This window comes from Bufo gargarizans, chromosome 1 (assembly GCF_014858855.1).
Source record: "Bufo gargarizans isolate SCDJY-AF-19 chromosome 1, ASM1485885v1, whole genome shotgun sequence".
Taxonomy (NCBI): Eukaryota; Metazoa; Chordata; class Amphibia; order Anura; family Bufonidae; genus Bufo; species Bufo gargarizans.
The window spans coordinates 696427610-696569751 of record NC_058080.1 but is presented as its reverse complement, the minus strand read 5'-3'; the positions used below and the strand labels follow the sequence as shown (position 1 = coordinate 696569751).

The window sequence follows — 142142 nt, the reverse complement described above, 5'->3', positions numbered from 1 at the left end:
TTCTTTCAGTCTCGTTCATATGAACAGGAACCTTCCAGATATTTCTGCACCAAATATGCCACATGTGAATGCACCCTTAGTGATTGACTGGAATTAAGTTTCCACTGAACCCAGTGGAACGCCGTTCGTTCTGGAAAATGATCTGTTTGTGACGGATCAGTTCCGTAGCTATTTACAGTGAGGATGCTCCCTACAGCAGTCTGTCTCTCTCCTTCATAAACTTGAGGAGGGTATATACAGAGAACATGCACGCAAACCTGTCATTTTCAGGTTTGGCTCGTTGCCTATTTTATAAATTGCTGATGATTTTGAGAGAATCCCGATCTACGGTCAGCCCAGTAGAACCACGCTGCGTTTTTAAAAACATTTTCTGGTTGGCTTTGTTTTGTTTAGTTTATCATCCCTTTTTATGGCATTTTTCACATTCTATAGAGATGTCTATAATAAAACACCACACCTAGAGCTACAAAATTGTAATTACCAACTTAGACTACGTGTCAGTCAGCAGAACTATGAATGCAGCTCTTGACTACAGAAAGTTACATAATAAGGAAGTAAAGTTAGCTAAAGGGGTTATCCGAGATATAATATTGATGGCCTATCCATCGGCAGGGGTCCAGGTCCAAGCACACCTGCTGATCATCTGTTTCGGATAGCTACAGCACTCACCAGAACTCTAGTAAGCATGGTGGCCTCCCAGGCACTTACCAAGTACAGCACTATACATCATATAGCGACTGGGCGTGGTATCGCAGCTCAGCACTTGACCGAAGTACAGTGACATCACATGGCCTAGGAAGGGGCCGCAGAGCTAATGGAGCTTCCATCCTCTTCTAACAGCCGATCTGATATTGACGACCTTATAAATTTTAATTCCTGGATAACACCTTTAAGGCCGAATGCACACGGCCGTGTTCCGCGGCCGAGAGCGGTCCGTGGTATATCGGGCTGGATTCCTGTTCAGAGCGGGAGCGCACGGCGTCATTGGTTGCTATGACGCCGTGCGCTTCATGCTGCCGCTGGACTACAGTAATACACTATACTGTATTACTGTAGTCCAGCGGTGGCATGAAGCGCACGGCGTCATAGCAACCAGTGACTCCCTGCGCTCCCGCTCTGAACAGGAATCCAGCCTGGCATACCACGGACCGCTCTCGGCCGTGGGCATTCGGCCTAACAGTGTGAGCCGTCTGGTCACCTATGCAACTATAGCCTTGCTTGAAGATTCCAGAAAGAGTGCCACACCTTCCCATGGGTGGTGTCTGGTATTACAGCTCGACTCCATTGAATTCCATGAGACTGAGCAGCAAAACCAGCCACAACCTGTGGACAGATGTGGAAAGAAACTAACTATGTTTTTTCCAATCCTGGGCAATCCCTTTAAACTTCTGATGGGAGAGGCAGGAGCACTGTTAGCTGGAGTTACCCTTTTAAAATGAAAATTAGAAGCACAAGTGGGTGTTTATTGCACTGGAGCGATTACACAAGAGTACGCTTCCTGCCTCTGGCTAACATTGCAATACAAGAAATCACGGGCATATTGCAGAACTGTCACAGAATGTGCGAACCGTAAAGGGATTTTCCCATCTAACCAGGCAATACCGTATGCATCATGTATAGGTTTTTTTACATCCCCATTGACTACTATGCAGCATCTTCTCCATCTTCCACATTTCAGGATGTGTTTCCAGCATTACAATTTTCTATTCTAACCCGCCACGGTGATTTTTAATACTTTTTTCTAGAAAACGATTTAGTATCTCTCTAGCATTTTCTACCACCACTTCCTTCCTCCCTACGATGTTGACCAGACAGCACGACTTCTGAATGTTGTACTTTTGGATTTTTTTTTTTTTTTTTTACCCATGTGACAAGTTACCATGTGAGGTAACGCTTGAGTCACTGAAATTCCACATCTGTCTCGTAGATGTTTCAGCCAAAACATATCCAGTTCCCTTTTACGTCTTTTTATGGCATTGGACGTGACCCATTATTCATCTAAATGTCAAAGACTGCTCCGGAAGATTAGAGAGGATTATGTTCAGGAGAATCTGAGATTAAAGATAAAAAGTAATGGTCAAAAAAATATTTCACTGAAGGAGTAATTGTCTGTTCCAAGGCTGCAGACTATGGGATGGGGAAAAGGAGGGGTAACCTCAACACCAGCTGAGTCTCGGGACAGCCATAGACGGAGGTCTCAAATATCTGCTGGATCATACCAACCGGGCAGTCAACACCATTCTGTATGTGAAAAGGAAAGGAAGACCCTAATTGCTTGAAGATATCCTGACATGTTTTTGTATTCTTCTCCAGAAACTTGCTGTAGGCTACCATGGCCTCCTGCAGCTTTGAATTTTGCACAATACCACAGTGTGACAGGTTCCTTTTGAAGGGGTTCTCCAAGACTGGGAACCACTTTTCATATGACCACACAGGGTCAGGGGTTAAATTAAGGCTTACTGGTCACTATAGCTCCGGTTCCAACACCAAGCTTCCTTCACTTCTGCATCTGGTCCCTACTGGACCAGAAATGTGATGTGTCAGCACTGCTGCCCGCCAACCAATGACCATGGCAGTGGTCATAGGCCGTACCTGCTCACATCACCACTGAACCTGTTGAATCCATTGGGTGGAAGGGGTAATGACAGCACAACACACTTCCAGTCCAGAGATGACCAGAAGCGGTGGAGGTCTTATTATTTTTTTTTCTTTTTGACCACTGCACCATGAAGGGCCATATTTATGAAAAAGGGTTCCCATCTCGGAGAACCCCTTTGAAATTGTCAATCTCGGCCAGTTAAGAACATTTACGTTGACTTCTATTGGAATGTGATTCTCACTCCAGACATTCCAGACCGGATGCAGCCACGTAGCGTAGAACGCAGAATAAAACACATGCTACTGTGAATCCATATTTGATAATAATGTTGGAGGGTGAAGGAAATGCACTTATTATCTTGTCGAATTATTGAATGTGCTGTGAGGGCATAATTTTCTATCCCAGTTCCAGTATTGAGTGCTAACAGACCAAAGACCAGACCAAGACCTAATTCTTCGTGTCTACACACAGTATGTTCTCGATGTTACTTGATGCTCTACATCAGGGATGCTCAACCTGCGGACCTCCAGCTGTTGGAAAACTACAACTCCCACAATGCCCTTCTGTAGGATGATAGCTGTAGGCTGTCAGAGAATGATGGAAGTTGTAGTTTTGCAACAGCTGGAGGGCCGCAGGTTGAGCATGCCTGCTCTACATGGTAGCACCACAGTATTTTCCAGGCCAGCAGTGTCTGTCATAGGCTGGTAACCACACCCTAAAAAATAGTCAGTAGGTGCGCACAACAAAGCTCCTTAATGTAAAAGAAAATCACTTGGAAACGGGGCAAATTTATGAATCCTGCCTAATATTTAGACAGATTTACTATAGTGGCTCGGTTGGGTGCTTCTTTAGACATTAAAGGGATTGTGCAGGCAGTTTATTTCCTCAGGATAGGTTATCAATATCTAATCGTGGGGGTCCGACATCTGGCACTCCCACCGATCTGCTGTTTGAAGAGAAGGCGGTTCTCCACTTCATTACACTACTTGTCGTCTCCACTGTATCGGTGGCGTAGCGTAAGAGTAAGGGCTCATGCACACACTTTTTTTTTGGGGGGCCAATATGCGGAACCATTTCACTTTAATGGGTCCGCAAAAAAACTGAAATTACTCTGTGGGCATTCCGTTTCCATATGTCCACCTGTCTGTTCCGTAAAAAAGATAGAACACGTCCTATTCTTGTCCGTTTTGCGGAAAAAGAAAGGTGTAGTTACAGTGGATCCACAGAAAAAAAAAAAAATAGATGCAATACGGATGTCACACGGGCGTCATCCGTATTTTTTGTGGACCGCAAAATACGGTGGAGTGTATGAGCCCTAATGAAGAGGAAGTAGCACTCGCATGGAGCGCCGCATCCTCCTTTTCAAACAGCTCATCGGCGGGGGATGGCGGGTTTCGGATCTCCGCCGATGTGAAATTGATTGCCTATCTTGAGGATAGGCCATCAATATAAACAGGCAGGGCAACCCCTTTAATGGTTGACTTACTTTGTAAGCCACTCCCCTTTTTATCAGATAACCACGCCCCTTGGTGAATAAGGCACAAAAGGTATCTACAGCATATAATAAATGTACAAAGCATGAATGACGTTTTTTTTGTGCACGTGAAGGCAGAATTCTTGCAGGTTCAGTTTAGTCATTTTGTCTTAGGCCCAAGTGAAATAAAAATAAGGTTTTTATGTCCTCCATTCTGTCATTGATGTCCTGTTAGTGTAAAGTGGGGGAAGGGCGGCAATATTATAGGATGACGGGAACAAGTATCCAGTATTCGGATGGCCTACATGCATGTGTCTCTGTCCGCTGACTCTCCATGCTCTTTGTTATACTGTACTTTCATGTAATAACATTTCTCTTGAAAATTAAAAAAGAAAAATCCAGAATTTCCTAATTGAGGCCTTTTATGTATACGTTTTTAACACAATTGTCTGTGATTTTCGTTCTTGTTCTTATAAGGGCTATTCCAGGATTGCTATCCTTAGGCCATCAATATCTGATTGGCAGGGGGCCAAACAGCTCCACGTCCCCGCCAGAACTAAACCGCGCCGTCTGTTGTGAATGGGAGTAGATGTGATACTTGCCACAACCTGTAGTGATCGCTCAACATGATCGCTATGACTTAACATACGTAGGGCAGTGGGTAAAGCCGCTATATTAAAGGAATTGTACAACATAACCAATTTTTCCAGCATCCTGCACTAGTGTCTGGCTCATTCTATACATTGTGGGGGTCGAGGGATCTGTACTTTTTTGTAAAACAAAACAAACGAGGATATTGTGATTTTACATGACTCTTAGGGCTCATGCACACGACTGCGACGTGTTTTGTAGATTGCGGATATGCAAAACACGGATGCCAGCTGTGTGCGTTCCACAAAATGGACAAGAAGAGGACATGTTCAATTTTTATTTTTTTTGGGCGTGCCCACGGAACAGAGCAACAGATGCGGACAGCACATGGAGTGCCATCAACATGTTTTACGGCCCCATTAAAGTGAGTGGGTCCGCATCTGAGCCGCAAAAAATGAAGCTAGGATACGAACCAAAACAACGATCGCGTGCATGATGTATTTTTATGATCCATTATCAGAGCCAGGTCAGGGGTGCTTTTACTACATACCGCTCCCATATAAGGCCTCATGCACACAGTTATTTTCTATCCGTGTCCGTTCAGTTTTTTTTTTTTTTTTTTTTTTTTTTTTTGCGGACCGTATACGGAACCATTCATTTCAATGGGTCCGCAAAAAAAACTGTGTGCAATCTGTAAGTATGTATTTCCTTTCCGCAAAAAAAATAGAACGTGTCCTTTTATTTTCCGTATTACCGACAAGGATAGTACTGTTCTATTAGGGGCCAGCTGTTCCGTTTAGCAAAATATGGAATGCACATGGATGTCATTTGTATTTTTGCGGATCCGTTTTTCGCGGACCGCAAAATACATACAGTTGTGTGCATGAGTCCTAACTCTCAGAAAGTATATTGCCCACATCTTGTAAGATGATTAATGTGACATTATAGATCTGAAGTACCTGTACTATAGGGGTATGTTGATTCTTCGCCAACAGATGGATGGGGAGGAGGATCAGGCTGTTGAATTTCAGCATGCCTGATACTTTGTTCTCACGACAACCCAGATAAGCCACCGCCAGAGGACAGAGATGTCCATCAGTGGCTCACTGTTCTCTCCACATGCAGTCTTAGCTGGGCCAAGTTTGCATGTGTACAAGAGAGTCAGGAGAAGCAGCTGTCGACCAAACAAATGTTCAACCGACAGCTACTCTAGATGTATGGCCAATTTCACACAATCGGGTTCCCGGAGTCGAGCTCCGTGTGTTGGCTGTATCTTCTGGACAGAGCACTGCTTCTCTGATGTGAACTCACAGCATCATAATCACTTAAAGGGGTTGTCTCATCATAGACAATGGGGAGTTGTCCCTAGGATATGGCCCCCATTGTCTTATAGGTGCAGGTCCCACCGGAGCCCCTTAAGGTGGTGGGCTGGAGGACTCCGGTCTGGCCATCACCAAGTCAGCTCCCTATAGAAGTGAATGGGAGCGCCACCGCTCCTATTCACTTCTATGGGCTTGACGGAAATAAGCTGAACCAGCGCTCTGCTATTTTTGACGGCCCCGTAGAAAATAAATGGAGGGCTGCTGCGCATGCGCAGTGCACCCTCCTTCACTTTCAGGGCTCTGTTCACTATATAGGTGCAGGTCCCAGCGGTGGGACCCACACCTATAAGACAATGGAGGCATATCCTTGCAATGTGCCCCCGTTGTCTTTGAGACAACCCCTTTAAGGTGCTGTGTGTTCCTGCCTGACCACGAGTCTTCTGTACTGTACTCGCATAATGCCATGGGTACAGTTCAGTCGACCTGCGGTCGGGCAGGAGCACACAGCATCCTAAATCATCATGCTGTGAGTTCAAGTCAGAGGAGGAGTGTTCAGTCCGGGAAATGTTTCCCAGTCTGAATAGGCTTGTGTGAAATTGGCCGGTGAGTGTAAAGCAAGTGTGTGATGTGTAGTGAAAAGGCAGAAGGGACCTTGACTTCTTAATTCCTAGGATCAGCAGAGGTCAGACTCCCACTGATCATAATGTTATGGTAATACTCAAGCAATACATAACTTTTTTTTTTTATGGAGCTGAGCATAAGCGAGCTGTCACTGTACAGCCGATGACCAAGAGAAACGGGGAAAAAAAAAAACATCTCCACATGCTTTTCATAGGTCGTAAAATGTACATGTTCTTCACTTATATAATGTTACACGCACAGAGCCAAGAAAAATGATGATTAGATGCATAGAGCTTCCGGGAACACATGAAATAATAAAATCTGGAAAAGTCCCGAGTCTATAAATGTTTTGGAATTAACTTGTTACAGAAAGAACAAACACTAAAGAAGGGAATTTTCCATAGTCTATTTTTTACAATTTTGCTCATGTAGACCCGATCATTTCTTAGTCTACTTTTACACTGGCGTTTTGGCTTTCCGTTTGTGAGATCCGTCATGGGCTCTCACAAGCGGTCCAAAACGTATCAGTTTGCATTCTAATGCATTCTGAATGGATAAGGATCTGCTCAGTTTGCATCAGTTCAGTCTCCATTCTGCTTTGGAGATGGACACCAAAACGCTGTTTGCAGCATTTTGGTGTCCGACTGATAAAACTGAGCCAAACAGATCCGCCCTGGCACACAATGTAAGTCAGTGGGGACGGATCCATTTTCACTGGCACAATAGAAAACTGATCCGTCCTCCATTGACTTTCAATGGTGTTTAAGACGGATCCGTCTTGGCTATGTTAAAGATAATACAAACTGAACGGATGCAGACGGTTGTATTATCTGAACAGGTCCATAACAAAACGCAAGTGTTTGGCAGTTCATGTTTTATTCCCACACATGAGTTTGGACATTTGATGTCTACAGTAAAATAAGATAAAAGGTAAACTGTGGGTTAAATAATAATACCACATGATGGGCTACAGACTAAAAACAGGACAGAATCCAGATAAAGAAACACCAGGAAAAAATGCACCAAAAACCACAAAATCAGCAACAAAAATACCAAAAAACCTATGCGTGAACCCATCCTTATACTGCCCTATGTTCTACCAGCTCCAGCTAAGCTTTTTTTTCGTACTGCAGTTGATGGTGGAGAGTGCGGAGAGCCGGGACCTCATGAAGATCAGGACTTATGCGCTGAAGTTGTTCAATACAAGATTTTGGCAAAACAGCTAGGGCAAAGAATGTGAACTAGCCGTTTTAGGACACCACAAGGGTTGGTTCTCATAATGCCGCGGTTTCAGCTGTGGGTTTTCATGCAGACTTGCTCTAGGTTTAGCTCCATTGAATGGAGCGAACAGGCTCCCTCTGCTGCTTTGCGAGGGGTCCACATGGAAACTGTGGCAAGCATGGACCTGTACATTCTTGGTGCGGTTTTGAAAAACGCTGTAAAAACCCTTGGCTGGATGAACTGCTGTGCAACCTCCCATTGAAAACTAGAGGGGGCGGTTTCAGTACCATATCTAAGCTAAAACCCTCACCCAAAATCTTACGTCTGAACCTTCCCTAGGACTGTTTATCAAAGATTTCAACGAAAAAGCCATAAATAAAACCCCTGTCCATATGTCGAATAGGGAATATCATAGAAGAGGGACACCACTTGGTACCTTCCTCTATGAGCCGGAGTAGTGAGCTGCTCTGGCAGACTGGGCCTATCCATGTATCTGCAGCTTCCCAATATAATTACATCTGATCACCAGGGGTTTCTAAAGCCAGACCTGATGTGCCCTTCTGGGCCAACTTCGATATAAAACAGGGTTATATTTTAACACTTATTTTAAAGTAGATAGAAGATGATGGAATTATACAAAATATCACCTACTGCAGCTAATTACTGGGTGAGATGGTGACTGTGAGGAATATGGATTATTATTTACTGTTAGCCATGTTTCCACACCAGCCATCTGCTGTCAGATAGCAGAGGTAGTGAACTCCACAGGAGGGCCCTGCTTCAAAGCCCAGCCAAATGGCAGAGAACTTATAGCAGGCCAACTTTTGTTTACAATTTCTCACCTCCATTCAGATAGCATGGAACCTGGAGGAAAACTTCCCTGCAGGGGGTCTAGGTCATTCCCCAGTTCAATCAAATTATCAGACATATTAGACCTAAACCAGATACATATTTGTGTCCCCTTGGCCACGATGAACAGGCCTGTGGTCATAGTTTGGTGGTGGGATGCCAGGGAGGGGAGATATACATATCTCCCCACAGAAAACAAATAATGGTACCATGCTTGGACTCTACTGGTAGCTGGAACCAGGCGGATTCATTGGTCCCAGATCCACCTCCCTGCAACATTCTGGTCTGGAGCCATGAGCCCTAATCGGTTTTGTGACTCATTTGCTGCCAGCCCCAGAAGAGGGGAAGTGGACTTCTCCCAGAGGCCGGGAGGGGAGGGGCCGGCTACAAGTCAAAAGGCTTGTGCCAGCAAGCAGGCGTGTCTTTTCTTCTGAAGGGGGTCACACTGCATAAGTGTTTGGAAAGGGACCTGGAAACGGCTGACATCACTGCCTCCCATTTGACTACAGCCAAGCCTTAAAGAAAACCATTATTCATCATCACCCAAAGGACTCATCTATCTGGTAAACTGACTTTTGTTCTGCTTAACTCTATTGTACCATGCCATCTGTATTTACCACTCAGACCACTGTATATATTTTCTGTGTATATGGTGTTATGTCCAGTGAGCCCTTAAGGCAATTAAATATATAATTTAATCTTGTGCTGTCTGGTATCTCGATCACAAATCCCCACGTCCGCGTTTCGGCCTAGTTATACGCTACTGCGGGTTGGTTTCTCACCCTATATAATCCTGTTAGCGGACCGGGCTTATGTCAAACGAAAAAGCTGGTGGCAGTCTTCCTGAGCTGAGGAAGCGCTGTTTCACTGGGGCCTCTCTGTGCTTGTGTGGACAGGAGTCTGTGAACACTGTACCAAGCTGACCTTACACTGTACCAAGCTGGTCTAACGTCACGCCTTGGTAACCAGTGACTATACGGTATACCGTAGTTTTTGTATTAGGGTTGTCCCTTGCTGCAGCGCTGGCCAATCGTAGCACACAGCTCATAGCCTGGGAGTCCCAGGCTATGAGCTGTGCGCTACGATTGGCCAGCGCTGCAGCAAAGGACAACCCTAATACAAAAACTCTGCCCAGTACAACAGAGGGAGCTGCAGACACCGGAGCCTATACCGGGCGAACGGAGCGGCGACCAGACATACTAGTAAGTGCAGGGGGGCCCCTGGGCGCCGCTCTGCCCACAGATATAGTTCGTTTTTAAACTAGTGAAAGGTCCTCTTTAAGATGTTGGTCGACTCCCACGAGAGTGACTGGGAGCGGTACCTCCCACATCTGCTGTTTGCCTACCGGGAGCTCCCACAGGCCTCCACAGGGTTCTCCACCTTCCAGCTTCTGTACGGGCGTGTGCACAGGCCCCTGGCTCTGGTGAAAGAGGCCTGGGAGGGAGATGTAGCCACCCCTGGAGTGTCGGTCGTCGAGTATGTCATGCGCTTCCAGGACAAGATGCAGGCCTTACAATTGGTGTACGACAATATGGAGCGAGCCCCAAGCCGACCAGATGCGATGGTACGACCAGAACGCTTGTGAGAGGACCTATCAGGTGGGTCTAAAGGTATGGGTACTGGTCCACATACCTCAGGACAAGCTTAAGGCGGCCTGGGAAGGCCCGTACCTTGTGCACCAGCGCCGTAACGTACCTGTTCACTCTAGACCACGTCCTTCCTGGGCACCGCTGGGTACTATAGGAGGTTCGTCCCCCACTATAGTAGCCTGGAAAAGCCCTTGATTGACCTCACCAAGAAGAAGCTGCCCTCCGCAGTGGATTGGAAGGCCGCCCTCTCGAGCTTCCCTGTACTACAAGTAGCCGACTTCACTAGGTCGACACTACGGGCCAGGAACACCCTATTTTGTACCTGAGTTGGAGGCTCCTGCCGAGGGAGGTGGTGTACTCCACAATGGAGAAGGAGTGCAGCCATACTTATACGGGCTCCGCTTCACTGTGGAGACGGATCACAACCCCCTCAGCTAGTTAAGCACTGTGTCAGAGACGAATGGAAGGCTGCTACGCTGGAGCCTCACGCTCCAGCAGTATCACTTGACCATTCGCCACAAGAAGGGCCGTGACCATGGGAACGCAGGTGGGCTATCCTGGCAAGGAGAGGGTGAAGATGGGTGCACGGGGAAACATAGGAAGGTGCTGGCGCCCTCTAAAAGGGGAGTTGTGAGGAATATGGATTAATATTTACTGTCAGCCATGTTCCCACACCAGCCATCTGCTGTTAGATAGCAGAAGTAGTGAACTCCACAGGAGGGCCCTGCTTCAAAGCCCAGCCAAATGGCAAAGAACCTATAGCAGGCCACCTTTGTTAGCACGGATACTGCAGGAAAACTTCCCTGCAGGGGGTCTAGGTTATTCCCCAGTTCAATAAAATTATCAGACATATTGGAGCCGGCGATTCATAAGGAATTATGAATCGTCCGTCCATCACAGACCTAAACCAGATACATATTTGTGTCCCTGTGGCCACCATGAACAGGCCCATGGTCATAGTTTGATGGTGGGATGCCAGGGAGGGGAGATATACATACAGTACAGACCAAAAGTTTGGACACACCTACTCATTCAAAGAGTTTTCTTTATTTTCATGACTATGAAAATTGTAGATTCACACTGAAGGCATCAAAACTATGAATTAACACATGTGGAATATATACATAACAAAAAAGTGTGAAACAACTGAAAATATTCTAGGTTCATCAAAGTAGCCACCTTTTGCTTTGATTACTGCTTTGCACACTCTTGGCATTCTCTTGAGGAGCTTCAAGAGGTAGTCACCTGAAATGGTTTTAACTTCACAGGTGTGCCCTGTCAGGTTTAATAAGTGGGATTTCTTGCCTTATAAATGGGACCATCAGTTGCGTTGTGGAAAAGTCAGGTGGATACACAGCTGATAGTCCTACTGAATAGACTGTTATAATTTGTATTATGGCAAGAAAAAAGCAGCTAAGTAAAGAAAAACGAGTGGCCATCATTACTTTAAGAAATGAAGGTTAGTCAGTCCGAAAAATTGGGAAAACTTTGAAAGTGTCCCCAACTGCAGTCACAAAAACCATCAAGCGCTACAAAGAAACTGGCTCACATGCGGACTGCCCCAGAAAAGGAAGACCAAGAGTCACCTCTGCTGCGAAGGATAAGTTCATCCGAGTCACCAGCCTCAGAAATCGCAGGTTAACAGCAGCTCAGATTAGAGACCAGATCAATGCCACACAGAGTTCTAGCAGCAGACACATCTCTAGAACAACTGTTAAGAGTAGACTGTGTGAATCAGGCCTTCATGGTAGAATATCTGCTAGGCCAGTGTTTCCCAACCAGTGTGCCTCCAGCTGTTGCAAAACTACAACTCCCAGCATGCCCGCACAGCCAAAGGCTGTCCAGGCATGCTGGGAGTTGTAGTTTTGCAACAGCTGGAGGCACACTGGTTGGGAAACACTGTGCTAGGCAACAAGCAGAAGTTTGGGCTAAAGAACACAAGGAATGGACATTAGACCAGTGGAAATCTGTGCTTTGGTCTGATGAGTCCAAATTTGAGATCTTTGGTTCCAACCACTGTGTCTTTGTGCGACGCAGAAAAAGTGAACCGATGGACTCTACATGCCTGGTTCCCACCGTGAAGCATGGAGGAGGAGGTGTGATGGTGTGGGGGTGCTTTGCTGGTGACACTGTTGGGGATTTATTTAAAACTGAAGGCATACTGAACCAGTTTGGCTACCACAGCATCTTGCAGCGGCATGCTATTCCATCCGGTTTGCGTTTAGTCGGACCATCATTTATTTTTCAACAGGACAATGACCCCAAACACACCTCCAGGCTGTGTAAGGGCTATTTGACCATGAAGGAGAGTGATGGGGTGCTGCGCCAGACGACCTGGCCTCCAGTCACCGGACCTGAACCCAATCGAGATTGTTTGGGGTGAGCTGGAGTGAAGGCAAAAGGGCCAACAAGTGCTAAGCATCTCTGGTAACTCCTTCAAGACTGTTGGAAGACCATTTCAGGTGACTACCTCTTGAAGCTCATCAAGAAAATGCCAAGAGTGTGCAAAGCAGTAATAAAAGCAAAAGGTGGCTACTTTGAAGAACCTAGAATATTGCATATTTTCAGTTGTTTCACACTTTTTTGTTATGTATATAATTCCACATGTGTTAATTCATAGTTTTGATGCCTTCAGTGTGAATCTACAATTTTCATAGTCATGAAAATAAAGAAAACTCTTTGAATGAGAAGGTGTGTCCAAACTTTTGGTCTGTACTGTATCTCCCCACAGAAACCAAAAAATGGTACTATGCTTGGACTCTACAGGTAGTTGGAACCCAGGCGGATCCATTGGTCCCAGAACCACCACCCTGGAACATTCTGGTCTGGAGCCATGAGCCCTAATCGGTTTTGTGACTCATTTACTGCCAGCCCCAGTAGAGGGGGAGTGGACTCCTCCCAGAGGCAAGGAGGGGAGGGGCTGGCTACAGGTCAAAAGGCTTGTTCCAATAAGCGGGAGTGTCTTTTCTTCTGAACGGGGTTAACGCTGCATACCTGTTTGGAAGGGAACTGGAAACGGCTGAAATCACTGCCTCCTGTGTGACTACAGCCAAACCTTACAGAAACCCATTATTCATCATCACCCAAAGGACTCATCCATTCGGTAAAATTACTTTTGTTCTGCTTAACCCTGTTGTACCACGCCATTTGTATTTACCACTCAGACCACTGTATATAGTTTCTGTATATATTGTGTTATGTCTAGTGAGCCCTTAAGACAATTAAATATATAATTTAATCTTGTGCTGTCTGGTATATCGATCACGAATCCCCGCATCTGTGTTTTGGCCTAGTTATACGCTACTGCGGGCTGGTTTCTCACCTTATATAATCCTGTTAGCGGACCGGGCTTATATCAAACAAGAAGCTGGTGGCAGTCTTGCCGGGCTGAGGAAGCGCTGTTTCACTGGGGCTGTAAAAAGGCTCCCTCAGCTTGTTGTCTCTCTGTGCCCGTGTAGACAGGCGGAGTCTGTGAACACTATACCAAGCTGACCTTTCCTGCTCCTCAGGGATGGTGTAATGTCACGCCTTGGTAACCGGTGACTATACCGTATCTCATTGGCTCTATATATTCTACGTCCGACGTCAGTCGGGGTACGGTATTCGTCACAGTGACCATTGCTTGGTCAGCGATATAGCTATCTCTCTGGATACAAGTTGCTTCTCATGATGATCAAATATAGGTTGAGTGATCCTCTAAATGGTTACCAAATAAACTGGACCATGCATGGACCACTATCCTAGTGGAGGTCACATAGAACTGTCTTTTCCTTGTACAGTGAAGGTCGACCCAAAGAGACATCTTCTTATCTTGTTTCTTCCTATTCTTATCACGAGACCCTGGCAGGAAATGGTAATATTATTTCAACAGAGCAAATTCCAGTAATCTCCTAACCCGGGAACTCCTTGTCTTATATCTACAGCCTCAGCAAAACTATATTTAGGGACGAAATGTCAAATTGTCCATAAATAATCTGCAATAAAATGACCCTTTAATGTATAATAATACAGGGATTTTCCACAGCGGATTTGGTTGCAGCAAGATTACAATCGTTACATGCGTCATGATGTGGATTTAGTTGTAGACTCAGGTTTTATCCAATGCATTGTAAAGGATGAAATCTGCAGAGAAAATCCATAGAATAGCAAAAAATTCCACATATAAGATTTAGTAAAATCTCATCCAATCTGCTGGTAAAATTATGCTAATTTTTCACCTGCAGTTCCGCGGTTTAAAATCTCCAGTGTGTCCACAACATGTGAACATGTAAGAAGACGGAACAGAAGTGCACTGCTGAGGAGGCTTGTAAGAGGGTTAAAAAAGCACCTCCTCTTACAGAAGCATGTAGGCTTCTTCAGTTTTGCTCAGTTACTGTTCAGTTACTGTAGGTTACCCTTGACCCTGTCATGGTGGCAGTGCTACTCATGTTATATTGTTAAACTGTCATATATCTCAAATATTCTAATCGCAAATTTTTATCGTGAATATTGACACTTCGAGAATTTGCAAATATCTAGAATATAGAGCTATATCTTCGTAATCGGGAATATTCTAGATTTTTTTTTCATCAGTACCCACGATCCCTCACTGCTTTTTGCTTGAGGGCCAAAAAAAAGGCTGCAATATCTTTGACTTTAGGAGTAGTGTTGATCGCAGATTTTCATATCGCAAATTTATATCACAAATTTTCCAATTGTCGATTTTCGCAATCAAGAAAATAATGACTGGAAATCGCGAATTATCGAATTCGCCAATATATGATAAGAATTCGCCCAAATATTCGCGAAATATCGCAAATTCGAATATTACCCCTGCCGCTCATCACTAGTCATATGCTGATTATGGGTCACCCTACCGCATGTATATGTGACAACCTGTTATATATTATGTATGATACTCCATTTAAAGGGAACCTGAAAGCACAAAATCTGCCTCCATACCAACCTAAATTACCTTAACAGTCAGCTCATGTTGTTTCCCATGGTGTTCTTATATTGTTCTTCTGTCCTCCAAGTGCAGCACAGTCTTTATTCATTCAAAGTCAAGGAGGCTGGCACTATCTTCCCTGAAGTCTAGGTTAGCATGCCCAAATCCTGCCCCTTTTCCTTTGATGTTTCCTAGCACAGGCACATCATACCCTGGTCTCTACTGGCCTGTGCTGGGCAATGGCCAATATCTTGCTGAGTGGTTCCCTTTAATGTTACTTATGCCAGCTCAAGAACTCACGCAATGTATGCACCATTGTAGATTCAGAGCCAGGTTATTTATGCCAGGTTTAGGATGCATTCTGTGAGTGGTGACATCACTGGTGGCCCATAAAATTGGGATAATGCCTCTGTGAGCCATATACCCTATGATAGGATGTGGAGAGACACCACAAATGTGTATATGCAAACCATCCTGTATGTATTGAAAAACTGTATGGTAAATGGTTGGCATGTGAGGGGTTAATTACTGTGCCAGCCACAACCCTGGACTGGGTTTATCACACCTAGGACAGCTCCACCCTGTGTAGCACGTTCCTGTAGTTGATAAATAAAGGTACCAAGGGAGAGAACAAGGAGAATGCTGCAGCTTCTGGTATAAAGAGGACCAGTTGTACTGTGTAGTAGTTAGCTGGCAAGTAGGGGTGAGTGACACTAGCCAACTGGCACACTACCGTAAGGGTCTAGATAGAGGTTGAAACTGCAACACACACAACAAAGTGCGTCAGCCTGTACCAAGTAGCTATCTTCATCCCTGTTACTGAAAAGGAGACTTCTCTGAGACTTGCCCATTGAGTTCGGGGGTGCAACACCAGATCCTGACTTCTTCCCAAGAGAATTGCCACCAGTAGATAATTTAAGATTGCCAAGCCTATTGCCTCTAAAGTTACTTGTAACGATATGCCAGTCGCTTCTTGTAAGACTCTAGTAATCACCGAGCTTGTTGACCAATATGAACAATTGTGTCCACTATCCTTGAGCCCACATGCACAAGACTCATTGGTCAAAAAATCCTGGGTTAGCATTGTATGGGCTCATAGAAAATCTATACCCTGCGCATTGCAAACTCTGTCTCTCCCAGGATCAAGGGAGCACCTCAGCTCCTTAATTCCGCAGTCGGTTTGGTTTTCAGCCCCCATACACCTAACTTCTGACATGTCACCATGACATGTAAGAATTTTTGCAAAATGATGATTACTCTCTAGGTTTCGGTTGATTATTATATCTCCATTGGCCTGGGCATTGTCTAATATTTTCCTGGCGACTTTCTTCTCTCTTTCGTGTTATCTCTGGGGTGGTGAGCGGTTACATCCTTTCAGTTAAAGTTTACATATAACTTTCAGATCAGTAAATACAAAAAAAACATAGTGTCACGGTATTTGCTTGGGTGTAGAACAATATCTTTCTTTTACGTTATCACATACTGTACGGTATCGGGGTCCCTCTCACCATTGGAGCTCACAGTCTAAATTCACTTATCAGTATATATCTTATGTGGATATTATCCTTGGTCAGATTCAAACCCAGGACCCCAGCTGCAAGGCCACGTGTTAGCCACTGCCATGTGCTGCCAGTTGTAAATAAATGTTTCTGCAGGGGAAATGTTCCATTGTCCAGGTACTTATAGTAGTGAACCACCACTATAATATCTATATGGGACCTATGGAAAGTAGGTTGTCTCCATGTTGCTTGGTCATCTACCTCTCTACTGACTTCTATGGAGAAAGTGCTAGCCATAATTGGCCTATAACCGGTATCAAGTATTTATGCCATGGGGCTACCCCATTAAAGCCATAAGGTGGATTTACACCACCAGATTGTCAGGCCGATTATCAGGGATAAACTTTGTATGAACGCTCCTTCTTGATAATCTGCCCATGTAAAGGTGCCACAGATCACCCCAGACACCTCAATCATCGTTTCTGGGCAGCAGACACAACGGTATGGGGGATGAGCCATGGCAGTAGCCATCTCTCATTCCTATAACGTATAGGGGATTGCCGTATGAAAATGTAGCTCTTCACCTTCACTGATGAACAGGCCATTGTCAGGAAGGAACGCTTCCTTCCTGACAATTGCCCGCTACATCAGGCCGCATAAACCCGCCTTTATGCACACTGCTATATATATATATATGGAGAGAAGGTAGGTTATTGGTGGCTCACCTGGTCAGTACAATGTGTAGGTGCTCTGGTTCTGGACTGATTCACCCAATCAGGAGGCGGTTTATAACAATAAAAGTATATAGTGGAAAAACCGGCACTCTACATCTATCAATAATGCTAAGGAGGCAGTATGTGGGATAGTAAGATATGTATTTATTTTTGTAAGGGTACGTTTTAGGAGTGGGAAATAAAGAGGTAGAGGTTCTAAAAATGTGGAGGTCCAAAGGATGAGGTTCTCATAAATAAAAATAACAATAAGAATGATGTTTTGCCATATACAGCGTTGCAGATACACAATACCAGAGATATGTAAAAAAATATACCAAAAAATAACAGGAGTAGCAAAAATAGCAAATATATGCAGAGTGGAGGTGTGGCACTGCAGTAATTATTTAATAGCGGTTTTCACCTTCCGTGGGTACAGTGAGTAGTTGTGTCCATTTGTATGTAGTCCATAAAAATTGTCTGTCTATACCTCCGGTCTTGGTCACATAGGAGGTATATAATATATGGGTAGAGCGGTGAGAAAATAAAAAGGATAAAAATATATATAAAATACAAAAATGTAAAAATATAAAAATATATGTAGTAGGTCAGTCGGGTGCTGTACTTAGTGTGGCGTCCCACACATTAAGGGAACTGCACCCTGACTGTTTACCTTTCTTTGCGAGGTGTCCTGGTTGTTGGAGCAGCCTTGCTGCGCTCTGCAGTGTTTGTTTTCCCGGTCTTCTCGGCGTGCCACGTGGATATGACGTCACTTCTTCGGTGTCTCACGTGTCTTAGCCGGACTTGGTTTTAAGTTTTTCGTTGGTGGTCTTTTTTAATCCGGAGGATTCAGATGGGATTCGTTGCTCGGAAGCGCTTCCAGAATGAGGTTATTGGCAGGTTTTCAGAGGGAGGTCACCAGACGCGTTTCGAAGGACTACGCTGCCTTCTTCATCAGTGGTAGCCCATAAACAAACACTGCAGAGCGCAGCAAGGCTGCTACCTCTTTATTTCCCACTCCTAAAACGTACCCTTACAAAAATAAATACATATCTTACTATCCCACATACTGCCTCCTTAGCATTATTGATATATATATATATATTGTGGATCTGTGTTGTACAGATATGATTATTTTGTGGCATGTTACTTCCTAGAATTGCTTCGAAGAAACAATATCTCTGATATATCGTGCTATGCAGAGGCACCATTTGTTGGCACATAGAGTGCCTACTATGTCATAATTCTTAACCATAGGGATTGTATATGCTATTGTACAGGTCGGGACAGAGAGGCCCATGAGAGGATACTCTGGTAGGCCCAATGGGCCACTAAGGTCTCATTTGGAGATAACTTTTGAGCCAATCATTTGTCACTAGGGTCTATTTCTTAGGAAATCATTCACAAATAACCTGTTGGATGATGATATGTCCTGTGGGTACAGATGCCCTGGTGGACACCCTAGTCCAGTGCTGTGTACAGGCTCCAGGTGCATAGCTTTGCTGTGTGCATAAAGCATCAATATTTATTCAGTATATTGAGCTGCTGTTATTACTGTATGTAATGCAAATATGTAATTTATACATGTTGATTCAGTGATAACAGCAGACTTTTTATTACAGTACGAGAGAACCTGTGACCACTTTTAACCCCCAGTGAATCAGACAAATCCAGAGGTGGTGTTATTGGCAGCTGCACATGCCCAGGAACTCCTTTATTGCCTTGGATGCCTACAGGATTTGCCCTGGCAGCAGGAAAGATTTTGGGGGTCTATAAAGCCCTTATATAACAATTTACAAAAGGTAAGGAGGTGGCATTGTGGAGAGAAGTATTTCCCAAACCTATCCTCAAGGAACACCTTCTGTCAGCAGTTTTGACCATGCAAAAGGTAAAGGTCAGGAGAGCAGTACAAACATAGATTTTGTGAAGCTTTTATTATCAGGAGTAGTGTAAATATGAGTTTTTATTCTGCAAGGCACTGATCCTGCATGTGTCAATGAGAAGGATCTTCACTCTGAAGTGCTCTCTGCCTTGAGCTGCTTCTCTCCCCCTTCCCTCTGTACTGAATGACTGCCTGGAGAAGCATCATTTCCAGTGCAGGAGCAGAGCCTGCAGAATAAATCTCCATATTCATACTAGTCCTGAAAATAAAAGCTCCACAAAATATAAGGTATGTTTGTTCTTTCCCTGGCCTCGACTGAGTGCCATCAGCAGTTCTGCATGGTGAAAACTGCTGAAAGACCCATATGGTTTCATTAGTTTATTGAATCACTAATTAACACACGACTTTTCTCTATGGGAAAGTTTCAAGACATGGCCAATTGGGGTTCTTTAAGGGTATCTTTTAGAAACACTGAGCTACAGCATTATACATGAGGAATTGCAAGTTCACTATATGGAATGTCTTCAAATCATGACTAGTGTTGAGCAAGCAGTTCGGCTCGAGCATCGCTATGCTCGGCACATCGCAGTGTTCAGCCGAATACTGTGTATGCTCAAGCACAATGAAAATCAACGGGAGACTCGAGCATTAAACCAGGCTCTGAAAAGAGAGGGTGTCTGGTTCACAGAAAAAGGTTAGGAATTGATGAAAACAGCATGGGAAGGATGTCTGGATGCATCTTGGACTCCCATTACCTATGACATACAATATACAGCCACACAAAGGCTATATGCCAAAAGCTGGGTATGTGCAAGCCAACAATCTATCCATGAGACATATACAGTCAGCATACCCTACAATGTCAGCATTGTGCACTATGAGACATTCAAAACCAGCTCTCATCTGACTGAGAGCCAGTAAGCCTCAAAGTTGCTTCATAACTGTTGGATGGCTTGGGTGGACCTGCGCACCTAGATCATTGTCATTAGGTTTTCTGATTGAATGAAGGAAGGAACCATCACGGGTCTAAAACCTAGGCTGTCGCATTGCTTATCCCTACACTCATTAGGGTAGATTTGTCAAATTTGGTTTCAAAAGACACGTGGAACTGTTTCTTATAGCAAATACTTAGATTCTGATCCTCATGTTTTTTTTTTAAGTAAAAACTGCAATATGATGTGTAATTTCCCTTTGCACCAATTTTGGGAAAACCCCATTGTGTCCTCATTAGACAAAGGTTTGTAATCCATACAGAAATACAAAAAAGTTGAAGAATGATGAAAACGATTTGTATTTAAAGGTAATTTATGTATTTTATTGGCACCAATGCTCAATTATAAACACAAGATCATCAGGAGGGAAGCAGCATGCTGGGCGATTGTTTTCTTGAATGTACTTGACAAGCATTTTTAACATTCTTCAGGGTCATCAGTCTTTGTGGAGCAAGAAGCACAGGAACTGCCTGTGGAAACAGAACAAGATGTGAATCGTCCCCGTGTCGGATATTACTTCCACCGTATGCCATTATTCTGTTGGGTAAATGTTTCTTCACCACCACATTCCTTCAAGGTTTTTCTGTTTGTGGTAACTGCTGACATCAACATCTGCGGTGCTGACATGAGGGACCTTACAGAAAGATAAATATCTTCAGACACCCATCAAAGGAAACACATAGACAGAAAATGTTCTATTGTTCAAATCATGTTTTATGCTAAACACATTTTTTTTTAAATATAGGCCCTGATTTATCAAGACCTGCGCTGCTGGAGGCATGTAATTTATAGCGAGGTGTGGGCCTCTTCTGGCAATCTGTGCACTAGAGTGAAATCTACTCGGAGCTGCTGAGGATTTCAGTCATCATTTACGCTAATAATGTAAATAATGATTCCCACATCCTGCCTTCGTTACACCTCCTTTTTGTAAACATGCCAAGGGTGGCACATAATGCCAGTTGACTCAACAGTTGAGGCTAAAAGAAAAATCGCAACGACATTGAAAAAGTTGCAAAACTAGGGTTTTTCAACTTTTTCAGCCAAAAAAGGCGTAGGTGAATGATAAATTTTCCCCGTAGTATTTACTTTTAAATGTTCCGTGTCATAGGATTTGTTCACAGTTGTTTTTAATATACTATTTCAAAAACATCACTTTTCAGCTTGTGCTGTGCGCATTGGGGGCAGGGTCTTATCATCATAGGCAGGATAACTACAATATAGGATCATAAGTATAGGGCAGCACGGTGGCTCAGTGGTTAGCGCTGGGGTCCTAGGTTCGAATTCGACCAAGGACAACATCTGCATGGAGTTTGTATGTTCTCCCCGTGTTTGCGTTTACTGATAGGGACCTTAGATTGTGAGCCCCATTGGGACAGTTGGATGCTAATGTCTGTAAAGCGCTATGGAATAGAGTGGCGCTATATAAGTGCATAAAATAAATAAATAAGACAATAGTAACTGTTCATCTCCTCCACCCCTCCCTGCACAATGACCTTCACAGAGCATGCCCACAATACAGATTTCAAAATGTGGCAAATCTGATACTGTTGGAGGGGAGTAGAACTTAGCTTTAGTCAAACACAAGGCTGCTATGGGGCACCTGGAGAAAGGGGCCAAGACCAGGTTGGCTGTATATTTATTTGAATGAGTAGTAAGAATCTGTTCAGAAATCCCCTCTCTATAGGCCCAACAGTGTTAGAAAAAATACGTGTGAGTAGATATCTCAAGGATCAGGAAATAAGTCAAACAAGTATCAAGTCCAGATTAGGTGTTTGGTAAAACGGAGCTCCATCACTTCCATATAGTCACTTTGTCCACTTAGGAGACAACTGAGGCACTACAAACTTTAACTGACCTGACAATTTCTCCAAGTAGGACTACCTACAGTAACACTGGAGCTGGTAATCCAGGATCATAACACCATGCTTAGTTGCCAACAGTCCCAAATTTACAGAGATTATCTAAAATTTTCAGAGACAATCCCAGAAAATGTGGTTTATGTTTGCCCTGTCAAAAAGTGGGTGACGTATACATTATATGCAGTACTCCAGACCTGGGTGTCACGACCATGGTCATGGTCATGACTCCTGATCCGCATGCAGTTGCCTGCGGTTTGGTTTATTGTCAACCACATGGTGAGGGCGGCTGGTAGGTTGCCTCACATGTGGTTGCCGCTGGCAACATGTTTGTACTTGGCAGTATAGCAGCCTGAGCTGTTGCTGTGCAGCTTACTGTCAAGTGCATGCGGTTACTCCTGGCAACCTCTCCTTGTATGTATGCACTTTGTATGTCTGGTGTGCACGAGGTTTATGTAGGTGTGCACTGTGACACTTCCCTTCACTTGTGGCTGCCCGTGGCAACGTTTGGTATTGTGTACATGTGGTGGCAGTGTTTCGGCCTTCTGGCTGACTCCCAGGACATGGTTGCCACGCATGTCGTTGCCTGCGGTAACAGCTGCAGTGTAATTGTTTATTGTACACTTCCTCTTTTAGTGACACTTACCTGGTTTGGTGAGGGAAGGGTTAACTCCTTTCCCAGTGTGTGTGTGTGGGTGTGGCCAGCTGGGGCTATTTAGCTTCCTGCTGGATGGCAGAAGCTTGAGGGGTACTCCAGGCATGTTGCTGGAGTCGTCCTCCTGGTATCCTGTTACCATCCTTCCAGTAAGGGCCACCCTTCCGGTCAGAAAACCAAATCCCTGATGTTAAGTTGTCCTATGCGTTTGGGTTTTATTGCAGCTATGGATGTCCTGGTTCCTGTGTGTTTTTATGTGTGTGCTGTTTTCTTAATGTTTGTGTGGACAGCGTATCTGAGCACCGTTTCCAGTCAGCAAGGCTGTGGCAGGTTAGTGTGGAACTGTTTGGTTCACCTGTCATATTCATAGGTCTGTTCATGTTCCCCTTCTCACTGCTGCTTGGCCAGTGAGACTCCTGTTCCTCCATGCCTAGGACGAATAGGTCATCTTACCCTGCTCCTAGTTCAGGGCCACCCTGATGGCTTGTAGGGACTATTAGGTTCCAAAGTATGAGCCCTCCTACCATCGGGGTCGGCTCATACGGCTAGGAGACAGGGTCAGTGTTAGGGATGCAATATGAGGTGACCTGCTCCCTAATTCTGTCGTCCCTGGCCGAGTAGCGACCGGACATCTTCTGCTCATCGCACGGCTGAGGGTTTCCCCCATCCTCAGCCGTGACACTGGGAGTATGTGCTAATGTTTGTATTGTACTGTAATGTTATGTATTCTTCATATACTGACCATTTATCCCAGCAGAGGAGGTAATGGTTGGCAGTGGTTGGCAGGAACAGGGCTAAAGACCCCTCTTAGAAAGGGTGGGCTGGAACCTGGTGGTTTAATATAGACAAAATCAGTAATCAGATCTGCAAGACATCTTTCCCCTGTACCCCTGAATTCACTTTACTCACTTTGGGGGTTAGGGGAGCGGGCCCTCATAAAACATCACTCTTTTCCCTTATGATGGCAGCAGCCAGACTACTTTTACCAAACCACTGGCTCTCTTCTGAGATCTCCAGTGTGGAACACTGGGTTAACAAGGTAGACCAGATTTATAGACTCGAAGAAATTTCCCATTGGGAGCAGTGTTCTAGATCCACCTTTCTCCAGATCTGGACTTCCTGGAGGAGTTATAGGCGATTCTCTTAATATTCATCTCTGATTTATCTTCCAAATCAGATACCAGTATTGAGGTGGCCATGCACTAGCTATCCATGCCTAACTATTATTTCAGGTTTTACAGTTGAATGTATCTGTTTACTGTCTGTCCTGACTGGCTTACACCGGTCACTCTATGTATTTGCCATTTTCACTTGTATCTGTTCTTTTCATATTCATATTTGTGATGCACAATTACAATGTCTATGGCTATTTACAAACATATGATAAAACAATGAAAATTGTTAATACAAAAAAAAAAAGAAAGGGTGGGCTGAACCTGATTCCTGCCAGGAGGGGGCATTCCAGGGGAGTTCTAGTCTAGCTAGACAGCGGAGAGTTCATGTATAGATAGTGGGGGAGTGAAGAAGCACATGCAGAGCTCCTACTCCTAGAAACTGTATCTTATTCCCCTGTGAAGGAAGCTCAGGAACCAGATAATCTTCTCATGTGAGAACAACCTAATCCTGCCTCAAGAAAAATACTTGAGAGACAAAGTAGCACGAGCAGGGTAATCAGTGAAATACAGCTTTACAGACACTGCTGCAAGGTGAGGTACAACAGCTCAGACACCACAACCTACCTAAACCATTGTTAGGCCAGACTAACATTATGTCTGTACTACAGTGGGCACCTACATCCACAAGTGCTTGGTTTGCTACTGCCAACCTATTGCCATCCAACCAGCCTCCATACCTTCTTATCAGAGAAACTGCACTTTGTACTTAATTCTGCTGGATGTGCCACAAGTTATATTTTGCACTAAGTAAAGAAAGACTGTTATACATTTACTTCTGGTCGTATCCTTCAAACTACCTTTCTACTGCACCGATCCCCAGGGAGTGACAGCCTGAGAGAGTACACCGTGACTCAACATCTCGTCAAGGCTCCTATTCTCTGCACCAGCTCCTTAGGGGCTTGCTGCATACTGTATTATATGAGGTGCGTCAAATGGGGTTAAGTTGGACACCACAGAGTGGGAAATGATGCCAATTTTCAGGCCATGACTCAATCACTTCTGCTTGTACAGGTCTATTTTTGGGTATTACAGGAAATGTGTCTCCTTGGCTTAATATTTCTCTACACACCCTGCACACGGCAGACCAGACTGATATCTCAGAAAGTATGTATGTATTCTCCTCCGCCAAATGGCTGTAAATCCCAATGGAAACGTTGCCAACAAAAAGTGTGTAACTGATCATTTATTTCACTGAATCTAATGGCGGACTGTTCATCACATAAGTACTCTATTTAACTCCTTATTACCCTGGCCTTAAAGTTGTTTCTGGAACGTAAGACTTGTCGCCAGACACTGCCCATCCATGTCCATCACCCGTTGATGCCATATTCCAAACTAACAATTTTATAACCTTAAAAACATCTTTAAGGGCTTGCACACTGTTGATTTCGGGATCCGTATCACATGGATCCCTAATACGGCGCCCATGGTATTGTACCCATACGTCCAATTTTATACACGGTGGCACAAGGAGTTACCTACAGGTCCATGCAGTGGGTCCATAGTGCAGTTTACAGAGCTTGGGGGGTACATATATGAGCCGTTAGTGCTGAAAAAGCACTTTTTCTACATAGTGGTGATGAGCCCAAGCCCTAGGTCACAGTCCCCTGCGCTCATCCTGCAGGTTTCTTTTCTACAGTCTATTGGAGACCAGCTTTGAAATGTGAGCACAGGGCGAGAGTCTGTGAGAATCTGCAACTTGAAATACTTTGGCAAAGGGCAGTGTTCCTTCATTTCCTTTGGAAGCAGAGAGGGCGAATGCAGCCAGAAGATTCCTGAGGTGTTTTCGGCCTGCACATATTAGGGTGGGTTCACATCACGTTTTTGCTATACGTTTAATGGATATGTTGTATAAAAAAAAAAAATTACACAAAAGAGCAGCACACCACGCTTTTGTATCCTTCAGATTCTGGTAAAAAAGTATACATTAATGTATATATATATTTTTTTTACAATGAAACTCTATGGTGAATCTGTCTGAGGCATCCGTTAACGTATACATTTTTTGTGTACGTTAAACTGATGGAAAAAAAACTGGATGTGAACCTAGCCTTAATGCTGAGGCTGATATAGGGGCTTAGCTATAGGGAAAGCAGGGGAAGCTTCTGCTTTGGGGCCCTAACTCAGAAGGTGCCCACCCAGGAGGAGGACTAAAAGGTTTTATTGTAAGTGACATTATATACAGTGACACTGCAGGAAATGGACGGACTGGCTCCCGGGCCTCGTCTGAGAAAGCAATCTTGACTAGCCTCAGGAGTGAAGGTTGCACAGGAGTCGGGAGTTGCAAAAAAGTTGCTGGCGGAGGGAGGCCCATTAAAAAATTTGCTGTGGGGCCCGGTCATTTCTAGTTACGTCATTTCTAGATTTGCGGCCGAGTCTGCAACTTTTCCCTGCTCATCCCAGGTCTGGAAAAGGGGGGTGAAGGAGGCAGGCTGGCCATTTTCTACTACTGTTTTAGGCATAGAAAATTATCTACATCTACGCCAGAAAAGGAGCTGGCGTAGATTTAGGCCAGCGGTGAATGTACCTAAGTTATGTAGAGGCCAGGCTCCTCTACATAACTTAGGTGCATCATGCACCAGCACAAGGGGTCTTAATAAATGACCCCAGCAGTGTGTAGGTGGTGTGCCCAACAATAGAGAGCTCTGCACTGACTGATACGGTGACAGTATGAAGATGCAGTGTGGGAGTATTTTTCAGCATTGTATGTCAGTATTAGTGTCACGCCCTTGGTTATGGTCGTGACTCCTTGGGAGCCGCATGCAGTTGCCCGCGGTCTGGGTGTTGTGTCAACCGCAGCTGGGGACACTTAGTTGTTTGCCTCAAGTGCTGTTGCCGCGGACAACGGGTATGCGTGCGGTTGCCTCTGGCTTTGTGTGTGTGTGTGTGTGTTTGTATGCACTTTCCTTGTTTGGTGTGCACTGTGTCATTTCCCTTCACTGGTGGCTGTCCGTGACAACGTGTGGTGTTGTACATGTGGTGGCAGTGCCTCGGCCTTCTGGCTGTTTCCCAAGACATAGTTGCCACGCATGTCGTTGCCTGCGGTAACAGCTGCAGTGTAATTGCTTATGGGTGCACGTCCCCTTTAAGTGGCTGTCTTCCCTTCCCTGGTGTTAGAAGGGTTAATTCCCTTCCTAGTCTGTGAGCACTGGGTGTGTCTGCGTGGGTGTGTCTACATGGGCTATTTAGCCTCAGTTGAGACCTGATGTCTGAGGGGTACTCCAGGCATGTTGCTGAAGTCATCCTCCTGGTCTTCTACCATCTGCCAGCGAGGGCCACCCTTGTGGTCATAAATGTTATATGTGATGTTTACTTGATGTTGCTTTTATTTCTATGTTTTATGCAGCTATGGATCTGGGTTCCTGTGTGTATATGTATGTGTGCACGGGATCCAGTCAGCAAGGCTGTGGCAGGTAGGTTTGGAACTAGTGTAGTTCACCTGCCATATCCATATGTCTGTTTGTGTTCCCCTTTTCCTTGCAGCTTGGCCAGTGAGACTCCTGTTCCTCCATGCCTAGGAGGAACAGGTCGTCTTACCCTGCTCCTTGTTCCAGGGCAATCCTGAGGGCTAGCAGGGATTTATAGGTTCCGGTGTATGAGCCCTGCCACCATCAGGGTTGGCTCATATGGTTAGGAGTCAGGGTCAGATTAGGGACGCGATAGGAGGTGACCTGCTCCTTAATTCTGTTGTCCCTGGCCGAGCAGCCACTAACATCTTCTGGCATCGCACGGCTGAGGGATTTCCCCATCCTCAGCCTTGACAACTATTTAGGCATGGACGTTTTATTTGAGCATTGATTGGCAATATGTGGCAGTGTTATGAAGGCACTATATGGTAGCATTATTTAGATACTTTATGAAGGTAGGATTTAGGCATTGTAGAGCAGTATTATTTCATGGTTACATTTTTTTAAATTTCTACAAAAAGCTGTTGAAAATTGATGAACGTGGAGACCCTATTGCCTAATTTCCTATAAGATTGGCCCTGCTGCGATGCTACCCACCAGCTATGAACTGACCACCAGGAGCCTGAGAAAGCTAATTTCTGCTCTGAAATCAGACTCATAAGATCATATGTTCAATTTCTTTTTAACCCTTACTCTACCAGGCCAATGGTTATACAACCTCAAATAACCATAAGCATAATCCACATAATTTCAACAATTCCCAGTTCATCTGCCTCTAGGATCCTGTCGCGAACGTACCGAGACATATGGACGTCCCAGCGACAGTTAGTGGCAGGAGATCTGTGAGACTGGCAACACGTGGTATGATCAGACAGGTTTTCCTTGTGGATCAATAGGCGTCTGTGTTGTTTCTGGTAATGGCCTCACCCCTTGCCTCCAGGTGTTGCTTATGTGGTCATTTAACCTTCCTTATTTATAGTTGCTTCTCCCACAATGCTGTGCGGTTTATAGCTTCAGTTTTAGTTGTGGATAGCTGGTGTGTGGATCTCGGCTGAGTTCCTGGTGCCTCCATAGCCTCTTTGAAGTTAAGTCTTTAGGCTAGGTCTACACAACAACATTTGTCATAATGACAGTCTATGGGGTTGCACTGCGACATGCTGCGACATACTGCGACATGACAGTCGCAAAAAATCTATTCGAGGTGGATTTTTCTGCGACTGTTGAGTCCCAGTCGCAGCATGTCGCATTGCGACACCATAGACTATCATTATAAAAATTGTTGCGCGACAAATGTTGCAGTGTAGTTGTGCCCTATCTGTCGTGCGACACATGTCATCATGTAGACCTAGCCTTACTTTCTGGTATATTGTTTGGGTTCTGTGTGTTGCATTTCCCTATTGTTTGTATTAGGCCTGTAGGAGACTCCTGTTCGTTCTTCCTTTTGGAGGAACAGGTAGTCTCGTCCCTGCCATTAGTACCAGGGTCCTATAGGGCTAGATAGGACTCTAGGTATTCCTGCGTATGAACTCACCTACCTTTGGGCTCTGTTCATACTGGTAGTCAGTCAGGATTTTGGTAAGGGTTTTCACTAGGAGGTGTCCATCTTCCTTACCTCGTTCTCAGGCCTGATTCTCTCCTATGCTCAGTGTGGTGTTTCCTTCCCACACCGTAGCGTGACAGATCCATTGTGTCACTTGATTATATATTATATGGGCTGGTGGATTGATTTGACCTTTCATATTCCACAGCGCTTTACAGACATTATCATCACGTGCTGTCCCACGACAGAGCTCACTATCTATGTTCCCTAACAGTAAGTCTTTGGAGGAAACCCATGTAAAGACGACAAAGTATAAACTCCATGCAGATGTTGCCAGATTTGAACCTAGAATCCCAGTGCAAGGCACCAGTGCTAACAACTGAAAAAACATGCTGACATACTCCAAAGTACTTTGCAGACATCATGCAGATATTGTCCTTGGTTGGATTCAAACCAACCTGCAGGTTGTCCACAGCAGGATGTAATGGAAGCCACGGCAGACAGCTTCTCCTGGGGTTAGCATTAAAGATAGAAGATCAGGTACTAATTTGTATGCAATTCCCTAACAATATATATAAAGAGCCTCCAGCGATGTTAATTATGCTGAGAAGCAGTTTAGATAAAAGCATAGTATTGAGGATGTGCGATCCAGTTCTTTCTCTTAGATTTTACATGTCATGGACAATTCTTTTCTTCACTGGTATCAGCACTCCTCCCCATTTGTCCCAGGTGCTTTTAATTAGCAGGAGACTGCATTAGGGTACAAATTCCTACCTCTCAGTTGGAGTTCCTGAGAGTTACAGGGTGAGTTCCATACCTGTGCACATGGTGAGAGAATGTGATGGGGTCGGTTCCACACCTGTTCACATGGTGCAGTACTGCACGGCGGCCATTTTTTGCTTTGGTGCTGTCCTGATGGGTTGGTGGGGCCCAGTGCCAAGGTGGCTTTGCCAGACAGCGGGGGTGCTGTTTGGCTTCTGGGTCCTGCTGCCTGCCGGGGCGGTGCTGCTGCGTTGGTGGTCGCCGTGCAGTGCTGCGCCTTATTTAGGTTAGGGTCCCATTCAAAGAGGCAACCTTGTCGCGGTGAGTGGGCCTATGCTTTTTGATTAAATTGTATACTAATTGCCTATATGTAGCATAGGGGTAGGTATACTATATATTGCGCTGAGAAGCGATGTTAATTATGCTGAGAAGCAGTTTAGATAAAAGCATAGTATTGAGGATGTGCGATCCAGTTCTTTTTCTTATATTTTACATGTCATAGCATTAAAGATAGTATATCAGGTACTAATTTGTATGAAATTCCCTAACAATATATGTAAAGAGCCTCCAAACCAGAGACACTGTATAAGGAAACTGAAGTTGAGTGCACACCTAGCATCCAGGAAGTCTTTATAATATCCTGACAGGCTGGACAATTTCTTTAATTATTCAAGAATATTCCATGTTGTGGCAAATCTTAAATGATGATTGATTGCTGCATTTCCATTATGGTATTAAATGGAATAGAGTAATTGTCATGTAGTAGTAGCTGTAATGTGGACCTATTACAATAATGGCTCCAAAGCGTGCATGCAGAAACGGTAATTATATATATATATATATATATATATATATATATATATATATATTTACTGTATAAAAAAGGAACTTTTTGTTGGCAGTAAAGTAGATGTTATATTTTCAGGCCGGAGGAGCTTGTACAAGTGCTTGTGATTGTAATCATTGTAAAGTTCACACCAAATCCGCCTAATGTATTCATGTTAGTTATTATCTTTATTATCTTGATCAATCTTTTTCTAATTTGCCTGTAAAATCTTTTCTTGTCCATAATTTTTATTGTCCAGACAGAAAAAAAACAACATGAACGTTTGGTAATTTTGTCCTGTGTCCATCCACCACCTACCCACGACACTTCTTGTCCCCACGGATGATGCAGTCACATTGTAGAGGGTAGACTAGCATCTCTATGATCAATGCAGGGAGGAAAAAGGAAGGCAAACAATCTGTGTCCAGCCTCCTTTATGGACAAGTCACTGGATGGTGGTGTGAGAGAGAAGGGATTAGGGAGCAGTCTAGCAGTCTATGAGAGAGAAGGGATTAAGGAGCAGTCTGTGAGAGAGAAGGGATTAGGGAGCAGTCTGTGAGAGAGAAGGGATTAGGGAGCAGTCTGTGAGAGAGAAGGGATTAGGGAGCAGTCTGTGAGAGAGAAGGGATTAGGGAGCAGTCTGTGAGAGAGAAGGGATTAGGGAGCAGTCTGTGAGAGAGAAGGGATTAGGGAGCAGTCTGTGAGAGAGAAGAAATTAGGGAGCAGTCTGTGAGAGAGAAGAAATTAGGGAGCAGTCTGTGAGAGAGAAGAAATTAGGGGCAGTCTGTGAGAGAGAAGAAATTAGGGAGCAGTCTGTGAGAGAGAAGAAATTAGGGAGCAGTCTGTGAGAGAGAAGAAATTAGGGAGCAGTCTGTGAGAGAGAAGAAATTAGGGAGCAGTCTGTGAGAGAGAAGAATTAGGGAGCAGTCTGTGAGAGAGAAGAAATTAGGGAGCAGTCTGTGAGAGAGAAGAAATTAGGGAGCAGTCTGTGAGAGAGAAGGATTAGGGAGCAGTCTGTGAGAGAGAAGGGATTAGGGAGCAGTCTGTGAGAGAGAAGGGATTAGGAGCAGTCTGTGAGAGAGAAGGGATTAGGGAGCAGTCTGTGAGAGAGAAGGGATTAGGGAGCAGTCTGTGAGAGAGAAGGGATTAAGGAGCAGTCTGTGAGAGAGAAGGGATTAGGGAGCAGTCTGTGAGAGAGAAGGGATTAGGGAGCAGTCTGTGAGAGAGAAGGGATTAGGGAGCAGTCTGTGAGAGAGAAGAAATTAGGGAGCAGTCTGTGAGAGAGAAGAAATTAGGGAGCAGTCTGTGAGAGAGAAGGGATTAGGGAGCAGTCTGTGAGAGAGAAGGGATTAGGGAGCAGTCTGTGAGAGAGAAGGGATTAGGGAGCAGTCTGTGAGAGAGAAGGGATTAGGGAACAGTTTATGTAAGAGAGGCCATAGGGAGCAGTCTGTGCAACAAAGGGTTGAGCACTTTGAGAGAGTTGAGCATGGAGTTCAGTCTGTGGCAGAGGGTGGACCATGAGAGAAGTCTTTGAAAGAGGTGGCATGGAGAGAAATCTGTGTAACCGACAGGGGTCATGGAGAGCCGTCTGTGTAGGAAGGGGTGCTTGCTCATTCTGGTCTCAGGCTGCTACAGAAATAATGCTGGAGTCTGGAGCGCTGGGTAACCCCCTGAACACCAGGGCAGACATTAATTTCTTATCTGCCTTAAACCCCGGGGACATTATAATAAAGTCATTAACTACCCCAGAGTACTATCACAAATTATTTGATACTATACAGCAATATTTAGTTTTGGATCTCTCAATTTGGAGGGAATACTACCCAGATTCTTATCTTCCCTGCTCACCAGCTACAAAGTCTTAGGGCTCATGCACACAGCTGTTGCCCAATAGTGTTGAGCACGAATATTCGAACAATTTTTATTGCGAATATCGCCACTTCGAGAATTTGCGAATATTTAGAATATAGTGCTATATATTCGTTATATCGAATATTCTGCATTTTTTCCATCTGAACACATGATTCCTCTCTGCTTCTTGCTTGTGGGCCAATGAGAAGGAAGCAATGTCAAGTTCACAACAATACTTAGTGCACCAATCAGTAAACTGTAGTCAGACCTGCTAAAATGTGAAGTTGCACGTAGTGCGAAAAAATATTCTATTCACTGACGATTAGCGCAATATACACTCACCTAAAGAATTATTAGGAACACCATACTAATACGGTGTTGGACCCCCTTTTGCCTTCAGAACTGCTCAGGTAGCCCGTGGCATTTAAACGATGGACAATTGGCACTAAGGGGCCTAAAGTGTGCCCAGAAAACATCCCCCCACCATTACACCACCACCACCAGCCTGCACAGTGGTAACAAGGCATGATGGATACATGTTCACATTCTGTTTACGCCAAATTCGGACTCTACCATTTGAGTATCTCAACAGAAATCGAGACTTATCAGACCAGGCAAAATTTTTCCAGTATTCAACAGTCCAATTTTGTTGAGCTTGTGCAAATTGTAGCCTCTTTTTCCTATTTGTAGTGGAGATGAGTGGTACCCGGTGGGGTCTTCTTCTGTTGTAGCCCATCCGCCTCAAGGTTGTGCGTGTTGTGGCTTCACAAATGCTTTGCTGCATACCTCGGTTGTAACGAGTTGTTATTTCAGTCAACGTTGCTCTTCTATCAGCTTGAATCAGTCGGCCCATTCTCCTTTGATCTCTAGCATCAACAAGGCATTTTCGCCCACAGGACTGCCGCATACTGGATGTTTTTCCCTTTTCACACCATTCTTTGTAACCCTAGAAATGGTTGTGCGTGAAAATCCCAGTAACTGAGCAGATTGTGAAATACTCAGACCGGCCCGTCTACCAACAACCATGCCACGCTCAAAATTGCTTAAATCACCTTTCTTTCCCATTCTGACATTCAGTTTGGAGTTCAGGAGATTGTCTTGACCAGGACCACAACCCTACATGCATTGAAGCAACTGCCATGTGATTGGTTGACTAGATAATTGCATTAATGAGAAATAGAACAGGTGTTCCTAATAATTCTTTAGGTGAGTGTGTATATATAAAGCTATTCTAATGTTCTGCCGTGCCAACCATTTTCTCCAGTCTCAGGAAACTTATACCAGCTTGAAAAATTTAACCAAAGTGACCCACTGCCTATTTCTCGTTATGAATTTGCGATTTTTACATTGCTGATTTATCACATTCAATAAAATAATCTCAAATTCTCAAAATTTGCGAATATATGACCGAATATTCTACAAAATTTTCATGAAATATCGCAAATTCGAATATAGCCCCTGCCGCTCATCACTATTGCCTGACTTGGCCAGTATTGCGGAAGGTTCGGTGCAAAACAGAGGCACGTAACCCAATGAAGGTCCGCTGCGGAACAGAAGCACGTAACTCCATGGAGCACTATGGAGTGCATCCTGTAGGGTATCTCTCCGTGCCTCCGCACCGTCTGCACCGTAATGCACATAATGGCCGAGCAACAGCCGTGTGCATGAGCCTTTAGATGAAACATTGGCCAATCAAAGTCCTGTGGTGGTCTAATTCTACATTGAATAAGGGCCTATGTGTAGTTGCATCCGACATATCACCATTGCCACTTAGAATCAATTCAATCTGCTTCCAGTCATCACCTCTGAGATGCAGAGTAGAATGAATCAAACTGTTCCCAACACAACCGTGTCTAAACTAGAAAACATTTGGGCAGTTCCCCTTTAATGCATTGACCGGTCAGGATCCGTGCTGTGTTTTTCTTCTGAAATTAGTATGTGCATTTAAAAAACTCCTTTGCCGGTATTCAGCTGTTTTGTTGAAGGAATGACATCAACATCCTGAACTCGAGCAATGGGAGACTGCTGGCTGAGATCTTGGGCGGTTCTCGTAAGGAAAGGGGAACCTGCTGACTGATAATGTTTTATGGGCAAGTTTCGCTCCATGTAAGTCATAATAGTATGCAGAACCCTCCTGACTGCGTTTATAGCTTGTTTATGTCAGCAATGCAAGAGATATCTATAAGGGGGGAGACGCATGACTCCTGGAGCAGGCAAAAATGGAGCTTACTACACCAGATGTACCTAATGGCATAAAAAAGGACACTACGCAGGTTAGGCCACCTCATGACTAGTCTAAATGCAGCAACAAATTGCACATATCTTAATTGGTGCATTTTATGACTTCTCTTAGGCTGGTGGTACAAATTAGATTTCGTCAGGAACTGCTGGAGGCCTCCCAACGATGTGTCAGGGGACATGAGGATTTCAACATGTTCTAACCTTAGGTAACCTCTCTGCTGGAGGTGTCTGACAGCAGCTTAAAAGGGTTTTTGGAGATTTTAGTACTGATGACCTAACCTCAGGATAGGTCATCAGTATCTGATCTGTGGGGGTTCGACACTCGGGATTCCTGCTGATCAGGTTTGAGAAGACAGCACCATGCACAGCAGTGCCATCTCCTTCTCTCAGCTCACCAAGCACAGCAGCCGTACATTGTATAGTGGCTATACTTAGTGTTGCGCTCAGCCCCATTTACTTCTATGGGGCTGAGCTGCGACACGGCCACTTGACCGATGGACGTGACGTCACTGGCTTAGGAAAAGCTGAAAGAAGGCTACAGTGCTTTATCAAACAGCTGATCCGCGTGGCTCCCGAGTGTTGGACCTCCATCGATCCGAGGATAGGTCATCAGTATAAAAATCTCGGAAAACCCCTTTAAACCCCTCTCTCCTATTCAGAACATATGCATACTCTGATGAGAAGAGCATGCATGTGTAATGAGGGGTCGTGAGAAATAGTTTTTGGCTGACTGAGTGTTCAGTTGCTAGGTATCTCATGTATATGACATCCTAAGGGGGTATGCATGGCACAATGTAGTGCATAATCAACACCGATTGACAATAAAACAAGTCAATCAATGCTTGTTTAAAAAGCCCTCACATCAGCTTATAAAAACTGCCTGGGGGGTCAATCGTTTGATCCCACCCAGGCGTGCTCCGACCAGCGTGCGTTTTTCTGCTCGTTCAAAAGCTTAAATCAGCTGACAAACGAGCATTCAGTGAACTTGAAAACACAAAGAGTTAACTTGGTCATTAACTGCTTAATGCAACGGTGTAGAACGTATTTTGGGGAGAAATGCAAGATTATCTCATTTGAGATAAACTTCCAATGGAGCGAAATGTTATTTGGCCCTTTAGCTTTACATCTTTGAGCTCAGATTTCTCGAAAGCTTTCTGGCCACAACTGCTGATATTCACGTTTCTAATGCACGACCTTTGCTCTAAATACAGATTAAAAAATATGTTTTATGAAAATGTATATTTTAAACTCTACAATGTGACTCGGAAAGTCTTAGTCAAGCTGCGATAAGAGTCAATTAAATCCCCGATCATCTGTTCCTGAGTGCACTCTACCAAAAGATCACGAAGGATAATTCTATTACTAAGCCTCTGATCCGGAATAATTGGCCCTTAACTACATCTCATCTTAATTATTGGTCTTTTAACTGGAAAGGAGTACAACAAATGGACATGTAATTTATCGGATACATTTCATGTGAGAAGCATCTTCTCAGATTATAGGATGGTAATATGATTTCACTGTAAAAACAAAAAAAGTCACAGCTTAAATCTGTTCTAATGGATCTGCCAATAGACAATCATCGCAAGGCATTTTACTTCTGGGAACGTGGCCAAGCAGCACGAGTGTCATTTACATCATGGCAGCTCTAATGGATGTTAATGACGACTAAGAAGTCCTCATGAAATATGTAGACAAACACGTGATCATAAGATTTACAAGGATCCTGTGATAAATTGTGCAACTAGAATATAGCTACTCCAGAAATACTGTATATTGCATACAGGGAACTGCACTAATTACAGGTATATCTAATGATGTCATAAAAGTCTACCGGAGGTTTGAGAACCTCCTTTCATTTGCATGTCCTAATGCAAGGGTGTAGCTGTTGGGTGTGGTGGGGCATGTATGATGAGTGCTGGGTGCCATGGGGAGAAGGTCTGTGCACCTGCCACTATACCTTGTCCAGGTAATTTAGATAGAAGGTTAAGGCAACAAAGAGAATCTTTGCCCCAGGATGTAGTCACTGGTGGTAGGTGGTTATGGTGTTCATAGGGCCTGGGCTTCTCGCCACCACAACTTCCCTTACATCTAGGGTAGGTGCACTGAAGAAGGAGTCACGAGTACACCTTGTGTTCTCCTGGCTGATGGAAGTTGAGGTGCCCTGGGTGTTAGTGTACGAACTGGTAAGCAGGAGACTGAGATGAAGTTGAACAAGTAGCTGTTAGTTCTCTCTTTCTTGGTAGCAAGCTGCAGAACACATTCAAACAAAATGGAGGTACGCACTCTTCCAAGGCAGTGTTCCAAACAATGGGCTGGCTAGGCTGGAGCAAGGTTTGACAATTTTCAATAACCTCTATGAGAAGGGTATCATTTGGGAGAACTGATATCTGCCATTGAAACAGTTAACCTGTGTGTGGTAAGCCTTGGGTGTGTCTCTGGGAACCGAGAGGTTAACCCAGGCACAGGATAAGCAGGGTTGATAGCCTGTTTTTTCTGTTAGCGATAGCTAACATAGACAGATTGGAAAATACATACTGGAACCTGCTTATACTGGAGTGAGTGAGGTTTTTAATGCCCATTTTGCAATCAATGTGTGCACCCATTTTCTTATTTTTCGTTTTGTTGCCATTTTGCATCCATTTTTAGAAACAGATGAGTTTTAAAGGCTTTTTTTGTTTCAAATCCCAGCACCTGCAGTTCCCTCAGTATACATAATGCCCCCCATAGTGCCTCCTGGACATCCAATGATCCCCCATAGTGCTCTGCACCGTAAAGAATCACCCACATAGTGCACCCATTATAAAGAATGGCTCCCATAGTACCACCAGTATAAGTAATGGTCCCCCAGTGCCCTCAGTATATATTATTTACTCCCATTTTGCCCTCAGTAATTATTATGTCTAGTTGGTGTAGACTTGTGCCATAATTTACACCAATTTCCGATTGCATAAAGTTATCTCCTAACCACCGTGTAGGAGATAACAATTAGATCGGTGGTGGTCCTAGTGCTGGGATCCCCATTGATCACAGGAACAGGGACCCTGTATCCTGTGGAGGCACCCCTAAATGAACCGCCGATTGGGCATGCACGCGACCGTTCCAATAATTTCTATAGGAGTTTGGAGATAGTTGAGCGCTGTACTTGGCTCTCTCTGGAACTCCCATAGAAATTAATGGAGTGGCCGCATGGTTGCCCGACCGGCTGCTCTATTCATTTTGGGGGGCCTCTGAGGGGTACGGGGTCCCCATTCTCTTGATCAGTGGGGCTCCCAGCGATCTAATAGTTATCCCCTATTCTGTGGATAGAGGATAACATTACATAACCGGAATATCCCCTTCAGGTTATGGTAAATTTGTTGGTCTTTGGGAGGCCACTAAAATTGTCTGTAGATGTTTGCAGCATCCTCACCATCGGTGGTCACTGTGACATAGAGGGGAAGAGACGGGAAATATATTTCTGGTGTTTGTTGGCCCTTTACTGCTTTTTCAAGACTCTTTCACCAATTCTCTATCCCCGTGTTTGCTAACACAGTCCCTCTGGCACGAGGAGTGCTGTACAGGTTCACACTACCAAATAGCAGATGGGATGGGACTGACCAGGCCTGGGCTCAGTCACTCCAAGGGTTTCTTAGCAGCCTCATGGTTTGACTTTACATTATTTTTAGACTTTGTGTAGACTACACTGTTATTTTAGTTGAGAAGATGGTTTGCAGTTTTAGTTTTATAGGTGCAGATCATGAAGGATCAAAATTTTCCAGACATGGTACAGGGAGGTTAAAGGGCTTCTGTCACATGCTTAGTAAACTGCCTGACTGTAGACATGTGCTAATGTCAGCTGAAGATAACAGTGGTACTTGTTTTTTCTTAGGGGCCTCCGTTTTAGAGAGAAAAAAAACTTCCAGGATTTTATTTTTCATTCTCCCCACCTGTGAAGAATTTTTTACTTCCCTTCTCACCACTTTGGGTTCCTTGGCTCCCGGGCTATCTTCACTGCACTTCTGGTCCCCGCCTGTCAACTTCTGCATTGACGAGGTTAAGTAAACTGCTGCAGCCAGTGACTGGCCTTGGCGGTAACATGTCCGGAAGTGGCACATCACTGCTGGTTCACTTGCCACTTGATACTAGTCAGAACCTTCAGAGCAGCAGGTATAGATCTCTTCACAGGTACAGCTGGGAGGGTGGAATGTAAAAAAAAATCCTGGACAACCCTTTCTGTTAAGGACAAGGTGCAATTTTCACTCTTACAAATGTTTTCTCTGCCCATTATTTCCAAAAAATAATTACTGGTAGATCATGTGAGAAATATCGAAACGTTCAGTCTACACCTTGATGTGTGATAGAACAGCAGGTTGTAACTTAAACAGGTTCCCAGTGATAAAGACTTTCCGAAACATGACTCACAGATGTACCTTATCATTACCAGAGTCACAAGATGTGGGTGTAAACACCTCTTGCTACTAAAGTGCGTTGTGTGATGTCGGATTATCTGTTCTCCTCATAAACTCCAATGATAAGAGTGCAGCCAATCACCGTTTCCATTCATTACTGACAACTGAACAAAAAAAACTGATGGTGGGGATTGTTTACAAATTACAAACCCCCAAATGACCATAAATGACAAGAACGCTGCAGTTCTGATTCATTTTTAAATTCCAAACTCTAGCTACACTGGGTGACATTCCCACCAAGGTTGGACTAGCCCACCAGCGTACTAGAGGATCCTCTAGTAAGCCTAGGCTCTGATACATAGTGGATCCCAAAAGTCCAGGTGTCACGGCTGTAAATGAGCAACAAGAGTGTACACAGAGAATAACAACTGACCGGACCCACTCTAGGGAGGAATAAGGGTGGCCCCTGCCAGACCCTAAAAGCTCTCCCTACGCTGCTATGCGCATGTCCGGATCCGAATGGTAGATCGAGACATGCCCACGTACCTAAGGCTGAAGACCACTGAAACCCCTACAATAGTGGAAGGGGTACGGCCACTGGTGCCCTGCTCAGTATATGGACGGAACCGGGGTCGCCTTGGATCCAGTCAGCAAAGAACAAATAAACACAATGTCTGTACACTTAACTGAGGTGCTGCAGCCGCAGTGCAAACAGATCCGGAGTCAGCAGACGATATCTGAAGTACTCGCATCAGCAGGACACAGATCCAGTGAAGAGAAGTAACACAGGTGAAGACACTCAAGCGAGAGATACAGCTCAAAATGAAGAGTATAATCCGCACCTCTACAAAGGAGGAGGGGTGATTTAAAGGCAGTGAAATCAAACACAGGAGGAACAGCTGGGAGGAAGGAAACCAAAAGTAAAGACCTCATCACAAAGGCGGAGAAACAGGGAAGAGAACTCCTCCTAGCTCTAGTAGTGACATCATCACAGGGGTGTGGAAACAGAGCTATGAGAACGTCTCAAAGCTCTGGTAGTGACACCAGGAGAAAGATCTCATTTGGCTTCCTTTGGAGCCATTTGTTTGCCACTAGGGTCTGTTTCTTTGATTCAAAACCTTATTGCTGATGTAGGGGTTGAGCCCTTCCTCTGGTGGTCCAAAGGAACTGCAGTTCAACACTGATTCCCACCGTGGATTTTAGGCAGTGGCAAAATCCATGACAAGTTTGTGGGAAAATTCAGATTATGCATTCTGTAGTGAAGATACACAGCATTACTGATTTAACACCCGCACACTGCAGAGTTTTGTGTGGATTAGCATAGGAGGAGAATTTATTCTGGGAAAAGTCGCCATGTAAAAACAGAGTGGAGTAACCAGCTGGACTGTGTAGATGAGCTGTAAAACACGCTAGCATGTTACCCATGGGGAATCCGTAACATCTTTCATGCACAATGGTTTTTCACCTCAGATGACATAGACACCAATCCAAATTGTTTTCCATCAGGGACACGTTGTCTTGCAGATAAAAGCAGGGTTTGAATGAAGACATATTGGAGAATTGCCCAAACTTAAATACTAATCTAGAGTAACATAGAGAGATTGTGTGTTTTTTGGCTCGCTCTATGCGGCATCACATGTATAGTTATAGCCATACTCTGTTGTTATACTGCTAGATGACTCACGGCACATCTTCCTTAGATTATTAGTTTAATTAAAAACTTTTTTCTTACTCAATTATCTGCTTGTCTGGAAGACTTTCTTCCCTTTCTGTGAGCAGGCTGCAGCTCACATGAGACAATCAAGCACCTGCATCTCCCAGGATGCATTGCAATTACCTCTTGTTAAACCCTTCCTCCCCTGCATATAAAATAATCTCTGCTATATAGACCAAGAGATACAGTGCATTCGGAAAGTCTTCAGACCCTTTCACTTTTTTCCCATTTTGTTAAAGGGGTTGTCTCATCTTATGAAGTGATACTTATGTTGTGTAATAACCTAATAGAAGTAACTTACCAATATACTGTATGTGACCAAAATTCCTCCTGTTCTCACTTCTCCCAATTTTCCTGCTTGTCTCTAGGGGATACGGCCACCGCTGCTAAGCCTTAGCGGTGGCCACACTTGTGCTGTGAAAAGGGCCAAAGCCGATCTTTCTGGTGGCCGGGTGTCATGGAACCATGAACCAGACGTACAACAAGAGATAAGTGGAAATAAGAAGGCTTTATTGAAAATCAAGCTGTAAGGCAAAAGTCCAAACGGATGGCTAAACCGAAGCAGGGTCTTGCGAAGCCAGAGGTCAGGAACCAGAAGGGTAGTCAGACGAAGCCTGGATCAGGAACCAGCAGGGTAGTCAGACGAAGCCTGGATCAGGAACCAGCAGGGTAGTCAGACGAAGCCTGGATCAGGAACCAGAAGCAGCAGCAGTCTTAGAAGCATGTGAACACAGGAGGACCAAGCAAGGAACTGAAGCCACAGACCTCCTATATATATGAGCTAGGCATCCAGCTCCTCCCAGTGGGAAGGAGGAGCCGCAGGGTGGAAGGCTACAAGAAACCCAGAAACCAAGATGGCCGCCAGCACATGTCAAACGAAGGAGAGCAGCAAGAAGGTAAGACCATGACAGTACCTCCCCCTCAAGGGCCCCTCCTCCGCGGAGTAAAGAACGGTTTCTGAGGGAAGCGTGCGTGGAAGGCTTGGAGCAAGGCAGGAGCATGGACATCTGCGGAGGGAACCCAGGAACGCTCCTCTGGACCATAACCACGCCAATGGACCAAAAACTGCACCCGACCGCGGACCAGGCGTGAGTCCAGGATATTGCTCACCTCTATACTCCTCACGATTGCCCACTTGGACCGGACGAGGCCGAGGAACCGAGGAAGTGAAACGATTACACACCAGTGGCTTCAACAGGGAGACATGAAACACGTTGGAGATCCGCATGCCAGGAGGAAGCGCAAGGGCATAGGCTACCGGGTTTACCCTGCGAAGCACTCGGAAGGGACCAACAAAGCGAGGCGCCAGCTTGGGAGTGGGCACTCGAAGGTTGAGGTTGCGGGTGGACAACCATACGCGGTCTCCAACCTGGTAGGAAGGAGCGGGCGCTCGTCTGCGATCAGCCTGGAGTCTCTGGCGCTGCGCAGAGACCTCAAGGGACCTCTGGATCTGTACCCAAGAAGCACGTAGGACGGAAAGGTGATCCTCCACAGCCGGAATATCCTGGGGAGAGAATACCTCCGGTAACACGGCAGGTTGGAACCCATAATTGGCCATGAAGGGAGACGTCCCAGAGGAAGAGTTCACCGCCGTGTTCCTGGCAAACTCAGCCCAAGGCAGGAGGTCAACCCAATTGTCTTGGTGATCGGAGACATAGCAACGAAGGAATTGCTCCAAGGCCTGATTGGATCGTTCTGAGGCCCCATTGGACTGAGGGTGGTAGGCCGAGGAGAAAGAGAGATGAATCCCCAACTGGGAGCAAAAGGAGCGTCAGAACCTGGACACAAACTGACTCCCCCGATCCGACACAATCTCCTTGGGCAAACCGTGCAACCGTAAGACCTCCCTGGCAAAAATCGTGGCCAACTCTTGTGCAGAGGGTAACTTCTTGAGAGGAACACAGTGGCACATCTTGGAAAACCGATCCACAATCATGAGAATGACCGTATGGCCTCGGGATGCAGGGAGGTCCACAATGAAATCCATCCCCAGGTGTGACCATGGACGCTCCCCGGTGGCTATGGGTTGCAAAAGGCCCAACGGACGGTGCCGAGGGGACTTACTCTGGGCACAAACGGAGCATGCCGCTACATATGCGGCGATGTCGGAACGTAGAGAAGGCCACCAGAACAGACGTGAAACAGCCCAGGACAGCTGATTCTTTCCAGGATGCCCCGCGGCCTTGGAGTTATGGTAGGTTCGCAACAACCGAGTGCGCAACTCCTCAGGCACAAAACATCTGCCGTTGGGTCTCCCAGAGGGAGCACCAGATTGAGCCGCCAAAATCTGCTCACCCAGGGGAGAGGTCAGGCTGGTGCGAATGGCGGCCAGGATCTGATTCGGAGGTATGACCGAAGTCGGAATCGACTCCTCCCCGGACAGCTCGGAGTACTGCCGTGATAAGGCATCCGCTCTGATGTTCTTGGAACCGGGTAGGTAGGAGACCACGTAATTAAAACGTGACAAGAACAGAGCCCATCTGGCCTGACGTGGTGTCAATCTCTTGGCCTCAGAGAGGTAGGTCAGATTCTTGTGGTCCGTCAGGATGAGAACCGGAACCACCGAGCCCTCGAGCAAGTGCCTCCATTCTTTAAGGGCCTGCACGATGGCCAATAACTCCCTGTCACCAATCTGATAGTTGCTCTCCGCGGAAGACAGTTTCCGGGAGTAAAACCCACAAGGAAGCAGAGGACCCTCTGGTGTTCTACGCTGAGACAGAAGGGCGCCTACTCCCGTCTCAGACGCGTCCACCTCGAGGACAAAAGGCAACCCAGGGTTGGGATGCGACAGAATCGGAGCCGACACAAAGGCGGACTTTAGAGCCTCAAAAGCTCGGATGGCCTCGAGCGGCCAGACCTGGGGATTACTGCCCTTCCTGGTCAGATCCGTGAGAGGCTTGGCTAGCCTGGAAAAGTCCCTGATGAACTTCCGATAATAATTGGCGAAGCCCAAAAAGCGCTGCAGGGCACGAAGACCACTGGGCTGGGGCCACTGTAAGACAGCCGAAACCTTCTCAGGATCCATGGAGAACCCCTCAGCGGAAATGATGTAACCTAAGAGGTTACCTGGGATCGGTGAAATTCGCATTTCTCAAGCTTACCGAACAGCTTGTTCTCTCGTAACCGTTGCAACACTCGTCTGACATCCAGAATGTGGGCCTCCATGGATTCAGAATATACCAAGATGTCATCCAAATAGACCACCACACACTGCTGCAACAGGTCACGGAAAACATCGTTGATGAATTCCTGGAAGACTGCGGGCGCATTGCACAACCCAAAGGGCATAACCAAGGATTCATAATGACCGGTCCTGGTGTTAAACGCGGTCTTCCACTCATCGCCCGCCTTGATCCTTACCAGGTTATATGCCGCCCTCAGGTCGAGTTTGGTAAAGACCGTGGCCCCTTTGAGGCGATCGAACAGCTCGGAAATCAAGGGTATCGGGTAAGCGTTCTTGATCGTGATGCGATTGAGACCCCTGTAATCGATGCAAGGCCTCAACTCACCGCCCTTCTTTTTCACAAAGAAAAATCCAGCCCCTGCCGGGGACGAGGATTTGCGAATGTGTCCGCGTGAAAGCGCCTCCCTCACGTACTCCTCCATGGCCTCATTCTCCGCTACCGACAGTGGATAGACTTTGCCACGAGGAGGAACGGCACCAGATTGTAACTCTATGGCACAATCGTATGGGCGGTGCGGAGGTAGGGCAACCGCACGCACCTTATCGAATACATCCCGGTACTCCTCGTATTCAGGAGGCAACAGAGAGTCCGAGGAAGTACACAGCAACTTGACAGACCCATGGATGCAACTAGCCCCACACTGCGGTGACCACGAGAGGATCTCGGCCGATCTCCAATCGAAAGTCGGATTATGCTTCTGGAGCCAGGGGTACCCCAAGACCACCGAGTAGTGTGGAGACGAAATAACCTGGAGACAGACCGACTCTCTGTGAACGGCACCAATGGCCATCCCCACTGGAAGGGTCTCATGAGTCACGTGTGGCGGCAGAAGGGGTCTGCCGTCTATCGCCTCAAGAGCCAGTGGGGAACCTCGAGGCTGCAGAGGAATGGAATTGGCGGCAGCGAACACACTATCAATGAACAAACCACCAGCACCAGAGTCCACCAACGCCTGGGTCGTCACCGAGCCCCCGACCCAGGAGAGGACAACAGTAATCAGTGGTTTGTCAACACGGGAAACCGGGGACGAGGAGACTCCACCCAAGATCTGCCCCCGACAGGATCTCAGGTGCGAGCGTTTCCCGGACGGTTCGGGCATGCCAACCGAAAATGCCCAGCGAGACCACAGTACAAGCATCGGCCCTCGCGTCTCCGGAGTACCCTCTCCCCCTCGGACAGGCGAGCAAACCCCAGCTGCATGGGTTCACCCCCAGACAAGTCATCCCCAGGAGGCGTGGGAGGAGAGGGAGGCACGGGTGGGACAGCAAACGTAGGCGCCAATCTGTTAGGAGACCCCTGCAGGCTCTCCTTAAAGGAAGGTCTCTCCCTGAGTCTGGTGTCAATCAAAATCAGGAAAGAAATAAGAGACTCGAGCTCCACTGGTAGGTCCTTAGCTGCAACCTCATCCTTCAAGGCATCCGAGAGACCATGAGAGAAAGCAGCGACCAGAGCCTCATTATTCCAGCCCACCTCTGCTGCCAGGGTACGAAACTCAATGGCGTATTCAGCTACGGATCGTGAACCCTGTCTGATGGACATAAGGAGCTTCGCAGCAGAGGCAGCACGAGCCGGCACATCGAATACCTTCCGAAGAGAAGCAACAAAACCGGAAAACTCGGCAACCACCGGATTGTTGTTCTCCCATAAAGGGCTGGCCCAGGCCAAGGCCTTGTCCGAGAGCAGCGAGATCAAGAAGCCCACCTTTGATCTCTCAGTAGGAAAGGCATGTGGCAGCAACTCGAAATAAATGCCCACCTGGTTAAGGAAACCTCGGCACTGAGTTGGCTCTCCCCCAAAGCGCTGTGGAAGGGGGGCAGAACCGGTCATACCCCGAAACACCGCAGGCGCAGCAACAGGTGTCGGGGTAGACTCTGGCGCAACAACCGGAGCGGCAGTAGGAGCGGGCCCAGGAGCGACAACCGACCCATCGGCAACGGAAGCTAAATGAGCCGTGCGTTCAAGCAGGGTTTGCAACGCCACAGCGAACCGACCCAACAGGTGATCCTGCTGATCAAGTCTGGCAACCAGCGTAGGTAGCGAGGATGGCCCTGTACCGTCAGAATTCATGGCTTGGTCCTAATGTCATGGAACCATGAACCAGACGTACAACAAGAGATAAGTGGAAATAAGAAGGCTTTATTGAAAATCAAGCTGTAAGGCAAAAGTCCAAACGGATGGCTAAACCGAAGCAGGGTCTTGCGAAGCCAGAGGTCAGGAACCAGAAGGGTAGTCAGACGAAGCCTGGATCAGGAACCAGCAGGGTAGTCAGACGAAGCCTGGATCAGGAACCAGCAGGGTAGTCAGACGAAGCCAGGATCAGGAACCAGAAGCAGCAGCAGTCTTAGAAGCATGTGAACACAGGAGGACCAAGCAAGGAACTGAAGCCACAGACCTCCTATATATATGAGCTAGGCATCCAGCTCCTCCCAGTGGGAAGGAGGAGCCGCAGGGTGGAAGGCTACAAGAAACCCAGAAACCAAGATGGCCGCCAGCACATGTCAAACGAAGGAGAGCAGCAAGAAGGTAAGACCATGACACCGGGATAGAGGGAACGAGCGCTAGTCTCCCGCGCATGCGCATCAACTCGCGCCCCCAGCCACTTCGTATTGCCTTGAGTCTGAAGTGCTTTTTGGTATTAACCTCCTATGTGGTATGGAGTTACCACAGTGCTGCGCCCCCGGCTATCCTTCTACTGAGCTGACCGAGGCTGCTATTGAATGATTAATAGCCTCGGGAGCACTGACGTTCAGGCCAAGGGAGGAAATTACATCACCCTAGCGCCGCTGGCCTGTGCTGCCACTCATGTTAGCAGGCACCGCACCCTAGACCACCCGAAGTCCGGACCTGCGGAGCTGAACACAGAAGGGGAGATAACCCATTTAAGTTTGCTAAGATACAAAAAAGTTCAAATATTTCCTCATCATTCTGCACTTAATACCCCATAATGACATAGTAAAAAAAGAATGTGAGAAATCATTGCTAATATATTGAAAAGGAAAAAACTAAAATCTTGCATTGACAAGTATGCAGACCCTTTACTCAGGACTTAGTTAAAGCCCCTTTGGCAGTGATCACAGCTAGAGATGAGCAAATAAAAATAAAAAATTGATTCGCCAGTTCTAGTTTTTTGGGAAAAATGTGGTTCAATCTGAATATATTTGCGGTGAATTATGATAAAAAACTGCTATTTCCTGGATGCTAAGAGCCTTTATAGTAGTGTAGAACACTGTGCCTTGCAGTAACACGCATAGGGAGTCTGCTTTGGTAGTGAAATAATACTGAGAGTCCATATGACATAAAGATGACAGGCGTCGCTCTTAGAATCACTGCACACTTCACTTATTAGGACAGTCACTGGGCCAAAACTGAATAAATAACTCAAGTATGAACTCAGTCTTACAGGTCGATGTTAGTGCCAATAAGAAGCGCACTCCTTTTACACCGTTGTCAGCTAATTCCACATAGATGTCTACAGAACCCGTTCTATTAAACGCTTATACAAGTAGAGCTTATACAAGTGGAGATGGCAGCAGTAGCAGTGGCAAGGTGACATAGTGTGGATATGGCAGCAGCAGCATCAGGATACCACAAAGTGACCCGGTGACAGTGGGGCGGTGGGTGGCAATCCCAGTACCCGCTGACAAAGGTGGGTGAAAGAAGGAGCACTTGGCATCAGATGTGTGGCATCAGGTGGGTGGCAGCATCAGAGTAGTAGCTGAGGCAGGTAGCCAGAAGAAACCAGTTTCTTATCAAAGTGTTGGTGTGGCACCATGGATGATCTTGTCTGATGCATAAGGATTTGCTGGTTGTAAATCCTGGCTGATTCACACCTGATTCATCTTGACTAAGGTCAGTCTCTCCACATTTTGGGTAGACAGGCGAGTTCTCCTTGGGGCAACTATGACCCCCGCTGCACTAAACACCCGCACTACTGGCCAGGCAGGACAGCTAGCTTTTCCAGGGAAAACTCGGCCACTTGCGGCAACAAATCCATTTTGGCTGCACAGTAGTCCAGCGGATCTTCAATGTGGGGTTGCAGGGTGCTGTCCAAGTATGCCACCACCTGCTGGATCAGGTCCTGCTCCAGGTCTACCTGTTGCTGCTAGTGAGTAGTTTCATCACTATGTGGGTGAAGAAAGCTGCTCATTAACGACTGTAGACTCAGGCTGATGGAGCTGGTACTGCTCCTGCCACTCCACCCCTCCCCAGCAGCCATGGCAGTGGAACGTGACTGCAGAGGGCCCCCCCGGTCAGACCTGCGAAAGGATAGACGATGGCACAGATAGGCAGCCGCCAACTGACTACATAGGATGTCTCTGTAGTAGTTCAGTTTGTCCTCCCTCTCAGTGTGTGTAAAAAAAAGGCGCCCATTCTAGACTGGTAGCGAGGGTCTAACAAGGTGGAGAGCCAGAAGTCGTCCCTCTGCCGAATGGTGACAATTCGGCTGTCACTACACAAGCAAGTGAGCATGCATCGGGCCATTTGTGCAAGTGACTCGGAGGGACTCCCTGCCTCTTTCTCTACTGCATACTGCCACGGTGTGTCTGGGTCATCTGTCTTATCTTCCTCATTGTCCTGTAGCTCCTCTGGCTGCTCCTGCTCCTCCTCTCCTGTCACCTGGGTAGAAAAACCACCCATTTCACTACACATTGCCTGTGCTCCAAAGTCCTCCTCCCCCTCTTCCAGTTTAGCCCCCACAGGGCTAATGTGGCTGGGAGATCTAGGCGCCATGTCTCCACTCCCCTGACCAGCCATTGATACCAGCATCTGTTCCTGGACATAAGGCAGTGGAATGACCTCGTTCATCCCGTAGTCATGGCGACTGACAAATAACGTGGCATCCTCAAAAGGCCGGAGCAAACACCAGGTGCCACGCATGAGCTGCCACTGGCTAACATCGAAGTTACACAGGGAAGTACTGCTATCCTCTTGAATCATCAAAAAATCGTTGATAGCCTTTCTCTGTTCGTATAGTCGGTCCAACATATGGAGTGTGGAATTCCAATGGGTGAAAATGTCGCATATGTTGCGGGATGCCGTTCTGCCGCTGCAGCTCAAGGAGGGTGTGCTTTGTGGTGTACAAGTGGCTGAAGTGCATGCAAAGTTTCCTGCCCATTTTTAGGATGTCTTGCAGATGGGTGGAAGACTTGAGAAATCGTGTCGGGGAGAAAGCCAGGATTCGATTTCTTGACAAAGGACACAGAGCAGTTCCTTCCCTGTGTGACTCCGTTCACCCAGGGAAACGAGGTGCAGAACAGCATGGCACCGCCGTGCCCTGCACATGTGGTATTCTGGAGGGGCACTGTGACGTCCCTGCAGTGGAGGCTGAGGACATGGTGGAGGATGAGGAGGCAGAGGCGGACATTGTAGCAAGACCAACGGAGTGACAACGTGGAGGCGGAAGAGGCGTGACCTGGCCAAGTTGCTGGTGTGGCTGTGCAGGAACCACATTAACCCAGTGGGCCATAAAGGACATCTACTGTCCCTGACCACCGACAGGCTCAAGGACTGGCCCCCCTTCTGTTCTACATATTTGTGCAGGGCTGGTACTGCCTTTTTCGCAAAGAAATGACGGTTTGGGACTCTCCACTTCGGCTCGGCACAAGCCATCAGTTCTCTCAAAGGTGCTGAGTCCACCACTTGGAAAGGGAGGGACTGCAGCACCAGCAACTTGGACAGGAGCACGTTCAGCTTCTGCACCGTTGGATGCGTGCACGCATACTGCTGTCTCTTGGCAATCGCTTCGGTGCTGGCGGAATGACTGATGAGGAGTAGGAGGGGGAGGAGCAGGAGCCTTTGGACCAGCAGAAGATGGGAATGACAGACAGCTCCCTTTGGCTTAAGTGGTGGAGCTTTGACTGGCTGAAACCGGGTGCGTGCCACTGGGTGATGCAGCGGTTGCTGTGGCAGGCTGGACCACCACATCGGAGCCACGGTTCTCCCAGGCCACTGGCGATGCTGCATATGTTGACGCAGGGGCGTAGTGCCAACATTGGCACCCTGACCACGCTTCACCTTCTGCCCACATATTCTACATATGGCCACGTTCACCTCCTCCGGCAGCTTAACAAAAAAACTGCCACACCACCGAGTAGGTGATTTTCCCCCCAACACTCCGCACTGACTGACTGCTACTGCCGCTGGCTCTGTGAACCCCTGCACCACTACTTTCCCGGCAGGTAGGCTGCTGCAAAGCAGGTGGTCTACCCCGGGCACGTTTGGCTCCCGACCTCCCACTGCTGCCACCCTGCTGACTCCCAGCCATGCTACCACTTTGCTGGTTCCGCCGCTGGCTCACGGGCAAGCTGCCACCCTCTTCTCCTGATGATGATGAAGCCCCTTTGTCACCCAGCTCCCTAGTGTGATTAGCTACATCGTCATCATCGAGTACTGTCTGCACGTCACTGATGTCCTCCTCAACGGTCTCTGGGTCAGAAGCCTGACCACTCGAAACACCACCTCCCACACCACACTCCTCATCACTACTTGCCCGCCTAGCATAGAAAGCGGCGGATGTCTTCTCCTCATCTTGGCTGGCCAGTAGCTCCTGACTGTCCTCTAGTAGCTCTTCCTCGCTGAGGGAACAGAAAAGGTGAGGGCACAGGGCCTGCTCCCGGGCCATGCCAACTAAGGGTTGTGTCTGACAAACCCACCCATGAATGTGAGCGTTAACCAATCAAGAACCGCTGGGATGCTGGTCAAGACACGACCGCTAGTTGACACCAGGAGCGCGGGCTTCTCGCTGCGACTCCTGCTGCCACGCCCCCTTACTCTGCTGCTAATGCCTGCACCAGAAACATTTATGCCTCTGCCACTCCTCTGTGCATGGCCTCGCACTCCTCTGTCTGACATACTTTTACCTGAACTAAATAAATTAAAAGCAAAATAAAACACCCCTAAAAGTGACAAAAATATTTTTCTTTTTGTATTGAAATAGGCCACTAAACGCTTTCACCACAAATAAATGCACCAGTGAAGTGCGTATATATTTTTCTTTCTGTACTGAAATAGGCAAATAAACGCTTTCAACACATATAACTTCAGAAGTGAACTGAGAATATATTTTTCTTTTTGTACTGAAATAGGCCACTAAATGCTTTTACCACAAATAACTGCACCAGTGAAGTGCGTATATTTTTTTTCTTTCTGTACTGAAATAGGCCAGTAAACGCTTTTAACAGAAAGTTGGAAATTCGCATAAGTTGCGAATCGAACTTTTCCTGAAATTCGGATCGAATTCCACTTGGTCTGGTTCGATTTGCTCATCTCTAATCACAGCCTCCAGTCTTCTTGGGGATGATGTCACAAGGTCTACACATCTGGATTTGGGGATTTTCTGCCATTCTTCTCTGCAGATTCTCTCAAGCTCTTTCAGGTTGGATGGGGACGGTCGGTGGACAGATATGTTCAGGTATGTCCAGAGATATTCGATTGGGTTCAAGTCAGGGTTTTGGCTGGGCCACTTAAGGACATTCACAAAGTTGTCCTATGCCACTCCTGTGTGCTTATGGTCATTGTCTTGTTGGAATGTAAACCTTCAGTCTTAAATCCAGAGCACTTTTGTCTTTAAGAATATCTCAGCACGTTGCTCCATTCAGCTTTCCCCCTACCTTGACCAGTCTCCACCTGTCCTATCAACTGAAAAACACCCCCACAACATGATGCTGCCACCACCATGCTTCACTGTAGAGATGTTATTGGCAGTGCCTTAGAATTAAGGCCAAAAAGTCAAATATTGGTTTGATCAGTCCAGAGAATCTCGCTTCACATAATATGAGAGTCCTTTAAGTGCTTTTTTGCATCTGTCTTTTTCTAAGGAGAGGCTTCTTTCTAGCCTCTCTGCCATAAAGCCCAAATTGGTGGAGTCCCTGCTTCAGTAATGGTTGACCTTCTGGAAGATTATCCCATCTGCACACATGATCTTTGGCAGTCAGCCACAGTGACCATTGTTTTTGGTCCCCTCTTTTTCCAAGGCACTTCTATCCCGATTACTTATTTTAGTGGGGCAGCCAGCTCAAAGAAGAGTCCTGGTTGTTCCAAAAGTCTTACATTTAAGAATTATGGAGGCCTCTGTGCTCTTGGTAAATTTAAAGTGCAACTGCCGTTTTGCTGTTCTATTAATGTATTTTTATTTTTTTTTGCTAATGTGTAGGGACAGTGACAGAGAACATTTTTGTAATATACTTTATTTAGGGAAAACATTTATTTGTGGTAGAAAACTGGGGCTAAAATGTCCCTTAGCAGCGCTCTCTCAAATGAGCATTTCTAAGGGCCACCCGTCTTCTATCAGCATAGGAGAGACGGGCTGTGCTGGGAGCTGCGGGCCTCTGCCTGCCCTGCTCTCTCACAGCCTTGTGGAAAAAAGAGCCTTATGTGTTACATATACATAGTGTTATATATACATATCCCCTTGTATTAATTATGAACTTCTACAGTATGTTTATACTGTAGAAATATGGTCAGTGAGCCTTCACTCGCGGCATGCTGACTAATGAACCAGCCGCCGGGAGCGATGCCTGTGTGAGTGGTAAGCGCTCACTATAGGCAGGGGGGAGCTGCTATACAGTTTACAAGGACAGTTATGTCCTTACATGCCAAACGTGTCCATGCAAGCTAAACGTGTTTATAGGGTTACATTAGAAAGATGGAGGCCAAATGACTGTCCTTTTGGCCTACATCAGTAAATTGCAAAAAAAAAAAAAAGTTATGGAATAGCATAGTAGACTATCCTATTCCATACAATGGTATCAAGTAGGAAGTGTATACATTAAATATATGTTTTGACCCTATGGGTGATGAATTCCACTGTATGACATCTACCACAGACATCCATTTAATATATGCATCCTGGCATGTACATTACATAGAGGCCATAACTTCATGTGAACAGAGGCTAAGACCTCTTTAACACGTCCGTGATGACATCCATGCCAAGATTGTCAATGGTTCATCCGTGAAGATGTCCGTGAAGAATCCGCAATATGGCTCACCTGAAATGGTGACTCCTACAGTGCTATGAAGAACAATCACCTGTTGTTCTTCAGCATGTTCATGAAGACTGGATTAAACGTTAAACCATGTGCATCCGGCAGAATGGTGGACACATAGAACAAGTCAGGTAAAGCACTTTAGGAAACATTGACCTCCGTTTACTCCTAAACAGTTAAAGTTAGGTCAAAACTGACAATTCCAATGTGTTTCTCAGAAAATTGTAGCCAAGACTGATATATCATATGACCCTCTTCCCATTGGAAAGATCTGAAGTGAATTTAAAATGGATTTAAAAACGGTGTCCGAAACCATTTTCACTACCAAATTATGCAGCCTCCTCCCAATTAATACTTTCACACATTGGAGGTCAATTTTCTACAAATTAAACCAGTTAAAGGGTGTGTCCAGATTTTTGCCTTACCCTATATTGGGAAATACCCATGTTTCATCTTTGACTATGTCTTCCACATTGTGACTGAATTATTAGAACTGATTATTAGAGCTTGTGGTGACACAATTTTGAATATATTCCTATCTGATTACTCCATACTATTGACTAAAAACTACCAGGAACACAGGGCTAATTGAAAGCAGGTCCAGCATCACCGCGAGTCAGAGGAGGAAACGACGTCAGCAGCTGGGCTGAGAGAAGGAACTGCCATGAGATATTAAGAAAGGTCAAACATTGTAGTATGGAGTATGAGTCTTGGTGTAAAAAGAGGTATCAGGTTCCCTTTCTCAGTTTCTAGTTGACTTACTTGGGCTTTACACGTTTCCTTGTGCCATTAACAATTTATAGTCAAACAGCATCATAAAATAGTGAAGGTATTCTATCTATCTATCCATAGACTTGAATGGAGAGAGCTGCGCATTTCTACATTTAAAGTGTTGCCCCAAGATATAAACATACCCCCTTAGCCATAATAAGTTTGGGAAAACTTCAATTCTAAAGAAATCCTAATTTCCTCATGCTTAATGGTAACAAATCATTTTTCCTAAAATGGCGGCTGCATGTGTTAGAGAGTGAAAGTAAGTGTAGAGGCGACAAGCCCTGGGATGCAAGATCACCCATAATGCTGTTCAGCCAGCCAATCCGCAGTTAGCCATCCCCTGTGATGTCACAGCCCTATAAAACCCTGATACTTCACGGTCTCCTCCATTGTCCTGTGAGCTGAGCGTTGGGAGAGATGTGACAAGATACTCATGCACTAGGGACAGCGTTGCTGCAAACTGTTAACAGAGAGTAAAGGACGATTTTGGAGAGGGAGTTTGTAGGGAGACTGCAGGGACAGTGCATGGAGACTGCGTGCAGAGTGCGGGTAGAGCGTAGGAGACTCTGCTACAGTTTATCGCCATGTACATAACTGTGCGGTGCTCCAAGAGTCATAGCTAATCCATTCTATTAGCTGTAGAGTAACTGTGTCATCAGTATTAATTTATCACCGTACACATACTGTAAGTGTGTAGTGCACCAATATTAATAGTTAATCCGTTCTGTTAGCTGTACAGTTACTGTGTCAGTATTACAGGCCACTGTTACAATTAGGCACATTGGCCTGGGTATACCTGATTTATAGAGATTTGTGACAAATTATTAACAAATCAAATTTCTTGTTGAACTTCAAAGTGAAGCTGCCAAACTGAAGTTTCCAAAATTTCACTCATCTCTAACGATCGGTGCAGGTCTTAGTGCTTGATCTACCAATCAGATATTTATTCCCTATTCTGTGGATATAGGGTATGTCTATATCTTGGGAAAACTCCTTCAAGTGCTTCATGTGGCACAGTGGAGATCACTGTTCATAGGTGAGGGTCATAGAAGTGAGCCTCTTGTAAGTTAGACATTTACAGCATCCTGTGGATATGCCACAATGGCTGTAAATAGGAGTACCCCGTTAACGGTTTTACAGATGAGACTGATGGTGGGTTGTGTTTATTACATAATGTTTGTAATGATAATGATATGGTCTCCATACTCAGTTGTTCCAGTATGAGCCAGGCAAGGCCAGAGTTTACAATCATAGCTGAGCCCTCTCTGGAGCTCAGGGTGTGGGCAGGCTTCACCCACTAGGTCCAGAAGATTTCAGTACAGCTATTATCCTTATAGCAGATATTTTAAACAGAGTAATCTGAGGGCCAATGTCATATTCATCTGCCTAGCTCATGCTGGGACATCTATGAGGACTTCACATTGTATACAAACTTCGGCTAGATGTATTCCAACTTCAGTCCTGCACACATGAAAGAGAGACTCCTTAAGTTTCATTTAGCTTGGTCTTTGATTCTCTTAAGACCACATGTTGGTCATTGAATTTCCAACGCATGTCCTACCTAGAATCCACATGGACATTAACACCATGGTCATCCCCGAACCACCATCAGATAGAAAGCCTACAGCTTTAGGGAGGGAACACAGGTGCTTCACTGCAGCGACCCCAGGAAGCAACGGCCTGAGGGATTGACTCATCATCATTAGGGCCACTACCACTCCCATCCTCTGCTCAAGATCCTCAGTGGATCGCTGCAGTTGTTGTGTTGCTATAGTTTTTTACGGAATAGCAGATCTGACTACTAATACATCCGCTGCTCCCATATTACTAATTAACTAAGTAAATTTTTTGGTGAATGGAGGAAATCCAGGGTACAACCACAATTTCCATGTAGGAGACACAACCGTAATGTCCCCTGTGGAATTAAAAACTTCTGCTGAAACCTGTTAATAATACAATTTCTTGCTCATCATTGTGTCTCTGTAAATTCCATCTGGATGGGGATACATTGTATTAAAGACTTTTTATCATCTGCAGGATACACGTGTCTCAGATGTGGGATCACAAGGAAAGTCCCATCATTTCACAGTGATCTGAATCACCATCTTAGATACTGATGAGTAATGGAAGGAACAAGGAACCTGCTGCCAACTTATCTTGTATGCGGTAGGATTAGGCTAGGTTCTCATCTGAGTCGGAGGCTATGTTAGGGGCTTCCTTCTCAAATTCTGCTATAAAAAAACTGACTAAATAGCGTAGCCTACTGCGCTATTTTGTCCAGTACAATGTCGAACTTCCTAACGGAAACCTGATGGACCCCATTATAGTCAATACTATCCTTTGGGCGCCACTCGTTTCCGCCACATAATGGTTACAGCTCTGCCATTTTTTTGTTCCTAGAGCAGAATAGAAAGCCTAAGATTTGAATGTAACCTTAACTAAATGCATTTAACCCCTTAACGAATAATGGCGTACATGTACGGCATTACGCGCCTGCATTTGTATGGAGCAGGCCCCCACCAATCAGAAGAATGGAGCCCCCCTGAAATGAATGAATGCACAGCCGCACTATTCTTTTCTAAGGGAGTTGCAGAGATAGATACAGCACCTGGTTATCTCCGGGACTCCCATAGAAATAAACGGAGCTTGCAGGCCCGAACGGCCGCTCCATGGAGTATAAGGTTTCCCGTTTTCCCCTACTGCTGGGACCCCCACCGATCTAATAGTTAACCTCTATCCTGTGGATGTGGGACAACTTTAAGGTTGGACATTTACTGTAATATTGGAATTGGCAGATATTTTTGAAACTCACCTGCATTTCATATCACTGTATTTCGTTACCCTGTATTATACATGTGTAATGACAATAAAGTTAAATCAAATCAAATATCAGGGTGGGAAAAATCAGTCAACTTATCGACCACAAATATAGCCTTACAAGTTCATCTATCACTTTTTAATCCCACATGGAAATCCAATTTAATAAAGTGAAATTGCACATTCAGGACTCCTCTCCGTGCCCATGCTCCATTAGCTGTGAAATTCCGCTCCAGGTTCATCCTGTTCACCTTTCAGTTCCATTCTTCACTGATCTATAGAAAAATGAACCCAGTGAACTATGAAAGGAAGGGAGGGTGAGACATAAAGGGATTCTCTGGGGTTCTTCTACAGCTTGCTAAAATAACAGGCATGTTTCAACCTCATAATATGCACCGGGTAAAAAAGTGCTCACCACAAGCAAATCTAACATGTCCCCCATACAGAAACCACATTTTTATAGTTCATATTAATCAGATACAGTTCAGACTGAACTCTATTCTATATAAGGTGAATACAAAAATCAGTGGCGTAAACTATGACAGGCTAATAATGCACCAGATTTATTACAGTGTCTCATTTTGGGATGATAAATTTGGTGTAGGGCTTTTGTTAAATTTATACCAACTATTGTTAGGCACCATTTACGCCATAATTGTGGTGCAGTTTTTGTGCTAAATGATGCATAATAGGCCACTCTACTAGGCACTCTGTGTAGTTTCTCCGGTGCTTTGAATAGGGACCCAGACCTGACATTTACAAAAGTAGACATCAGCACTCCCTAATTGCAGTAAATAGTGGAAATATTTTATTTGATGTCAATTTCAGGCAATTCAAGTGTGACGTTTGGGTCAACAGACCTTTTTCAAACACTATTGCCATGGATAATGTGGAGAAATGGACATAAGGATATGGAGCTTTAGGAAAAGATAAGTTTCACCAGGATGAAAAGAGCTCTTTACAGCAACCACAGTTTGGTTGTCCACCATCCAGACACAGGTGGCATCTTCGTTATACACCGCTGTCTGCGCAGACTATTTCCGAGCTTAGCAGAAGGAAATTTGGTGTCATGATGTCTATTACATGTCCTGCCATTGACAACCAGCTACCATCACTTTTGTTTGCAGTGGTGTTGTGCATGAGAAACCTGGACTGCTATAGGACTAGAACTATACCATCGACGAATTCAGGTTCTGTTCGGGATTCGATGATGGACAAGTTTGAGTATGGAGGCCTCGTGGTGAGCACTTTGCTGTAGAGCAACACATTGCCACCAACTGATCTGAGGAATCATCGCATACGACAGTCAGTCACCCCTAGTACTCATACAAGTGACACTAACAGCTTGGCTATATGTGCAGGAAATCCTGCGGCCACATGTGTTGCCTCTAATGGCAGGGCTTTGAGCTGGCATTTTTCATCAAGATAATGCATACACACAGCAAGCGTTTCCCAGGAATGTCTCCACCAGATTAAAACACTTCCTTGCCCTGCCCGGTTTTCAGATTTATTGCCAATCGACCAGTGCAATGAAGGAAGGGCATCCTTTGTTCCCTTGGGGAAATCCTTGTAACTGTGAGCTCCTGTCTAATGGTAGTTCAGGGGTGCCCATGGTGCTAATGTTCATGTGCCAGGCAGAGTGTAGGAGATGTAATAGCCAGTGTGTGGTGTTAAGAGAGTCAGAAACCAGGCCAGATTGCACTTAAAAAAGTCTCTCTTTACTGTGTGCACAATAGGAGTTGTAGTACATCCAGCAGTTATCTGTATACAGTGCATATTCCTCCCAGATGTCCAAACATGAGGTAGGCAGTTTGTTGCAGCAATGACCCTCTGGTTACTCCTTCTCTTGCTAAAGTCCCCGTTATTGGGATCTCTGGCTAGCAACTACAATCTGGCCACCGTGGCTGTAGTGTCCTCTAGTCTGGGGTGCATATGGTGTCTTAACTTGTTTATCCTTTGTAGGAGCAGGGCCTGAAATGCTTTAAGCTGGGTTACTTTGCTGTCTCTTACTCTCTCGCTGTAGCCATGCAAATATTCCTCCTTTAATTCTTGCTTGCTTTCATATCCTGGAACTCGTGCTGGAATCTGGAGCAGAGGAGCACATGGAGGCTTGCTCCCTTCCTCCTCCCTCTCTACAGCTAGACTGACTGGAATCTTCTGGAACCAGGGGGTGGAGCCAGGCCACACCCAGAGCTCCATAGAGGGCTGGGCCTAGGATGGTAAACTCTAGCCATGCCTGGCTCATGCTGGATTAACTGAATGTGCGATATATTACATTAGCATTACAAACATTACATACAGTAAAAAAAATAAAAAAATAATAGCCATGGGTCTGGGGTACTGCACATCAACCTCAGCAGCCTACGAGTGTGCAGGATCTACAGGCCATGCTACAACATTTGTAGGTCAAATGTGCCACAGTATACCATACGGGAACCTGTAGGCCTCCATGCCCAACCGTATCTCATCTTGTATCTAGACGACTCAACAGGGTCCTAGAGCCTGTTTTCAATGATACAGTTTTGCCCAATAAATGTATCCTTTCACTTTAATATTGTAATCACTTACATATATCATCGTTACATTCACACATAGAAAGTTTAATTCCAACAACTTCTTGGTGCGTTATTTTTTGTATGTGGGCATCAATGTATGTGGTCATCACTATTTCCTTGCAGTGCTGGGATCCTGGATCAAAATGTGAACAACATCTGCATGAAGTTTATTCATTCTCCCTGTGTTTGTGTAGGTTTCCTCCTACTCTCCAAAAACATACTGATAAGTTAAAATTAGATTGTGAGCCCCAACGTGGACAGTGACAGATGTGTGTGGAGGCAATCTCTGTACAGTGCTGCGGAATGTGTTGGAATAATATATAATATATACAGTGCCTAGAAAAAGTATTCATACCCCTTTTCCAGATTTTTCATGTTACAACCACAAACTTGTATTGTACAACCACAAAATGTATTGTATTGGGATTTTATGTGATAGACCAACACAAAGCAGCAAGTATGTGTGAAGTGAAAAGAAAAGGATACATGGTTTTCAAATTAAAAAATAAAATAAAAATCTGGCGCTGTGGGAAAGAAAGGAGAAGTGCCTCATGGGTTTGGTTGGATACAGAAACGGGAAGTGCTACAAGACGGAAACAAACCACAGTGATTGGTTAACATGATGAAAATGGGTCAGGGGAGCCCAAAATAGAAAAAAAGGCATGGAAAAGATGTACAGTGCATGGGGTAAAATAAACTACATGAACATATGGGTTAAAAAATATAGTAGTCCTGGAAAGGCCCTTTCACGGTTTTGTTTTATTCTACTGCGGGGCTGATGCTGCCACCCTGAATGTTTTTTCTAAATATCGCTCCTGCGCCCCCAGCTGTGGCCCCCTGTAGTTTTCCCGCTCAGTATGTTAATACTGAGCATCGGTACAGGGAGGAGGAGACGCCAGGGTTTCTCAATGGGCGTCTCCTTCTCCCTGGCTGTGTCGCGATCCAATCACAGCGGAGAGTGTCAAAGCCAGGGGAAAAAAAATAAAACTCACCTTCTCCCTGGCTGTGACGCTCTCCACTGTGATTGGATCGCGAACACAGCAGGGAGAAGGAGACGCCCATTGAGAAACCCTGGAGTCTCCTCCTCCCTGTGCCGATGCTCAGTATTAACATACTGAGTGGGAAAACTACAGATATTTAAAAAAAACTGGCAGGGTGGCAGCATCAGCAAGTAAAGGTATTTATCTAGAATTAAAAAAAAAAAAACATGAAAGGTCCTCTTTAAAGACTCAAATAAAAACTGTGGAAAACCCCATGAAAACTGAGATGATGGCCATAATGGCTTTCATCCAGAAACAGGATGTAAAAAATGATGCCATTTTAATATCTCAACAGAGGAGGAAACTGTAGGACTTCTATTCTCTGACGTTTACTGTGTTTTTTGGGGGGTTATAATCCCAATACTGTTTCCGCATGTCTTTCCATAATACGTATTAAGCACGAGTGATTTTATTTCTATTGATTTAGAGCTGTAGCCGTTTTTCTTTTTCCCTTTCTAAGCTGTGGAAGTGGAGCCAAGATTTACAACACAATGGAACTTACACAAAAGTTGGAATGCAGCGAATGTGCTGATACTGTAGGGGACATTGTCGGGAGGGCCAAGGCCCTGCGTCTAAATAGTTTCAGGAAGGAAGAAAATCACGCTGCGAACACAGTGAAATCAACTGAAAAACACCTCATTAACCGTGTCATCTTCTGAGGCTGAAAAGGTGATTCATCAGACGTACTGACCGTGAGCAGCATGCCGCTCTTCTGCTTACCGTATACGAGAAAGCTGAGGGCCATTTTTTCTCATTTGCATGCTGAAGAAAGACCGTGGTAGAAGAGGAAGCAAAAATATCCAGCTTTCATCAATGTCAAGACTTATCTGAAAAGTGTCAGGCTGAGTCACATTCTAATTTACTGAATGACAATGACACACGGAGTAAAGGTCCTTTTACACGGAACAATTATCAGTTTGTGTAAATGCTCGTACTCAATAAACTGCCTATGTGAAGGGTGTCGGCGATCACCCACAGCAAATCATTGCGCAGCAGATCCAGGTGATTGAACAGCGAATCTGCTGCGCTGGAACTATGATTTTCTATGGGGACAAGCAATCGCTGTATCATTTGCTTGACCCAATACACAGAGGTGATTGCTGCATGTAAAAGCCGCCCTCTTCTCCACTGATGATCTGACAGTGATTAAACTACTCACAGCACTAGGTAGGGGCTGCGGAGAGACAAATATACTGAACCTCTTGTGGAGATTTTCTCATCAGGATTAGTGAATATGAAGTTTTATTCTGCCAGATTCTGCTCCAGCAAGTGCCCAGGCTATAGCTTCACTGTGAAGTACCCTCTGCATTGAGCTACTTCACAATCCCCCCCCCCCCTCCCCCATGCCCTATGTGACAGCTGTAGTGGTGTCCATGGCTGGATGCTCCAGATTTCAATCAGCACATAGGGGAGGGGCTGTAAAGCAGTTCAGTGCTGAGAGCACTTCACGTTGAAGTGCTCTGGGCACTTGCAGGAGCAGAATCTGGCATAATATAACCTCATATTCACACTTCTCCTGATGTAAAAAGCTTAACAAACTGCATGTTTCTACTGCTATCTCCAGACTCTACCTAATGCTGTTAGATGTTTAGGATGGTCAAAAGTGCTGACAGACTTCCTTTAAAGGGGTTGTCCCACAAAGACTTCTCTAGTAGACTCAGCTGGTTCATGCATCACTGTCATGTAATGCTACATTTGAGTGGCCTGACATCCCCCATTGATGACATCTGGCTTATTTTTAAAAATGTATTGACTTGAGGAAACAATCTGTTTAAAGGGGTATTCCGGCCTTATCATGTGACAGCATAAATACAAGAGGCTGGCTGCAAAGACCTTCACCTAGCACGAGAGCAAAGGAGCCAAGATCCTTACACATTTTCTGTGCAAAGTACTACTCCAGTCCATGAGTTCATGTAAATCATGCAGAATTGCAGTGCCCTGGTGATAATAGTAGTGTACATTGCAACACTTAGAAGTTCCACAGCTCCTTCATTCTTGAAATCGGTGGGGATGCCAGCAGCCTGATTACCACTGATCAGCAAGTAATGGAAAATCTTAGCAATAAGTCCTCACTTTCTATAGCTGAAATACCCCTTTAAAGCCACCTTTAATTTTCTTTCTAATCAATAAATTAATGGGTGTGACTACTTGGGCCTATAAAGCCTCAGTGAATAGTGCAGTTCAGAGGGGTACTTCAGCCATGGTTAGCTGGAGCATCCTCCTGTGTATTCCATCTGCCAGTGGGGGCCACCCTTGTGGTCATAAGTTTATGTGATGTTCAGTTGATGTTTTCCTTTGTTATTTGGTGCAGATATGGATCTGGGTTCCTGTGTGTGTGCTGAGTTCATTTTGTATTGTGTGGACATCAGCTTGCCAGCACAGGGATCCAGTCAGCAAGGATGTGGCAGGTGGCTGGAACTAGTGCAGTTCACCTGCCATATCCATAGGCCTGTTTGTGTTCCCCTCTTCCTTGCAGCTTGGCCAGTAAGACTCCTGTTCCTCCGTATCCAGAAGGAACAGGTCGTCTTACCCTACTCCTAGTTCAGGGATCAGTCGGAGGGTGAGTAGGGATCCGAGGTTCCTGAGCATGGGCCCTCCTACCTTCAAGGTCGGCCCATTCAGCTAGGAGTTAGGGTCGGAATAGGGATGCGTTAGGAGGTGACCTGCTCCCTAATTCTGTCGTCCTGGCCGAGCAGCCATTAACATCTTCTGGCATCGCACGGCTGAGGGTTTTCCCCATCCTCAGCCGTGACAGGGGCCTTCCGTGTGCTCCGGGCCCTCCTGTGCAGTGGGCCCCATAGCAGTGGCGTACCCTGCCTATATTGGCGGTACGCCACTGCCTACCATCTAAAACATTAGGGGTGATAGTCTGCTGCTGAGCTGACCATCTAAAACATAAGGGGTGAGGGTCTGCTGCTGAGCTGACTATCTAAAACATTATGGGCGAGGGCCTACTTCCGAGCTGACCACCTAAAACATTAGGGGTGAGGGCCTGCTGCCGAGCTGACCATCTAAAAACATTATGGGCGAGGGCCTGCTGCTGAGTTGACCCTCTAAAACATTAGGGGTGAGGGTCTGCTGCCTAGCTGACTCTCTAAAACATTAGGTGCGAGTGCCTGCTGCTGATCTGACCATGGAAAAAATTAAGGTTGAGGGCCTGCTGCTGAGCTGACCATCGAAAAAAGGCAGCATAACAAAGTCAGCCATGTGTGCCAGAGTCCCAACAGACAAGACTTCACTGTCCTCATCAGGAGGATGACTCTCAATCTCCTCATCCTCTTCATCCCACCCACGCTGAACAGATGGAATAAACCTGCTGTGGGTACTACCCTCTGTAGCGGAGGCAACCGTCTCCTACTCCTCCTCCTCATTATCCAATTCACTCAGAGAAGACGAACAGAGGGTGGTCTGGCTATCACCCTGTGTACTGTCTTCCCCCATTTCCACCTCTTCCACATGCAAAGGGTCCGCCTTTATTGTGAGTAGCGAGCGTTTCAGTAGACACAGAAGTGGGATGGTTACGCTGATAATAGCTGCATCGCCGCTCACCATCTGTGTTGATTCCTCAGAGTTGCATAAAACCTCACAGAGGTCAGACATCCATGCCCACTCGTCGTTTGTGAAGAGCGGAAGCTGACTGGAAAGGTGACAACCATGTTTCAGCTGGTATTCCACTGCTGCTCACAAAGCCTGGCCAACATGTGTAACGTTCAATTGCAAGCGCTGCTGCAGCGTTGCCAGACCGGCGGAAGCTGTCGATGACTTGCGGAAATGGGTACACGTGCGGTGCACCTTCACCAGTAGCTCAGACAAATTGGGGTAGGTTTTGAGAAACCGCTGAACCTCTAAGTTGAACATGAGGGCTAGGCATGGTATGTGTCTGAGCTTGCCGAGCTGCAAAGCCTCCACCAAGTGACGGCCATTATCAGACACAACCATGTCCGGTTGTAGGTTGAGTGGCGAGAGCCACAGCTCGGTCTGGTCCCTTATACCCTGCCACAGCTCTGCGGCGGTGTGCTGTTTGTCACACAAGCAAATTAGTTTCAGCTCGGCCAGTTGCCGCTTCCCCACTGCAGTGCTACACTGCTTCCAGCTACTGACTGATGGCTGACTGGTGCTGCAAGATGAGAATTCAGAGGTGGAAATGAAGGAGGAGAAGGGGGGGTTGCGGCCACTAATGTAGGTGGTGGCGGAAATCCTGATGGAAGTAGGGCCCGCAATCCTTGGCGTCGGTAGCACCTGTGCCATCCCAGGGTACGACTCCCGGCCTCCACAACGTTCACCCAGTGTGCAGTCAGGGAAATGTAGCATCCCTGGCCAAAAGCAGTTTTCCATGTGTCAGTCATTAAGTGGACCTTCCCAATAACTGCGTTGGTCTGGTCACGGGTGATGTTACGGGACACATGCTGGTGTAGGGCGGGGACAGCACACCGGGAAAAATAGTGGGGGCTGGGGACTGAGTAACGAAGGACGGCCGCTGCCATCAGGCGGCGGAAGGCCTCAGTGTCCACAAGCCTAAATGGCAACATTTCCAGGGCCAGCAATTTGGAAAGGTGCGCATTTAGTGCTATTGCCTGTGGGTGGGTGGGTGGCTGGGTCCAAAAACAGAGCCTGGAAACTATAGGCCGGTAATTTTAACATCTGTTGTGGGCAAACTGTTTGAAGGTTTTCTGAGAGATGCTATCTTAGAGCATCTCAACGGAAATAAGCAAATAACGCCTTATCAGCATGGCTTCGTGAGGGATCGGTCATGCCAAACTAATTTAATCAGTTTCTATGAGGAGGTAAGTTCTGAACTTGACAACGGCGAATCAATGGATGTCGTATATCTGGACTTCTCCAAAGCATTTGACACTTTACCACATAAAAGGTTAGTATATAAAATGAGAATGCTCGGACTGGGAGAAAACATCTGTATGTGGGTAAGTAACTGGTTCAATTATATAAAACAGAGGGTGGTTATTAACGGTACACACTCAGATTGGGTCACTGTCGCTAGTGGGGTACTTCAGGGGTCAGTATTGGGCCCTATTCTCTTCAATATATTTATTAATGATCTTGTAGAAGGCTTGCATAGTAAAGTATCAATTTTCGCAGATGACACTAAACTGTGTAAAGTAATTAACACTGAAGAGGACAGTATACTACTACAGAGGGATCTGGATAGATTGGAGGCTTGGGCAGATAAGTGGCAGATGAGGTTTAACACTGACAAATGTAAAGTTATGCACATGGGAAGGAATAATGCAAGTCACCCGTACATACTAAGTGGTAAAACACTCGGTAACACTGACATGGAAAATAATCTAGGAATTTTAAGCTGCAAAAACCAGTGTCAGGCAGCTGCTGCCAAGGCCAATAAGATAATGGGTTGCATCAAAAGGGGCATAGATGCACGTGATAAGAAAGTCCTACCACTTTACAAACCGCTAGTCAGACCACACATGGAGTACTGTGTACAGTTCTGGGCTCCTGTAAACAAGGCAGACATAGCAGAGCTGGAGAGGGTCCAGAGGAGCGCAACTAAACTAATAACTGGAATGGGGCAACTACAGTACCCTGAAAGATTATCAAAATTAGGGTTATTCACTTTTGAAAAAAGACGACTGAGGGGAGATCAAATTAATATGTATAAATATATCAGGAGTCAGTACAGAGATCTATCGCATCATCTATTTATCCCCAGGACTGTGACTGTGACAAGGGGACATCCTCTGCATCTGGAGGAAAGAAGGTTTGTACACAAATATAGTAAAATATTCTTTATGGGAAGAGCAGGGAAACTTTGGAATTCTCCACCTGAGGAGGTGGTGATGGTGAGTACAATAAAGGAATTCAAGAGGGGCCTGGATGTATTTCTGGAGCGTAATAATATTACAGGCTATAGCTACTAGAGAGGGGTCGTTGATCCAGGGAGTTATTCTGATTGCCTGATTGGAGTCGGGAAGGAATTTTTTATTCCCCTAAAGTGGGGAAAATTGGCTTCTACCTCACAGTTGTTGTTTTTTTTGCCTTCCTCTGGATCAAGTTGCAGGATGACAGGCCGAACTGGATGGACAAATGTCTTTTTTCGGCCTTATGTACTATATTACTACTATGTTACTATGTCCGCACTTTCCTCAAAAAAGCTCCAGACTGTGAAACACCTACCCCTTGGCAAGGGAGATTGCAGCAAGGGGGTGCTCCGGGGAACAATTGCAGGCCTGTTTGGTGTGTCCCGCCTTCTCCTTTTTGCCACCCGACTGCCTCTTCCAGCCTGTTGTGGTGCTGCAGATCCCTCCCCCTCTCTACTGCTGTCCTCGCTCGGCTTGCCACCTTCCCAGGTTGGGTCAGTGATTTCATCGTCCACCACCTCCTTTTCCACTGCCTCACTCCTGACTTGTTGACCTAACAACAACCTCACTTATTGACAACTGTGTTTCATCCTCATCATCAACCTCTTGAGGCACTAATTGCCGTTGACTTATTGGCAACTGTGTCTCATCATCATCATACACTTTGTGAAACACTAATTGCTGTTCCCCACTGTCATCTTCTTGTAACTGTGGATGCTCAAGAGTTTGGGCATCAGTGCACACAATCTCCTCATGTCTCTCTTCAAGCGGGCTTGGCGAGAGGCCCAAATCAAGGAATGGCGATGAAAAGAGCTCCTCAGAATATCCGAGTGTGGGATCACTTGTTTGATAAGACTCTCCATGGTGGGAGGAAGGAGGATCAGGGTGAGGAGTCTGTTGACCAGACTCTTGGCTACTGAGACTGGATTTTGTCACAGATATTTTTAGGATGCGCAAATGTTATACAGGAGATGTAGCTCAGATAATGTAACTGTCCGCAGCGGACAACGTCTACAGAAAAAGTTCACTGGATTTCACAGATATTTTTAGTATGCGCACGTTAAACAGGAGATGTAGCGCAGATCATGTAATGTCGCTGTCCGCAGCATCTACAGAAAAAGTACACTGGATGTCACAGATATTTTTAGGATGCGCAAACGTTATACAGGAGATGTAGCGCAGGTAATGTAACTGTCCGCAGCAGACACAGTCTATGGAAAAAGTACACTGGATGTCACAGATATTTTTAGGATGCGCAAACCTTATACAGGAGATGTAGCGCAGGTAATGTAACTGTCCGCAGCAGACACAGTCTACGGAAAAAGTACACTGGATGTCACAGATATTTTTAGGCTGCGCACACGTTACACAGGAGATGTAGCGCAGATGATGTCGCTGTCTGCATCGGCCAAACAATTGCAAGCTATTTAGTCCAGGTTGCGCTAAAAATATATATTGCTGCCAGACACAACAATAGTCCTTAAAAGGACTTTTGGGTCTCTAACACCAACCCTGCCTAACAAAAAAATAAAACACAGCTCTCCCTAACTAAGACTGAGTGACATTACAGTGAGTGGCAGTGAGTGTGCGGGGAGGAGACTCGAGCATCGCGCTCGAGCTCACGCAGTATTCGGCCGAACATGCTCGATCAACACTAGTCTCGATCCGTTCCGTCCACCGCACGGACGTTGCCCGTGCATTGGGGACCGCAAATTGCGGTCCCCAATGCACGGAATGGATGCACAATGTTCGTGTGCAAGAGGCCTTAAAAAAAGAGTGAGCCACAGAAACTGCTATTATTTCTGCTTCTATATTTTTCTGCATGCTATACTTTAAAAGCATTCTGAATTAAAAGAGAAAAGTAGACATTTTCCAGAGTGGGGAGGTACTACAGATGATCTGGGAAGAGAGGATCTGTCTGGTGGAACTAGAATGTCCATGCATTACACAGACATCCCATTGAATTCAGTGGCCATCCTGTAATTCAGAATTTTCCCTATGCTGCTGGGGAATGCAACATTCTGTTATGTTCCTTCAACGAGAACATCCGGTCCAGAACAACTTTAGATTCATTTATTTTCAGGGATCTTTCCAACAAAAACAATCTTTGATCAGACAGGCAATCACATGGTATATCGATTCATATTCTTTCTATGGATCTGTGCACAATATACTCGGTTCTCCAATCAGAGCAGAGCAAAGCCAATCAAAGCCAAAGGTGTTGAGGACCTCTGTCCCCTTATTTTGGTGGGGGTTAGAGATGAGCGAATTTCTTAAAAATTCGATTTGGCCAGTTTGCCAAATAAAAAAAAAAAATTCGGTTAGATACGGATTTATGCATGGCAAATCGCGTTAAAAAACAACTATTTTCTGGCTGCAGAGAGCCTTTATAGTGGTGCAGAACACTGTGCCTTGCAGTAATACGCATAGGAAGTCTGCTGTGGTAGTGAAATAATACTGTGAGTCAGTATGATATGCACATGACAGGCGTCGCTCTTAGAATCAGTGAACACTTCACTTATTTGGGCCGTTACGGGGCCAAAACTGACCAAATAACTCAAATGTGAACTCAGCCTTACAGGTCAATGTTAGCGCCAGGTATAAATAACTGCTCAGAGGCCAAAGGTGTTACTATAGCGTGAAAGAGCGCACTCCTTTTACACCAATTCACTGATTCCGCAAAGATTTCTACAGAACCTGTTCTATTAAATGCTTGTACAAGTAGAGCCCATCCCAACCGAGTGGAGTGGGTGTCAGCAGTAAGTTTGTGTTGACGTCACTGATTATATTGCCCTTCCTCTGATCCGTTAGAACAATAACCCCAAAAAACAGATCCTGTCTGTGGAGCATCTGCCTTCACTCGGTCAGCATTTGGTCAGTAATCCATCAGTATTGCTAAAGCAAAAAAAAAAAACAGGAGTGAATCCAAAGCAGAAATGACACGTGAATGGAATATTTGCATGTCTTCTGTGTTTTGTACCCACTCCTGCTTTTGGCTACCAAATCATAAGCCAATTCTGATGCAAAATAGGGAACATGTCATGCAGGCCTTACAGCTGTTACACAGACAAGATCTGTTGTGCATCTCATTTTTCATTCCTTCTGACATATCAGAAGAAGGGTCAAATAAATGATGGTGTCAGCCAGGCCAAAAGGCAAAATAGTGGCCAAGTCATGAAGTGGGGAGGGTGGGAATAGCATGAGAAGTCCACAAAGTAGCCCTATGACATAGTGGTGAGGTGGAAGCAGCATGAGGAGACCACAGAGTGGCCCAATGACAGTGTGGAGGTGGGAACAGCATCAGGAGGCCACAGAGTGGCACAATGACAGTGAGGGGGTAGCAGCAGCATCAGGAAGCCACATAGTGGCACAATGACAGAGTGTGGAGGTGGTGGCAATAGCAGCATCTGCAGGAGGACAAAGGGTGACACAATGACAGTGTGGATGTGTCAGAAGTATCAGGAGGAGGCCACAGATTGGCACAATGACAGAGTATGGAGGTGGCGGCAGCAGCAGCATCAGGAGGCCACAGGGTGGCACAATGACAGTGTGAAGGTGGCAGCAGCAGCATGAATAGGCCACAGAGTGGCAAGGTTACATAGTGTTGAGGTAGCAGCAGCATCAGGAGACTACAGAGTGGCAAGATGACATAGTGTGGAGGTGGCAGCATCAGGAGACCACAGAGTGGCAATATGACATAATGTGGAGGTGGCAGCAGCATCAGGTGACCACAGAATGGCAAGGTGACATAGTGTGGAGGTGGCAGCAGCATCAGGAGACCATAGAGTGGCAAGGTGACATAGTGTGGAGGTGGCATCAGCATTAGGAGACCACAGAGTGGCAGGGTGACAGTGTGGAGGTGGCAGCAGCATCAGGAGACCACAGAGTGACCCGGTGACAGAGTGGGGAGGTGAGTGGCAATACCAGTACCAGTTGAAGATGGTAGGTGAAAGAAGGAGCACTTGGCATTAGAGGTGTGGCATCAGGAAGGTGGCAGCATTAGAATAGTAGCTGAGGCAAGTAGCCAGAAGAAACCGGTCTCTTTTGTAAAAGTGTTGATGTGGCACCATGGATGATCTAGTATGATATATAAGGCATTGGTGGGTGGAAATCCTGGCTGATCCACACCTGATTCATCTTGACAAAGGTCAGTCTCTCCACATATTGGGTGGACAGGCGGGTTCTTCTTGGGGTAACTATGGCCCCCGCCGCACTAAACACCCGCTCTGATGCCACACTAATGGCCGGGCAGGACAGCTTTTCCAAGGCAAACTCGGCAAGTTGCTGCCACAAATTCAGTTTGTCTGCCCTCCAGCGAATCTTTAATGTGGAGTGCCAGGGTGCTGTCCATGTATGCCACCACCTGCTGGTTCAGGTCCTGCTCCAGGTCTAGCTGCTGCTGCTGCTGGTGAGTAGTTTCTTCACTAGGTGGGTGAAGAAAGCTGCTCATCAGCGACTCTAGACTCAAGTTGCTGCTGATGGAGCTGGAAATGCTCCTACCCCCCACCCTGCCACAGCAGCCATGGCAGAGGAACGTGAGCGCAGAAGGCCCCCTCAGTCAGACCTGTGAGAGGATGGACGATGGCACAGATAGGCAGCAGCCAACTGACTACATAGGATGTCTCTATAATAGTTCAGTTTGTCAGCGGGTATAAAAAAGGCCCCCATTTTGGACCAGTAGCGAGGGTCCAACAAGGTGGAGAGCCAGAAGTCATCCCTCTGCCGAATGCTGACAATTTGGCTGTCACTACTCAAGCAAGTGAGCATGCATCGGGCCATTTGTGCAAGTGACTCAGAGGGACTCCCTGCCTCCATCTCCACTGCATGCTGCCATGGTGTGTCTGGGTCCTCTGCCTCGTCTTCCTCATCGCCCTGTAGCTCCTCTGGCTGCTCCTGCTCTTCATCTCCTGTCACCTGTGTATAGAAACGACCCATTTCATTACATATTGCTTGTGCTCCAATGTCCTCCTCCTTTCAGCCCCCACAGGGCTCACGTGGCCGTGAGAACTAGGTGCCACGTCTCCAGTCCCCTGACCAGCCAGATTTGCCAGCATCTGTTCCAGGACATGAAGCAGTGGAATGAAGCTGTTCATCCCGTAGTCCTGGCGACTGACAAATAACGTGGCATCCTCAAAGATCCAGAGCAAATGGCAGGTGTCACGCATGAGCTGCCACTGGCTGACATCAAAATTACAGAGGGGAGTACTCCTGTCCGCTTGGATCACCTAGAAATCGTTTATGACCTTTCTCTGTTCATACAGTTGGTCCAACATATGGAGGCTGGAAATCCAATGGGTGGAAACGTTGCATATCAGCCTATGTCGGGGGATGCCGTTCTGCTGGTGCAGCTCAATGAGGGTATGCTTTGCGGTGTACGACTGGCTGAAGTGCATGCAAAGTTTCCTGGCCATTTTAGGATGTCTTGCAGATGGGTGGAAGACTTCAGGAACCGCTTGACAACCAGATTGAACACGTGTGCCATGCAGGGTGCATGGCTCAGCCCTCCTTGATGCAGCGCCGACATCATGTTTTTCCCATTGTCGGTCACCATAGTTCCGGTTTTGAGTTGTCACAGAGAAAGCCAGGATTTAATTTCTTGATGAAGGACACGGAGCAGTTCCTCCCCTTTGTGACTCCGTTCGCTCAGGCAAACGAGGTGCAGAACAGCGTGACACCACTGTGCCCTGCACATGTGGTATGCTGGAGGGGTACTGTGAATTGTCCCTGCAGTGGAGGCTGAGGACACGGTGGAGGATGGGGAGGCAGAGGCGGACATTGTCGCAGGACTAACGGCATGAGAACGTGGAGGCAGAAGCGGCGTCACCTGGCCAAGTTGTTGGTGTGGCTGTGCAGGAACCACATTCACCCAGTGGGCCGTAAAGGACATGTATTGTCCCTGACCATAGTTACAGCTCCACATGTCGGCGCTGCCATGCACTTTAGCAGACACCGACAGGCTCAAGGACTGGCCCACCTTCTGTTCTACATACGTGTGCAGGGCTGGTACTGCCTTTTTGGCAAAGAAATGACGGCTTGGGACTCTCCACCTTGGCTTGGCACAAGCCGTCAGTATTCTGAAAGGTGCAGAGTCCACCACTTGGAAAGGGAGGGACTGCAGCACCAGCAACTTGGCCAGGAGCGAATTCAGATTCTGCGCCATTGTCACAGTGTGGTTTACAGCGACCTTTTCTGTGTAGGCTGGCTGCATGCGCCCTTGTGTACTGGCTGCAGGCCGAAATCCTGTGTAGGCTGGTTGCTAGTGGCTGCATATTGGCTGCGGGGTCTGATGTGAACCGCCTGTGTATGGTCACTCTCTCCGTCTCTGCAGTGTCACGTGAGGGTTTTATCCCCGTGATGCTTCTGTTTGTCTGTGGTACCGGTTGCCAGGGGCAACAACAGGTTCGGTATCCTAATGTTCTGAGTTCCAGTTCTGATGGGGTTAAATCCCCTTTCTGCTGTGCCTGGGTGTGGCTTTCCAGGTGCCTTATTACCCAGCTATATAGTTCTGTGAGCTGTGGTTCTGGAGGGGGAGTCTTTGTCTGTCTGTATGCAGTTCTGTTAATTCAGGATGTTCTGTACTATGCTATGCCTTGTCCATGCTTTGCTGCTATGTTAGCACCTCACTTTTCTTCCTGGGGGTTTTCCATCTACCCTTCTGCGTGGTGTTGCATGGTTTTGCATCAAGTGTCTGTGCTCCGGTTCCATGTCCTGTATAGTGTTTATGTCATGTTTTGATCTATGCCTTGCCTTGTCCATGTCTTGTTCTATGCCTTGCCTTGTCCATATCTTGTACTTTGCCATGCCTTGTTTCTGTCCTACCTTCAGAAGAGGGTTCATGTGTTCCCCGGAGGGGGAATGCTCATTTTCTGTCTGTCTTGTAAATGTCTTGATTCATGCCATACCTCAACCATGTCCTGTATTTTGCTATGCCTTGTTCTTGTTTTGTTCTTGTATTGTTCCATGCCATGCCTCATCCATGTCCTGTACCTTGCTATGCCTTGACCATGCTTTTTACCTTGCCTTGTGTCATGTCTTGTATGTTATGCTTCCTTACGGTACCTATTTCAGGTACCTCCTGGTCTATCTGGACCAGCTGCCACTGACTCGGTTTATGCTCTGGAGTAGCCTCTGGCAACTACCTTCGTCCCAAGCCTATCCTCACCATCGGAGGCTCTAGTGAACACCAGGTGTTGCTTAGTCACACCCCTCCAGAGTATTGCCAGTCAGTGGCACAGTGGGTCCACACCCCCTGTTTCATGTAGTGCGTCTGTGAGTACGTCTGTATCTTTGGTCTGTTTTACCTGTAACCGAGTCCCTAATGTCCTGGAGGTCTGCCTTGGACTCCCGGCACATGACAGTATGCAAAACCTGAGACCACTCTGTTCTGTTCCTGTATCTGTGTTCTGTATAGCTTAGCAGAGCTGTAGCTGCATCTGAGAGCCTAGCAGAGCTTACCTGCGTCTGTTTACCTTTACCCGTTTGCTGGTTTTGACCTTCGTTAAGAGGGTATCAGCATGTTTGGCCTGGTTTCTGGCATTCATGTTCGTCCTCCGGAGGGAGGGCGTGAGGGGAAGGTACTGTCACAGTGCAGTTCAGTGCAACCCTTTCCATGTAGGCTGGCTGCATGTGCCCTTGTGTACTGGCTGCAGGCCGAAATCCTGTGTAGGCCGGTTTCTAGGAGCTGTGTGCTGGCTGCGGGGTCTGTTGTGAACCGCCTGTGTATGGTTACTCTCTCCGTCTCTGCAGTGTCACGGGAAGGTTGTTTCCCCACGATGCTTCTGTTTGTCTGTTGTGCTGGTTGCCAGTATCCTGCTGTTCTGGTTCTGATGGGGTTAAATCCCCTGTCTGCTGTGCCTGGGTGTGGCTTTCCAGGTGCCTCATAACCCAGCTATATAGTCCAGTGAGCTGTAGTTCTGGGGGGGGGGGGGTCTGTCTGTATGCAGTGTGGTCAGTTCTGTTAATTCAGGCTGTTCTGTACTATGCCATGCCCTGGTCCCGTCCTGTACCATGCTATGCCTTGTTCATGCTTTGCTGCTAGGTTAGCACCTTGCTTCTGTTCCTGGGGGTTTTCCCATCTACCCTTTTGCGTGGTGTCACCTGCTTTTGCATCAAGTATCTATGCTCCGGTTCCATGTCCTGTATAGTGTTTGTCATGTTTTGATCTATGCCTTGCCTTGTCCATGTCTTGTTCTATGCCTTGCCTTGTCCATGTCTTGTACTTTGCCATGCCTTGTTTCTGTCCTACCTTCGGAAGAGGGTTCCTGTGTTCCCCGGAGGGGGAATGGCAATTTACTGTCTCTGTCTTGTCATGTCTTGTTTCATGCCATACCTCATCCATGTCCTGTATTTTGCTATGCCTTGTTCTTGTTTTGTTCCTTGCCATATCAATGTCCTGTGCCTTGCTATGCCTTGACCCGAAAATCTGCCTTGGACCCCCGGTACGTGACAGCCGTTGGATGAGTGCACGCATACTGTTGTCTCTTGGCAATCTCATTGATCGATTGCTGACAAAATGACTGACGAGTAGTAGGAGGGCGAGGAGCAGGAGCATCAGGAGCAGCAGATGATGGGAAGGACAGACAGCTGCCTTCAGCTGAGGTGGTAGAGCCTTGACTGCCTGAAATCGGGTGCGTGCCACTGGTTGATGCAGCGGTTGCTGTGGCAGGCTGGATCACCACATCGGAGCCATGGTTCTCCCAGGCCATTTTATGGTAATATGTTGACGCAGGGTCGTGGTGACAACATTGGCACCCTGGCCACGCTTCACCATCTGCCCACAGATTATACAAATGGCCATTTTCTCCTCCGCCAGCGGCTTAACAAAATACTGCCACACCGCCGAGTAGTTGATTTTATCCCCAACACTCCGCACTGACTGACTGCTACCGCCGCTGCTTCCATGAACCCCTGCACCACTACTTTCCGGGGAGGTAGGCTCCTGCGAAGCGGGTGGTCTACCACGGATACGTTTGGCTCCCGACCTCCCACTGCTGCCACCCTGCTGACTCCCGGCCAGGCTAGCAACTTGCTGGCTCTGCCGCTGTCTCATGGGCAAGCTGCCACCCTCTTCTCCTGATGATGATGAAGCCCCTAATTCACCCGGCTCCCAAGTGCAATCAGCTACATCATCATCATCATCATCGAGTACTGTCTGCACGTCACTGATGTCCTCCTCAACGATCTCTGGGTCAGGAGCCTGATCACTCGCAACACCAGCTCCCACGCCACTCTCCTCATCACTACTTGCGTGCCTACCAGAGGAAGCAGCAGATGTCTCCTCCAGATCTTCACTGGCCAGTAGCTGCTGACTGTCCACTAGTAGCTCGTCCTTGCTGTATAGTGGAGCTTAGCCCACAGCATATAATACTTGTCTGGCTGAAGGAACAGAAAAGGACAGAGGCAGGTTGAGGACAGGTGAGGGCACAGGCATGCTCCCGGGCCATGCTATCTAAGGGTTGTGTCTGACGAACCCACCGACTCTGCTAGATAACAGCGGAAACTCAGGCCTCTCGCGGCAACTCATGCTGCCACGCCCCCTTACTCTGCTGTGCCTGCGCCAGAAACATTTAGGCCTCTGCCACTCCCCTGTGCAGGGCCTGGCACTTCTCTGTCTGACATACTGTTAGATCAAATAAATGGAAATTAAAACAAGCCAAAAAAGTCAGTAATTTTCCCACTTCAGCACGCAACGGCTAATAAGCCCTTTTTTCCACTAATACACACCAAAGAAGGCTTTAGAACAACTACACCGTTGAACGAAATATAGGCCCTTACTTTTTCCCCCACTTATACCCGCCACAAAAGGCTTTAGAACATATAACTGAACCGCAAAACGGCAAATAATATATATATTTTTTGCCACTAATACATGCCAAAAAGGGCTGTAATTTTCTCACTTCACCACACAACGGCTAATAAGCCCTTTTTTCCCCCCACTAATACACACCAAAAAATACATTAGAACATATAACTGCACCGCACAAGAGTAAATATTTCCTTGTAATAAACCCTGTTAATGGCTGTATCAAACAGCACTGGCACCCCAATAACAAGAACAGTTTGCTGGAATTACAGAGCTGTATAATGGCAATTTGGATCCGCAGTCTGTGCAGCAAGGTGTAATAGGATTGTTCCTATTACCCAGACTGTAACCTCCCCTACTGAACCCTGTTCTGCTTCAATACTGTGAAATGATTCCTCCTTATCCTTTCCCTGAACTTCTATACAGCAAAATAAAAGTTTTCTACCACTGTCCCTAGCGCCTGCTGACGTCTCTCCCTACACTAAGTACACTGGAAAATGGCTGAATCCAAGATGGCTGAGGCTATTTATAGGGCCGTGACATCACAGGGCTGACTGGCTGCTGATTGGCTGCATGCATGGCATTGTGGGTGATCCCTCGTTCCCAGAGTTCCTTGCTCCATATCCTAACACGTGCAGCAGCCATTTTAGGAAAAAATGCAATTCGTTACCACGAAACGTGAGGAAATTCGGATTCGGTGCGAATCGAATTTTTCCTGAAATTCGAATCAAATTTCACTTTGTCAACTTCGATTCTCTCATCTCTAGTGGGGGTCTTAGGCCGTATATCAATATGACGTCTCAAAAAGATTTTGGAAACAATGTAATGCTTTAGTTACTTGTAGTAGAAATTAAAATGTTCTTATCTCTAATTATACTAATTGTATGGAAATTAGAAAATATTATCAGCTATTAGGCCACTTTTACAGGGTCAGTATTTAATCAGTATTTTGCATCAGTATTTTTAAGCCAAAACCTGGAGTGGAACCTATAGAGAAAAAGTTTAGACCATTTATTTTTAACTCTTTATGCCCCCTCCTATAATCCTCCAATTTCAAAGCAATGTCTCATAAAGTAAAGTGCATTTCTAGAGAAACGCCTGGTTAGAATATCAAATACCACTTCCTTCTTCCATCCAACAAACAGAAGTATCTTATTTTGTTATTTAGTATTTCTTTTGTCTTGACGAAGGCAAATACGCCATACAACAGAGAAGTCCTTTTTGTCACATGCTGGGACTATGTGAATAAGAACAAATCTTGCTATAATATTCCAAGTCCGCTCAAAAATATGTATTTGATAAAAAACATTAGAAAGTGTCAAAGGCCTCCTCATCCGTCCCATCTTTCTCAACAGAGGGGATTATGCTATGCTATAGGGGGTGGACATAATATACCCCTCCTATAGGAGACAAATTAGTGGGGGAGAGCTCCTGCTCTAGCCTAATGTCCTACAGACATAGTCTCGAAGAAGGGAAGAAAATGGCTGCTTCTATTGGACACATATTCAAGATTTCTGTAGACACCTTCAGAGCAATTTTTATGATTGCATCTTAGGCCTCATGCACACGACCGTTGTGTGCATCCGTGGCCGTTGTGCCGTTTTCCGTTTTTTTTCACGGACCCATTGACTTTCAATGGGTCCGTGGAAAAATCTGAAAATGCACCGTTTGGCAGCCGCATCCGTGAGCCGTGTTTCCTGGCCGTGAAAAAAATATGACCTGTCCTATTTTTTTCACGGCCAACGGTTCACGGGCCCATTCAAGTCAATGGGTCCGTGAAAGAACACGGATGCACACAAGATTGGCATCCGTGTCCGTGATCCGTGGCCGTAGCTTTTAGTTTCATACAGACGGATCCGAAGATCCGTCTGCATAAAAGCTTTTTCAGAGCTGAGTTTTCACTTCGTGAAAACTCAGATCCGACAGTATATTCTAACACAGAGGCGTTCCCATGGTGATGGGACGCTTCTAGTTAGAATACACTACAAACTGTGTACAAGACTGCCCCCTGCTGCCTGGCAGCACCCGATCTCTTACAGGGGGATATGATAGCACAATTAACCTCTTCAGGTGCGGCACCTCAAGGGGTTAATTGTACTATCATATTCTCCTGTAAGAGATCAGGGCTGCCAGGGAGCAGGGGGCAGACCCCCCCCCCTCCCCAGTTTGAATATCATTGTGCGGCCCCCCCCTCCCCTGTTGTTAACTCGTTGGTGGCCAGTGTGCGCACCCCCCTCCCTCCCTCCCTCTATTGTTTTAATACATTGGGGCCAGTGTGCGCGCCCCCCCCCAACCCCCCCCCTCCCTCCCTCTATTGTTTTAATACATTGGGGCCAGTGTGCGCACCCCCCCACCCCCCCCTCCCTCCCTCTATTGTAATAATAGCATTGGGGCCAGTGTGCGCACACCCCCCCCCCCCCCCCCCCCCGATCATCGGTGGCAGCGGAGTAGAAGATTTTCATACTTACCTGGCTGCTTGCTGCTGCGATGTCTGCGTCCGGCCGGGAGCTCCTCCTACTGGTAAGTGACAGCAATGCGCCGCACAGACCTGTCACTTACCAGTAGGAGGAGCTCCCGGCCGGACACAGAGATCGCAGCAGCCAGCAGCCAGGTAAGTATGAATCTTCTACTCCGTTGCCACCGATGATGGGGGGGGGGGGGGGGGCACACTGGCCCCAATGCTATTATTACAATAGAGGGAGGGAGGGGGGGGGTTGGGGGGGCGCGCACACTGGCCCCAATGCTATTATTACAATAGAGGGAGGGAGGGGGGGGGTTGGGGGGGCGCGCACACTGGCCCCAATGCTATTATTACAATAGAGGGAGGGAGGGGGGGGGGGGGGGTTGGGGGGGCGCGCACACTGGCCCCAATGCTATTATTACAATAGAGGGAGGGAGGGGGGGGGGTTGGGGGGGCGCGCACACTGGCCCCAATGCTATTATTACAATAGAGGGAGGGAGGGAGGGGGGTGCGCACACTGGCCACCAACGAGTTAACAACAGGGGAGGGGGGGCCCACTGGCCACCAATGAGTTAAAAACAGGGGGGGGGTCTGCCCCCTGCTGCCTGGCAGCACCTGCCAGGCAGCAGGGGACAGTCATGTACACAGTTTTTTTGTATATTCTAACCTGAAGCGTCTCCATCACCATGGGAACGCCTCTGTGTTAGAATATACTGTCGGAAATGAGTTTCACGATGTAGCTCATATCCGACAGTATATTCTAACATAGAGGCGTTCCCATGGTGATGGGGACGCTACAAGTTAAAATATACCATCGGATTGGAGAAAACTCCAATCCGATGGTATAACAGAACTCCAGACTTTACATTGAAAGTCAATGGGGACGGATCCGTTTGAAATGGCACCATATTGTGTCAACATCAAACGGATCCGTCCCCATTGACTTGCATTGTAATTCAGGACGGATCCGTTTGGCCAGGCGGACACCAAATGACTTTTTTTTCATGTCCGTGGATCCTCCAAAAATCAAGGAAGACCCACGGACGGAAAAACGGTCACGGATCACGGACCAACGGAACCCCGTTTTGCGGACCGTGAAAAAAAACGTCCGTGTGCATGAGGCCTGACTCAATTGGTCTTTATTACAATTTTTCAGCAGTTTTTGTGACACATGCGTTTAACAATTAGTCTATTTGCAGACTATGCCTCCTGAGTTCCATCAGCTGATGGCTCATATAGAGCTCTTATCTGTGATCTCCTGACCTCATAAACACTCATTTAAGCCATATTCTTACCAATTTGATAAAGAGTTTAGCTATAATGAGTGTTTCTAAGGTCAGGAGATCACAGATATAGTCTTTCTGTAGCAGTCGGCAAAAATGATAAGACCTTCTCTATACATAGGAAATCTATTGTCAGTTTACTGCTGCTGTGAGAAGAATATTATGTGAATGGTAATCCTCGTGATAATAGTAGGTGTAGAATGAGGATAACAATATGACAGCTCATGTTTTAGATAAATAAAATGGAGAATAGATTTAGTATGCTGTCCTATGTAAGGGCTGTATATTATAGAAACAGGTCTGTGCTACTAATAGCAAAAAGTATGTGCACACTTATACACAGTGGCCTGTCAATCACTATCCTGAGGCATGGGGGGGGGGGGGGGGGGTAGTGGTGGGGTCTGCTCCTGAACACAGCTTGACATAGCAGTATATTAACCCCTTTGTGCATCCTGACATGTCACAGGTGGACGAGGAGTGTATGGAGTGTGATCAGGAGCTGAGCAGGCTCCATATAACACAGAGGCAGGCTGTGTTATACAACTGACACCTGCCTGCAGCAGCCTGGCTGTTTAACTATTTAGATACTGCAGTCAATAGCGACTGTGGCATCTGAAGGAATAGACTGAAGGAGAGGGCTACCTCTGTCTCTTGATCATTTTCCCTGCAATTAAATCAAGGTGTTTTTGTTGCACTGGCAGCTGGGGCCTTATGAAACCCCTCCAGTCCTGCTATCTTTACCCATAATTACACCCTGCTGGATGCCTGTAAAATCACAGTTTCACTACCGTAAAGAAGTTTTGAAGTGTATTGTACAAGAGATCAAACAATCCCATGTTCAAGTCTCCTAAAAGGACCAAAAAGACATGTTTAAATCAGAAAAAAAGCATTAAAAAACAAATATTAAACATTAAAAAATAATTTTGACAATTTTCATATTAAGAATAAAAAACTATCAAAAATTAAATGTAAATGGTATTATCGTGTCCAAAAATGTCCTAACCACTAAAGTGTCCTAACCACTAAAGTGTCATGTTACTTATCCCACACAGTCAAAAGAAATAAAGTCTGGCATCATGTTAGCCAGTGAAAAAAAATTGAGCATTAAGAGAAAAAATATATAAGAGCGCCATTAGGTGAGCGGTCTACGTCCACTGCTGCCTTGCTCTCCCTTGTGGGCATGATACCTGCACCACCCACCATGCTGCAGCCTAGTTGCTTCCTCCAGTCTAATGTTACTGGTAACTATGGGCCAGTGTTTTCTAATGATGTCACCAATAGCTTTGCTCTGCTCTGAAAAGGTGGATATGAAGGGTATCCCACAGGACCCTACATGGGGAAGGAGGCCACACAAGTGGCACAAAACCACAAGGACAGAGACCACTGAAAGGGATTATTACTCTGAGAGAAAGTATAGTGGTAAATATCTCTTCTATAGCACTCGCAGAATAACAATAAAAGCTTGGAGACTGAGTCCTTAATTAACTTACAGATAAGCTTTGAGAATGTTTTTTGGTCTCCAAATCGATATCTGAGAGACCTGGTGCCACCACTATCTCTGAAGCACATTCTTTAGATCTTGCAACATGACGTAAATTGGTTTGCTATGAATGCAATGTTCGGTTGACTTGAGAAAATGGAAAGCTCCACAAAGCAGCCCCAGACTAAAGGTGGCCATATACAGGTCCTTCTAAAAAAATTAGCATATTGTGATAAAGTTCATTATTTTCTGTAATGTACTGATAAACATTAGACTTTCATATATTTTAGATTCATTACACACAACTGAAGTAATTCAAGCCTTTTATTGTTTTAATATTGATGATTTTGGCATACAGCTCATGAAAACCCAAAATTCCTATCTCCAAAAATTAGCATATCATGAAAAGGTTCTCTAAACGCGCTATTAACCTAATCATCTGAATCAACTAATTAACTCGAAACACCTGCAAAAGATTCCTGAGGCTTTTAAAAACTCCCAGCCTGGTTCATTACTCAAAACCGCAATCATGGGTAAGACTGCCGACCTGACTGCTGTCCAGAAGGCCATCATTGACACCCTCAAGCAAGAGGGTAAGACACAGAAAGAAATTTCTGAACGAATAGGCTGTTCCCAGAGTGCTGTATCAAGGCACCTCAGTGGGAAGTCTGTGGGAAGGAAAAAGTGTGGCAGAAAACGCTGCACAACGAGAAGAGGTGACCGGACCCTGAGGAAGATTGTGGAGAAGGACCGATTCCAGACCTTGGGGGACCTGCGGAAGCAGTGGACTGAGTCTGGAGTAGAAACATCCAGAGCCACCGTGTACAGGCGTGTGCAGGAAATGGGCTACAGGTGTCGCATTCCCCAGGTCAAGCCACTTTTGAACCAGAAACAGCGGCAGAAGCGCCTGACCTGGGCTACAGAGAAGCAGCACTGGACTGTTGCTTGTCATTCGGAAATCAAGGTGCCAGAGTCTGGAGGAAGACTGGGGAGAGGGAAATGCCCAAATGCCTGAAGTCCAGTGTCAAGTACCCACAGTCAGTGATGGTCTGGGGTGCCATGTCAGCTGCTGGTGTTGGTCCACTGTGTTTTATCAAGGGCAGGGTCAATGCAGCTAGCTATCAGGAGACTTTGGAGCACTTCATGCTTCCATCTGCTGAAAAGCTTTATGGAGATGAAGATTTCATTTTTCAGCACGACCTGGCACCTGCTCACAGTGCCAAAACCACTGGTAAATGGTTTACTGACCATGGTATTACTGTGCTCAATTGGCCTGCCAACTCTCCTGACCTGAACCCCATAGAGAATCTGTGGGATATTGGGAAGAGAAAGTTGAGAGACGCAAGACCCAACACTGGATGAGCTTAAGGCCGCTATCGAAGCATCCTGGGCCTCCATAACACCTCAGCAGTGCCACGGGCTGATTGCCTCCATGCCACGCCGCATTGAAGCAGTCATTTCTGCAAAAGGATTCCCGACCAAGTATTGAGTGCATAACTGAACATAATTATTTGAAGGTTGACTTTTTTTGTATAAAAAACACTTTTCTTTTATTGGTCGGATGAAATATGCTAATATTTTTAGATAGGAATTTGGGGTTTTCATGAGCTGTATGCCAAAATCATCAATATTAAAACAATAAAAGGCTTGAACTACTTCAGTTGTGTGTAATGAATCTAAAATATATGAAAGTCTAATGTTTATCAGTACATTACAGAAAATAATGAACTTTATCACAATATGCAAATTTTTTTAGAAGGACCTGTACATTAGATACAAGTTAGTTGGTTAAACAGCAGTTAATTAATCATCTGGTGAATGATCATTTCACGGCCGTGACAATACACATTTTAGTCCATATTGGTCGTTACAATTGTTCAAACTGGCCATGCATGTTCAATGAAACCAGACGACGGACAAAAGATGTTTCTGGGAATGTTCTTTCAAAGAAAGATCTTTCTTCTGACTATTGGATCAAATTATTAAACATGGCCGACTTTTTTTAGACCATAATAGTCTGTTATCAGCTAAAACGATCGTTCGTTGTTAAATTCCACTTGACAACTAATCGCTTTGGTTGAAACCGTCCGTTATGATCAACTTTAGACTAATGTTTATGGCCAGGGCCGTCTTTAACGCGGGGCAAAAGGGGCAGCTGCCCCAGGCCTAGTTTCTCCTGGGGGGCCCAAGGCAGCTGTCTCTTGAGCCCCGCTGGCCAGTGTGGCATAGCGGGGAGGGGAGGCGTTGCCCCGGGCGCAAAATTCTAGGGGGCGCTAGCAGGGCCTCATCGCCAATTAGGCAAAGTAAGGCGATGGCCCCAGGCGGTGTGGCCCTGGTGACAAGTGTGGGGCAGCGGCAGGGCACAGGGAGATGAGCGCTCCCACTGTGGAAACGCTCATCTCCTAGTGCCTGCAGCCTATCAGAGGCCTATGCAGGTGGGGCAATGACGTAATTGCGCCGCCTGAGCTGTACAACGCGGGACACAGGCCGGAAGAGGCCTGCATTGCATTGCTGCCAGCCTGATGGAAGTAAGTATAAGTGTTTATTTTTATTTTTTTATGGTACTACTTCCTGGCACATGATTGGGGGGATCTATGGTGGCAATTGTTACTGGCACATGATTGGGGGGCATCTATAGGGGCACTTGTTACTGGAACATGATTGGGGGCATCTGTTACTGGCACATGATTGGGGGGCATTTATGGGGGTACTTGTTACTGGCACATGATTGGGGAGCATCTATGGGGCACTTGTTACTGACACATGATTGGGGGCATCTATGGGGGCATTTGTTACTGGCACATGATTGGAGGTATCTGTGGGGGCACTTGTTATTGGCACATGATTGGGGGCATCTATGGGGGCACTTGTTACTGGCACATGATTGGGGGGCATCTATGGGGGCACTTGTTACTAGACCCATGATTGGGGGGGCATCTATGGGGTACTTGTTACTGGCACATGATTGGGGGCATCTATGGGGGTACTTGTTACTGGCACATGATTGGGGGCATCTATGGGGGTACTTGTTACTGGCACATGATTGGGGAGCATCTATGGGGGCACTTGTTATGGGCACATTATTGGGGGACATCTATGGGGGCACTTCTTACTGGCACATTATTGGTGGCACTTTTTACTGGCACATGATTGGGGGCATCTATGGGGGTACTTGTTACTGGCACATGATTGGGGGTCATCCATGTGGCACTTGTTATTGGCACATTATTGGGGGGCATCTATGGGGGCACTTCTTACTGGCACATTATTGGTGGCACTTTTTACTGGCACATTATTGGGTAGCACTATGGGGGCATCTACTGAGGCCACAAAGGAGGGGTATTTTATATGGGGGAAGGGGGAGAGGAACACTATTAGGGCTTCTACTGAGGCCACAAAGAAGGGGTATTTTTTGCACTGGCACATTATAAGGAGAATTATTACTACTGGGGGGCATTATGATGGGTTTTATTACTACTGGGGGTCTATGGGGAACATAATTACTAGTATGGGCACTATGGGAGCATTATTACTTCTGGGGCACAGTGGGGACATGTTGGGGGCACTGTAGGAGCACTATTACTACCATGTGTGCTCTAGCAGAGAATTATTCCTATTGGTGGGACTTTTGGGAGCACTATTACTGTGGGGGCACCTTGGCACAGTATCAGCTTACCACAATTATTTTTGGGGGATGTTATGTTTTACACTATTAGTGTCAGAGGCACTATTTGCTGGGTGCAATTATTTTAGGGTGCTGTGTGCCAATAATTATTGAAGGGCACTATCTGCATGGTACTACTATTATCAGGGGATTTATCGGTTTCTGCAGTATAGTATTGGGGAGCACAGCGGCACAGTATTGGGGGTGGTAGGATGATTTTTCCAGAAGATGGGAAGATGATGGAAAAGTAGTAAACTAAGATTTTGTTTGTCAAACTGCAGAGACGAGAAATTGCTGAAAAATAGTGGTCTGGTCTGAAGGTCTGAAAGGAGAAGATAAGGAAAGAGAACATCTACATCAAAGAGACGTCACTGGATGTAAGAGGTATGTGGCGCTGTATTACCCTGTATGTAGGGGTGGATGGAGGGGTTAGTAGTACAGTACTATCTGCACATTGAATAAAGAAATCTGCAAAATACTATATATTTGTGTCAGAAGTTGTGCTTCTTTAATTTTTAGAATGATACAGCCATTTTATTTGATACTTTTGTGCCGATTCTTTTTTTTCCTCTATATTAAGGGACACTATAGTCACCAGAACCACAACAGGTAAACGTAGTAGTTCTGGTGTCTATAGCATGTCTCTGCAAGATTTTCTAATGTAAACACTGCCTTTTCAGAAAAAAAAAGGCAGTATTTACATTACTGCCAAGGAACACCTCTAGTGGCCACTCATCATTATTAAAGTTTAATACTGTACGAGGTGTGTGGATTTTTTTTTGTGTGTGTTGTGGTGGAGGCCGTGATTGCATGCTAGGGTGTGGGAAGGCGGGATCCAGGGGGCCCAAGTAAATTCTTGCCTAGTATTGCCCAATATTAAAGACGGCTCTGTTTATGGCCACCTCAAGACTGCACAAATATGTAATACTGCTCGGAAGTCTTACTTCAAAGAGATTCCTCCTAAATGTCTTACCAGAGGTTGTATGTGAGGAGTACACTGCAGCTAGGAAGTACAGTCATGATCTTAAACAGACCTTAGAAAACACAAATGGAAGAAAACTTCTGAGACAAGACCGCCTGTTATTGTGTAATGGCAGAGGTTTTTTTAAGGTCAAGCTGGAGGCAATGAAAACTGAACTTTTTTTTTTTTTTTTTTATGTGTGTATACACACCAGATGTCTGATGTCAGCATATCGTCAGTACCATAATAAGTGAACAAGATCCTGAAGAAACAGTGAAGTAATTGACTCCAATTTTGGTTTAAGTTAATATTCAGTCTTCACAGATAAGTGATGTATGGATTTAGGCAAGGATGGGAGTTATAGCCCTCTTCCCTCTCTATCTGTCTCAAGAGTCAAGTCTCTTCGAGTCGAATCTATCTATGGTGGGCAATAGAACTCTTTCAATGGTGGCAGTAATGTCCACTGAGGGATACAGTGTTTTAGAGATATGAAAGGCCAGGTTGTATCCAGGTGTGAAGGGTGTCTTAGCCGTCTCCCTCATGGCAGTAAAGTTTTAACAGCTTTAGTAGCAGGTTACCTTATGAACTCTCAGTAAGTCTCTGTAGCTTTTTGGGTCTAAGAAGATGGAGCAAGTCACAGCTTCCCCTCTTTTACAAACTCCAGTCTTGCCTGAAAACTAAACTGGGGGTGGATCCTGGATAACCAGCCAGCCAACCTACTTCAAGGGCTGAGCCAGGATTGTTAACCCTGGCTGTGCCATCCATAACTAGTTATACTGGGTGAAATACATGGGATGACATAAAATTACATTACATATTAAACAATCTTCAGATACCCCCATGCTCTGGTGAATGAAAAAGTAAAAAAGTTATGGCGCTAATTTATAGCGTTTTGGAAGTAGATAGGATGAGTACCGTAATTGACTTTAAAAGCTAGTGAAATAACAGAAGAAATTATGTCTCAGATATCACATTCACAGAAATATTAACCGCACAGTAATGCTGCATTATTCTCACAGGAGGCATCTTTCTTTGTTAGTCACCGACACAATGAATAATTAAATAAGCCTTATATCATGGATCTGGCCAGAGGATATTCCAATTGTTTTCATTACATTAAATGTTACTCTAAAGTAGCCACAATGGGAAATTATTATTGTTCTGTACATTATGCCTTTTACATGTCTTATTAGTACTCTCTAGCACAGTTACAAGACTGATAAGTGCTAATTGTAGCTTGATGTGCCCACAGATGTAGCAGTGCTGAATGTGTCATGTCATTGTTACTTTTGAGAACCCTGATAATTAAGGTAACAAATTAATTTTTACTTCAGTTCCATGAAAAATGGCTTCTTGGACCCCTTGAATACTTTGGTATATTTTAGTATACATGGGAATCTTTAAAGGGAGTCACCAGGAAATTCACAGATAAACTGAGCACAAAGTTTTGTAGGGCTAGCTCAGCTGAATTTCATGATACAATTCACTTAGAGATCCATTGATGCTGGAATAAAAGTACTTTTAATCTGTATATATATGTAAAAGTGAAGTTAAGTGCACCAAGGGCAGGGCCAAGCCGCTCTGTGCACCCTTGCACCTCCTGCTTCCTCTGCATAGTCATTCAGGATAATGCTAGTAAATGTGGGACTGCTAGCAACTATGGCTTGGGAAGCACTGCCCTACTGTGTGTATGGATCTTGTGAGTTCTTCATAGATGATGGGTCTTATTTATCAACTAACTGCAAAACTCTTCATTGCCCACATAAACCAGTGACAGCTCAGCTTTTTCCGGGGAACTTTAAGAAATGGAAGCTGGGCTGTGATTGGTTGTTATGAGCAACAAATACTTTTTTTTTTAACTATTAGACAGTTTTGATAAATGAGGCCCTATGAGTTTTTGACATCTGGAACGTCAGAAAATATCAGACATTGTCTGTAGAGATGAGCAAATCAATTCTATAGGATCAGAATTTTAGGTGATTGAATTTGGGAGGATTTTGAGAGAGAAATCGCAAAAGAGATGGGGGGGGGAGAGAATGAAAAGGAGGGAAGTAGACATGGAGAGAGAAAGAGAGGAAGAGAAAGAGGGGGGAAATGGAAGGGAGGATGGGAGAGAAATAGAGGGAGGCAACGAGGGACGGAAACAGAGAAAGACAGAAAGAGAGAGGGAGAGGAAGGGAGATCAAAAGAGAGAGAGAAGGAGGGAAAGAGAAAGAAAGAAAAAAACAGGAGGGAGGGAAAGGGAGTGAGAAAGAAATAGAGAAACGGAGTGAGAGAGGGGAGAGAAAGAGAGAGGGAGAGAGAGAAACAAAACAACTAAGAAAGAGAGGGAGGGAAAGAGAAAAAGAACGAGAGAAAAAGAAAAACATTAAGAGAGAGAGGGAGGCAGAGGAAGAGGGAGAGAGAGTGAGGGAGGTAGAGAAAGAAAGATGGAGATGGAAAGGGAGTGAGATAGAAACAGCAGAGAGACAAAGAGAGGGAAATAGAGAGAGGGGTAGATGGAAAAGATAGAGATGGAGGAAGAGTGATAAAAAGGAAGAGAGGGAGGAGGGATAGAGAGGGGCAGAGAGAGGGGAGGGATAGAGTGAGTAAGGGGGAGAGGGAACGAGAGAGAGGGAGAGAAAGGGAGAGAAAAAGAGAGAAAGTAAAAGGTTGGGGGGGGGGGGGGGAGAAAAGAGGAGACATGTTTGTGGTTTAGGGCTCCTGGAGATCCCCAGAATAAAGGAAACCCAAGAATTTAACTAATCTGTCCCCATTAGCTTTTTGGTTGGGAATCTGTAGATGGTGCCTTAGAGATGAACCGGACAGCAATGAGCAGCCTCACAGACCCCACCAGTTCTATGTTGTTAGAACTATAACATGGATAAAAATGATGGGATAAACCTATCCAGTCACACGACAGGCTTCCTACAGGCACTGCACGCATTATGTAAAGATCCCAATGCGCAGGTGCACGCTGCCATGGCTAGAAACAAAACAAAAAAAAACAATGCAACAGCAGTCTGCAAACCAGATAAAGCACAACAATGCCATAGTAATAGAAAATATTCTGGTGCTAATGCTACGCTTATTTAGTAAAATTGAGATTCTTGGCAAATACATTTTGTACAAAATTATTTGGGCCCGTCGGCCAAATGTCAAGGCGATGTCTGTAAGATGGGAACCTAACACTAAATGCTACCTGTTATGTGCCATAACGACCACCATAAAATTCAGGGAGTGCAGGTTCCACATGCATGCTGGGCCCACTCTGCTTTTTATCATTTTTGGTGCCAAAATGGCCTACATAAAATTCAGGGGATGCAGGTACCAACATGCATGCTGGGCCCACTCTATACCTCTCCTGGTGCCAAAAGGCTTCAGTGAGTGCAGGGAGAGCAGGCTACAGCTTTATATTTACACTAAGCAAAATCAGCCTATGGGGCAGACAGGCTGGTCAGGGGTGCAAGACTAACTGGAGTCAGCCACAACTCCAGTACAAACTGCAAAGAAAAAAGGGGTCAGTCAGCACATCCCAATGCGCAGGTGCACGCTAGCATGGCTAGAAACACAAAGAAAGAAAAAAAAACCAATGCAACAGCACTCTGCAAACCAGATAAAGTACAATAATGCCAGAGTAATAAAAAATATTCGCTTACGTCTCATGTAAACCTAATCTAAGCCTTCCACTGATGTATTCACTAAGAGGGTTTTGTGTATATATTAGTACATAGCATGCCATGGGGTGGAGGGGGCATTTTTATTTTACTCTTAGTGAAATTGTTTTTGCTTGAAATATTTTATGCATGAAGACTAAAATGACTTACAAAGAAAATTACTTTCTGCTCCACTTCTCAGACATCAGCTTCAAGGGCCAATTGGGAGATTTCTTAGAAACATTATGAAAAGCTCAAACCTCAAGGGAGTTTTCTTCTTAAGTGCCTTCTCCTACAATGTTCTCTGAAAGTAAGGTACGGCCGCCTATTATACAGACACTGACATGTCTGCTGGTTGCGTCAGACTGTTAACCTTAATTTTAGGTTCTCGCACATTATTAATATGATGGATTAAGACTATTTTTCTTGGCAAACAGAAGGTTGCAAGAGGAAACCTCAACTTATTATCAGGGGTGGACCTAGCCTCTCTGCTACCTGAGACGATTGAAATGGCACCCCCAGTGCCAAATTCTCAACCTAACCCCTTCTCTACTGTTAAAGACATACTTAGAGAACATTACATGCAGCATTACAAAACATACAGGGCAAAACAGCGCCATTTACTTCTTACATCCAGTAATGTCTTCTACTCATCTTCACCATTCACACCAGACTGCCATGGTGACTTCTGTCAGCCATCTGAGTTTGACAGACATCTTAGTTTCCTACTATTCCATGATCCTTCCACCGTCTGAATCCCGCATCCTCCCACTCGCAATACTGTGCTCCCTAATACTACACTTCAGTAAGAGATAATCCCCCTGAAAATACTAGTACCACACAGATAGCACCTTCAATAATTATTGAAGTTGAAGGTTCCACAATGGAAACGCTCATTAACCACTGCTCTGCTGCCACCCCCACTTTTCCCTAGGTTGTGCCGCCTGAAGCAATTGCCTCACATGCCTCATTGGCAGTGCCCCCCTGTATATTATACAGAGCCACAGAGAAGTAGATCTGTACTGATGAATGCATCATCCAAAAAGTGGGGCCTAAATGTGGTCTTGTTTTCATGTTACTTTCCTATTGTCAAGATCAATTATATATGCAAAGTTTACTTTTACTGGAACCTGCCATGTTGCAAATGCAGTGCAATTTGCAGGCAGCATGTTATAGAGCAGGAGGAGCTGAGCAGATGGATACATAGTATTGTGGAAAAATATTCAGTATAACTTTTATTCTTTTAAACCTCTGCTCATTCTGGGCTTAGGAGTCCAGTGGCCGGTCCTATTCATTAACTGACCATGTGTGAGTATGCATACACAGAGACAGCTGTCAGCCACTGAGTAGGACCGCCTACTGGACTCCTAAGCCCAGAATAAACAGAGAGAAATACATCTACAGGTGAAACTCAAAAAATTAGAATATTGTGCAAAAGTTCATTTATTTAATAATGCAACTTAAAAGGTGAAACTAATATATGAGATTAAAACAGTTGCCTAGTAAATAGATTTTTATTGGATTTTATTATCACATGGGTTTAAATAGTTTTACTTTTTAGAATTAGTGATTTTTAAAAATACCTTTATTAGTGATTATGTGGGTATAGGTATGTATATACCGACAGAATGTGCTACAGTTTCACAAGAAATTATATACGTATATTTCTTATGACTGGGGAGTAGTAACCCCTACAACAAAACATCTAGTGATACAAAATATCAGTAGGTCTAGGAACTTCGAGGATCCAGTTGAGACAGGGTCTGAGGAAAAGGGCAGGGCAGACACAGTGCTTACCCTACAGAGCCCTCAATAACTGCTCAGCCCAGGGTGACCCCCTGATGGTGGGGGTTCCCTGTCCCCGAACCTAAGACTAAACAAATCCCTAGGTTGACCCTAGCCAGGGAAAGATATAAAATAAAAGATAACTATAATCACGGTAAATCGTGAAAGGAGGGTGGTTTAGTATAAAAGGGTCGCCACCTGCCCCTTCCGACGGATTAGAGATAAGATTGAAATTCACAGTTAGGTTAACAGAGTGAAAAAAGCTTTCCTGATAATACGGAAATCATCATTCCACTCGTTAATACAGTACGCACGGTTTTTTCATAAAAATATACACATCTTAATACATATACCACGACGCGTTTCGCCTGTATACAATCAGGCTCATCAGGAGGTAGGTAAGGAAATGGACAGAGTCCAATTTAAGATGTAGATGCGATTAGTAATAAATGGATGGTAAATAAAATGATACTTAGCTACCGATGTTCAAAAAGGGGGGAGGGCGTGGATAAGGCATTACCAGAGGGCATGATGGTTACAACCATAGAAGATATACATAGTAATGGTGCTTGGCAAAGTCTCCCCCAGTGGCCTAATTTGAGATTACATGCAAAGCGAGATATTTCAAGCCTTTATTTGTTATAATTTGGATGGTTATGGCTTACAGCTTATGAAACCCCAAAGTCTCAATTTCAGAAAATTTGAATATTGTGAAAAGGTTCAAAATTCTAGGCTCAAAGTATCACACTCTAGTCAGCTAATTAATCCATACCCCTGAGCAAAGGGGACCTGAGCCTTTAAATTAGTTTCACCTTTTAAGTTGCATTACTGAAATAAATGAACTTTTGCACAATATTCAAATTTTTCGCGTTTCACCTGTATATTAGGCGTATTTCTGGCGCAGGCCTGTCTTATTCTTAATTTTCTACGTCTGTTTTAGGTATATAAAACTGTCTAAATCTACGCCAGCAAGGCGTGTCTACATACCTTGTAGCGGATCCACCGACAGCGCAGGACCTTATTAAGACTGGTGTCTAAAATACCGGTCTTAATAAATGAATCCCATAGTTTTGTGGGAAAATATTCAGTATAACTTGTATTTTATTCCTAAACCTCTGTTTATTCTGGGCTTAGGAGTCCAGTAGGCGGTCCTACTCAGTGGCTGACAGCTGTCTCTGTGTATGCATACTCACACATGGTCAGTTAATGAATAGGACCGGCCACTGGACTCCTAAGCCCAGAATGAGCAGAGGTTTAAAAGAATAAAAGTTATACTGAATATTTTTCCACAATACTATGTATCCATCTGCTCAGCTCCTCCTGCTCTATAACTTGCTGCCTGCGGATTGGACTTCATTTTCAATGTCACTGGTTCACTTTAAGAGGTTGTACAATTTTGTAAGAAAAAAAGGTCTGCTGCTTTCCAAAATCTATGCCACATGTGTTAAAAATGAATATGAATACAGCTCAGCCCCACTCACTTCAATGGAGCTGCCGTGCAATATCAGACACAACCAATGGACAACTGCAGCACTTTTTCTGGAAGTAAGCACCCACGTCTTCCTAAGGCCTCTTGATCACTTCAATGGGGCCGCAAAAGATGCGGACAGCACTCCGTGAGCTTTCCGCATCCGTTGCTCCGTTCCGTGGCCCGACAAGAATTATAGATCATGTCCTATTCTTGTTTGTTTTGCAGACAAGAATAGGGAATTTCTATAATGGGCCGTCTGTTCCGTTCCACAAATTGCGGAAGGCACACGGGCGTTATCTGTGTTTTGTGGATCCGCAATTTGCGGAGGCCTAAACCTGTACAAACCTTTTAAGAAAAATCCAAAAAGTCTTCACCTAGAAATCCATGAACCAACAAGGTGTCTGCATGTTCCTCTCCCTTGAAGAAAATGTTATAAATGAGTACAACTAATAGTTTTTTTCATTGGTGACAATGATGGGCCACCACAAGGATGTTCTCATCTGGTTTTGTCACCTAGTTTTGTTGCTGAGCAGGAAATTGTCTACATCTACTCTAGGTCACTAGTGGTGCAAACTAGGGAAGTGAGAACAGAGCACAAAACCAGAGACAAAAATGTAATTCATCTTCAGTTAAGGACAGACTATTGAAAAGGAGCATTTGTATGAACGATTGTTCTGGATAACTGGCCGATGTAAAGGTGCTACCAATCACTCGATGAATTAGCAGATCATCGTTTATGGACAACAAATTGTCCTGTGTAAACAGTGATCTGCTCCCCAGAAACCATGAATCGCTATGGGGATGAGTGATCATAGTAGTGATTGCTCCTACAGAGATGAATGCTGCATGTAAATGATCAGCAATTATCAGGAACTAACGGTTGGCTCCCAATAATTGCCTTGTCAGTCGGACCATAAAAAGGGACCCTTAACAAATTTACAGGTAAACCAAGGGGTGAACTGTATCTATTTTTAGCACTGACCACATCACACGTGTCCTAGCCGCAGAACCTGAGCTGTACAGCTTTATAAGGTCACTCTGTATATTAATGGGTAAGTCTTCTACTGTCCTGTGTACCCAGCAGAGTGAGTGCTTGTGTTGTGAAGGGTTTCAGCAATGGAGAAATAAGGGCCCTTGTTCTTTCGATCCATCAAAATTACAGCAACAGGCAACATTTATGCAGGCGCTGGAGACTAATGAACAGAAATATTACAAGCAGCTCTTTCACACATACCCGACAGTACAAGTGGTAGAGGAACTCCAGACATTTACAGAGAGACCCCTTGGGAGGCTCTGCTTGGCAATCCCTGCAATGTCAGATTGATAATTGTACTCGAGTGAGATTCCCTGTTTGATTATAGGGACCTCTCGCCCTTATTACTGCCAGCGTTATAAAACTGCCTGTTGTGTGAGTCGAGGAGCTGATGAATGGGTCAGCCATTGATGGGCAGTGTAAGGGGAGGACTGAATGGTTCCACAAACAAGGCAGAATTGAGGATGATCAGCTTCTTCGAAAGAGGAAAAAAGTGTGGGAGAGAGATGAAAGAACATGGAGATGAGATCCTGGAATATGTTATAATAGCAGAAATATTTAAAATCGGCACACAAATCCCTGCTTTGTTTAGTCTCGTGACAAGGTTGACTTTTTTTTGACTGTACAAAAATGACTCATGAATAGAAGCATTTTCTAGAAACATGATTTTGAAGAAACCACAACTTTATCTTAAGAAAGTTATGCAAGAATGATGGGGGTTTTTGGCACCCTAGCCCCCCCCCCCCCCCCCAACACACACACTTTACCGGACCTTTAAATGGAAGATTACTTACCTGCATCCCGACGCTGGCTCCCCGCTCCTACTTCTCCTGGCCTGTGATGCTCCGCTGGGCTTCTTCGATGCAAGCATCCTGTTTGACATCAATGCAGTCAATCAATGGCCACGGAAGTGACCGGCTGCCCTTACATGATTACAAATGGTCACATGACGTAAGGAGATCTGGTATCCGCCGCAGCCGGTGATTGTTTGTGGAAATGTCAAACTGGATGTTTATATTAAGGGAGCCCAGTAGAACATTGCAGACTGGGAGAAGTGGGAGCGAGGAGCCAGCACCGGGATGCAGGTAATTAATCTTCCATTTACAGGTCTGGCAAAATGGGAGGGGGGGTTTGCAACCCGGTCCTCCCATTCTTGCACAACCTCTTTAAGCATGATTACTCAGAATCATGAACATAAGGCCTCTTTCACACGGCCGTTGCGGAAACATGTGCGGGTGCGTTGCGGGAACACCCGCGATTTTTCCGCGCGAGTGCAAAACATTGTCATGCGTTTTGCACTCCCGTGACAAAAATCGCGCATCTTTGGTACCCAAACCTGAACTTCTTCACAGAAGTTCGGGCTTGGGATTGGTATTCTGTATATTGTATTATTTTCCCTTATAACATGGTTATAAGGGGAAATAATAGCATTCTGAATACAGAATGCATAGTAAAATAGCGCTGGAGGGGTTAATTTTTAAAAAAAAATAATTTAACTCACCTTAGTCCACTTGCTCGGTAGCCGGCATCTCCTTCTGTCTTCATCTTAGCTTTGTGTAGCAACAAGGACCTTTGGTGACGTCACAGTCATTACATGATCCATCACCATGGTAAAAGATCATGTGATGGATCATGTGATGACTGTGACGTCACCAAAGGTCCTTGTTGCTACACAAAGCTAAGATGAAGACAGAAGGAGATGCCGGGCTGCGCGAGCAAGTGGATTAAGGTGAGTTAAATTATTATTATTTTTTTTTATCCCCTCCAGCTCTATTTAACTATGCATTCTGTATTCAGAATGGTATTATTTTCCCTTATAACCATGTTATAAGGGAAAATAATAATGATCGGGTCTCCATCCCGATCGTCTCCTAGCAACCGTGCGTGAAAATCGCACCGCATCCGCACTTGCTTGCGGATGCTTGCGATTTTCACGCAACCCCATTCATTTCTATGGGGCCTGCGTTACGTGAAAAACGCACAAAATAGAGCATGCTGCGATTTTCACGCAACGCAGAAGTGATGCGTGAAAATCACCGCTCATGTGAACAGCCCCATAGAAATGAATGGGTCGGTATTCAGTGTGGGTGCAATTCGTTCAACTCACACATCGCATCCGCGCGGAATATTTGCCAGTGTGAAAGGGGCCTAACTGTGGGTTCCATGCAGTAGATGCAAGATGAAAACAGGATTGTATATACAGTACAGACCAAAAGTTTGGACACACCTTCTCATTCAAAGAGTTTTCTTTATTTTCATGACTATAAAAGTAAAGAAAAACGAGTGGCCATCATTACTTTAAGAAATGAAGGTCAGTCAGTCCGAAAAATTGGGAAAACGTTGAAAGTGTCCCCAAGTGCAGTCACAAAAACCATCAAGCGCTACAAAGAAACTGGCTCACATGCGGACCGCCCCAGGAAAGGAAGACCAAGAGTCGCCTCTGCTGCGGAGGATAAGTTCATCCGAGTCACCAGCCTCAGAAATCGCAGGTTAACAGCAGCTCAGATTAGAGACCAGGTCAATGCCACACAGAGTTCTAGTAGCAGACACATCTCTAGAACAACTGTTAAGAGGAGACTGTGTGAATCAGGCCTTCATGGTAGAATATCTGCTAGGAAACCACTGCTAAGGACAGGCAACAAGCAGAAGAGACTTGTTTGGGCTAAAGAACACAAGGAATGGACATTAGACCAGTGGAAATCTGTGCTTTGGTCTGATGAGTCCAAATTTGAGATCTTTGGTTCCAACCACCGTGTCTTTGTGCGACGCAGAAAAGGTGAACGGATGGACTCTACATGCCTGGTTCCCACCGTTATGCATGGAGGAGGAGGTGTGATGGTGTGGGGGTGCTTTGCTGGTGACACGGTTGGGGATTTATTCAAAATTGAAGGCATACTGAACCAGCATGGCTACCACAGCATGGCTACCACAGCATCTTGCAGCGGCATGCTATTCCATCCGGTTTGCGTTTAGTTGGACCATCATTTATTTTTCAACAGGACAATGACCCCAAACACACCTCCAGGCTGTGTAAGGGCTATTTGACCATGAAGGAGAGTGATAGGGTGCTGCGCCAGATGACCTGGCCTCCACAGTCACCGGACCTGAACCCAATCGAGATGGTTTGGGGTGAGCTGGACCGCAGAGTGAAGGCAAAAGGGCCAACAAATGCTAAGCATCTCTGGGAACTCCTTCAAGACTGTTGGAAGATCATTTCAGGTGACTACCTCTTGAAGCTCATCAAGAGAATGCCAAGAGTGTGCAAAGCAGTAATCAAAGCAAAAGGTGGCTACTTTGAAGAACCTAGAATATGACATATTTTCAGTTGTATATAATTCCACATGTGTTAATTCATAGTTTTGATGCCTTCAGTGTGAATCTACAATTTTCATAGTCATGAAAATAAAGAAAACTCTTTGAATGAGAAGGTGTGTCCAAACTTTTGGTCTGTACTGTATGTGTCCTTCCTTATCTGTCTCTTGGTTCATTGGACATTCAGAGATGAGTGGTTTGCTTTACTCTGTGGGGTGTTATGAGTAAGGCAAAAGTTTTTCATCTCATTCACTCATCTCATACATATTAGAAACATAGAAACATAGAATGTGTCGCCAGATAAGAACCATTTGGCCCATCTAGTCTGCCCAATATACTGAATACTATGAATAGCCCCTGGCCCTATCTTATATGAAGGATGGCCTTATGCCTATCCCATGCATGCTTAAACTCCTTCACGGTATTTGCAGCTACCACTTCTGCAGGAAGGCTATTCCATGCATCCACTACTCTCTCAGTAAAGTAAGACTGCTGGTATCCAGGGAAACAGGGGAGGGGGCACCACCTTTAACTCACCCTTGGCCCCTTTACCTAACCTTGACCCATAACAAAAGACACCGACAACTGTATCATTTTATTGCTGGGTGGTGATCGGCCACAGCTTCTTTATTAAAGCGGCAAACCTTAATAAACCATAATATCAGAGCGGTATGCCAAAGGCTGGACTCCCAGCGGGCAAGTTAAACCGTAATCATCAGAACGGTCTGCCAACCGCTGGACTCCCAGCGGGCAGTTATGCCATCTGCTACCACCATATCTCCGCTATAATCAAATGCCGCCACGGAGGAGACCCGTTCTCCCAACGGAGCTCCGGCCACCACCCAGCAGAACAGAGTCTGTTTTAGCTCTCCTACAGGCCAGAAAAGGAATTGTCCCAATTAACACCCAAGAAGAAGACACTATCAGGTCCCATTAAAAAACCAAGGCCAATAAGGCCCGTGATGAGAACATAGTCCAACCACTTTTGAAATCACTAGTCAAACCATACATGAGTACAGTGTACAGTTCTGTTTCCTGTGAACAAGGCAGACATAGCAGAGCTGGAGAGGGTTCAGAGGAGGGCAACTAAAGTAATGACTGGAATGAGGGAACTACAGTACCCTGGAAGATTAGAAAAATAAGGGTTATTCACTGTAGAAAAAGATGACTGAGGGGAGATCTAATAACTATGTATAAATATAACAGGAGTCAGTACAGAGATCACTCCCATCATCCATTTATCCCCAGGACTGTGACAAGGGGAACACTCTCTGCGTCAGGAGGTAAGAATGTTTTTTCACAACATAGAAGAGGATTCTTTACGGTAAGAGCAGTTAGACTATGGAACTCTCTGCCTGAGGAGGTGGGGATGGTGAGTTCACCAAAAATTCAAGAGGGGCCTGGATGTATTTCTGGAGCGTAATAATATTACAGGCTATAGCTTCTAGAGAGGGGTCGTTGATCCAGAGGACTCTAACCACTATATAGCTGCATCTTCCCGATAACGGTGCCGAACTACCGCCCCTTGATCTCTACCTTTGTATAATATTCATAACACCTTCCATATATGGCCCAGAACAAACCACCCGGGAGATAACCACCAACTACCCTACTACCAACTTCCTGAAAAAGAAAGGGATCATCATATGTCAGGACACATTAGGTCCAGAGCTGTGGAATAGACAAAGGGGCATTACCACAGCGCGGGTCACCAGCATCACCGCGCCTCCGGCTGAACTCTATACCAACCACCTCCGGAAGAAGTTGTGACCACCTGAATTTCTGTATCCCTTTCCAAAAGATTTCCACCTGGCCTGTGTTCCTCTCTCCGCACCGCACAGAAGATATACGAAACGCCATGAACGCAATGAACCTGAAAGAAAAAACAATTAGCCCGAGCCTCAACACACACAAGAGGATCGTATAACTAGCCACAAAATAGTTATATTTCATCCCCAAATTTTTTTCTCTCTTTTTTTTTTTTTTTTTTTTTTTTAAAGACCAAGGTAAATTGTCAAACCGCCTGGGGGAAACCAACCTAAAGGGAAAAACAATTGGAGCCCCACCATGCGTGAAGTCATTACCGAATACCAACATACCGACCAGCTGGACCGAAACCGGGCGGAGGGGAGGTACACACCCCTTTATATTAACTGGATCAACATGTATAGATGGACCCCAATCCCGAGTACTATTACCCCATACAAAAATTCTGGAATAACAACCCCCCGCGCAGTGCGGCCTTGAATGAAGAGACAAACACCTTGGAGAAAATATCAATCAGCCAGAACAGAAGGATAAAGGAGACGGGACATGGCTATCCAGACTAAATACTCCCTAACTATACCCGCATCGCCTATAGTATAATGAAACGATACATGCAAAATAATGCTTGGAGGGTCACCATGCCAACCTGTGAAGTCCTGTCAAGAGGACCAGTCAGTGTGTCTGACCTCATCAAAACCTAGATCTGAACGGAGAATAAAAGAGTGTAGTTTTACTGGAATTGTGTTTGTATCAAGGTTCTACCCTGAGCGATGTATACGAACGGACATGGTTATCCGCTACTGGCTTACCATCTAGTTATACCTGCGATTACTGATCCTGCAATATCCACTCAACAAGGGGCAGCCCTGCTTCATACAAACCATGCGGCACCAGTATACTAATACCGCCCTCCTGGCAACGAACCCAGCTGGACCATACAAATTAATTACTCATTGCACTACTTCTGACGACCACCGTAGGAATCCATTTAAAGGTGGATTTATCGCTAGAGAGCCATTGTGCTGAGGGCGATTGTGCCACATCTTTATTACTTATATCTACATCTTCCTTATTTCCCCTGATGAATCCGGTCACATTTGTATTGGAGGAAACGCGTTGGGAATTCTAAATCTTTTCATTTTTGGCTAGGGATGAGCGAACTCGAACTGTATAGTTCGGGTTCGTACCGAATTTTGGGGTGTCCGTGACACGGACCCGAACCCGGACATTTTCGTAAAAGTCCGGGTTCGGGTTCGGTGTTCGTCGCTTTCTTCGCGCTTTTGTGACGCTTTCTTGGCGCTTTTTGAAAGGCTGCAAAGCAGCCAATCAACAAGCGTCATACTACTTGCCCCAAGAGGCCATCACAGCCATGCCTACTATTGGCATGGCTGTGATTGGCCAGAGCACCATGTGACCCAGCCTCTATTTAAGCTGGAGTCACATAGCGCCGCCCGTCACTCTGCTCTGATTAGCGTAGGGAGAGGTTGCGGCTGCGACAGTAGGGCGAGATTAGGCAGATTAACTCCTCCAAAGGACTTGATTAACTGATCGATCTGCAGCTGTGGATCATTGAGCTGCTGATCCTCAATTGCTCACTGTTTTTAGGCTGCCCAGACCGTTTGTCAGTCACATTTTTCTGGGGGGCCATTTTGTGTCTTGTGGTGCGCCAGCACAAGCTGCGACCAAGTGCATTTAACCCTCAATGGTGTGGTTGTTTTTTGGCTAAAGCCTACATCAGGGTGAAGCTGTCACACCAAGTGCATTTAACCAGCAATAGTCTGTTTATTTTTTGGCCATATACTACATCAGGGGCAAGCTGCGCCTGTCACCAAGTGCATTTAACCCTCAATAGTGCGTTTGTTTTTTGGCTAAAGCCTACATCAGGGTGAAGCTGTCACACCAAGTGCATTTAACCAGCAATAGTCTGTTTATTTTTTGGCCATATACTACATCAGGGGCAAGCTGCGCCCGTCACCAAGTGCATTTAACCCTCAGTAGTGTGGTTGGTCAAGCTATCACACCAAGTGCATTTAACCAGCAATAGTCTGTTCATTTTTTGGCCATATACTAAATCAGGGGCAAGCTGCGCCCGTCACCAAGTGCATTTAACCAGCAATAGTCTGTTCATTTTTTGGCCATATACTACATCAGGGGCAAGCTGCGCCCGTCACCAAGTGCATTTAACCCTCAGTAGTGTGGTTGGTCAAGCTGTGACACCAAGTGCATTTAACCAGCAATAGTCTGTTCATTTTTTGGCCATATACTACATCAGGGGCAAGCTGCGCCCATCACCAAGTGCATTTAACCAGCAATAGTGTGGTTATTTTTTGGCCATATCCCAGTCTAATTCTGTCACTAAATCCATACCGGTCACCCAGCGCCTAAATACTAGGCCTCAAATTTATATCCCACTAAATCTCTCGTTACCGCTGTCCTGTTGTGGCTGGGAAAGTTATTTAGTGTCCGTCAAAGCACATTTTTTGTTCTGGGTTGAAATACAATTCCCAATTTAGCAATTTAAAAATTTAGTGGTTTCTGCTGTATCAGAGCTATTTGAAATCTATCCCTAAAAGGGTATATAATATTCAAGGTGCACATAGGGACATTCAGAATAACTTCACACACCCGCTACTGTGCATTTCCAAGTCTAATTCTGTCACTAAACCCATACCTGTCACCCAGCGCCTAAATACTAGGCCTCAAATTCATATCCAGCTAAATCTGTCGTTAGTGCTGTAGCTGGGCGAGTTATTTAGTGTCCGTTCAAGCACATTTCTTGTTCTGGGTTGAAATACAATTCCCAATTTAGCAATTTCATAATTTAGTGGTTTCTGCTATATCAGAGCTATTTGAAATCTATCCCTAAAAGGGTAGATCATATTGAAGGTGCACATAGGGACATTCAGAATAACTTCACACACCCGCTACTGTGCATTTCCAAGTCTAATTCTGTCACTAAACCCATACCTGTCACCCAGCGCCTAAATACTAGGCCTCAAATTTATATCCAGCTAAATCTGTCCTTAGTGCTGTAGCTGGGCGAGTTATTTAGTGTCCGTTCAAGCACATTTCTTGTTCTGGGTTGAAATACAATTCCCAATTTAGCAATTTCATAATTTAGTGGTTTCTGCTATATCAGAGCTATTTGAAATCTATCCCTAAAAGGGTAGATCATATTGAAGGTGCACATAGGGACATTCAGAATAACTTCACACACCCGCTACTGTGCATTTCCAAGTCTAATTCTGTCACTAAACCCATACCTGTCACCCAGCGCCTAAATACTAGGCCTCAAATTTATATCCAGCTAAATCTGTCCTTAGTGCTGTAGCTGGGCGAGTTATTTAGTGTCCGTTCAAGCACATTTCTTGTTCTGGGTTGAAATACAATTCCCAATTTAGCAATTTCATAATTTAGTGGTTTCTGCTATATCAGAGCTATTTGAAATCTATCCCTAAAAGGGTAGATCATATTGAAGGTGCACATAGGGACATTCAGAATAACTTCACACACCCGCTACTGTGCATTTCCAAGTCTAATTCTGTCACTAAACCCATACCTGTCACCCAGCGCCTAAATACTAGGCCTCAAATTTATATCCAGCTAAATCTGTCCTTAGTGCTGTAGCTGGGCGAGTTATTTAGTGTCCGTTCAAGCACATTTCTTGTTCTGGGTTGAAATACAATTCCCAATTTAGCAATTTCATAATTTAGTGGTTTCTGCTATATCAGAGCTATTTGAAATCTATCCCTAAAAGGGTATATAATATTCAAGGTGCACATTGGGTCATTCAGAATAACTTCACACACACCCGCTACTGTGTATTTCCAAGTCTAATTCTGTCACTAAACCCATACCTGTCACCCAGCGCCTAAATACTAGGCCTCAAATTTATATCCAGCTAAATCTGTCCTTAGTGCTGTAGCTGGGCGAGTTATTTAGTGTCCGTTCAAGCACATTTCTTGTTCTGGGTTGAAATACAATTCCCAATTTAGCAATTTCATAATTTAGTGGTTTCTGCTATATCAGAGCTATTTGAAATCTATCCCTAAAAGGGTAGATCATATTGAAGGTGCACATAGGGACATTCAGAATAACTTCACACACCCGCTACTGTGCATTTCCAAGTCTAATTCTGTCACTAAACCCATACCTGTCACCCAGCGCCTAAATACTAGGCCTCAAATTTATATCCAGCTAAATCTGTCCTTAGTGCTGTAGCTGGGCGAGTTATTTAGTGTCCGTTCAAGCACATTTCTTGTTCTGGGTTGAAATACAATTCCCAATTTAGCAATTTCATAATTTAGTGGTTTCTGCTATATCAGAGCTATTTGAAATCTATCCCTAAAAGGGTAGATCATATTGAAGGTGCACATAGGGACATTCAGAATAACTTCACACACCCGCTACTGTGCATTTCCAAGTCTAATTCTGTCACTAAACCCATACCTGTCACCCAGCGCCTAAATACTAGGCCTCAAATTTATATCCAGCTAAATCTGTCCTTAGTGCTGTAGCTGGGCGAGTTATTTAGTGTCCGTTCAAGCACATTTCTTGTTCTGGGTTGAAATACAATTCCCAATTTAGCAATTTCATAATTTAGTGGTTTCTGCTATATCAGAGCTATTTGAAATCTATCCCTAAAAGGGTATATAATATTCAAGGTGCACATTGGGTCATTCAGAATAACTTCACACACACCCGCTACTGTGTATTTCTAAGTCTAATTCTGTCACTAAACCCATACCTGTCACCCAGCGCCTAAATACTAGGCCTCAAATTTATATCCTGCTAAATCTCTCGTTAACGCTGTCCTGTTGTGGCTGGGAAAGTTATTTAGTGTCCGTCAAAGCACATTTTTTGTTCTGGGTTGAAATACAATTCCCAATTTAGCAATTTCATAATTTAGTGGTTTCTGCTATATCAGAGCTATTTGAAATCTATCCCTAAAAGGGTATATAATATTCAAGGTGCACATTGGGTCATTCAGAATAACTTCACACACACCCGCTACTGTGTATTTCTAAGTCTAATTCTGTCACTAAACCCATACCTGTCCCCCAGCGCCTAAATACTAGGCCTCAAATTTATATCCTGCTAAATCTCTCGTTAACGCTGTCCTGTTGTGGCTGGGAAAGTTATTTAGTGTCCGTCAAAGCACATTTTTTGTTCTGGGTTGAAATACAATTCCCAATTTAGCAATTTCATAATTTAGTGGTTTCTGCTATATCAGAGCTATTTGAAATCTATCCCTAAAAGGGTATATAATATTCAAGGTGCACATTGGGTCATTCAGAATAACTTCACACACACCCGCTACTGTGTATTTCTAAGTCTAATTCTGTCACTAAACCCATACCTGTCACCCAGCGCCTAAATACTAGGCCTCAAATTTATATCCTGCTAAATCTCTCGTTAACGCTGTCCTGTTGTGGCTGGGAAAGTTATTTAGTGTCCGTCAAAGCACATTTTTTGTTCTGGGTTGAAATACAATTCCCAATTTAGCAATTTCATAATTTAGTGGTTTCTGCTATATCAGAGCTATTTGAAATCTATCCCTAAAAGGGTATATAATATTCAAGGTGCACATTGGGTCATTCAGAATAACTTCACACACACACACGCTTCTGTGCATTTCCAAGTCTAATTCTGTCACTAAATCCATACCGGTCACCCAGCGCCTAAATACTAGGCCTCAAATTTATATCCCGCTGAATTTGAATACAATACATTGGGCCAAATAATATATTTGTTGTTGTGGTGAACCATAACAATGAGAAAAACATCTAGTAAGGGACGCGGACGTGGACATGGTCGTGGTGGTGTTAGTGGACCCTCTGGTGCTGGGAGAGGACGTGGCCGTTCTGCCACATCCACACGTCCTAGTGTACCAACTACCTCAGGTCCCAGTAGCCGCCAGAATTTACAGCGATATATGGTGGGGCCCAATGCCGTTCTAAGGATGGTAAGGCCTGAGCAGGTACAGGCATTAGTCAATTGGGTGGCCGACAGTGGATCCAGCACGTTCACATTATCTCCCACCCAGTCTTCTGCAGAAAGCGCACAGATGGCGCCTGAAAACCAACCCCATCAGTCTGTCACATCACCCCCATGCATACCAGGGAAACTGTCTCAGCCTCAAGTTATGCAGCAGTCTCTTATGCTGTTTGAAGACTCCGCTGGCAGGGTTTCCCAAGGGCATCCACCTAGCCCTTCCCCAGCGGTGAAAGACATAGAATGCACTGACGCACAACCACTTATGTTTCCTGATGATGAGGACATGGGAATACCACCTCAGCATGTCTCTGATGATGACGAAACACAGGTGCCAACTGCTGCGTCTTTCTGCAGTGTGCAGACTGAACAGGAGGTCAGGGATCAAGACTGGGTGGAAGACGATGCAGGGGACGATGAGGTCCTAGACCCCACATGGAATGAAGGTCGTGCCACTGACTTTCACAGTTCGGAGGAAGAGGCAGTGGTGAGACCGAGCCAACAGCGTAGCAAAAGAGGGAGCAGTGGGCAAAAGCAGAACACCCGCCGCCAAGAGACTCCGCCTGCTACTGACCGCCGCCATCTGGGACCGAGCACCCCAAAGGCAGCTTCAAGGAGTTCCCTGGCATGGCACTTCTTCAAACAATGTGCTGACGACAAGACCCGAGTGGTTTGCACGCTGTGCCATCAGAGCCTGAAGCGAGGCATTAACGTTCTGAACCTGAGCACAACCTGCATGACCAGGCACCTGCATGCAAAGCATGAACTGCAGTGGAGTAAACACCTTAAAACCAAGGAAGTCACTCAGGCTCCCCCTGCTACCTCTTCTGCTGCTGCCGCCTCGGCCTATTCTGCTGCTGCCGCCTCGGCCTCTTCCTCCGCCTCTGGAGGAACGTTGGCACCTGCCGCCCAGCAAACAGGGGATGTACCACCAACACCACCACCACCACCTCCGTCACCAAGCGTCTCAACCATGTCACACGCCAGCGTTCAGCTCTCCATCTCACAAACATTTGATAGAAAGCGTAAATTCCCACCTAGCCACCCTCGATCCCTGGCCCTGAATGCCAGCATTTCTAAACTACTGGCCTATGAAATGCTGTCATTTAGGCTGGTGGACACAGACAGCTTCAAACAGCTCATGTCGCTTGCTGTCCCACAGTATGTTGTTCCCAGCCGGCACTACTTCTCCAAGAGAGCCGTGCCTTCCCTGCACAACCAAGTATCCGATAAAATCAAGTGTGCACTGCGCAACGCCATCTGTAGCAAGGTCCACCTAACCACAGATACGTGGACCAGTAAGCACGGCCAGGGACGCTATATCTCCCTAACTGCACACTGGGTAAATGTAGTGGCAGCTGGGCCCCAGGCGGAGAGCTGTTTGGCGCACGTCCTTCCGCCGCCAAGGATCGCAGGGCAACATTCTTTGCCTCCTGTTGCCACCTCCTCCTTCTCGGCTTCCTCCTCCTCTTCTTCCACCTGCTCATCCAGTCAGCCACACACCTTCACCACCAACTTCAGCACAGCCCGGGGTAAACGTCAGCAGGCCATTCTGAAACTCATATGTTTGGGGGACAGGCCCCACACCGCACAGGAGTTGTGGCGGGGTATTGAACAACAGACCGACGAGTGGTTGCTGCCGGTGAGCCTCAAGCCCGGCCTGGTGGTGTGTGATAATGGGCGAAATCTCGTTGCAGCTCTGGGACTAGCCAATTTGATGCACATCCCTTGCTTGGCGCATGTGCTGAATTTGGTGGTGCAGAAGTTCATTCACAACTACCCCGACATGTCAGAGCTGCTGCATAAAGTGCGGGCCGTCTGTTCGCGCTTCCGGCGTTCACATCCTGCTGCTGCTCGCCTGTCTGCGCTACAGCGTAACTTCGGCCTTCCCGCTCACCGCCTCATATGCGACGTGCCCACCAGGTGGAACTCCACCTTGCACATGCTGGACAGACTGTGCGAGCAGCAGCAGGCCATAGTGGAGTTTCAGCTGCAGCACGCACGGGTCAGTCGCACTACAGAACAGCACCACTTCACCACCAATGACTGGGCCTCCATGCGAGACCTGTGTGCCCTGTTGCGCTGTTTCGAGTACTCCACCAACATGGCCAGTGGCGATGACACCGTTATCAGCGTTACAATACCACTTCTATGTCTCCTTGAGAAAACACTTAGGGCGATGATGGAAGAGGAGGTGGCCCAGGAGGAGGAGGAGGAGGAGGAGGAAGAGGGGTCATTTTTAGCACTTTCAGGCCAGTCTCTTCGAAGTGACTCAGAGGGAGGTTTTTGGCAACAGCAGAGGCCAGGTACAAATGTGGCCAGCCAGGGCCCACTACTGGAGGACGAGGAGGACGAGGATGAGGAGGAGGTGGAGGAGGATGAGGATGAAGCATGGTCACAGCGGGGTGGCACCCAACGCAGCTCGGGTCCATCACTGGTGCGTGGCTGGGGGGAAAGGCAGGACGATGACGATACGCCTCCCACAGAGGACAGCTTGTCCTTACCCCTGGGCAGCCTGGCACACATGAGCGACTACATGCTGCAGTGCCTGCGCAACGACAGCAGAGTTGCCCACATTTTAACCTGTGCGGACTACTGGGTTGCCACCCTGCTGGATCCACGCTACAAAGACAATGTGCCCACCTTACTTCCTGCACTGGAGCGTGATAGGAAGATGCGCGAGTACAAGCGCACGTTGGTAGACGCGCTACTGAGAGCATTCCCAAATGTCACAGGGGAACAAGTGGAAGCCCAAGGCCAAGGCAGAGGAGGAGCAAGAGGTCGCCAAGGCAGCTGTGTCACGGCCAGCTCCTCTGAGGGCAGGGTTAGCATGGCAGAGATGTGGAAAACTTTTGTCAACACGCCACAGCTAACTGCACCACCACCTGATACGCAACGTGTTAGCAGGAGGCAACATTTCACTAACATTGTGGAACAGTACGTGTGCACACCCCTCCACGTACTGACTGATGGTTCGGCCCCATTCAACTTCTGGGTCTCTAAATTGTCCACGTGGCCAGAGCTAGCCTTTTATGCCTTGGAGGTGCTGGCCTGCCCGGCAGCCAGCGTTTTGTCTGAACGTGTATTCAGCACGGCAGGGGGCGTCATTACAGACAAACGCAGCCGCCTGTCTACAGCCAATGTGGACAAGCTGACGTTCATAAAAATGAACCAGGCATGGATCCCACAGGACCTGTCCGTCCCTTGTCCAGATTAGACATTAACTACCTCCCCATAACCATATATTATTGGACTCCAGGGCACTTCCTCATTCAATCCTATTTTTATTTTCATTTTACCATTATATTGCGAGGCTACCCAAAGTTGAATGAACCTCTCCTCTGCCTGTGTGCTAGGCCTAAATATATGCCAATGGACTGTTGCAGTGGTGGCTGACATGAAGCCTGATTCTCTGCTATGACATGCAGACTAATTCTCTGCTGACATGAAGCCAGATTGTCTGTTACGGGACCTCTCTCCTCTGCCTGGGTGCTGGGCCTAAATTTATGACAATGGACTGTTGCAGTGGTGGCTGACGTGAAGCCTGATTCTCTGCTATGACATGCAGACTGATTCTCTGCTGACATGAAGCCAGATTGTCTGTTACGGGACCTCTCTGCTCTGCCTGTGTGCTAGGCCTAAATATATGCCAATGGACTGTTGCAGTGGTGGGTGACGTGAAGCCTCATTCTCTGCTATGACATGCAGACTGATTCTCTGCTGACATGAAGCCAGATCGTCTGTTACGGGACCTCTCTGCTCTGCCTGTGTGCTAGGCCTAAATATATGCCAATGGACTGTTGCAGTGGTGGGTGACGTGAAGCCTCATTCTCTGCTATGACATGCAGACTGATTCTCTGCTGACATGAAGCCAGATCGTCTGTTACGGGACCTCTCTGCTCTGCCTGTGTGCTAGGCCTAAATATATGCCAATGGACTGTTGCAGTGGTGGGTGACGTGAAGCCTCATTCTCTGCTATGACATGCAGACTGATTCTCTGCTGACATGAAGCCAGATTGTCTGTTACGGGACCTCTCTCCTCTGCCTGTGTGCTAGGCCTAAATATATGCCAATGGACTGTTGCAGTGGTGGCTGACGTGAAGCCTCATTCTCTGCTATGACATGCAGACTGATTCTCTGCTGACATGAAGCCAGATCGTCTGTTACGGGACCTCTCTGCTCTGCCTGTGTGCTAGGCCTAAATATATGCCAATGGACTGTTGCAGTGGTGGGTGACGTGAAGCCTCATTCTCTGCTATGACATGCAGACTGATTCTCTGCTGACATGAAGCCAGATTGTCTGTTACGGGACCTCTCTGCTCTGCCTGTGTGCTAGGCCTAAATATATGCCAATGGACTGTTGCAGTGGTGGGTGACGTGAAGCCTCATTCTCTGCTATGACATGCAGACTGATTCTCTGCTGACATGAAGCCAGATTGTCTGTTACGGGACCTCTCTGCTCTGCCTGTGTGCTAGGCCTAAATATATGCCAATGGACTGTTGCAGTGGTGGGTGACGTGAAGCCTCATTCTCTGCTATGACATGCAGACTGATTCTCTGCTGTCATGAAGCCAGATTGTCTGTTACGGGACCTCTCTGCTCTGCCTGTGTGCTAGGCCTAAATATATGCCAATGGACTGTTGCAGTGGTGGGTGACGTGAAGCCTCATTCTCTGCTATGACATGCAGACTGATTCTCTGCTGTCATGAAGCCAGATTGTCTGTTACGGGACCTCTCTGCTCTGCCTGTGTGCTAGGCCTAAATATATGCCAATGGACTGTTGCAGTGGTGGGTGACGTGAAGCCTCATTCTCTGCTATGACATGCAGACTGATTCTCTGCTGACATGAAGCCAGATTGTCTGTTACGGGACCTCTCTGCTCTGCCTGTGTGCTAGGCCTAAATATATGCCAATGGACTGTTGCAGTGGTGGGTGACGTGAAGCCTCATTCTCTGCTATGACATGCAGACTGATTCTCTGCTGTCATGAAGCCAGATTGTCTGTTACGGGACCTCTCTGCTCTGCCTGTGTGCTAGGCCTAAATATATGCCAATGGACTGTTGCAGTGGTGGGTGACGTGAAGCCTCATTCTCTGCTATGACATGCAGACTGATTCTCTGCTGACATGAAGCCAGATCCTCTGTTACGGGACCTCTCTCCTCTGCCTGTGTGTGTGCTGGGCCTAAATATATGCCAATGGACTGTTGCAGTGGTGGCTGACGTGAAGCCTCATTCTCTGCTATGACATGCAGACTGATTCTCTGCTGACATGAAGCCAGATTCTCTGTTACGGGACCTCTCTCCTCTGCCTGTGTGTGTGCTGGGCCTAAATATATGCCAATGGACTGTTGCAGTGGTGGCTGACGTGAAGCCTCATTCTCTGCTATGACATGCAGACTGATTCTCTGCTGACATGAAGCCAGATTCTCTGTTACGGGACCTCTCTCCTCTGCCTGTGTGTGTGCTGGGCCTAAATATATGCCAATGGACTGTTGCAGTGGTGGCTGACGTGAAGCCTCATTCTCTGCTATGACATGCAGACTAATTCTCTGCTGACATGAAGACAGATTCTCTGTTACGGGACCTCCCTCCTCTGCCTGGGTGCTGGGCCTAAATATATGCCAATGGACTGTTGCAGTGGTGGCTGACGTGAAGCCTCATTCTCTGCTATGACATGCAGACTAATTCTCTGCTGACATGAAGACAGATTCTCTGTTACGGGACCTCTCTCCTCTGCCTGTGTGTGTGCTGGGCCTAAATATATGCCAATGGACTGTTGCAGTGGTGGCTGACGTGAAGCCTCATTCTCTGCTATGACATGCAGACTGATTCTCTGCTGACATGAAGCCAGATTCTCTGTTACGGGACCTCTCTCCTCTGCCTGTGTGTGTGCTGGGCCTAAATATATGCCAATGGACTGTTGCAGTGGTGGCTGACGTGAAGCCTCATTCTCTGCTATGACATGCAGACTAATTCTCTGCTGACATGAAGACAGATTCTCTGTTACGGGACCTCCCTCCTCTGCCTGGGTGCTGGGCCTAAATATATGCCAATGGACTGTTGCAGTGGTGGCTGACGTGAAGCCTCATTCTCTGCTATGACATGCAGACTGATTCTCTGCTGACATGAAGACAGATTCTCTGTTACGGGACCTCTCTCCTCTGCCTGTGTGTGTGCTGGGCCTAAATATATGCCAATGGACTGTTGCAGTGGTGGCTGACGTGAAGCCTCATTCTCTGCTATGACATGCAGACTGATTCTCTGCTGACATGAAGCCAGATTCTCTGTTACGGGACCTCTCTCCTCTGCCTGTGTGTGTGCTGGGCCTAAATATATGCCAATGGACTGTTGCAGTGGTGGCTGACGTGAAGCCTCATTCTCTGCTATGACATGCAGACTAATTCTCTGCTGACATGAAGACAGATTCTCTGTTACGGGACCTCCCTCCTCTGCCTGGGTGCTGGGCCTAAATATATGCCAATGGACTGTTGCAGTGGTGGCTGACGTGAAGCCTCATTCTCTGCTATGACATGCAGACTAATTCTCTGCTGACATGAAGACAGATTCTCTGTTACGGGACCTCTCTCCTCTGCCTGGGTGCCGGGGCCTAAATATCTGAGAATGGACTGTTCCAGTGGTGGGTGACGGGAAGCCAGATTCTCTGCTATGGAACCTCTCTCCAATTGATTTTGGTTAATTTTTATTTATTTAATTTTTATTTTAATTCATTTCCCTATCCACATTTGTTTGCAGGGGATTTACCTACATGTTGCTGCCTTTTGCAGCCCTCTAGCTCTTTCCTGGGCTGTTTTACAGCCTTTTTAGTGCCGAAAAGTTCGGGTCCCCATTGACTTCAATGGGGTTCGGGTTCGGGACGAAGTTCGGATCCCGAACCCGAACATTTCCGGGATGTTCGGCCGAACTTCTCGAACCCGAACATCCAGGTGTTCGCTCAACTCTATTTTTGGCTGTACAGACACTGGGAGCAACTTTTATAGGGATAGGACAATAGGGACAGCCATCGATAAGTGGGGTCGCCTCCTCTGGAGGTGATTCTCCCGCATTTAGGCGGGAGACCTCTCCGCTTTTAGGCAGAATCGTAATAGCCTGGTAGGGATATTTATCTCCCCAGCCCCTGCCGTTTCCTACCCTGCAATAGAAAAATCGTTTCATCTCAACTCCTTTTTATCAAGATCTCTGTGGACCTTCCTACTACGCCTTTTTTGTTGTGGTTCATCTCCATACAAAAATCATCAAACCGTGAGTGGGACCCCTGGTCCAAAACCGAGCATACGAGATTGCTTATTTACCCTGTGTCTTATTGTACTTAAGTCCATAGTATCTGACCTATGCAGTTATCATAATTATACACATTATTTTTGTGGGACTTATTTTTAATTAATAATTACTAAAAGTTACGTTTTAAGTAGGATAATTATTCAGTGATACATAGTTTATATTCCTACATTGTATACATATTTTCTACTGTGAATTTCTTGTTTAGAATGGCTAGTTTCTTGTCTGGTCCGATTAACACTGACCAATGGCTGGCTGAGGCCACTCAAGTTTTTTCAGATCAAAATATTGACTGTATAGATACACCAGGTAACCTTAAATCCGTGTTCAAAGAACTATACGTGTGTTACAGGGATAATATCAAATCCTGGTGGGAGACTCAGTCTCTAGAAAATTATATAAAATCTGAAATTGTCCCCAAAGGACTACGTATTTTTATTTCCCCTGCCATTAGATCCCAAACACCAGATCTATTACTAAAGTGGGAAAAAACTCTAACAGAAAGTTCCCTCAACCTCATGCGTTTATTACTGACAGAGGAACGAGTTACCTTGGAAAGAACCTCTGCCAGACTAAACACTGCCATTGAACAGACTCTTAAATTCAAGGAAGATCCTGATTTTTCTAGAAGAGAGAACAATTTACAGATCTCCGTTGAGAGATACCATACCTCTATCAAAGAGAGGAAACATAATCAATATAAAAAAGATCTCCTTGAATTTAAAGAGAAACGGGCATATAATAATCTGGGTGAGAAGACCAAATCAGTAACAAAGGAAATCTCTTCCTCAGAAATAGATACCTCGGACACAGATAGATCTGTTGATTATAGTTCCCGAGGTAAGCCCAGATATAGAGGATCAAAGGGACCTAGAGGTCGCAGGGGAAAATATCAAAAATGGGGAACCAATACCAGAAACGACCCACATACTACATATTCAGAAGCATCATGTTCATCTGGTTCTGGCTTACCATCCAATTTTTTAGGGTCGGGGGGGATCCCGTACGATCTCAGGGACCGACCCCGATCAGCCAAATAGATACATCCCAGAAAGGACAAATTATTAATCTTACCGACTATACCTTTTCAGATACTGAAATGAACATACTTACTAGGGGTACCTCCTTTGTACCAACTACCAGGTACAACTCTTTTTCTTGGGTGAAGGACCTACACTTGTTCTGTCGTAAACTTAAATGGCAGAAATTTTTCAGACACAGTGATTTGGAGGAGAGTGTCAAATTAGGGATTCCATTGAATGAACTTCCTCTGGTCAGAAACCTGGCCGACCTGTTGTCAGAGGGGGAAAGAAAAATAGGTGAAGGTCCTTTTACCAACCTTAAACCAAAAAGTACTAAACTCCCTCCCCCAACAGAAAACAGTTCTATAGACCTATTTTTGACAATAGTAACTAAAGAACTAGAAAAATTGGACAATAAACAGCCCAAAAATGGCTCCAATCTGGACAAAAAGGAAATAGAGGCCATGATGCAAATTCAATCAAACCATGATATTATTTTAAAACCATCCGACAAAGGTGGCAATTTGGTGGCTATGAACCACCAAGAATATAAACGAATGTGTAACACCATTTTTAATGATAAAAACTACTATCAAATTCTTGGGGCTGATCCCACAGACAACTTCACTAGGGACCTTGAAACCATCCTGATAGAAGCCCTTGAGAATAAAGTAATATCCAATGATGAAGTCAAATTTATACTTGCACCATACCCCCAAATTGCCACCTTTTATACTATCCCGAAAATCCATAAAGGACTAAGTCCATTAAAGGGACGCCCCATCGTTGCAGGCATTAATTCCCTCACACAAAATGCGGGTATCTATATTGATAAGATCTTGAGAAATTATGTCACAGCCCTTCCCTCCTATATTAGGGATACGTCCGATCTATTGAGCAAGATAGACGGTATACATCTTGAAGATGATATTCTTATAGCCTCTATAGATGTAGAGGCTTTGTATAGTAATATCCCACATGATAAGGGACTGTGTGCCATAAATCACTTTCTCAGGAGTCGTGGTACACAATATCATGCACATAGTAACTTTGTTCTGAAACTTATGGATTTCATCCTCAGACACAATTATTTCCTTTTTGATGCCCGTTTCTTCCACCAGCTCAGGGGCACGGCAATGGGGAGCGCTTGTGCACCCACTTACGCTAACCTGTTCCTGGGCTGGTGGGAGGATACTGTAGTCTTTGCGGACGAATGTCCTTGGATGTCGAGAATAGTCTTCTGGGGCCGCTATATCGATGATATACTGATATTCTGGGGCGGCCCCAGACGACTATTCTCAGACTTTCTGGCCGATCTGAACAAGAACGATATAGGTATGCACTTCACATGTGAGATGTATGACCAAGGTCTGGCCTTCTTGGATTTATTTATCACTTTACAGAATGGGACTATCATTACAAAGACTCACAGAAAACCTACAGCAACAAATAGCCTGCTTAGGTGGGAAAGCTATCACCCTGAAAACCTCAAATGCGGTATCCCAAAGGGACAATATTTGCGAGTCCGCAGAAATTGCACTACCCAGAAAGATTTCTTTAGCCAAGCTAAAGACCTTAAAACCAGGTTTAACCAAAGAGGGTACCCTGATTACCCCTTAAAAAGGGCCTTCAGGTCGGCCCTGAGTAAAAACAGAACGGATCTTCTGTCACCTAACCCTAAAAAAACAGATACGGATTCCATCTTTCGCATCATTGGGACATATGACACCTGTAGTAGAGAGGTTAGAAATATCTTCCAAAAATACTGGGATATGCTCCTGTTGGACCCAGATATCCATGATATACTTCCATCAAAACCAGCTATAACATATAGAAGAGGTAGATCTTTAGGTGACCGTTTTGTTCATAGTCATTACACAGCCCCCAAAAAAACAGGCACTTGGCTAGATAGAAAACCCCTGGGTACGTACCGATGCGGATCATGTATAGCTTGCCCATACATATATCAAACAAAAAATTTTACAAGTCACACCACCAACAAAACCTATAATATTCGGGACTTTGCAAATTGCAAAACGACTGGGGTAGTGTATCTTTGCATTTGTTCATGTAAACTTCAGTATGTCGGCAAGACAAAACGTGAACTCAGAAGAAGAATTGGAGACCACCTTGGGGACATAAGGCACAAAAGGGACACTACTATCTCTAGACACGTGCATGATCTCCATGATGGAAATCCAAAATGTCTGAAGTTCTGCGTTGTTGAGGTCATTCGTCCATCCCCTAGAGGAGGTGACCTCGACAAGAGAATCTTACAGAAAGAGTCCGAATGGACTTACCGTCTAAAAACTGTGAGCCCCTCCGGACTCAATTAAATTCTGTCATTTAGTTGCTTTATCTGAATATGTTTGAATGGCGTTATTTCATAGTATCTAGTCTTATGTATTATTAATTCTGCCATGCTCTCATCAAAAATCTTTATACTGTCATGGTCTAATTAATATTAAACATGAGAAAATATTCTTCCTGATAACTTGATATACCTCATTGCATTGATCAAGACTATTGTCTATTATTCTTCGGACCACACAAATGAAGGTATCAGACCGCAATAGGTCTACTTTGTAATATCTACATTTCAATGGAACCTCTATCAGGTGCTAGGACTTTATTAGTCGAAAGTATTGACAATATAATGTTCTTCCCTGTTTCCATTTAGTGTTCCACACTATTCAATCCAACCCTCTTCAAAATTAAACTATATATGCTTTATATGATAGTATTATAATAAAATGTTTATTGACTATATATCTTTATATACAAAATAGTCTCTCCTCCATCTCTATATGATATTCTTCATCCTTTGCATATATTTTGCTATTTTTCCACTCTGGAGCGCATATTCTTATGCGCCTCAGCGTCCCGCATGTGTCATTTCCGGTGCATATTACATACTTCCGGTTTCCATGCGGTTCACCCTCGGCCTGCGTTCCACCGCCGGCCAATAGCAGCGGTCGGCGCACGCGACCTGACGCACTTCCGGTTTGCCCGACCGATGGTGGAACGCACGCCGCTCTTCACTCACACCATGAGGTATTTAATTCATTAAATGTTAGTTAAGTTAATTTACTTCAGCATATATATAGAGGCGCAGTTACAGAGAGTTCTCTGGACTGCATTATTCAGTTGGATTTATCGCTAGAGAGCCATTGTGCTGAGGGCGATTGTGCCACATCTTTATTACTTATATCTACATCTTCCTTATTTCCCCTGATGAATCCGGTCACATTTGTATTGGAGGAAACGCGTTGGGAATTCTAAATCTTTTCATTTTTGGCTGTACAGACACTGGGAGCAACTTTTATAGGGATAGGACAATAGGGACAGCCATCGATAAGTGGGGTCGCCTCCTCTGGAGGTGATTCTCCCGCATTTAGGCGGGAGACCTCTCCGCTTTTAGGCAGAATCGTAATAGCCTGGTAGGGATATTTATCTCCCCAGCCCCTGCCGTTTCCTACCCTGCAATAGAAAAATCGTTTCATCTCAACTCCTTTTTATCAAGATCTCTGTGGACCTTCCTACTACGCCTTTTTTGTTGTGGTTCATCTCCATACAAAAATCATCAAACCGTGAGTGGGACCCCTGGTCCAAAACCGAGCATACGAGATTGCTCATTTACCCTGTGTCTTATTGTACTTAAGTCCATAGTATCTGACCTATGCAGTTATCATAAATATACACATTATTTTTGTGGGACTTATTTTTAATTAATAATTACTAAAAGTTACGTTTTAAGTAGGATAATTATTCAGTGATACATAGTTTATATTCCTACATTGTATACATATTTTCTACTGTGAATTTCGTGGACGGGAGTCGTGCTTACATGTCGGGGAGCAACAGACGTCACAAAACCGACACTGACAGAGGGGCTTTGTCGCTTTCTGTGTTTGCTTAGAGCTCTCCCGGGGCCTCAGAGTAACAAACGAACTTGCCTGCCAAGCGGCTCCCGTTACGAGCGCCCTGTAAGCGCTGCAGGGGAAGGGGGCGGGGCCAGGCGCAGTGCTCTAGCTTGCACCATGGGCACTGTAGGGGTCCTGCCTGAAGCAGTGAGGGCTGCGGTGACCCCCTCATGCTGCCCCACATTAGCGGGGGGGGGGGGGGGCACAATAGGCTACAATGGAGGTGGTGTGGAGGGGGGTGTTTTTTTTCAGGGAGTGAGAAGCTGTCTCGCGACCCCCCCTCATGACTAACAATCCTGCCTGGCATGCGCCGCCCAACACCCACGTACCAGAAGCGCTGCAGGGGAGGGGCGAAGCCCCGACACAGCGCCGCAAAACTTCCCTAGGCTGGGCTGGAAAAACTGCGTGCACTCCGCTCTAGACATGCCGGAGGAAGCGGGCAGCTGGGGGATTATGACCAAGTCGGGCGGGGGGGTGGGTACGCCTAGCAGACCTCTGCCCCCCCCGCTGAAGCGCTGGAGCTGCACGCATGCTGTGGCAGCTCCACACAGCACAAAAGCAGGCAAAGGGGAGGAGGATGTCAGGAGAGAGCTGAGGCTGCTCAAAACTGAGCGCAGCTAACCCTCACCCTCCTCATGAAACTCGCTAGGAGGCTTCCTTAAGGGCAGCACCTCCCACGGCATCTTGGTGTAGACAGAGCAAAAGGGTACATACCACACCAATCTGCTTCCACTTGCAAGAGGAAGTGACCAGAACAGAGAGGAGGTATATGTGACCTTCAGGATTTCCTGCACCGCCCCATTCCTGTCTAAGAAGGATCCTTCGTGAATTAACCCTTAATGACCCTAATCTGCAACCTACTTAACCATTACCGAGACGGGGCCAGACTCCCTAAACGCCCTTAGGGGCGCTTGCCATACTTCCTGATATTACTTTTAAACCTTTGCCCCTCTAATTTAAAACTATGTCCTCTTGTAGCAGTTTTTCTTCTTTTAAATATTCTCTCCTCTTTTACCGTGTTGATTCCCTTTATGTATTTAAAAGTTTCTATCATATCCCCCCTGTCTCGTCTTTCTTCCAAGCTATACATGTTAAGGTTCTTTAATCTTTCCTGGTAAGTTTTATCCTGCAATCCATGTACCAGTTTAGTAGCTCTTCTCTGAACTCTCCCCAAAGTATCAATATCCTTCTGGAGATATGGTCTCCAGTACTGAGCACAATACTCCAAATGAGGTCTCACTAGTGCTCTGTAGAGCGGCATGAGCACCTCCCTCTTTCTACTGGTAATTCCTCTTGCTATACACCCAAGCATTCTGCTAGCATTTCCTGCTGCTCTATGACATTGTCTGCCTACCTTTAAGTCTTCTGAAATAATGACCCCTAAATCCCTTTCCTCAGATACTGAGGTTAGGACTGTATCACTGATTTAAAATTGTGATCTTGGGTTTTTACGCCCCAGGTGCATTATCTTGCACTTATCAACATTAAATTTTAGTTGCCAGATTTTTGACCATTCCTCTAGTTTTCCTAAATCCTTTTCCCTTTGGTGTACCCCTCCAGGAACATCAACCCTGTTACTAATCTTTGTGTCATCAGCAAAAAGACACACCTTACCATTGAGGTCTTCTGCATTAAGCCAAGAGAAATAGTAAGGAAGGACACATCTATACATCAAAAAGTTGCTGTGTAGCTTAGACTTTAAAGGGATTCTGTCACCTCGTTTTAGCCTATAGAGCTGCAGACATGCACGGCTAGATCTCCGCTGGCATGTCCGCAATATACCTGTCCCATAGGGCTGTGTGCTTTTATTGCGTTTAAAAATGATTTTATAGATATGTAAATGAGCCTGGTAAGGAGCCCAAGGGGCTGTACTAACCTTCTTGGAGCCAAGCACCACCTGCGTCCTTAGAATCTCCTCCTTGCTCACAGTTAGATCGCCGTAATCTCGTGATGCGCGAGCTCCTTACCGGGCTCATTTACATATCTATAAAATCATTTTTTAAACACAATAAAAGCACACAGCCCTATGGGACAGGTATATTGCGGACATGCTAGCGACAATCTAGCCGTGCGTGTCCGCAGCTCTATAGGCTAAAACGAGGTTACAGAATCCCTTTAATTAAGCTGGCCATGCCTTTAAGATATCTGTTGGCTAATTCAGCTGACCACTGTTCCCCACAACTGCCATAAACATCTATATTTGGCCAAGCATGCATGTTTTTTGCAGTGTGGAAATCAGCAGCTTATCACCTGTGGGCTCAAGGAATCAGTCCTAGTGGAATTTAACACGCCCAATCCATTTTTCCTCTGACATTTGCTAGTGGGGGAAAGTCTGGATACATTTTATAGTTGGACAATCCCATCAAATTTGGTTGGTGTTATGAGTTATGATTTCTGATGACATCTTCCTGGAACAGATGAGAATGTATTGCAGACAAAAGGCCATATTGTACTGCTTTCCAGGTAAAGTAGAGATGCAATGGAATTAATTAATGCCACAGAGGGTACATCTCCAGCCCACCCAATCCTAGTTAATAGTACTGTACATATTCATAGACCAGAACATACACTTCATAAGCAGTCTTGTCATAATTCATGTTTTATAATAAATAACTTATGTTCTTATGATCAGGGAACCTGAGTGCTTTTTTTGGTCTCAAGCGCCAGGATTTTCAGCTTTAGGAAACCTACCGAATTACATATTGGTTGAAAGGATTAATATTTCATATTCCTGTTTAGTATGCCTGTAAAACTTGCTGGTCATATTATTCTTCTCAGAGAAATCTACAAGAAGTTTTTGCTCAAATTAGAATTATGTGATAGAACTTTTCAGTTGTTGCATGTAATTAGCCAGCCTCCTGTCACATGACTAAGAGGAGGGTAAAGGAGGCCGGCCAAGACCCTTTAAAAAGTTCATACTGTAAACCACACATGGTCAGATCCCAGAGATACACCTAGTTGTAGGGCAACTTTCAGGTATTCTCCCAATGTGGATCCCTCACCTGTCTAGTTGGTATCCTTTTTATTTCTGTACCATCTGCTTATTTATATCTTCTATTTTTTACTTTTAGTAACATTAACTCTTACATTTAATAAATTGCTTGCTGCTCTAAATGTACCCACACCTTCTAAGTACTACTTTGGCAATGTTGTGTGTGTGCATGTGCAGATGTGTTTGGGGGGTCGCTTAACTCTTTGGTAGCCTAATGTGTTATGCGAGAGTGAAAGCAATGGTGGAAGCAGATTTCACACTTAGTCACATCTAAGGACATGGGGGCAGTGAATGCCAAAATGCCCCTTGAGGCCTATCATGTTGCGTGTGTGCTGATCATGACAGAGCATTTGACCAGCATTTATCGAATATGAATGGACAAATAACCCTGGTCCAGAAGTTCATAAGTAAACTAGGACTTGCCAGCTGTAAATCAGGTGCTTGGTCCCAGCATCCCCTACATTTCGGGGTCATTCATTATGAGACCTTATCCCAGTTTTTGGCATAAAATGGTCACTTGTTACCATTTTGCGTCTTTTTAAACCCTCATGCACCTAAATTTAGATGCACTCTGCTTAGTTTTGCCACTCTCAGCACTGGGGAGTGGTGGGGGCAGAGTGGACTGGCGGAGAATGTGCCTATTTTATGACGTGACCCCCTTTGTATTAACTAGTTTGCCAAGTTTTTGTGGTCCAAAATGTTTGGATGGATTGCATTCCGCTACTGGCTTGCCATCTAGTTATACCTGCGATTACTGATCCTGCAATATCCACTCAACAAGGGGCAGCCCTGCTTCATACAAACCATGCGGCACAAGTATACTAATACCGCCCTCCTGGCAACCAACCCAGCTGGACCATACAAATTAATTACTCATTGCACTACTTCTGACGACCACCGTAGGAATCCATTTAAAGGTGGAGGGGAGTCGTGCTTACATGTCGGGGAGCAACAGACGTCACAAAACCGACACTGACAGAGGGGCTTTGTCGCTTTCTGTGTTTGTTTAGAGCTCTCCCGGGGCCTCAGAGTAACAAACGAACTTGCCTGCCAAGCGGCGCCCGTTACGAGCGCCCTGTAAGCGCTGCAGGGGAAGGGGGCGGGGCCAGGTGCAGTGCTCTAGCTTGCACCATGGGCACTGTAGGGGTCCTGCCTGAAGCAGTGAGGGCTGCGGTGACCCCCTCATGCTGCCCCACATTAGCAGGGGGGGGGGGCACAATAGGCTACAATGGAGGTGGTGTGGAGGGGGGTGTTTTTTTTCAGGGAGTGAGAAGCTGTCTCGCGACCCCCCCTCATGTCTAACAATCCTGCCTGGCATGCGCTGCCCAACACCCACGTACCAGAAGCGCTGCAGGGGAGGGGCGAAGCCAGCCTCCTGTCACATGACTAAGCCAGCCTCCTGTCACATGACTAAGAGGAGGGTAGAGGAGGGTAAAGGAGGCCGGCCAAGACCCTTTTAAAAAGTTCATACTGTAAACCACACATGGTCAGATCCCAGAGATACACCTAGTTGTAGGTCAACTTTCAGGTATTCTCCCAATGTGGCGGAGAATGTGCCTATTTTATGACGTGACCCCCTTTGTATTAACTAGTTTGCCAAGTTTTTGTGGTCCAAAATGTTTGGATGGATTGCATTCCCTCTATGAGATTAATGGGTGCAAGCCTATGGTTGCAAGGGAGAATAGAGGTGACCCATCTCATAATTCTTCATACCAAAATGCCTCTCCAACTAGGGAGTGGACAGCTGAAAAGTTTTTGCCATACCTCGGCACCTGCTCATCAATTGTTGGAGTGCAAGATGGTACTGTATGCACCTCTGGCTGTTACCCCCTCCCTTGTTTGATGATGGCACTGTAATTGAGAGAAGAGCCCTAAGCAGGTTCACATAGCCTTGGGACCTATAGCAGCTGCACAAGCTCCTTGCATGGTAAATACACCATTGGTACTAAGTAAATTAGATATGAAATTAACTGCATAGTTGCAGCTTTAAACTGTACCTAAACTTCACTTAGCATTTCAGAAGAAGCTGCCATATGTGTATATATGCATTATAATTTCTGGCATTATTTAGCAGTTTGCATGCTACATCTCTAATTTTCAGTTGTCTTTGAGCTGGTGGGTAGAAACTAGATGATTGCCAAAGAATATACATGGAGACATCAGATTGTGTGCCTAACTCGTAATCAAAATCACTAAGAAGCACCATATAGGCCATCATAGAGAAGTACTGAGCAGTAGTGATGTGAATGAAGAACTTAGGGTGAGATATAACACTTAATGATGAATCTGCTGAGTCATGTTTGTGTTGTCTAATCTCTCTTTTTCTCTCTCATCCCTCTCTCCTCCTCCACCGCTCCTCTCTCTATACTTCCATGGCATGTTATAATCTGATCCTTCAATGAGCAGGCAGCCCATCCTGGTCTCACAAAACTGATTTCTCATAAAGTTAGTTTAGAAAAGGGAGGAGGAAACAACTAATAATGCAGTGCAGACAATGCACCAGAGGATGACTTTAAGGATCAATTATTGCTAAAAGAGTTAATGTTCACTATTTTGGGTTAATGTACTTTTCATTCTTTGAATGTGTATCCAAGCACTGAAAATATTAGCACTGTTTAGCTTATTGTGTCCTACTCTGTAGGAGGAGGTTAGACTTGCCCACTCTGTGTTGTCTGATTGCAACAGCCAGTGAGTCTGGAGTTAGCAGTTGAGCTGAAAGGAGGCTGCCTTCTGTCTGTGCAGTACCCCAGAGCAAGGGGTATCTGAAAATGGTTTGTTATGTATTGCACCCAGTATAGCTATATATGAATGGCTTGTAGGAGGCTAGGTGGTGGCTAGCTCCACCCCTAGCTTCAGGTTGTTTTAGGGAGAGTTAAGAGAGAGGAGGCAAATTCTGTGTGCTCCCTCTTCTCAGGCCCAGAAAGCTTCAAAGACTAACAGATCTCTGCAAAATCTATTAAAAGAGAGAAAGAGAAGGAAAGGAAGATAAAGGAGAACTTGAAATCTGCATGGCCAAGCATAGGAGTCAGCAAGTTAACCTGATACTAAAGCCATTTAGACTTTCCTCCAGTGAGGGACACTGTTAAGACACCCTTCACACCTGGACACGTGTTGGCCAGACATGCCTTCAAAACCCTGAATCTCACAGTGGACACTACAGCCACTATTACATGAGTACAATTGCCCACCATGTTCTTTTAGAAGAGGCTTTACCAAGATGGAAAAGAAAGAGGGCCATAACTCATATCCTTTCCTTAATCCATACATCGATATCTGGGAGAAAATTGCACTGTGAACAGTTGGACCTGTGTCTGCTCTAATTAGATGCACTACAATTCCCATTTTGCATTTGAGCAAAGAGAGAGACTTTAGTCTTCTACCTCTGGCCTGGTTTTCTGACTCCGGCACCATATGCTGGCCATTACACTCTACACGCTCTGCCATGCACCCATACAAACATTTCAAGTTATGGACACCCCAACTACTATCAAGCAGGTACCAGGCCCTTTTTACTAGTGTGACAATTGATTATATCCTGCAGTTTGTACAGGTCTCTTTCCACCAATTCTTGGAATTTGTCAAGAGCAGGAGATCTGGAGTGAACATGGTAGAAATCGCTATTGGTAACTCAAAATTGTTTAGATGTATTTTGAGTATAAGAAACCTGTTCACAACACATCTCCTGAAGGGTAGCTGCTTGCGCCAACTCCGTGAAATCAAATGGCATAATAACTGACATATCAGGTATACAGGGAGTGCAGAATTATTAGGCAAATGAGTATTCTGACCACATTATCTTCTTTATGCATGTTGTCTTACTCCAAGCTGTATAGGCTCGAAAGCCTACTACCAATTAAGCATATTAGGTAATGTGCATCTCTGTAATGAGAAGGGGTGTGGTCTAATGACATCAACACCCTATATCAGGTGTGCATAATTATTAGGCAACTTCCTTTCCTTTGGCAAAATGGGTCAAAAGAAGGACTTGACAGGCTCAGAAAAGTCAAAAATAGTGAGATATCTTGCAGAGGGATGCAGCACTCTTAAAATTGCAAAGCTTCTGAAGCGTGATCATCGAACAATCAAGCGTTTCATTCAAAATAGTCAACAGGGTCGCAAGAAGCGTGTGGAAAAACCAAGGCGCAAAATAACTGCCCATGAACTGAGAAAAGTCAAGCGTGCAGCTGCCAAGATGCCACTTGCCACCAGTTTGGCCATATTTCAGAGCTGCAACATCACTGGAGTGCCCAAAAGCACAAGGTGTGCAATACTCAGAGACATGGCCAAGGTAAGAAAGGCTGAAAGACGACCACCACTGAACAAGACACACAAGCTGAAACGTCAAGACTGGGCCAAGAAATATCTCAAGAGTGATTTTTCTAAGGTTTTATGGACTGATGAAATGAGAGTGAGTCTTGATGGGCCAGATGGATGGGCCCGTGGCTGGATTGGTAAAGGGCAGAGAGCTCAAGTCCGACTCAGACGCCAGCAAGGTGGAGGTGGAGTACTGGTTTGCGCTGGTATCATCAAAGATTAGCTTGTGGGGCCTTTTCGGGTTGAGGATGGAGTCAAGCTCAACTCCCAGTCCTACTGCCAGTTTCTGGAAGACACCTTCTTCAAGCAGTGGTACAGGAAGAAGTCTGCATCCTTCAAGAAAAACATGATTTTCATGCAGGACAATGCTCCATCACACGCGTCCAAGTACTCCACAGCGTGGCTGGCAAGAAAGGGTATAAAAGAAGAAAATCTAATGACATGGCCTCCTTGTTCACCTGATCTAAACCCCATTGAGAACCTGTGGTCCATCATCAAATGTGAGATTTACAAGGAGGGAAAACAGTACACCTCTCTGAACAGTGTCTGGGAGGCTGTGGTTGCTGCTGCACGCAATGTTGATGGTGAACAGATCAAAACACTGACAGAATCCATGGATGGCAGGCTTTTGAGTGTCCTTGCAAAGAAAGGTGGCTATATTGGTCACTGATTTGTTTTTGTTTTGTTTTTGAATGTCAGAAATGTATATTTGTGAATGTTGAGATGTTATATTGGTTTCACTGGTAAAAATAAATAATTGAAATGGGTATATATTTGTTTTTTGTTAAGTTGCCTAATAATTATGCACAGTAATAGTCACCTGCACACACAGATATCCCCCTAAAATAGCTAAAACTAAAAACAAACTAAAAACTACTTCCAAAAATATTCAGCTTTGATATTAATTAGTTTTTTGGGTTCATTGAGAAACATGGTTGTTGTTCAATAATAAAATTAATCCTCAAAAATACAACTTGCCTAATAATTCTGCACTCCCTGTAGTTATATCACAAGTAGACACAATTCTATTGTCATATTCCTCATGGGAAGGGGGAACCTCCTTGGTCTCAGGGATATAAATATTCTCCCCTTGTAGAGAAACCTCAGGAGTTGCCTCCCCACTTGGGAATGTTTTTTCAACGTTAAATTGCGTTCCAAACAATTAACATCTAAAATAGTGCGGTATAAATCAAAATGGGATGTGGGTGAAAATGACAAGGGGAGAATATTTCTATCCCTGAGACCAAAGAGGTTCCCCCTTCCCATGAGGAATATGACAATAGAATTGTGTCTACTTGTGATATAACTATACCTGATATGTCAGTTATTATGCCATTTGATTTCACGGAGTTGGCGCAAGCAGCTACCCTTCAGGAGATGTGTTGCGAACTGGTTTCTTATACTCAAAATACATCTAAACAATTTAGAGTTACCAATAGCGATTTCTACCCCGTTCACTACAGATCTCCTGCTCTTGACAAATTCCATGAATTGGTGGAAAGAAACCTGTGCAAGCTGCAGGATATAACCAATTGTCACACTAGTAAAAATAAATAGAAATCTACTGGATATTTCAGGAGAAGCAATATGTCTAAAGAATAGTTTGCAGCATTGCGGGATCTTTATCAACAATCCCAAAATAGTGATAAAGGCGGCTGATAAAAGGGGTTCAGTGGTGTTGCTCGACAGCAATGTATATAAAATGGAAATTCAAAAAATGTTACAGGATAGTGCTGTTTATGAACCGCTCAAAAGCAATCCACTTCCTCTTTCTCAACTTCGTCTGAGGGAAATTCTACAGGAAGGTTTCAACTTGGGATTTTGAACCAAAAAGAAGTTGATTTTATTTTTGTCGATCATCCTATCATTTCAATTCTTAATGCGCTGCTCAAGGAACACAAAGGAGGGTTTCCACCCCCTATGAGACCGATAGTGGCTGGCATCGGTTAATTTCCTGAGCGGCTATCGGAGTGAGTCCCTCCTTCAACCATTGGTCCCTCATATGCCGAGCTTTTTAAGGGACACATGCACTGTGTTACAGGCCTTTGAAGGTTTCACATGGACCAGGGATTTCGTTTGGATCACAGCTGACATTGTATCACACTACACCAATATTCCTCACCATTTTGAGATTGAGTCCATGCACTGGTTTTTGGCTACATACAGTAATTATACCAATGAATTACAGGATTTTCTGTGTATGGCACTTGATTTCTTATTAAAACATAATAATTTTTTTATGTTCAATGGAGACTTTTTTTCTCCAAATATCTGGAGTCTCCATGGGTGCAAAATTCTCACCAATCAGTCGCAAACATCTTCATGGCATGGTGGGAGAATATGTTTTTATTCTCAGAAATTAATCCTTTTTTTGCCTCCATAAAGTGGTATGGACGTTATATTGATGATTTGTTGTTGGTGTGGAGAGGAGATAAAGCGGACATACCACTTTTTGGCAATTATCTAAACCAGTGTATGGACTCTATTAAATTTTGCCTGTTTTCCGATGGGATATCTATATCCTTTTTGGATCTTTGCCTTCGAGGGAATGCAGTCACAGGAGTGGTTTATACTTCCACTTTTAGGGAAAATACTGCAGGTAATACCACACTCCTGGCCATGTCCTGTCATCCCCCTCATGTGGTAAAAAATATACCAAGGGGAGAAATGATCAGGGCCAGACGCAACTTCTCTGATGATGCGTTTTTTTAAGGAGGCACAAGCTGTTGCAGATAGACTACAGGCAAGAAAATACTGCAATAGAAACATACAGGACGCTATCAATGTCAGTTAAGTCCAAAGATAGTTTTAATTTTGTTTTTCCCCCAAAAAAACTAACAGCAAACCAATGTGAAAATAGATTGAAGAATAAAAATAAAAAATCCAAGAAAAGTTTTGGATCCACTCCAGTTGGGGATAAACCAATTACCTTTGTTACTACCTATAGCGAAGAATACACAAAGGTGTGTGACATCATCAGAAGTCACTTACCTGTTCTAAATGGGGATCAGGGATGGGACGGGATAGTGTCCTCGGGTGTTAGGTGTGTGGCACGCAGGGCACCTACGGTGGGACAAAAGATCAGTCCGAGTTTGTTCCATGATCAACCCAAAGGTCACCAGTCTTGATTCTCTTACAAAGGCAATTACAAATGCGGCAGTAATAGGTGCATTTGCTGTGGACATGTGGATGTCAGCAAAAGCATCACGTCCACAGCTAATGGCAAAACCCATAAAATAAACCAGCTTTTGAATTGCAATGCCGACTTTGCAGTGTATGTGATCACGTGTAAAGAATGTCAGTTACAATACGTGGGGTGCACTACAAAGCAGATATCCCCTATTTTAAAATGCAAAATATTTCTGCCGTAAGTTTACACTTTGGGGTGGTTCACAAGCAGAATACTGCGGCTTTTTCAGTCCAGGGAATAGAGAAGGTGTCACACCCTATCAGAGGAGGAGACCATAAGCGCAAGCTCCTGAGCAGAGAAGCATATTGGATGTTCAGCCTGGGAAGTTGCGCACCCAATGGTTGGAACAAAAGATATGACTTGGTTTTACAGTATAAATAATTGTAATTGTTTTTAGCCCTTTCAATTCACAAATGGGTTGTCTTTGCAGATTTCTTTCCCTCTCCTTCACTAGCAGGTGATAGATGTTAATTAATCAGCACCAGGTGTTTTCCTGGTCTTAAAAGGAAGTGTTTTTTTCTTTTTTCACTATGTATATCATGATTAAGGACTAAAATTGTATTGTCCGAAACGCGTAGACTATTGGTGTCTTGAATATGTTTTAACCGCTGAAGAAATAAAAAGTTTTGTATGTGAAGCTGGATTTTCCTTGTTCTTTTCACATTGTTATGGCGAGGTCCGGCCCCTGATCCGTGCATCCCATCAAGCGAACACAGGAGAGCGCTGCAGTTTCCTACCTTTGCTTTTGAATTACTTTATATGCTTGTACTGCAACACCTATCATCCTCAGTTGGGCCTGGTCATTGCATCATCCTTTCGCCAGCCCTTTCACTGCCTAACCTGCATCCTGCCAAACATCCACCATCAAGGGCACCCCACTTAACACCAGGCAGGAGTCCCAAAAAGACCCAGGGTGTGCCCAGAGGGAAAAAAAGGTGCTCCCTCCATTCACTCCTGCATGACCCAGGAAGCTCTAGAGAGTACTGCTCCGATAAACCACTACTACTCCTATTTGTGCTGCCTCTACCACTCCCATCCTCCTCCCAGCATTCCATCTCTGGGTCACGGCATTAACACTAGAACAAACCAATTTTCTCTGATACGATATACTACAAAGTTTCCTATATTCGCCTGTACTATTGATTTATGAAAAGTTGTGTGAAACCACAGGGACCATTTAAAGGTTTTCAGATTCCAGGTCGTACGGATCAACATAGAAATAAAAGAGAAGGCTATGGCATGAAATTCAGACCTTATTATGTACAGAGAGGCTGATAATTGAATTGTGTGAGCTGGACTACTCTGAGTTGTTTGGGCAGGATCTAATCTAAAAGGGTGTTACTCCAGTCTAGACGGGATATGATAAGATACGGTAAGAGTGTGGTTTCTTTAAGAAACTCTGATGATAGCAATAACAATGCATGTTAGCAGATACGGTATAAGCATTCGAGATAAAGCTATTGAAAGCGATAGCCTTGTCCATCTATATTAAGCAATGTCAGTCAGAATCCTACAGAACTTACAGGGGACGTCTACTTTAGAATACCCATTTTCATACACCTAAATAGGTAATTCTGAGTTAACAGAGTGGGGCCCTCAGTTCAGGATCCTCATCTCTTGGTCAGAGTGGAGAGCAGTTACAAAGAGCATCTCTCACTATGGAGGACATGTTCTGTCCTGAATTATACACACAGCCTATTGACCCAAATGGGAACTGTGCAATGCTTAATTTCCCCTGTGATGGCGCTACATCGAATTTGGACCTTTACTACCAGATTATCTCACAGGTTACATCTCATCACCAACAATCACCATAGGGGGTGCAGAGTTTATTGATAAGGGACAATGATGAGAAGTGATTTTAGAAAGTGAATGTTCATCCTATAAAACAATCTCACTTTTAGGTTCAGATTTCTCTGGTAATTGGTTCTTAATTCATCTTTATACTGATTGGCTCTATTTTTCTGATGCAGATATACAAATACCCTGTGTAGTTTACTGTATATATATTTCCTCTGTCTATGCAGCTAAACACATCTTCTGCACAAATCTCTGGTACTTTGCTACATTGTATCAGCCTGGGGTTCAGATTCCTTAGTTTGCACTTGTCTGGACTGACTATATCAACCGAGATCAGACCTCAGATCAGCCCCCCAATGTTAATCAGACCTCAGATCAGACCCCAGTGTTTCTCAGATGTCATATCAGACCCCACTGCTGATGAGACCCCCAATAAGACCCCCTGTGATTATCAGACCTCAGATCAGACCCACAGTGTTAATGAGACCCCCAATGATTCTCAGACCTGAGATCAAACCCACAATAAGACCACCAGTGTGTCTCAGACCTCAGATCAGACAAAAAGAAAATGGATCAACGCCACCGCCGCCCAGGAGATACTCTTCCTGCCACGCTGTGCTGTGACCTGCGGAGCTGGCATACGAAGACTGGGAAGCGGTGAGTATAGAGCAGGCATATCCAAACTGCGGCCCTCCAGCTGTTGCTAAACTACAACTCCCAGCATGCCCTAATAGCTGTAAGCTATCCAGGCATGCTCGGAGTTATAATTTAGCAGCAGCTGGAGGGCCGCAGTTTGGACATGCCTGGTATAGAGCCAGCGGAAGAAGCACAGTATTCACCACTCCCGGTCTTGCAGTACTAATGCATGCTTCCATAATGGAAGCAGTTATTAGTATTTACCCCATAAGACGCACTGACATTTTCACCTGGCTTTGGGGGGGAAGGGGAGTGCATCTTATAGGGCGAAAAATACGGCAAGTATGGGTTTGCCACTTCTGAATATAAACATCTCATTCACTGACAGAAAACACATATCTTGAAAATGGTGAAGCATTGAAACATATTAGAAAGACACAGAACTGTACACATATACAGTAATACAGATTTATTAACCTAAAACTAGAAAAAGAAGACAATAGGCCTTCTCTCTGTGACATAAGGGAGTACTGTAATTCACACATGGCACATACATAATGTAACTCACAGTGAATCACATCCGGAACCGTTGCTGTAATGATCACTGTGTGGGAGGACGCTGAAGGCAATGTATTGAGGGACGTGATCCTGCCTTATCAACCAAAGTGTTTCCCTGCCTGCAGGCGCTCAATACCCAAGACGTTCTTATGAATAAACCATTATGACTGCATAACCAATCAATATGTTAGCATCCTTAGGTCTTATTCACACGTCAGTGTTTGATCAGTGATTTCCATCAGTGATTGTGAGCCAAAACAATGAGTGGAGGCTGCATAAAGATAAGCTAGAAGGGAAAGATCTGCTCCGGTTCTGTGTTTAGCTCACAATCACTGATGGAAATCACTGACCGAACACCGACTGTATAAAGGTTCTTTTACATGGACCGATTATCTGACAGTAATCGGGAAGGAAGCAGACATCTGTGGAGGTGACTGCTTCTGTTATATGCAACAATCACCTCCACTGTATGGGGATCAGTAAACGATAGAGCGATCGCTTGTTCCCACAGAAAATCATTGTTCCAGCACAGCAGATTGCGGTTTATGCACCATGATACACCACTTCTGCTGCGCAGGTGCAGACCGACACGGGTTAGACTACTTTCACACTAGCGTTATTGCCGGATCCGGCAGGGTTCAGCAAAAACACTTCCGTTACTGATAATACAACCATCTGCATCAGTTATGAACGGATCCGGTTGTATTATCTTTAACATTGCCAAAATTAATCCGTCATTATTTCCATTGAAAGTCAATAGGGGATGGATCCGTTTTCTATTGTGGCAGATTGTGCCAGAGAAAACGGATCTGTCCCCAATGACTTGCATTGGGGTCATGACGGATCCGTTTTGCTCCGCATCCCCAGGACGGAAAGCGCATAATACAACATGTTGCGGCTTGCTCTCCAGTCTGGGAACGCAACTAAATGGAACGGAATGCATTTTGGAAAATTCAGTTCGTTCAGTTTTGTCCCTATTGATGATGAATAGGGACAAAAGTTTTCCGGTATTGAGCCCCTATGATGGAACTCAATACCGGAAAACTTTAACGCTAGTGTGAAAGTACCCTTACTGCCGCCGCCTTTTACACTGCTTAACACTGTGTGTGATAAAGTACTCGCGGCGGTGTATACCTCACCCAGAATGCTCAGATGGGTGAGGTAAAAAGAATACAGGAAATCTGGGTTGTTTCAGCAAAGTGTCGTTTGTTAAGACATGTTTCTTTAAAGTGTTTTGTGGGCCTGGATTTCTATGGAATGGTGGGTAGGTTGGTAGAGGGACCTGCCATTCCCTCCAAGTCCAGTACAATATTTCACCCTAGCCTGAGAAAAACTCAGGTATAATTGCTGGGCTTGTTAGTGGGGAATAAAAACAAGCCCGAGAGGCTCATTTGAGGTCAGTTCCTGGAAGCCACATGACATGTGTTGGCGGTACAAAGCCCGATTCTCCTGTGTTGGATTGAGGTAACCTGATGTATAGTTAGTGCCCAGATAGGCAAGGTGATTTGTTGTTTATGTCACGTACGGTACATGTGGATATTGAAAAGCTGTTTGGACTTTTAACCACGAAATCTGTAATCTGTCTCTGCCCACCCCACCACAAGCACACAGACCCGTGGCAACTGTCAGATTATTGGGAAGGAGCGTTTATATAAACACGCTTCCCTGATAATGTGACAGATAATCAGTCCGTGTAAAAGGAACCTATGGCCTTAGGCTGTGTGCAACAATCCTTCAAAGCCAGCACTGTGACATGACAGGACCTGCAGCTGTCAATCATATTGACTGAACCTATATATATATGTCGCTTTATCATTTCCATTATCATTGCTCTGCTCTCTCCTGTCTTCTGCTGAGCCAATCTAATCCTGACGTGGCCGCACCAGTCCACTGAAGCACTTAAAGGGAATGTGTCATCAGAAAATGACCTATTATTAAAAATCAAATTTTTATGTTTAACGTATTTTTAAAGAATTTTTGGTGATGCTACTTTTCATTTTCCAAGTCAATATCTATACTTAAACAAAACCCATAAAATCCTGCAGTTTTCGCACTGGCCACTAAGCCTAATAATAGGCGTCACTTCTTGTGGCGTTTGGGTAGTGAGAAATTTATCAGATAAGTAAAGTTTTTTTCTTAGTGTTATGCTTTTTTTATTTTTTATTCTGGAAAACCCCTACATTGATGGGGTCGTGAGGAATCAGGTTAGAATACCAGTTACACAGGTTACCTCCAGTAGGTTGCATCCAGTCAGAGCAGCATTACAGTGAAGGCCATAAATTCTCGCCATTCCTCCTTAACCAGTCAGTCAACTTAACTTCTTAGGTTCTTCTGAGGAAAGTTTAAGGGACCTGTAGGGGACAGGGATTTGTGCCTTTGGGTATAATGTGTGAACAGTGCGGTAGGATATTATGGCACTATATAAAAAGTGGGTAATAAATCATAGATGTGTAAAATCCTAAAACTCTACCTCTTCAGGAAGGGTGGGACCAGTAGATGGTAGACCTCCTGCAATGTGAGGTAATAGCATTGTATTCTTCATGCTGGTTCTTCCATTACGTAGACGTGTTACATGCCCTCCCCCCTTTGCTGTTTTCCAGTCTTGATTCATGCTGTCTGCATTCTTCATACTCGACTCTAGGAACGCAGACAAAACTCTGTCCAAAAACCAAGAGCAACAAATTATTCTACTCCACGATAGTAACACTGGCACGGCTTATAGGAATAACTAAGGCCAGGACTTGAAACCGTATATAAAATGGTATCCATTTATACACAGATTCATACACATCTAATGTGTATGGGTGCCTTCTGGGGAAGAAAGATGAGACTAGATTTCAACTTGCCCTGATCCTTTTGTTCTTAAAGGGGTTTGCAGGTAATAATTGTATTTTATGCACTGCCCAAAGCCTTCCTCCTGAAAAAGAATATTTATACTTACCTGCTCCATGAGGCTTCGGTGCTCCTCTGTCTCCATTTACCCGTCCCTGCACTGTTAACATCCAGCTGGCCATGGGTATGGTCACATGCACCGCCCCAGCTAATGACTGGCTTCAGCAAGCAACACATCACCTGGAGCGGTGCATGAGACCATGCCCATGGCCAGCCGGATGTCAACAGTGTGTTGACCAGTAAATACAGACAGTGAGCACCGGAGAGGCATGGGGCAGGAAAGTATGAACCTTAATTATTACTAGTTATTACCGGAAAACTCCCTTAAGGGAGATAAGCGGCCACCAAAGGTGTGTTTAGCAGAGCCTTAAAACCCTTTAACAAGGGACAAGAATTGGGACAATTATCAGGACAAATGTTCGTTCCCAATAATTGCCCTGTGTAAAGGTACTGCGGATCAACTGGCAAGTCCTCATTCATCTGGTGACCACATTTTGAAGCATCTACAGTATGATCGTCATTTGTCAATAGCACATTGCCCTGTGTAAACATGCATGTGCTGCCGACAAAAAATAGCGATAATTCCTCCCCATTTCTGCATGCAAATGCTGGGCTACTGTACCTGAAAGATCAGGCAATAATCTAATGTGTACGGCCAGCTGTAGACTTGTAGATACACGGACTCTGGCCTCATGCACATGGCCGCTGAAGTCTAGGGGGCCTTATTATACCTGGGGACACCTCCAATTTCATAATGAGGCATACAGAACATGTCTGGCATATGCTCCTTTGAACCCTTTCATATACTGGGTCTGAGTGTTAAAAGGATTGTCCAGTCTAGGAGTCAACCAACCCAATAGTGCCCAATTAAAAAACATTCACTTGTTCACACTCTCACCATTCTCAGCAACATTAGATCCCTGCTGGACCAGAAATGTCTTGGTCCTGTGACCACTGTGGCCAATCACTGGCCTCAGCAGTTACATATTACCCTTAATAATTTGTCAGTGACGTGCTGTTCTAGCACGTTACTAGTAACTGGCCACATCGTTAAAGGGGCACAAGCCACTTCTGGTCTGATGGGGACCCAAAATGGTGGGAAGTGACGGGGGAATGGCAGGACTGTGGACAGGTGATAATTTATTATTTTAAATTTGGCACAGGTTATGAGGGTTGGGTTGGTCAGTGAGCACCTAGGCCAGAAAACCCCTTTTATGCAACCTCTGCACCCCCTATAGCTGAGAGGCTGACTATTATTACGTGCCACCAGATTTTCCTTCCCTGCATCTTACAGAGGGACAATGGCCGTCAGTCCCTAGTGCTAGAGTTAGGTAATAAGGCAAGTAATTTATTTCTTGATACATTTGGGTATAGGGGTGGCAGGGATATGCAGATGTGACGTTGTTTCCTACTCATCATCCTATGGCTGATCACCCTACAAATCAGCCAAGGACGGACTGGCCATAGACCCTAAATGGAAATTTCCTGGTGTGCTGATGTCCATGGGGCCACCTAAGACCTCCTCCTAGTTAATAACAATCTTATGATCTCAACATTAATTAACACTAGACGCATCAGTTACAAATGCACCTGGCCTGCGGCGAAAAGTGCCCTCCAGTATTCAACTGTAATGCAGTACTCAGGATGGAAATACAGTTGAATACTACAGCTGGGACGACATGCTTTAATGCTGGACTGTGGTATTTGGTTCTGTTGGGGCTGTATTTTGTGCTGCACTGCACCTCTGTATTGCTTACCCGCCTACTTATTTTGTCCCACCTTCTGTCAATGTGGACCCATCTACAACATGGAGCCATTTTGAGTTTTTTTCCAGGGCCACTTTAACTTACCATCCCACCGCTGAAACCAGCATTCAGGGCAGATGACTGCAATGTCTGCTTTATGTGCCAAAATAACATAAAAAGATGAAAGAAGAGCCTAAAAGGTTGAGTCATTCAACACGAGGGGGGAAGATGTCTACAACAAACAGGAAGTTCTCTCAGACTGTCTGGAAATGATCACTAGGCAGGTGACACAAGATAACATGGTGCTGGCCCTCATGGTCATGCAGAACAAGAAAATCAAGAAGCAAGAAGAATTTAGTTTTAATTACATAAGAAGAAAAGTTGTGTTTTCAAGTTACCATTTTATTCCACATCTTCACTTCATCAACTCTAAGGCCTCTTTCACACGGGCGTTGCGGGAAAATGTACGGGTGTGTTGCAGGAACACGCGCGATTTTTCAGCGCGAGTGCAAAACATTGTAATGCGTTTTGCACTCACGTGAGAAAAATCGTGCATGTTTGGTACCCAAATCCAAACTTCTTCACAGAATCGGTGATCGGTGTTCTGTAGATTGTATTATTTTCCCTTATAACATGGTTATAAGGGAAAATAATAGCATTCTGAATACAGAATGCATAGTACAATAGCGCTGGAGGGGTTAAAAAAATAAATTTAGCTTACCTTAGTCCACTTGATCGCGAAGCCGGCATCTCCTTCTGTCTTGATCTTAGCTGTGTGCAGTAACAGGACCTGTGGTGACGTCACTCCGGCTAAACCCCTTTCAGTGACCCCTGGGCCATTTATTCCACTGCCTCATTTGCTAAAAGTTGTTTCTTTAGAGCAGGGGTGGGGATCATTTTATGTAGCTCCCAGCCTCCTGTCAGAGCATATAGTGAAAATGCTAATGACCGCTTCCTTTATGAATGCGGGAGGCACAAGAAGATGAGAACATTTTGCGCTGGCTGTACTCACCTTCCCTGGTCTTCTTCTGGCCCCGCTCTGTGTCCTGATACGTACAGTATCAGGACGTAGTGCACGTAGGACCTCGGCAGCAAAAAGGTTCCCCACCCTTGATTTAGAGGGTAGAGTCCTGACCAAGTTTTCAGAGGAGAGGATCCCAACTGGGCCCCCTCTTGCCCTGAGGCCCCATAGCAGTCGCATGGTCTACCACTATGGTAGTTACGCCCCTGTCTGGAGCATTGCCAACCGGGTATAATCAGTGTGTGTGTGTTGGGGGGAGGGGGAGTATGTCAGCACTGATTAGATAATGCAGTGTTTGACAGTGCAGGGACAACCCCCAGTTGGTAACGCCCACTTGGTAATTCATTCATGAACATCTATTAGGAATAATAGAGGAACAGCACAACATACAGTTATAAGGAAAGTTGTTTCAGACTTGTTATTACTAGGGATGAACGAAGCGACTTCGGATGATACATCCAAAGTCGATTCGCATAAAACTCTGTTTCAATACTGTACGGAGGTACCACTTGGAACTGAACCCGAGTTCTGGAAATGTTTTTTTACAGTATAAATCAATTTCTGAAGTTATTATGCGAAGTCTCGCGAGACTTCGTGAAGTAATAACTTCGGCTCATCTGAGCCAATAAATTCTAATACTGTACAGAGCGCTCGCTCCGTAAAGTATTGAAATTAAGTTTTATGCGAATCGACTTTGGATGTTTCATGATTCGCTCATCCCTAGTTGTTATATAGGGAATGAAAACAATTAATAAAACACGTCAGTAGAGGTAATAGGTCCTTTTGGGGGAACAGGAAGGAGTTAAAGAAATCCCAAAATATCTTCCATAAAAATGTTGTGAAAAACAAATAACGGTAACATTCCTAGGTGTCACACCAGCAGCTACTTGCTGACTCACTCATATTTCAACAGCTCTAAACAGGAAGCCAAAACTCCAACCACAGACATATGAGCTCTGCTACTTCATAAGGTCAAGGAAATCTGCACAAAACATGAAGAGCGAGCATCACACCGCTACATCTGAGCGCCTGCAGGAAAACCTTTAGTAGTGGCAGACACTGACATGGGACTATTTAAAGGGACCCCAGGAACGGGGTATAGGGAATTAAAACGTAACTTTTACTATTAATCGCATAAAAGACATCCAATACACAATTAATTCAATGTACGCCTGGCTGAGACAGCATGTAGCACACTACCCAAAGTGAATGGGACCAAAGAAAACAATGTAAGGGGAAAAAAGAAAAGGAACAATCTCACCAATCCAGACGTGATGGATAGTTGGGAAGATGTAGATTGTTCACAGACCCCAAACTGAATCTGGTTCCCCGGTGTGCTCTCTTGGATACGTAGTCTGTATACAGCTGGTCAAATTAGAGGTTCTTCATTGTAACACAGGTAGACGGACGGGTGATTCCTGGTGACTTGCAACAAATCGGTAGCAGAAACAACAGGCCCCATATTACCCTGTAAATATGGAGAGGGGGCTAGAAATGCCCTACCTATCTATACAGAGCATCCGCCCCGAAAGAGGCTACCCCGTCCGGATACCTGTTCCTAGACTCGGGCAGAATCCCTAATGTATCCTAATTCGTTGGAATAACTCATAAATGGAAACAGGCAATCTAAGGGTATGCTGAGTATATGGTAAGCTAAATACACAAAAAAGAACATTAGGTAGGCAAAATTACTGGGTACAACAAGGTACTGAGTACAAAATACTGCTGAGTACAAAAATCTGCTGAGTACATCAGTTATACTGAATACAAAAGTATGCTGAGTACATAGGTTGGGTAGGGGGCCTAAAAGTAGGGAAACAAAGAAATAAAAAAACAGGACTAAGGGGGTAATTATACTAGACTCATCCCATGGTTCAGTGGAATCACAAACAACGCAACAAGACCCCCAAAGATGTTGCCCTGTAATGAACAGGGGGACTAATGATAAACAATGATAATGTTGACCTGCCTGCCAGTGGGTAGAGGCTGCATTACTTAGTTAAGTTTTAATTCCCTATACCCCGTTCCTAGGGTCTCTTTAGTTTTGGATATACTTGGGAATATGTAGGGGAGGTATCAATAATCTCTCCCCCCTTTCGTTGTTTTGAGACTATTTAAAGAGTTTCAAATTATGTTCTGTTGGGCACACCTCAGCTTCAGATGTTTTTTTTTGGGGGGGGGGGGGGGGGGGGTGAACCAATGAGAAGGTAAATGATTTGGTGGCTTAATCTACAGTATATGAGTTTTGTGTAGTGGTCTGTGATCGTTATGACATAAATGTACCCGGATCAACTTGGCTCAAGTTTGAACGATCTATGACCACAATTTAAAGGGTTCTTTGGCTCACAATTGGATGGAGAGGAGCTTTCGGGTCATGTTTTTCTCCTCTACTCAGAGTACAAGCACCAGTTCACCAATTCACAGCACCAGATTTCAATGTACTGCCGAATTCCAATCTAGTAAAGTTGTTGCCAGATAGTAGCCTCTGTTTTCTGGGTACCAAAGAGTCCTGATCTGTTATGGTACATTACCAGGACCATTTTGGAATCTCAGTGGGGTACCACGATTTGGTGTATACAGTCATTGTTGATGTGATATAACAAACTTTAGAGCACCAGGCCTCACTGCATGAAGAACTGTTTCCTCTGTCGCCATGGGGAGGTTAATTCTGGGTGTGCTCTCTCTAAGGATCCTTTCTGGTGTTCTTCCACAGGTAAGTCATGTAGCTCTCCTAAAACACAGCTTTAGGCCTCATGCACACGACAGTATTTTTTCACTGTCCGCAAAACGGGGTTCCGTTGGTCCGTGATCCGTGACCGTTTTTTCGTTTCGTGGGTCTTCCTTGATTTTTGGAGGATCCACGGACATGAAAACAAAAGCCGTTTTGGTGTCCGCCTGGCCGTGCGGAGCCAAACGGATCCGTCCTTAATTACAATGCAAGTCAATGGGGACGGATCCGTTTGACGTTGACACAATATGGTGCAATTGCAAACGGATCCGTCCCCATTGACTTTCAATGTAAAGTCAGGAGTACCTTTTATACCATCGGATCGGAGTTTTCTCCAATCCGATGGTATATTTTAACTTGAAGCGTCCCCATCACCATGGGAACGCCTCTATGTTAGAATATACCATCGGATTTGAGTTACATCGTGAAAACTCATATCCGACAGTATATTCTAACACAGAGGCGTTCCCATAGTGATGGGGACACTTCTAGTTAGAATATACTACGAACTGTGTAAAAGACTGCCCCCTGCTGGCAGCACCCGATCTCTTACAGGGGGCCGTGATCAGCACAATTAACCCCTCAGGTGCTGCACCTGAGGGGTTAATTGTGCATATCATAGCCCCTGTAAGAGATCAGGGCTGGCAGGCAGCAGGAGGCAGACCCCCCTCCCTCCCCAGTTTGAATATCATTGGTGGCCTGTGCGGCCCCCCCTCCCTCCCTCTATTGTATTAATAACATTGGTGGCACAGTGTGCGCCCTCCCCCGGACCCGCCTCCCTCCCTCTATTGTATTAATACGTTGGTGGCCAGTGTGCGCCCCCCCCCCGGCCCCCCCTCCCTCCCTCTATTGTATTAAAAACATTGTCGGCCGGGAGCTCCTCCTACTGGTAAGTGACAGGTCTGTGCGGCACATTGCTTAATGATCTGTCACTTACCAGTAGGAGGAGCTCCCGGCCGGTCACAGACAGCGCAGCAGCCAGCAGGTAATTATGATGCTTCTACTATTGCTAAGTAACCATGGCAACCAGGACTGCAGTAGCGTCCTGGTTGCCATGGTTACCGATCGGAGCACCAGTGATTAAACTGGGACTCCGATCGGAACTCCGCTGCCAACAATGATCGGAGGGGAGCCGCACACTGGCCACCAACGTATTAATACAATAGAGGGAGGAAGGGGGGGGGCGCACACTGTGCCACCAATGTTATTAATACAATAGAGGGAGGGGGGGCCGGGGGAGGCCGCACACTGTGCCACCAATGTTATCAATACAATAGAGGGATGGAGGGGGGGGGCCGCACTGACCACCAATGATATTCAAACTGGGGAGGGAGGGGGGTCTGCCCCTTGCTGCCTGGCAGCCCTGATCTCTTACAGGGGGCTATGATATGCACAATTAACCCCTCAGGTGCAGCACCTGAGGGGTTAATTGTGCTGATTACGGCCCCCTGTAAGAGATCGGGTGCTGCCAGGCAGCAGGGGGCAGTCTTGTACACAGTTCGTAGTATATTCTAACTAGAAGCGTCCCCATCACTATGGGAACGCCTCTGTGTTAGAATATACTGTCGGATATGAGTTTTCACAAAGTGAAAACTCAGCTCTGAAAAAGCTTTTATGCAGACGGATCTTTGGAACCGTCTGTATGAAAGTAACCTACGGCCACGGATGCCAATCTTGTGTGCATCCGTGTTTTTTCACTGACCCATTGACTTGAATGGGTCCGTGAACTGTTGTCCGTCAAAAAAAAAATAGGACAGGTCCTATTTTTTTGACAGACAGGATACACAGATCACGGATGCGGCTGCAAAACGGTGCATTTTCCGATTTTTCCACGGACCCATTGAAAGTCAATGGGTCCGCGAAAAAAAAATGGAAAATGGCACAACGGCCACGGATGCACACAACGGTCGTGTGCATGAGGCCTTAGACTGGAGTTTGATCCAGAGTTCTTTTTCAAGAGGGCTTGGCTGTTGTTAAGGGGTGATGGCTTTTTGGTCTTTGTTCTAGACTCTGGTTGTACTATGTTGGACAAATCTGCTATACAAGCAGGCTGGACAGGGTGTTGCCTTTTTAATTAGAATTGCCGGTGTGGTATTTGACCACAAAGTCATAGTTTGCGACAGAGAGGTCCACCTTTGTTGTAAAGCTCCTAGTTGGACAGTATTCAGATGGGCGACAGGATTCTTGTCAGTGTGCTTGTTGGGGCCGCTAGGTAGTCTTTGAATTTCTCTGTGACAAGAGAAATTTCAACTTAAAGGAGCTGTAATTTCTGCTTTGCTCCTCTGAGGAATTGGATGGCATAGGCAATTGCTGTTTTTATTTCTTTACCATCTTGTATTTGGTACAGGACAGCTCCTAGACCTTTCTTGCTTTTGTGTAGAGACTGATGGGCTAGTTGTCTTCAGGGTAGCCAAGGAGGGGTGGCTTCAGTGACGTAACTACCGGGGAAGCGGCTGCTTCAGGGCCCGGCACCCGGACCTTTCTATCCCTGCAGAGCTGACAGGCTGAGGCAGCAGCCGCAGCAACACACACTCTGAGCTACGAGACCCTGGTGTAATTAAATCTCATTTAGGCTACTTTCACACTAGCGTTGTTTGAATCCGGCGTTCAATTCCATCTCCGAAACTGCCCGCCGGATCTGGAAAAACGCGTGAAAACGAATTACATTTGAATCCTGATCACAATGAAAAAATGCATTGGAAAAAACGGATCCGCCATTTATGGACTAACTTTTTTTTCAAATTTTTCGGCGTTTAGTCAAAGTGTTCAGGATTTTTGGCCGGAGGTAAAAATACAACATGCTACGGTTTTCTGAAAAGCCTGATCGGTCAAAAAGACTGAACTGAAGACATCCTGATGCATCCTGAACGGATTACTCTCCATTCAGAATGCATGGGGATAAAACTGATCAGTTCTTTTCCGGTATAGAGCCCCTAGGACGGAACTCAGCGCCGGAAAAGAAAAACGCTAGTGTGAAAGTACCCTTAGCATGTCTTTCAGAAAAGTTTCTCCTGGGATTCGAACTCACAACCTTTCACATCAGAGGCAAAAAATAATAATATAAGACTTCTACTGTAGGTAACTTTGATACCTAGTGTACATACACATGACAGCTGCCCCAGCACACTGTGTATGGATGTAGCAGAACTGGGTGTGTTTGGGGCAACTGTCATGTGTATGGTTGTACACTAGGTATCAAAGTTATCTACAATAGAAGTCTTTTTTTTAAGTAGCTGGCTAGACAGCTCTCATAGCTGTGTGGGTAAATGCTTTGCCTCTGATACAGAAGGTCATGGGTTTGAATCCCATCATAAACTTTTCTGAAAGAGGCTAAATAAGAACACGAGCACCAATTTTTTTTTTAATACCGGACTGTTACTTTACTGCCACGGGGGAGGTGGGGAGGGGGGGCTATTGGCGCTATGATACTGGCACATGGAGGGGGAAGGAGGGAGGCACTTCATACTGGCACATTAGGGGGGCAAGAGATG

At 45.4% G+C, this 142142-nt stretch overlaps 1 long non-coding RNA gene across 2 annotated transcripts; it reads right to left on the bottom strand.

Annotated features, from left to right (window-relative positions):
* Positions 1-20579: 20579 nt before the first annotated feature.
* LOC122936482 lies at positions 20580-117508 on the bottom strand. 2 transcript variants are annotated; one of them, XR_006389009.1, is made up of 4 exons: positions 117490-117508; positions 112944-113121; positions 98471-98646; positions 20580-20746 (listed from the first exon to the last, which is right to left on the bottom strand). It is a non-coding gene; the product is annotated as an uncharacterized LOC122936482 (long non-coding RNA). The 2 variants fall into 2 exon arrangements; XR_006389015.1 differs by lacking the exon at positions 112944-113121 and having other exon boundaries at positions 117490-117507.
* Positions 117509-142142: the final 24634 nt, after the last annotated feature.